The 121,896-nt window shown below is 40.1% G+C and overlaps 2 protein-coding genes, 1 long non-coding RNA gene and 1 other non-coding gene across 5 annotated transcripts; 3 read left to right on the top strand and 1 right to left on the bottom strand.

Moving 5' to 3' along the window:
• The first annotated feature begins 8,686 nt into the window (after nt 1-8,686).
• Nucleotides 8,687-16,343, top strand: LOC132356513 (uncharacterized). Its single transcript, XR_009499898.1, has 5 exons — nt 8,687-9,107; nt 9,671-9,922; nt 12,079-12,235; nt 13,441-13,615; nt 15,698-16,343. It is a non-coding gene; the product is annotated as an uncharacterized LOC132356513 (long non-coding RNA).
• Nucleotides 16,344-17,631: 1,288 nt separating this feature from the next.
• Nucleotides 17,632-58,913, bottom strand: TRAPPC11 (trafficking protein particle complex subunit 11). Its single transcript, XM_059909349.1, has 31 exons — nt 58,758-58,913; nt 56,124-56,348; nt 54,105-54,274; nt 53,380-53,450; nt 52,453-52,567; nt 51,591-51,690; nt 51,146-51,219; nt 49,158-49,254; nt 47,334-47,467; nt 46,531-46,678; nt 44,194-44,287; nt 43,299-43,378; nt 43,122-43,200; nt 42,985-43,039; nt 42,492-42,637; nt 41,998-42,059; nt 41,774-41,906; nt 41,056-41,186; nt 37,483-37,638; nt 35,782-35,969; nt 35,512-35,660; nt 35,208-35,329; nt 34,568-34,687; nt 31,781-31,846; nt 31,515-31,671; nt 30,614-30,725; nt 27,151-27,242; nt 26,003-26,136; nt 24,176-24,343; nt 19,056-19,717; nt 17,632-18,681 (listed from the first exon to the last, which is right to left on the bottom strand). The coding sequence occupies exons 2-30, from the start codon at nt 56,325-56,327 to the stop codon at nt 19,673-19,675; spliced, it is 3,402 nt and encodes a 1,133-aa protein (XP_059765332.1). The 5' UTR covers nt 56,328-56,348; nt 58,758-58,913; the 3' UTR covers nt 17,632-18,681; nt 19,056-19,672.
• Nucleotides 58,914-59,105: 192 nt separating this feature from the next.
• On the top strand, nt 59,106-76,386 carry RWDD4 (RWD domain containing 4). 2 transcript variants are annotated; one of them, XM_059909255.1, is made up of 8 exons: nt 59,106-59,399; nt 62,643-62,723; nt 67,196-67,305; nt 67,411-67,558; nt 68,885-69,002; nt 70,922-70,971; nt 74,586-74,661; nt 74,956-76,386. In XM_059909255.1, the coding sequence occupies exons 1-7, from the start codon at nt 59,376-59,378 to the stop codon at nt 74,616-74,618; spliced, it is 564 nt and encodes a 187-aa protein (XP_059765238.1). In that variant the 5' UTR covers nt 59,106-59,375; the 3' UTR covers nt 74,619-74,661; nt 74,956-76,386. The 2 variants fall into 2 exon arrangements, with proteins under 2 accessions (XP_059765238.1, XP_059765237.1); XM_059909254.1 differs by lacking the exon at nt 74,956-76,386 and adding an exon at nt 70,693-70,793 and having other exon boundaries at nt 74,586-74,949.
• Nucleotides 64,957-65,064, top strand: LOC132356770 (U6 spliceosomal RNA). The gene has a single exon (XR_009500047.1). It is a non-coding gene; the product is annotated as a U6 spliceosomal RNA (small nuclear RNA).
• Nucleotides 76,387-121,896: the final 45,510 nt, after the last annotated feature.

Below are 121,896 nucleotides of genomic sequence, written 5' to 3'. Positions count from 1 at the left end.
GTATTTTGAAGCTCTGTTGTTACAGATGAGAAAATGAGGTAGAAGAAACATCAGAGGACTTGCTCAAGTCCACTCAGCTAGTGAATGTTGAAATAAGAAATTGCACTCAGGCAGACTGGCTCCAAAATCATGCTCTACCGCCCATATGACACACTTTGGAGGCTAAACCATCCAAATCAATTGTTTTCATAGAGTAAATGATCCAGATAATTCACTTAGCTTCACTGTGGTCAATTCAGGTCAAAAGTTGGCAAAATAAAATACAGTGAATTTTCTGGCTCACTGGTGATCTCTGCCACCCATCTTCTACTCTATCAATATGGTGCTTGTCATTTCTTCACTGACCATGCCATGCTATGCACTGGTGCCTTTGCAATAGTTAGTCCTATTTCCTGGAATGTTCTTCCTGGCTTTGGCATATTTTATTTATTTATTTATTTTTAAATGAAGAGTATTTTTTTTAATTTAATTTAATTTATTTATTTATGGGTGTGTTGGGTCTTCGTTTCTGTGCGAGGGCTTCCTCTAGTTGTGGCAAGCGGGGGCCACTCTTCACCGCGGTGCGCGGGCCTCTCACTATCGCGGCCTCTCTTGCTGCGGAGCACAGGCTCCAGACGCGCAGGCTCAGTAGCTGTGGCTCACGGGCCTAGTTGCTCCGCGGCATGTGGGATCTTCCCAGACCAGGGCTCGAACCCGTGTCCCCTGCATTGGCAGGCAGATTCTCAACCACTGCGCCACCAGGGAAGCCCTGGCATATCGCATCTTATATTTCAAGTCATAGCTCACACACAACAATAAATGAATATGCATCTAACAACAGAGCTTCAAAATACACAAAGCAGAGCCTGTGCTCTGCAATGGGAGAGGCCGCGACAGTGAGAGGCCCGCGCACCGCGATGAAGAGTGGTCCCCGCTCATCGCAACTAGAGAAAGCCCTTGCACAGAAACGAAGACCCAACACAGCCAAAAATAAATATAAATAAATAAATAAATTTATATTAAAAAAAAAATACACAAAGCAAAAACTGATAGAACTTAAAGGCTACTTGAACAGATGCGTAATTTTCATTGGAGACTTTAACACTTGTTAAAAGGGGAAGTGGGGCAAAAGAGGTGTTCCCTCCACGCGTAATTCAGGAATGCCAGAACATTGTATTCTCTTTTCCTCATGCCCTCCATACAAATTACTCCTGGTTCACTGGTGCCTGAAATTCCATAACTTATTGCTTTGGCTTAAAGCCAGGAGAAGGGAAGGGGCATAAATTTCTTCTCTTCTAGAGCTGACTATGTGCCAGGTACATTCTTACTTATTCTCCACGTCAATCTTACGCATTGCACTCTTTTATAAAAGAAGGAACTGAGGCTCAGAGAAGTTAAGTAATTTTTTCAGGGTCACAAAGCAAGTAAATAGAAGAGATTATAACTGAGCCCGAGGTGGGTTAACTCTAAAATCTACTACTCTAGGCTAATATTTATGTTGGCCTAGCACTGTATTGTCTCTGTCTTATTTAATATTTACTCTCAGAGTAAATAAGCTTATCAGGGCAAGACCATTATAAATATTTTCAAATCCCCATCACAATAGGAGAGCAACATTTAAACAACCCTCCAACAATATTTTCAATAAAATTAGGTGACACGGTTTACTCTGCTCTGGTGGTTTGGGTAGGACCAAACCACCACTATCCACGAAACCTACTCACAATCTTTATAGGTTAGGAAATGTGTGAGGATCTAAGGGAAGAGGAGAGGGAGTTCTGGTGGTATAGGAGCCGGTGATGTGCTCGTAAGTTAGCTCTCAAAAACATTTAAAAACAACCAAAACAAATAAACAAACAAAACTCAGAAACCAACTTGACCTGTAGTGTTTGCTGATCTTCAGGGTATAAATACTCCACCATAGTTAATGTCACTGGCTACAGATCTGGGAAGAGCTGACGCAGTCAAGTCTTGCAAGAATCTCAGCTTTAGAATGACCCTTAGAGCCTCTGTTGAGAGCCTTAGAACACAGACCTTGCAACAAAAGCTCACCCTCCCGAGAGAGGACCCTTCAAGGACCCCAGAAGTACTCCATAAAAACTCTCTCCTAGGGACTTCCCTGGTGGCGCAGTGGTTAAGATTCTGCCTGCCAATGCAGGGGACACGGGTTTGAGCCCTGGTCCGGGAGGATCCCACATGCCACGGAGCAACTAAGCCCATACGCCACAACTACTGAGCCTGTGCTCTAGAGCCCGCGAGCCACAACTACTGAGCCTGCGTGCCACAACTACTGAAGCCTGCGTGCCTAGAGCCCGTGCTCGAAAACAGGAGAAGCCACCACATTGAGAAGCCTGTGCACCACAACGATGAGTAGCCGCCACTCGCCACAACTAGAGAAAGCCTGCGTGCAACAACAAAGACCCAATGCAGCCAAATATAAATTAATTAATTAATTTAAAAAACCCCAAAAAACAAAAACAAAAACAAAAACTCTATCCTAGGAGGAAAAACTCTCTCCTACCCTGAGTAAAAATCTTCTAGTAGTAGAATAAATTGATCAGGTCAGAGCACTGGATATAAAGAAGGTACAAAGGAATAAGATCTTAAAACTGTGGAGGTGAATCCATGGAATGAAATACTTTGAAGTGACAATGGGGAGCCTTCAAGACAGAAGCACCTTGGCCTAGCCCCTACTCCCTGCATGGCAATATTGCTTTTAAATTACAGGAAAACCCATCTTATACAAGTATAAACATTAGAAAAGAAATGTAAATCAAATATGAAGATATTTTAAGGAAAATGAGAAAAATGAACTAAATACTGCATTGGCAGATAAAGAGGCATACCAGAAAAACACAGCCACAAAGCAGATTGAGAAATGTTTCCTAATAGAAAATGAACTAACGATAATTTTTAAAACTGTAATAAGTTACAGAAACATGACATATGAAAGTTCAAAAATAAGACAGTTCCACAAGAGGGATGTGTCAAATAAGAGTCGAGCAAGGGCTTCCCTGGTGGCACAGTGGTTGAGAATCTGCCTGCCAATGCAGGGGACACGGGTTCGAGCCCTGGTCTGGGAGGATCCCACATGCTGCGGAACAACTGGGCCCGTGAGCCACAACTACTGAGCTTGCATGCCTGGAGCCTGTGCTCCGCAGCGGGAGAGGCCGCGATGGTGAGAGGCCCGCGCACCACGATGAAGAGTGGCCCCCGCTTGCCATAACTAGAGAAAGCCCTCGCACAGAAACGAAGACCCAACACAGCCAAAAATAAAAATAAATAAATAAATAAAAAATTAAAAAAAAGAGTCGAGCAAGCTCAGGAAAAAATTAAAAAATAATATTTTATGAACTAAGCCTAAGCTAGAAGTTACACAAGAAAAATCAGATGTCACAGAAAGCATAACAAGGGAGACTGAGGTTATAAAGGAGGAAATTAAACAGAAATAAAGAAAAAGATTGTTTATAAAGGTAGATGTAGAAAATAGGCAAAGAAAAATCCAACAGCGTACAACTGGAGTTCCTGAAGAAGGAAACCAAATCAATAGATCAGAGTAAATACTAACTTAAGAAATCTGTGATGAGATAAAAAGACACTTGAGTCTATATATTGAATGGGGTCAGTATGTACCTGGGAAACTCAACCAGAATCATCCACAGTGAGACACATTCTAATTAAACTACTGGAATTGAAAGATAAATTCATTTCGGTCTCCAGACACAACCCACCACCACCAAATATCAATTTTTTGATGGAAAAAAGGACAAATTTGAAATGAAACTCTGTTCATACAAAAACCTGCACAAGAATGTTCATAAAGATTTCATTCACAGTGGTCAAAACTGGAAACAACTAAATGCCCTTCAACAGTGAGTGGTTAAACAACCTGGTACATCTGTACCATGGAAATCTACTCAAGGATAAAAAGATATGAACTATTGATACAGGCAATAGCTTGGATGAGTTTCCAGAGAATTTCCGGAGAATTATTGTGAGTGAGAAATGCCAGTCCCCAGTGGTTACAAATTCTATGGCTTCATTTATATAACATTCTTGAAATGATGAAATTATAGAAATGGAGAACAGATTGGTTGTTGCCAGAGTTTAGGAACCACATGGTGGGTAGGAGGTAGACAAGGTTATAAAAAGTCAACATGAGGAATCCTTGTGGAGATGTGTCTTGAGTGTGGCGGTGAAGATACGAGAGAATTGCATAGAACTGAATACACACACACATATATATGCAAAACACAGTTAAAACTGGGGAAATCTGAATGAGATTGGTAGATTGAACCAATGTCAAAATCCTGGTGTGACATTGTACTCTAGCTTTATAAGTTGTTACCTTTGGGGACACTGGTAAAGGGTACACAGGATCTTTCTGTATTATTTCTTACAAATGCATGTGAATCTATAGTGATCTCAAAATAAAAAGTTTAATTTAAAAAGTGCACTGCTCTGAGCTAACCAATGTTTCAAAATCAGTCAACATAGAGGAAATTTCGATGACGAGGATGATGGTAGTCATGGTGATAGTGGTGATTATGATACTAATTCCCATTTACTGAGCTGTCACTGCAGGTTCCAAGAGAACCGAGGCTTCCTCTTAGTCGCCACTGCACCCCAAAGACTAGCACAGTATTGAATAAATATTTGTTGAATAGCTGGTATTGAGCAAATACTGGTTGAATAAACGAACAATTCTGCAAGATACCTATTATTATTCTCATGCTTCAGATAAGAAAGCTGGGACTTAAAAAGGTTACGTAATACCCAGACGTCACACAACTTATAAAGAGAAAAGTTAGGATCGGCTGATCACAAAGTCCGCTATTAATAACGACGTCAGTCTTGCAAAACGCTAGGGTAACTTCCAATAAACCAACATGAATGCCCTTCATTTTGGTATCACCACTTTAACTGCCTGGCATCTCTCTGCTGAATCTCATGACTATTCTTATTTACAGTGATGCATCCTCAGCCCTCCCCCCTGTCTTCTTGTTCTCTGCACATCCTTGTGAGACATTATTATTAGTGCCACTGCGTGTGAAGGGAAAAGGAGACTAGTTTACGCGTGTTCAGAAAATGTACCAAAGACTAGAGCATTTTTTTAAAATTTTTATTTATTTATTTATTTATTTTTGGCTGTGTTGGGTCTTCGTTTCTGTGCGAGGGCTTTCTCCAGTTACGGCGAGCGGGGGCCACTCTTCATCGCGGTGCGCGGGCCTCTCACTGTCGCGGCCTCTCTTGTTGCGGAGCACAGGCTCCAGATGCGCAGGCTCAGTAGTTGTGGCTCACGGGCCTAGTTGCTCCGCAGCATGTGGGATCCTCCCACACCAGGGTTCAAACCCGTGTCCCCTGCATTGGCAGGCAGACTTTCAACCACTGCGCCACCAGGGAAGCCCCTAGAGCATTTTTTTAAAGCATGTTAGATACTTTAGTAATTTCCACTAATTTCTGAGAATACACTTAGGAATCACCTTCTGAATTTATCTTATTCCAATTTAAGCTGCCCACATAAAAATCTGTGAATGGATCCGCTGTCAGGCATGAGAAATAGTTTGAAAATAATAGGTCTGGCTGCTTCGGGGAAAGACTATTTAGGAAACAAACTCCCCTGATGTAAAGAATAAACACTGGAAGTAAATTCTCCAAGATGTGCAAAGTCTTTATCATTAGGTAATGAGATTATGAGTTTTTTTTGTTTTTCTGCATTTTTCCAAGTTTTCTGCTCTGCATGTATATTACTCTTAAAAATAATGTAGTAAAAATAAGAAAATGAGTAGTCTAGGTAAAAATTTTACAAATTTTTTAATTAAAAAAAAATGATATTCTGGTATAAACCTATCTTAGCCCAGGTTGTCTAGAAATCAGAATGAAGGACAATGCATTTGTGCTAACACTTCATCGGGGAGAGCGATCCCGGGAAGGAGAGAGAACAAATATTATAAGAACAGTACTGAGCTGTTCAGAAGCACAGCTGATTCTCCATCTTACGGGAGGTCTTCAGAGGGGCTCAATAAACTAACAGATGTCTTGAAACAGTCCATGGGGGGAGGAAGAGAGAAGAATTTATTCATCAACTGCCATCTCTCACCTGCCAAAGTTTACCCTGCAGGATGTTAACTCCTCATCTCCTGGGGGAGTGGGGGGCGGTATCTCCAAGCAGCCAGTGGGAAAGCAGACCCCAAGACAGTGGTGGCAGACTCTTCCCACCACGCCCCTCCCCCGCCATCTGCAGCCATCAGCCTCAGGGGCCTGTCCAGGGGGACAGTGAGTGTGGGTTCCATGAGGTTCCCAGGGGTCCCCTGGCTCTGTGGCAGGAGGCCGGGGAGCAACAGGACCCCCCAGAGCACCACCATGGCGCCCTGGCCCAGTGAGCAGGTAGACGCCCACTTGCCATTGCTGTCAACACGAGATGGTGGCAGAGCTAGACAAGCTGCCTCCAGAAAAGATGGAGCTTCCTGTCTGGGAAGGCAGGCTGGTTAGGGGTCAGAGAACACAGGCCGGTGCCTCACGCAGGGCACCCAGAACAGGCTGTCAATATGTGCTGTCCACAACGGTGCCTCTTTGGGCCTTCAAGGGGGAAACATCAGAGAGGGAAAAGTTCTAGGTTCTATGTATCTGTGACTCACATCCTGACGCCTTGATTTTGATGAGAAAAAATTTTAAATCACCCTCTTTTTTACTGCAGAGAAAATAAGATAGCAAAATCTTGCAGGGAACTTTCACTGAGATACGGAAATGACACTGCCCAGCTGGATGTCTCAGGATAATGCTCAGATTCACTGGTCCCAGCATCTCTCTTTCTAGGGCATTCGCAGCACACGGCTCTAGGGACCACCAGTCACAAAGTTCAATGTGGATGGATCTGGGCAACATGGCAGTCCGACCACGCCTCTTCCCCTTCCTTATATCCATAGGGAGGCGACCGGGACTCCAAATTCAGGAAATACAATTTTCTTACAAATTGGGGTCCCGAAGACACAAGAAAAAGAAAAACAGGAAGCGGGAGGGAGAGTGACGTCTGCAAGGGCTTCTGTCCAGCTCCTCCTAGGACTGTCCTGCTTTACTGAGGCCTTGGGCTGGTGACTCCGTTCTTAATTTTGTGATGATGAAAATGCCATACAGAGTTTTGGAAGAAACATCCAAAAAACAAAATAGCATTACAATCTGCATCATATTTTACCTTTCTAGAAGAGTCCCCCCTTCCCCAAAGATAGCATTTTCTACTGTCTAGAGCTTTCACTGGGGCACGGGACACAGAAACAGAGCTTGCGGAAAGACAAGAGGATTTTGCAAAGGGAAACAGAGGCCGGTGCCTCTGGTGTCTGAATTACACAAATTACATTGGTCCCTTGGCCTTTTTGACAAGGATCGTTGGCATCCTTAGTGTGGGTTACCGATGTCCCAGTCACTCTCACATTTACAGGGAGCTGGAAATGAGAATAATGGGCACAGTTGGACTCATCTGGGTTTTGGTTTCGGCTCTTCCATGCCTCAAGACTTTGTTGGGATGGGACTTGGAAGCTTCTAGGGATCACGCATGGCTGTGGCCTGTGGGTTTCATTGTCATTCAGATGGGGCCCATTTTTTTAGTGAATGACTGGATTCATAGTGGGCAAATGACCAATGGGCATGGGGTGGGTGAGGAAGGCGTTCTCCTGTTTAGATGTAAAAGTGAGAAAGAAAAAACAAAAAAGAAGAAGAAGAAGAGGGAGAGAGGGCAAGAAGTAAGAAAGAACAGGAAAGAGAAATCTCAAAAACTGGGAGATTTCCAAAGCGTAAGTCTGTAGTTTATCAATATATGCCATAAATATTTACCAGTCCCTTCTAATGTGTCAGGAATGGTTCTAGGAGCTAGAGACAGATCAGCGAAGAAAACATGTCTTTGGAGCACTTACAATCTCGTGGTTCCACTGGAAGGCCCATTCAGGATTCTGTGGCAAGAAGGAAGCCATTAGGTCTTGTTTAGTGAAGACTTTGAAGCTCTTCGGGTCCCTTTGACATCATCCCCTAGTCAGAGATCTAAATAGAGATCTGCTTCCTACAATCCAAAAGCTGAGACACGACAGAGAATTCCCCCAGCCCCAGAGGACTGGCAATTGGAAGAGAACCAGCTCAATGAACATGTCGTCAAGCAACAGATCAGAGTCACCAACATCCTGAGGAACCTTCTGGGTAAGAGAAAAGCATCCTGGCCATAACTACAGTGGGGGCTCATCTGCTTCTTCCTTGAGTGGCCGCAAAACAGGAGCACATCTTTATCTTCAGAATCTCTCCAGGAATCCACACGGGTGCTTCCAGTGGGTATATTGGTATTGTATCACCAGGTGTGCCCATCCATGGACTCTCTTCCCACTGGTGCTGTGATACTGTGTTCTCTTTTTTTTTTTTTTTTTTAATAACATTTGTCATTTTTTCTTGTCAGAAAAAAAAACCCATTTACTGTTGAAAACACTTTAGAACAGATAAGTAAAATGAAGAAAATTAAAATCATCTATAATCCAATAATCCAAAAATAGAATTTGGTGCATATACTTCTGGTCTTTTTTCTTTGAGTATGTATTCGTGTTTTTGCAGTGTTTGTTTTGTTTTGTCTTACAAAGCAAGATCGTATCACACACACTGTTTTGTAACTTGCTTTTTTCTGCAACAGTATAGAGCGACCATTTTGAAAGGTGATTTCACCAGGGAGGAGGGCCCTTCTTACAAAGAAAGATTTGTCTGTTGGGGTTCGGGCCCCACTTGAGAGCTCTGAGCTCTGCCAAACCAAACAGAAAAGAAAGAATGAAGGAGGGACCTGGGTCTGGCAGCGCCGGCATCTGCAGGGCGGGCCACTCTCCCTTCCGGGCGAGGACATTCCAGAGGCACCTGAGTCCGATGCTCTCATCCCCTGGCCTCCCCTTCAGATACCATCCACCTTCTTCTGGACACAGAGATTCTCCACTCTTCTCTTCGGCATCCGAGGCGGGTTGGGGTGAGGGGGGCTTGGGGATGCCAGGGTGTTAGGACCCCGGGTGGAACGGCCCCCTCAGACCCCAGACACCTGCAAGTGGCCTGGAGGTTCTGAGCTAGACACATCCTCTGTCTTTCTGGACTATCATTCCTCCTGCAAAGAAAAGGTAAAACTGATACCGCTTCACCTCCTAGGTGGGCTTTGCAAAATCCTTAGGAGGCGTTTTGCATTAGCTTTAGAAACTCGCTGTGCAGGCCTCTCTGAGCGTGGCAACCTGCCCGCTTTCTGGAAGTGGCTGCACCACGTTTAAGCCAGGGGTGATCGCAGCGGGGTGAACGTCCATCTCAGAGGCGCTGGGGGCCTGTGAACTCCTTCAGGCTCAGCCCGCTGCAGCTCCAGACGGGAGCCGGGTCCCCGCATGAATGCAGCGTGAGCCCGGCGGGGATATGGGGATGCGGGGATGCGGGGATGCGGGGATGCGGGGATGCTGGGATGCGGGGATGCGGGGATGCGGGGATGCGGGGATGCGTGCGTGGCAGGGAGCGTGCGTGCAGAGCCCGTGCTCACCCGCCCAGCCAGGGTTTCTGCAGGTCATTCCAGCAGGTGCAAGAAAATCTTTTCGCTTGCTCGCTCGTCACGGCTGGGTTCCGATTTTAAAACATAAAGGCTCCTTGTCCTGAAGTCACCCAGCCTGTCTAACCACTTTGGAAATTTCTTTCTGCTTCGCAGAACCCAGAGTCAGTCATCCGACGTCGTCCTGGGTAGTGAGCCGGAGTTATTCATGCACCGAGCCTCGAGCCTCGGAAGGAGCAGCCCTGGTTTTCGTTTTCTGTGAGGGAGGGGGAAGCAACGCTTGAAAGGTTCAGCTTGCCCAGCGCGCTCAGACACACTTGACTTTGAGAACAGTGAACATTCTACTACCTGATAGAGGAGGAGGAATGATTAACCTGCAGAATAAAACATTGCGGTTAATGGTTGTAGGTGGGTATGGACACATGCTCTCTCCTTTGACCAGACTTTAATCAGGCTCCTCTGAGCACCTCTGCTCGACCAGGCCCTAATTGGGCTTCTCTCCCAGTCCTTGGAGAATCCTGTTTGGGCAAGAATCCTGCTAAATCAGTTTCATGGAAATCCCCACCTTGGTACCCGACCACCCTGGGCTGCCTTCAGCCAGAATTCTGTTGAGTTGGTCTAGCAAGAGCCCCCTTACCCCTTAGGTTTTCCCATCCCATTCCCATCTCAGTAATTTCCCATCCGCTGACCCCCGCCTGCTCCTTGCCTACAAATCCACATTTGTCCCTGTCGGAGTTGGAGTTGAATCAATCTCTCTCCCCTGCAAAACCGCATTGCAATGGCCCCTCTTGAATAAGTCTGGCTAACTCTTTAACAGGTGTCCTGAATAATTTTTTTAACAGTATCTATGTCTGTGTTGAAAGATCCATCATGCAGTGATTACCGGTTTTCAAAGAATTCGTATAAAATCCATTTATTAAACATCATTTAATCACTCCTTCATGTCAGGCTCTTGCACTAATTCCCCAAGCGAATCACTTGGAACATCTATAATATTGATTTGAAGTGTGTGGTTGGCAGAGGTCTGCAGGAGTGGATGTCTGACACCAGTTTGTAGAAGTTTTCTTGTTGGTCTTATCCTTACAGCTGAAGATTCCTTGTCAACTTTACTTTTCAAAGCAGAAGCTCTAAGCAGGTGAGTACAGGCATAGGATCCCTCTGTGTGGAAGAAGCCAGATGGAGGGTGCTGGGTGTCCTTTAGAGAAGGTGACAGCTGCCACCAAGATGTCAGAAGGCCATCACACCAACCTCCCTGTTCTCCAGCCTTTCATTTACGTGATTATTTCATAAGAAGAGGGGAGAAAAGGAGAGGACCAACAAACCAAAACGAAAACCAAAGCTCTTGAATAACACGAGAGTTAGTGAAGTTACCACTCATTATCCTGAAAATTATAAAGAGAAAGAATCAAGTTATTAAAAATTCTCTCTTTCCTATAGGAACTATATTTTAGGGTAATTAAATAGACCTAGTAGATGAGGGGGAAAAAAGCTTCTATATAGTATAATTCTAGCCAATAAATGCAGGACAGTATATTAAAATTACATTTTGCAACTTCTAATTAAGTAACTGATTCAGACAATTGCCAGTGATGGATGTTCAGCTGAACCTTATAATAAAGGGATTAGGCTGTCATTCTCTAAACTCATTGATCCATCTTCGCATGACTAAAAGTGAGGCAATCAGACCTGTGTGGCAATAGGATGTGTAGCATGTCATCTATGAGATATTATTACAGGAAAAAAGCAGGGCGGAGGCAGGCAGAAAGGGACTCAGACAAGCTTTGAAGTGTAACTCCCCATCCACAGGAAAGCCAAGGGACAGAGAAACAAGCCAAATGACACCCTGGGGAAGCAGTCAGCCAACACCAGGATGTGGAATATTTTACAAGACGTTGACTGCATGTCTTCAACTGGTCAATGATAAGGGATAGAAAGGAGGAAGGGACTGTTCTACATTAAATGAAACTCAAAAAAGACTTGAGACATAATTAAATATAATGATGGACCTTGTTTGGATGCTAATTCAAACAAACCAACTGTAAAAAGACTGCTTCGTCAATCAGGGAAAATTGAACTTATATTGTGTATCAGGCAACCTTTAAGGAATTACTGGTAATTATGAGATGTAATAAGGTATTGTGGTTATGTTTTTAAAAGTCCTTTTATTTATGGGTGAAATTACGTAAGAGGGGAATAGATGTGGGTGCAATATCATGTAGATGGTAGATGGCAAAGTATGAATGGCTATAGAGCTGAGTACAAGCATGGAAGTGTGTTATTGTCTCTACTTGTGTGTATGTTTGAAAATTTTCACTATAAAAATGAAATAAAATAAAGGGTAGTGATTAGAAGTAGAGAAAATATTGCAAATGTAGTCTGAGCAACTGGTAAGCACTAACACCTCTGATAAACGCATGAACTATCACAGAGCTCCTCCCACCCTGTGTTTAAACGATTCAATATTTAAACACATCTTGAACATAGGGCTTCTTATTGTTTCCTGTTAAATTTGGCATTTGGGATTCAGTCCTTTGCTGAGACAGTGGTTTTTGATTATCACCCAGGGTCAAAGATTTCTCAAGCTACAATTCTTCAATACTCTAATGAGCATTATACAACTAACAAGAAGACACGCTTCGTTCAAAAATCCTCGAATTCCAACAGAAAAAGCCCTGTCCTCCAGAAGCAGCGGTGCTGACAGCAGCAAGCATTGTTTCAGTTGTAAGTGAGTTTCAGGCCTCCCCTAATTCTCTTATCACTGAATAGGAACCTATCGGGTAGGAAAAGCAAAGCCAGCTTTACTCAGCGCTGGACAGGTCTGTCTACACTATGAACGCTTGGTGAGCCTGGGGGCCGTCTGGTGTGGACGCCAGCCAGCACCCCTTCATCACCTGCAAAGCTCTTCCCTGATATGTTTACTTTACAAACTTTCATGTGCCCTCAAAACCCAGCTCGCATAACAGGATCTGTTCAAGGATGATGGAAACACATTCCCATACAAGAAAAACACAGAGTAATTTCATGAGGATCATGAAAACAACTCCAGGGTCACTTCTGGAGGAAGCCATGCCTGTCTGCTGCTTCATCACTCGATCCCTATAAATCACCTCCACTGGGGTTCCTTTCTACCTTGTATCTTTTATTTATTTTTATCATGGAAAGTTACAGACATATCCAAAAGTAGAGCCCCCAGGCACCCTTTACCCACTTTTAACAACTATTAACATTTAAAAAATCTGGTTTCATCCACTTCTCCTCAACCTGGTTTTTTGTCTTCTGGAGCATTTTAAAGCAATTCCCACACATCCCATCAGTTCACCAGTCTTGTACCCACTTCTATTGCAGCAAGCGCATGGCAGTGGAATGTGTTTGCATGTCAGTGTCTCCTGCTGGACCACTGATCTTCAGGAAGAGGATTCCTTTATGCTTTAGCAACCAGCACAGAAACTGGCCCATGGCAGGCACTCGATAAACACTTGGAATTCAACGTGTAATTAAGGTCAACAGCTTTATTGCCATAGACTTAAGGTCTTTTTTTCCTCTTTTTTTTTTTGGCTGCGCCGCGCAGCTTGTGGGATCTTAGTTCCCTGACCAGGGATCAAACCCACGTCCCCCTGCACTGGAAACATGAAGTCTTAACCACTGGACCACCAGGGAAGTCCCAAGAACAGGTCTTAATTCACAGAATGCATAATGCCTCAGTCATCAAATCCATATTTAGCCCAAACTCATTTATTTAGGAGCAAACACTGGCAGCATTAGAGTGGTGGCTGTGTAGCATAGTGGTTAAGCACGTGGGCTCTGCAGGCAGAGTGCCTTGAATTGAATCCCAGCTCTTCCACCAGTTGCCATGTCATTGGGTAGGACAGACTGTATTTTCCAAAGATGGCTGCAATGATCTCTCCTGTCCCCCCCTGTTCTTCTAGGATGTGGCCATTTCCCCGTCAGGAGGTAGGGTTTATATTCCCTCCTCTTAAATGTGAATGGGCCTGTGACCATAGTTGAAGTGATGTTATGTGATATACAAGGCCAGGTCATAGAAGGCAATGCATCTTCCACCTTGCCGGCTAGACCACCCACACTGGAGCTCTGTGCTGCCATGTAAGCATCCAACTACCCTGAGACCGCCATGCTGTGAGGAAGCCCAAAGACCACATGGGAAGGTCCTGAGACTAAATGGAGAGATGCCTGGCTAGCCCCATGCTGCTTCAGCTCCCTCGTTCTCACAATCCCCACTATCCTAACTCCAGCTACTGTCAGATGAGCAACTGCCTGAGTGACGGCAAACCAGAACTACCCGGCCAAGCCCTTCCTGAATTCCTGACCCACTGAAACCATAAAAAATAATTGTTGTGTTAAGCCATCAAGTACTGGGATGATTTGTTTTGCAGTGATAACCAGAACATTGGGCAAGTTACTTAACTTCTCTGTGCCTCAGTTTCCACATCTTTAAAATGGGGATAATAACAGTACCTACACCATGGTGGGCTTTTAGTAAGAACAAAGTTGCCCGGCACACTGTAGCCCTCAATAATATCAGTAATTATCATTTGCGAAATATACATGGTTTAGAAATCCTGATCAACCTAATAAAGATATTATTTGCCAGTTCTCATATGCCAGGCAGGCTGATACATTCTGGGTAAAGGTGTATTCTATAAATGAAAAACTACTTCAAGATGGCTGTGAGTTTTGCATTCTCTCAACGACTGGGGAGAAAATAGAATTTAAAACATGGCTCGACCTGTCACTTGCATGGTATATGTCACCTGAAATGCAGGTGTGCCTGGCAGGGTTGACTTTGGTTACATGTCCTCCTCTGGTAAAACACGCTTCAGAAAGCAGACACAAAAGGCCCGGTGATCACTTTCTCTTTTGTTCTCGGGCACAAGTAAATTGAGTGGAAGGGAAAGTTTCTCATAAATTTGACCGTTGAAGAGAACCTGAATATACTTAAACTACAAATTTCTTTTCTCAAGCATGAAAACATGGGATTTCATACTCATTTGGTGAATTGTATGCAGTTCTTTAGTAGCTGTGTCTGAGAATGGCATCGTTGGCTAAAAGAAAAGGAAGATGGTGATGGGGCTCACCACAGGATGGCTTGAGGAGCCCTTGGTAGAAATGTTTCAGAACAAATCCACAAGCAAGAGAAAGTGCACATTTCTATTTGGTATCATGTATTCATTCAACAATCTCTAATCACTAATGCTGCACCTAACTGCTTCTTGACAATTATAGTCATTACTATTTATTCACTCAACCATTAAATAACACAACCCATCTCAAGTATTTTTTTACAGTAGGAGTTGGGACACTTTTAGTGCCTTTTCTGGGGTTTTAGGTCAAGAGGAAAGGTGTGTGCTGGGACTACATAGACCCTCCCCATTACAAGAGTAAGCTTAACTTTTCCACTTGTTTTGTCCTTGAAAGCACCCCCCTCTTTCACTGCAATGCCAATGTGGAAATCACAGCTCAGAATTTTTTTTTTTTTGTCTGCGTTGGGTCTTTGTTTCTGCGCGTAAGCTTTCTCTAGTTGTGGCGAGCAGGTGCTACTCTTCGTTGTGGTGCGCGGGCTTCTCATTGCGGTGGCTTCTCTTGTTGCGGAGCATGGGCTCTAGGCGCGTGGGCTTCAGTAGTTGTGGCTCGTGAGCTCTAGAGCGCAGGCTCAGTAGTTGTGGCGCAAGGGTAAGTTCCTCCGTGGCATGTGGGATCTTCCCAGACCAGGGCTCGAACCCGTGTACCCTGCGTTGGCAGGCGGATTCTTTTTTTCTTTTTCTTTTTAGTGATGGATGTTAACTAGATTTATTGTGGTGATCATTTTGCAATACATACAAATATTGTATCATTATGTTGTATAACTGAAAACTAATATAATGTTGTATGTCAATTATACCTCCTCTATAAAAAAATAAATAAAACAGTGGCAATTATACTACCTTACATACTTTTTTAATATTTAAACCTTGTAATTACAAAAAAAACCAATAATTTGTAAAATCCAGTTTAAGAAGTGAAGATGACAGCCAACATTTGTGTAGTCCAGAGAAAGCTGCCTATGAATTCACTGCTTTTCAAACTCCAAACCTTGCATATTTCCCACTCGCCATGCAATCTCCAACTAAGAAAATGAAATTAAACGAGAGTGGTTATTGGAATTATTTCATTTATTAACTATTGCAGGTGTTTGTTTAAACTGAATCCTGGCGTCCCAGATTCCCTGAAGACTGTTCAGACTTTCCAAGAGCAAGTACAAGTCAGAGGCATCTTCTTCTGATGATGGTAACAACACCACCTCCACCACAACCAACTCACTGTGCTTCCTGAGAAAGGGTCCTCTTCTAAGAGCCTGATGTGTATTGACTCACTGCCTCCTCACGATAACCCTATGAGGCACTGTGGTGGACAGACCCTAAAGGTGACCCCAGGATCCCCATCTTCTGTGTTCATACCTTTGTGTAATCACCCCACCCATACCTTTGAATGAGTGGTGGGTGGGACCTGGGACTTGCTTTTACTCACTAGAATACAGCAGAGGGAACATGATAACATGTGTGTGATTATAGTGCCTGGCTTGCTGGAGCCTCTCTCCCCCTGGCTGGTTTTGAGAAAGCAAGTGGCCTTTGGTCACCAGCCAACAAGAAAATGAGTCCCTTGGTCCTACGACCACAAGGTCACACATTTTGCTAACACCTTCGGTGAGCTTGGGAGTGGATCCTCCCCCAGTCAAGTCTCAGATGAGACCTCAGCCCAGCCAGACCCTTTGACTTCAGTCTTGCTGAGGACCTGGCTGAGCTGTGCCTGGATTCCTGACCCAGGGAAACTGCAGACAATAAATATGTGTTGTTTCAAGCCACTGTGCGTGTAGTAGCATCGCTCTTCAGCAATAGATAACTAACACAGTGCTGTGGATATCTGCATCCTTGCTTTACAGGGGGAAGGTTAAATAAACAGTCCGCGTTCACGGAGCGAGTAAGAGGCAAGATGAAAAACCAGAAAGTCTGGGGTCTGGACGATCAGCGTTAACCACCGCGTGTTACTGCCTCTGCTGACATTTTATAGCCCACCTGTCTCACTCCCTCTTCTGAGGGTGGGGACTCCTGTCCTGAAGCCATGGGCCCCATTAGGGCACCAAACCCAATCCCTTGCAGCCCCGGTGCCAAGACTGTGGCATGGCGTTTGTGCCGGCACAAAGGAGAGAGCAGGGGTAATGGGCCATGACGTCCCTCCCACGGCCCTGGCAACTGGAAAGGAGCAAAGCTTGGTCCCACACCAAAGGTTCCGACTGCCAGGTAGATTCTTAACCACTGTGCCACCAGGGAAGCCCTACAGCTCAGATTTCTTAACACCTATTGTTAAGAACAGTATCAAGAGAGAGGCTTTTAATGTTCTGGGTGGAGTTATTAATGGGCCATGAAAGAAATGACTGAATGAAAATGAACGTAAAGAATCTTTTTTTTTCAAGTAATGTGAAGACATTTTTAAAAATTCAATGTAAGAGCCATGCTCTGGAAAGCCTCTTAGTAAAAAGAATTCAAGGATAAAGAATCTAAGACTTTCTGAGGAAAACTGAGTTGAAGTTGCACTTTTAGGATCATAGATATATAAAATTAAGCAAATTGGAAATTATTTTTATGCCAAAGACAATACCATCCTCATCCTCTTGGTAACACGCAACACTGATTATCCACCAGCTCTTACCTTCAAGAATCAGGAGTCAGGGCTTCCCTGGTGGCACAGTGGTTGAGAGTCCGCCTGCCAATGCAGGGGACACGGGTTCCGGCCCTGGTCCGGGAAGATTCCACATGCCGCGGAGCAACTAAGCCCGTGCGCCACAACTACTGAGCCTGCACTCTAGAGCTCGTGAGCCACAACTACTGAGCCCGTGTGCCACAACTACTGAAGCCCGCATGCCTAGAGCTCGTGCTCTGCAACAAGAGAAGCCACTGCAATGAGAAGCCTGCACACCACAATGAAGAGTAGCCCCCGCTCGCCGCAACTAGAGAAAGCCCGCAAGCAGCAACAAAGACCCAACACAGCCAAAAATAAATAAATTAATTAAAAAAGAAAAAAAAAAAAGAATCAGGAGTCGAATTTTAATACATAGCTCCCCCAAATTCCAAATCTTAAATGCTTTATTTAAAAATTTATACCCCTGAGTGGTGCATAATACTGGTAAGGAGTAATACTGAGCATCAAATGGCAACATGGTACTAAGACAGAAGACAGGGTCCTCTCATGAGGGACAGATGATTGTGGCCGGTGCACAGAGGCAGGAAGGGAAAGACTCTGAGGTCCTGCTGGACACTTGTAACCTCAGTGAGTCAACAGCTCCTGCAATACTGTGACAGTTTTGTTTTTGGGACCCAGGAAGATCATGATTTCATGTATTTCTGAATTAAGACTTGCAATTTAAAAATAAGTGAATAGAATACATTCACAGTAAAATGAACGACATGGGAGAATTCCTGGTTGAGAAAGGATTACGCTATTGAGGGAAAGCACAGACCTGTTTATGCAGTGTATTTACACTCACACAAATCACACTGACATCAAGGCTAACAATTTTAAAGTGGATGCCAATGATCCACCTGTTCTGACACGCACTTAGTACTTCGTGTTTGACGATGGCGGTGTTAACACGTGAGACCTTTATTACATAAGCACGGCATGAGACGGACCTTTGAATTTTTCAGACATCAGGTTACATCCCCTTAGTGAGTCATGAAATCAATTCAGCAGGTTAAACCAGGAATATTTTTAACAAAACAGAGTAGGATATACAATATAAGAGCATATAGAAAGTATTATTTCATGAAATTTTTGTTTACAGTTCCTCTTGAGTATTTAATTCTTATCATTCTCATACCGAGTCTATGAGATAGTATTATCATCGTCCACATCTTACAGGTAAGAACAGAGACAAACAAAGGGCGACATGAACAAAGTCACCGGAGCTGGGACTTGGCCCTAGACAATCCGACAAACTCCTGTGGCCTCCACCTGTAAAGCTGTGATAACAGGGAATTCACGTCCTCCCGGCCCGCCACCGCCCCAGTCTCCCCGAAGATGGGCAGCGCTGGCTCTAGAACACGGACCGATTTCCAGTCCTACACACTCCACCATACCTCTGCAACTGTGTTCTGAGTAAAAGCTGTTCCATGAAGCTGAAATCAAACAAGCGCAAAATAAATAAAAGATACATACAAGCATATCTGAAAGACAACATATTTATTTACATTATTCTTTTCCTTTTTGAAACTCCTACACTTTTAAATAATAAAAATCTCTGGGAAATGGGGTAGTTTTAAATTAAGATATTTTAACAAAGACGATTTTCACAATATGATTTTCATTTACATGAATTTCCAAAAGTTTTAAATAGTTCTTTTCAAAATTGCACAACATAACTAAAAGCTCTTATTGAGACCTTGCACCTTTCTCAAAAACTTTTAGTTTAGGGAATTATGCTTAGAATCAGAATCTCGCAGTTCAGATACTGACAGGTAAGGATCTTGTTAACATACTTAAAAATACAAACCTGCTTCATAAATGATCCACGTTTTGGCTGCAAGCTGAACCTAGTTGACATGTTTTGATGGTAAGCAAAGATATTTTTTAGACATCTTAAATTGCTTTAAAACTTTCTGGAAGTTTTCTGCATCAGTCACGTGACTGCTTTCCGCTTCCTGTGTATGTATTCTGAGCACACACTAGATTCACGAGGATGGATTTACCTCCGGTTTAGCCAACTCTGAAAGAGACACCCAGGGATTCAGAACTTTCCTGGGGCAGACGCTGGCGCGTGTTCCCCTTGTCCAGTCATATTTCAGATGCTTAACTTTCCTCGGCCACTGCATGTTCAAATTCCTTACTTTGAAAAGACGTTACTATCCATAAAATGACTTTCAACAGTAACAAAGGACTGACATCCTTTCACGTCACACTGCCAGATTTCAAATATTTATTAGTGAAACTATAAGAGAGGATAGATTTTCCTAATATTTTAAGCATGAGTTCCTCTGAAGAGTTGGTATAACATCCATTAAAAACCAGCAAAGATTAACTTGTACCATGATCAAGCTACAGTTCACCATGAAAAACTTATACAGTTCTGTCCAGCGTCTCCGTAAGAACAGCCGAGGCCCGTCCTGAACATCACGCGGCAGCGATGGAGGCGTCGTCCATGAGTCGGCCCTGGGGCTGCCGAGTGGAAAACAAGACGGGTTTACAGAATGATAATGACAACAGTAGCGCTATTAATTGAAGAGATTTTGAAGTTCTTGGAACTGTTTCACGAAAACAGAAGAGACGTGTGCAAGTATCCAAACAAAATGTGTCGCTTTCCTCCTCTCCCCGCACCCTCGTTCTTCACGTGAGCCTGGGGACGGTGACCGCGCGGGCTCCACGCTGCCCACTCCCTCCGTGCCCAGTGGCAGACGCCACCAGCCGATCACACCCGCCCGCGGAGTCCATCTCGTCACTACTTTCCTCTTAACCTGGTGTTCCAGCAGCTACCACCAATCTATCAAGGTGCCGCACGTGAAAGGGAACCTGGCCACCATTCCTGCTCGAGCGGTAAAGCTTTATCCTCTCTCTCCCTTGCTCAGCCTGTGTCCCGAGCTTTAAGCAGGCCACAAACCTGAGCTAACAGCAAGCTCTTTGGGATTCAAGGTTTCCCAATCTCCTGTTTGAGAAAAAGTGATTCACAGTGAACTCTAGGGTATTAACAACGAAGATTACAAGGATTGAAGCAGCAGATAAAAACAAAATTTCCCTTTCTCGAAGTTCACTGATTGAAACAATTCAAAACATCACATCAGAAGAAGAAAAGCTAAGAGTGATTAAAAGGTGTCATGACTGTTTTTAGGTGGAAAATTTCTGACAGGTCAGCAACACCCCAGAGAGTCATCGAGTAGCTAAAAGAATGAAATTCTTGCAAATGGCTACTTTACTGATGTACGTTAGCAGACCTTTGTGGGAAAAGCATGAGAGACGGCGTTTGGGACATGAACTAGATTAGCATTACAACCTCAGCACCACAAGCCCACTGCTGTGTTTCAAGCAGCTGATTCCTGTGGGGTCCCTGGAGCAGTGAAGGGGGCGCTCCGGCTCTGATCTGTTGCTGGGCAGCTTTATGTCCGTACGTACGCCCGTGTGCATGTGTGTGTGAGTTAGGCATCTGAATGGGATGAACGAAAGAATAGGTTGCTGGTCTTTCATACTTCATGTAATTTTTAGGACTCATGGAGGACATTTAGTTTTAGAAACAGAATAAATGGCTCCACCAGGTCAAATCCTTACCAAACACAGCTTTACAAACAGGGACAGAGAACAATAAATTCGTGTTCTTATCATGCGATAAGAAAACAAATCTATTTTGCAAAGGAAGAAAAATACGGATCCAAGCTTGTTCTAGGGCGGCACTGTCCAGCAAAGCTCTCCGTGAGGATGGAGACGCTCCACGTCAGTGCTGCTAGTTGCATGCTTACCGAGCGCTTGAGATGTGGCTAGTGCAACTGGTAACTGAACTTTAAATTAAGTTTTAATTAATTTTAATCTCAATAGGCACACGTGCTCGTGGCTACCATATTGGAATAGCACAGGTCTAAAGTTTAATAAAGGTATGACGGGATGTAAAATTTTAGTCAGTGATTGTTCATGAAGTGGAAAAAGGGTAATCCTCATTCACTGCCCTCAGAGTGACAGGTAAAACAATTTTAATTATTGAGTTTTCCAAGATGATGAAGGAGCTGGCTCTGAATAATCCAGTCAATGTTTTTAGCAGCAGTCAAGTTACTAGAAGATGGTTCTTAAATTTAGAGAAAAGATCATGGCAGTTAGAAAAGGGTGTGCTGATTAGGTTACAACTTATGAATGTTTATTTTTCTCGAACCTTTCCTTATGGACTTAAACACCACCTTGAAGAGGTTTACTGTGAAAAAAAATCAGAAGACGGAACTACACTTATCTGGGATTAGTTTTGGTGTTCTGAGCGCTTCAGAGATTAATTGATGGGAACAAAATGCTGGTTCCTCAACATGATCAACTCTCACATCTCAAACAAGCTCTGTTTGTTCGGCTAGAATAGGATCAGGTCTGTACATCGATAAATACTTTCACGCTGATGAAAGCCATACTTCTGAGTTTAGGAAGAACAAACTTCGGAGGGTCAAACAGCTAAAAGGACATCAGAGACCACCCATCCCACCGCTGCTCCCTAACCCAGTCATGACTTTTCCCCTGCAGGGTAACCTCAGACGTGACAGTGAGGAACAGCAAGGGAAATGGCTTTAGAGTGTGACGAGGTGGAAATGTTAAGAAAGCCACTGTTGTGTGCAGGCGGGCGGTATATGGGAAATCTCTGTACCTTCCTCTCAATTTTGCTGTGAACCTGAAACTGCTCTAAAAAAAATAAAGTCTTAAAAGAACAAAAAGGCCACTGTTTAAACACAGGAGATCCCAAATTATGAGATTTAAAAAACAATAATTTAAAAGTATGGTATAAAAGGGAACCCTTTTGCACTCTTGGTGGGAATGTAAATTGATACAGCCACTATGGAGAATAGTACGGAAGTTCCTTAAAAAACTAAAAATAGAACTACCATACGACCCAGCAATCCCACTCCTGGGCATATACCCAGAGAAAACCATAATTCAAAAAGAGTCATGTACCACAATGTTCATTGCAGCTCTGTTTACAATAGCCAGGACATAGAAGCAACCTAAGTGTCCATCGACAGATGAATGGATAAAGAAGATGTGGCACATATATACAATGGAATATTACTCAGCCATAAACAGAAACGAAATTGAGTTATTTGTAGTGAGGTGGATGGACCTAGAGTCTGTCATACAGAGTGAAGTAATTCAGAAAGAGAAAAACAAATACCGTATGCTAACACATATATATGGAATCTAAAAAAAAAGGTTCTGAAGAACCTAGGGGCAGGACAAGAATAAAGACGCAGACGTAGAGAATGGACTTGAGGACACAGGGAGGGGGAAGGGTAAGCTGGGATGAAGTGAGAGAGTGGCATGGACATATATACACTACCAAATGTAAAATAGATAGCTAGTGGGAAGCAGCCGCATAGCACAGGGAGCTCAGCTCAGTGCTTTGTGACCACCTAGAGGGGTGGGATAGGCAGGGTGGGAGGGAGACGCAAGAGGGAGGGGATATGGGGATATATGTATATGTATAGCTGATTCACTTTGTTGTAAAGCAGAAACTAACACACCATTGTAAAGCAATTATACTCCAATAAAGATGTTAAAAAAATAAAAATAAAAAAAATGAAAGTATGGTATAGAATAGAAGCTTAGAGGGTTAATAAAAATGATTTTTTTGCAGATGCAAACAAAACAAAACAAAACAAAACTGTGTAAGTCTGGAAATGTAACAGGTGGGAAGATTATGACGGATACATGAACACAGGCTAACTTATAATTTACCAAATCCCAGATTATATAAACAAGGCTTCCCCAAAGCCTGACAGATACAAAAAAGGAAATTGTAACTTGTCATCCAAAAAGGGGGTATAAACTTAAAATAAAAAGAGAACACACAAGGGACTTCCCTGGTGGCACTGTGGTTAAGAACCCACCTGCCAATGCAGGGGACACGGGTTTGAGCCCTCGTCCAGGAAGATCCCACATGCGCAGAGCAACTAAGCCCGTGTGCCACAACTACTGAGCCTGCGCTCTAGAGCCTGCGAGCCACAACTACTGAAGCCCACACGCCTAGAGCCCATGCTCCACAACAAGAGAAGCCACCGCAATGAGAAGCCCGCACACTGCAATGAAGAGTAGCCCCCGCTGGCCACAACTAGAGAAAGCCCACGCACAGCAGCAAAGACCCAATGCAGCCAAAAAAAAAAAAAAAAAAAAAGAGTGTGATCCTCTATCAATTATTAAAAAAACCCACCACAACAACAACAATAAAAAAGAGAACACACAGGATTCATATATGTTCATGTATCTCTGGTTACCAAGGGAAACCAGAACTATCTGGAGACACAGCCTTAATTTAGGCATCAAGAGTGGCTTAACCCGAGGCAAAGTGACGACAATCCTACAGAGTCCTTTACTGCAGGAACCTGGAAATCGCACCACTGTTAAAAAATCAAAACATTAAACCAGAGTATAGTTTCTGACTGGTGATCATTTTCAGAAAATACCCAAATCCAGTAGTATTACACAGTTAGAATCAGAAAAGTTCAGGGATTGTATTCAGAAAGTTAATCCATTTTGATTAAAAAATAGTTACAAATTAACTACAATTTTAAAACATACTTTTAAAAAGTAAACAAAAAATTAAAATAAAGAAATAAAAAAAAGAAAAACAAAAATAGAAATATACTTTACTAAACACCAAAGAAAAACCATGTTTAAGGATGCCATAAAGATAAATCTTTACCCAAGGGAATAAAAATCTTTGATATTAGATCTAAAAAAATCTATAAAATAGAAATCTAAAAAAAATCTATAAAATAATAACTTTATAGAAATGAATAGCAATATTTCCAAATTTATATAGTAACAGTCAAAGCCCTATCCTGTTAGTCTCAAAATACTTAGTGAAGTTTACATGAAAAAACATCTTCTTTTGTTTGTTTTCAAGACAGTGAATTTAAAAAGCAGAAAATGTTTAAGCTTCACCTTTACAAAAATACTGGTGGGTATAAAACGCCTGAGCAGTTGATTCGTGAAGTTGGGAAACCTGAGCAAGTTGATGTTGAGAGATGGCAGCTGCTGGTACCCGGCCATCAGAGGGTAGAAATTATATAACATTTCCTGTTCGGTGCCAGGGAGGATACGTAATCGAATCTAAATCACAAAAGTTACAGAGAAAGATGATCAAATATAGATATCAAATACACTTGCAACATCTACATGATGTTACCCGTAGATTACTAGCAAATGATAGGACACCTAAATCTTTCTGGTGAAATATTCACACCCTCTCCTATCCCTTCTTCCAGACAGATACCAAAATATACAGCTGAATTAATGAGGTCAGGATCATGCAGGTAACAAACATAATAAAAACATGTGCATGATTTCTCAGTTTCTACCAACATCTAAAAGGCAACCTGTAGCTGCTTAACAATGGGACCACAGGGTGGATGAGTATTTCCTGTGTCTTAGACCAGGCAGGCTTTACAGGCACAGGGCGCTACGGGAGAACGTGCAGAAAAGCACCTTTGTAAACATTATGTCAGCATGAGACAAACACATTGTTTCCTGTGTTTTGTGTTAGGGACTCTACCTTTGAGGTAAGGTAAGTAACTTCAGGGGAAGAAAAGATGTTTGTACTTTAGGAAAGAACACCAACAGGTTAAGATTTTTGGTATCTCACATTATCTAATGATTTTTAAGTCAATATGTTAAAGAGATCAAAACAATCAAGAAGAGCTTACTCGTTTGCAAATGAGTACATATAGGTACGTGTTGCGTCAGAGATAATACATGTGTGTGTGTAACCACCATATTACAGCTAATATTATACTTGGTATATACTATACATTTAAATTACTGTACAGATCTACAGTGTACTTCATGCGTAATTCTACTTTCATTTAACAGCAATCGCAGCACTCAGCACGTGCCCAGCCGTGGCGTGGCTGGTGAGTCAGGGTGGGTGCTGCTAGGTGTTGTGACACGTTTGTGCTCTAATTACATCCTTGTTAATAAAAAGCACTTACTGACCACTGAGGTGGGTCCCTGTTGCCACTCTTTGTTTCGTTTTGTTTTTGTTTTGGCCGCACCACACAGCTTGCGGGACCTCAGTTCCCTGACCAGGGATTGAGCCCGGGCCCTGGCAGAAAGCCCAGAATCCTAACCACTAGGCCATCAGGGAGCTCCCCTCTGTTGCCACTTTGAAGAGGAGGACAGTATTCTCACTGCAACATGGTTTTGCCTGAGAGTGTATGTCCCACCCAAAAATCTGATGAACTTTTCTACCCCTGATTTGAATAGATGAATCAAAACATCTGAATCACTTATTTTTATGTATAGATACAAAATTGTGCCTACACGAAACAAAGATAAGTAAATTCTATGCAAGATCAAAATCTCTTAAAAACTGTACTGATAGTTCAGAAGAGAATTAAGCTTTGATCTGTGTAGTCATGCCTCAAGGCCTCAAATTAAGAGACACACACACACACAAACTCATTAGTAATAAAAGGGATATTTTTAAATTTTCAGGAATTCTATTGTAGTCCAAGAATTTGTGAACTCTTGTTTTATACGGAGAAAGAACCTATATGTGTGATCTCAAAGCAAAAAGGGTTGCCCATTTAACCCAGTTCTATAGCAGGTTGTAATTAACCTTCAAAAGTGACTGAAGATTCACTACTATCAAAACAACAGGGACCACAGTCAGCCTTATCAATTCATTCGTAAACACAAAATGTACAGCTTTCCACTTCCTGGCCACACTTTGGTGTCTTCATAAACAACCCAAAGAGACATGACCTGTACCTGTTTAAGACCTGAGAACATGAAGGCGTCACTGGGCTCCACACAGATCTCCACGTCCTGAACTAAGTCAGTCTTATTCCGGAGCTGATACCTGACTGCTAACGACTCTCTGACACGCCCGAACGGTGGCAGATCTGCAGAGAAAGATGACACACGACTCTTGGTTTAAAAAAAAAAAAAAAAAAAAGCTCACCATTTATGGGTTCTTTTTGTAAATAAATCTCATTCTATAGACATGGGATTATTTAAATTAATGATAGCACCACACTCTTGCTAAATAAGAAAATTCTCTGATTGGACAAAAGCCACAGGGTGATGATAAAACAGACTAAGAAGAATCAGTCTCCTTCTACAATTGATTTGACTTAGATAGGGGTCTTGGCTACCAAGAGCTGAATTATATTTTAGGAATAATTTTTTAAATCTACAAAAGATTTCCCTAAGTATCAATAATGGCTCAAGATGGAATGACAGACATTATGTGCCCCTTGATGGGAACTGTGATATATTCTTGCCAAAAACTTTAACCTGAATCTGATCAAGCCAACAGATCTAACTACCAATTTATAGGGACAGAGAAACACTTAAAAAAACTGATACAATGCAATCAGCAAATCCAGACTGTAGGCACTGAGTTTCGTTAACAAATGAACATCAAGGAAGCGAGAGAGGAGGTGGAGGTGGTAGAGGAGGTGATGAGGCGGTGGCGGTGGCGTGGGGGAGAGGGAGTCTGCCTGCCTATAGGTTTCAAAAGTCTAGACATCCATGAACGGCAATGCAGAGACCTTAAAACACACTACAGAACATTCAGAGTCAACTAGGGAAATTTCAATACTGGAATTTGATCATATTACAAAATTATTGCTAAGTTTTAAAGTTATGATAATGGTATTGCGATCATGTTTAGAAAAACAGCCAGTAATGTTAAAGATGCATACTGAAATCTTTATAGATGATATAATATCTGGGATTTGCTTCAAAATAATGAGGATAGGAGTGTGTAGAGGTATAGATAAAACAAGACTGGTCACAATCTACTTTTATAAATGGTGGGCATTTTTCATAATAGAAAGTTAAAAAAATCTTAGAAGCTAAAATAAATATTCTTATTGGATTTTTTGGATCAAATAAAACGTGAGTGCCGTTACCTGCGTTCACATGGAGAGGGATATTTTCTACAATCACGTGTGGCAGAGTGATGACAGTCCTGATGACAGGGATGTTGTCCATGGCTGAAGTCCTACAGCAGAAAAGGGTACCTTTTAAATCCACATTTCACGTGAGAAGTTAATAAATCAAAACCAGGGAACACGTATATTCACCAACTAATTACGAAGGAAATATAAATTATCCCTTTTCTAAAAGTTTATTAACGGAAGGAGTTTTGTGAAGAGCTTTTACAATCCCATTTTTGTTTTGAGGATTTCCGATTAACAAATGTTATAACTCAAGGCTGCTGTTTGGTCCCAGTGATGAAGTAAGGAGTTGCGTCAGAATGTAAGTCAACTGCACCACGAGCACACCATTTAACATAGTGTTTTGGTAGCAAAATGTTCTCAATGTCGGCAGCAGTGCGGTGCTTTACATTATGCCACAAACACCTTCTCACACCAAGGACCATCTCCAGATGAGCACCAGGCCACTGGACATGCCCTGCTGAAACTGCACTGTGGGCGCACAGGAGAAACTGAAGACTAAAAATATTTTACTATCAGTAGACACAGTGGCATTCCAACATTACTGAGATAAAGTGAGTTACCTTATGAGACTGTCAGATATTTTTCCCTGTAGTACAGTCAGGGCGGGAACTACAGGGGCAGCTGGCATCTATCTGACTGCTGAGGACAATCGTGGGAAGAGCATGTATGTAGCGGTGGAACAGCTGACACTATTACAATAGTGCAAACCACTGACAGGCAAAAACACCCAACCTCTCACCATTAAGAAATACATGTCTTTATAGTAACACAGCAGAGTAATTAAGCAGCGCCTTCAAAATGCTGTTTTAATTCCTATAAACATGTGAATTAAACTAAACATCAATATGGTAAATTCAAGAGGGGGGGGAAAGAAAGACAAGTTAGTTTTTTTTAAATAAAATTACCTATTTTTCCTTTCTCATTTTTAGTATCTTAATTACTGTTTCAAGACTTACAAAATAGTTGAGCCATGCCAAGAAAATAACACATGAAATATCATGCATCTACCTCCTGGCCTAAGAGAACATAAGAACATAGCTGAATCTTCCCGTGTACCCCTTCCCACTTGCATCCCCCCAACCTCCACTCTAGAAGTAACTACTCGCCTGAATTTGGCTTCTATCATTCCTACGTATTTCTTTATGCTCTTCCAAATTATATGTAGAGCCCTAAGAAACAAATGTTTTACATGTTTTCTAATACTATATATATGCAATTTGTTCATATTCTGCAGTTGCTTTGTTTCATTTAGTATTAATAGGCTGATAGGTGTAGCTCTGGTTCCCTCATTTTCACTGGTATATAATACTCCATTGTATGAATGTGCCACAATTTATCCAATTTCCTGTTGGCGGACATTTATTTTCTAACTTTTTACTATCATAAATAGTGCTGCTATGAACATTCCCAGACATGTCCCCTTCATGTATGTTTGAATCTTTTCTAGGACTGCAGGGTACAGCCATCAGCTTTAGCTGGTACTGCCAAATATATTTCCAGAGCAACTGTTCTAATTTATACTCCTCCTCTTGACAAACTCTGCACTGTTTAACCTTTTTATTTTTCCAAAGTAGTGGGAGTACAGTTGAATCTCAGATAACTTATAAGGCTGACCTTCTCTCCCCCTACGTTTACTGGCCATCCAGCTTCTTCTGTTCACTGTACTACCTACTCAAGTATTTTTCTCAACTCTCAGTTAAGAGACTTGTGTTTTTCTTATGATCTGAATTCGAATCCTTTGTCAGCTTTAGATGTTGCAAATAGCTTCCCCCAGTTTGTATTTTGTCTTTTCACTTTCTTCATGGTGTTTTCTAATGAACTGAGAAACAATTTTAAGAAATCAAATGTATCCATTTTAGTGGCTTGTACTTTTAGGGTCTTATTTAAAGAAATTCTTTCCTATGCCTAAGTCATAAAATGATTCTCTTATTTTTCTACTAAAAGTAATAAAGTTTTGCTTTTTACAATTAAACTTTAATAAACCTGGAATTTTTATATACAGTGGTACAGCAGATATCCCATTTTTTCCCAAGTCAATACCAAACTGTTTACCACCAATTATAAAGCAGTTCCTCCTTCCCCTACTGATCTATAATGCTACCTCTGTGAAATGTAATTTCCATGTGTGGATCTGTTGAACTATTTCTAGACTCTCTATTCTGTTCCATTGGTTTATTTACATCACCCCGAGCCAGTACCATAGTGATGACTACTTACAATAAGTCTTAGCATCTGGAAGAGCAAGTACCCTTGCCTAGTTGTACTTCTTCTGGAATATTTTGACTATTACTGCCTTTTTGCCTTTCCATACAAATTTTAGAATCAAGAGTGTTAAGTTCCACAAAAACAAAAACAAAACAAAACAAGCTGTTGAGATCCTGAAGGACACTGCATTGAATCTATAGAACAATTTACAATATTAAATCTTATCTAAACCCTATCAGAGATTATTTTGTATCTCTCCCATTTATTTAGGTCTTCCTTTAATGATTTAAATTTTTATAATTTTCTCCATAAAGATAATGCACATCTTCTACTAGATGTATTCCTATGTATCTTACCATTTTGTTTTTATGTAAATGACACCTATTTAAAAAATATTTTCCCTAGAGGTTTATTACTGATATACAGAAATCCAACTGATTTTTGTATGTTGATGTTATATCCAGCAACCTTGCTGAGACTCTTTATAATTCCAATAATTTGTTGATCCCCTTGGGTTTTCTATGCGAACAATCCTATTGACTGTAAATAAGGGCAGTTTCTCCTAATGTTTTTAGTGGTTGGTTCTATCATCAGAATTAATTTGGCTAAAATTGCATCTGTAATAGGTCACAAATTGTAACAAACAAAAACCAAAGTTTATCCTTTTAAATCTTTGTGTTTTTGACAAAAGGTCAATGACAGCATGTGACTTCTAGTTTGTTCTCCAGGCTGACAGAAGCTCTCAACTATAAATGACAATGACAAGGACTTCCCTGGTGGTGCAGTGGTTAAGAATCCACCTGCCAATGCAGGGGACACAGGTTCGAGCCCTGATCCAGGAAGGTCCCACATGCTGCGGAGCAACTAAGCCCGTGCGCCACAACTACTGAGCCTGTGCTCTAGAGCCCGCGAGTCACAACTACTGACCCCATGTGCCGCAACTACTGAAGCCAGCGTGCCTAGAGCCCATGCTCTGCAACAAGAGAAGCCACCGCAATGAGAAACCCGTGCGCCACAACGAAGAGTAGCCCCCGCTCACTGCAACTAGAGAAAGCCCATGTGCAGCAACGAAGACCCAACACAGCCAAAACTAAATATAAATAAATAAATTTATTAAAAACAAATAAATAAATAAATAAATGACACATAATAAAGGTATTAGAATAACACAAATAATGAAGAAAAGGTAGGGCTGATACAATTTTACCTCTTCCAGGAGATAATATAATGCCCGGTTGCTACTCCACCTTCAACATTTCCAACAGATGGGCAACGAAGGCAAAAGCATTCACTGGCGCTCTCTGTGGTCTGTAAGACAACTATAAGAAAGAGACTTCATAATCCTCATGTAGTGATTTCATCTATAAAAAGAGAGCTTTATATCCAAGTAATATAACAAAAAAGAATACCTTATCAATTATACATTATTTATAGAGACTTGCAAACTAAGGCTCAGAGATGTTAAATGACTTTTTCAAGGAGACAGATAAACAGGGCAAATAAAATGACTCACTTATATTTGGTCTTAAGAATACATCATGATTTTTTCCCCTCACAATATTTGCCCTTATAATCTAGTTGAGCAAAATTTTGCTTGGGTTAACATTCAAACTAATTTTTATTCCCTCTAACAGCTTGAGAAATATACAAAAGCCCAAAGTACCCTGAACCAGAAAGGTAATATCACCTCTATAAACTGTTTTTAGTTGGATAATTTAGAAAACTTATCGTCTGCTTTTCTGTATTTTCCAAAGTTTCTTTGGTAAACATCTTTTCCCATTTCAAATTATAAACAACAGTAAACATCAATTAAAAATTATAAAAAACAATCTATAAAAAATCCAAATATGAAAAAACACTGTATCTTCAAGTACATTTTTCAGTCACTTTCTTATAGTATCAAGAATCTGATTTTTTTTTAAATAAGGTACACTCAAGCAAATTGTAAATGATGCTAATTCTAACTTAATTCTAAATGTACCTGCTTCTTGTGAGTATAATTCTCAAATTCCCTTCCTTAGCAAAGAGCTAACTCTTACCCCACCAGCCTACACACGCACACACACTCCTGTCCTCTGCTAGTCAAGGGGGATGATCCACGCTCTCACCGCCGTCCACCTGGGACTCCAGCTGGTCCACGGGCGTCATGGAAGGAGCAAGCTGCAGCTCACTGGAGACGATGGTGAGGGCCCAGGGGGAGGCACTCAACAGGTCCGTCATCAGCAGGAAGGGGATGTCGGCATAAACCCTTTCCAGGTGCTCAAACTGTCACGGATGGAGACAAAGGTCTGTCAGGAAGTAAGTTAATCCATTTTCTTTTTTCTGTTAATTTCTACAACCTAAATGATTTCCAGTATGCTTCACAGGAACGTACCTTTGTAGAAACAAATTTAACTGCAACGTCAAATGGAAAGACGGTTTCTATTGTTACAGTTTCATCCTGCAAGGAAATGTAAAGGGCACGATCAATGGCTTTTCTAAATCTTAACAACAAATGAAGTTTTAAAAACAGCAGGCATACAAAACACAATCAATTACTGATCAATAAATAATTCCAATTTAAAAATTAAGAAGCTAGGGTATTTCCCTTAGGTAGTATTTGTAAGAATCTATGTAGAGAGCAGACTAATAGTTCTAATTATCTATGGTTTTGTAACAGTTCACACTGCAAAGTGCTTTCTCATACATTATTTATCTCAGGATCTAGCAACAGTGGGCAGGGCAGGCATTGTCACCATTTTACAGAAGAAGAACCAGAAGTTAAGGAAGATTAAGTGATTGGCCTTAAGCCACAAAGCTAGTGGTGCAAAGCCTAGAATCTGGGTCTTCTTTTTGTCTAAGTCCTTTACCTCACCTTGACTCAAGACAACTAAAACAATGATAATGATGATAATAATAATAATAATAATAATGATGTAATATGACATAGCATTATAATCACTGCACACATATTATGAAATGCTCATAGTAACTCAAGGAAACAGACACCAGTATCACTGCCATTTTAAGATGAAGTGGTCACACAGCTAGCAGGTGACAAAGGCAGAAACTGAACCAAATCTGACCCCGGAGCCTGGACTCTCAACCATCCTGCTCCATCTCCTCTGTACAGGGCTGTACAAAAAACAGTGGGCTTATAAAGCAGAAACTAACACACCATTGTAAGCAATTATACTCCAATAAAGATGTTAAAAAAAAACCAACAAAAAACAAACAGTGGGCTTACTACATCTTTTATAAAAACAACCCACACTCTTGGCGAGAAACTTTTAAAAAAGACCATGTTGGGTTAAAACTCAGGCTGTAAGGCCAAATAGATCTGGATTTTATTCCTGGCTGGATACATACTTACTAGCCATGGAGACCTTGGACACAGTGATGTGACCTTGGGAAGGGTATATGGTCTCTCTAAGTCTCAGTTCATAGTCCTCACAAGGTTGTTATGATAATTAAATGAGATAATGCACACAAAACACTCAGTGAAATGCCAACATCATTTTTATTATTATATGCTTCAAATTATTTCCTCTCTCAATTATTATCAAGCTATCCCACCCCTCTAGGTGGTCACAAAGCACTGAGCTGATCTCCCTGTGCTATGCGGCTGCTTCCCACTAGCTATCTATTTTACATTTGGTAGTATATATAAGTCCATGCCACTCTCTTACTTTGTCCCAGATTACCCTTCCCCCTCCCGGGTAAAATAATTTTGAAAAATAATCATTAGAGCCTTTTGCGAAGCTTCACAATACACACTAGCAAATTTAAATGCTGTGCTAAGTCCTGAAGTAAAAATACCTGTTTAACACCCTTTAACCCAGTATTTTCCAAACATATTTGACCAATTAATTCTTTTTTTGGGTAATATCTATTTCTATTCCTCAGAATTAGCGTCCCTTACAAGCACATCTTGGTAATGGACTGGCTGATAGAAGAATAAAAACATTCTTCTCTAAAAAAGTGGCATGTACCTCGATGATCTCATGTACCTCGATGATCTCATGTCTTGAGAACACTGCTTAAAGATGTAGCAGCACACTTGTTTCACTCGAGTTCAGGATAGTTAACGAGGTAGCAAACAATTATTTCCAAGTACATTCCAAGTCTACCATCAACTTCATTATCAGAAGCAGAAACAACATCCAAGGCTTAGGACTTTAAATCTGCACAGAACTTTAACATTCTTATTTTATAGATGAGGAGACGGAGGTCAAAAGGAGTTACTTGGCTGACCTGAGTTCAGGATTTAGGAGGCAGTGCTGAGACTGGCACCCTTATCTCCTACTTCACCAGCAGGGTCTTTTAATTACATCAGGCTGGTGAAATTTTTGGCAGTATATTATATGCCTTCCTCCCTCCCACTTGGGAAATCCTCCTGAACTTGAACTCTCTTAGGATGGTTTTGCTTCCCAGTGACTTATAAAACAGCCTGCGGCCCAGCCCTGTGCAGTGACCAAACTACAAACCCCCAAATTCCTAGGTCTTCTGCTCTGCTGGACTGAGGACCCCGTTCCTAAGAAAAGGCTGCCAGGACTAAGAAGATACCAAATATCATTATTTTCCATTAATAAAAGGGGATACAAGCATTATATACAATGTGGTTAAGTCTATATAAAAACACGTCCCCCTGCAATCTCTTGAAACAAAAAAGACCGATAAATACATCAAGGAGTTAATAGCAGTTGCCTCTGAGCTGTTGGACCTGAGAGCTTTCTTATTTCTTCCTCATCAATGTGCACTCACCAAAAAATGATGTTCATAAGAATCATCTTTACTAATAGAAGAAATATTCCACAAAGGGAGACCTCCCTCCCACAAGACCTTCTTCATATTAGCCAACTTACAGATTTTATCTAATGTGTGATTTTATAAAGAAGCAGATAGGTTTAGAGTCTCAAGACTTTTTTGCATGAGATCTCAAACCTTTTGGTTCTCTGTACAAAAAACCATATAGGCCAATTTTCTAATGTTTGAGCGATGAATACCATATCACATCATTTATAATAAACATAAATGGTAAAAAAAAATCAACAGATGTTTCATTAAAACTTGTAATGGGCTATAAGCACCTATGCTGCTTATTTTACAGGTTAACTAAGATAATACAAAATAGGAAACACTCCAAATACGGTATTTCTCGAAGTAGCTATGAAATAAATACCTTGTGACACTTGCAAACAATTTCTTTTCCTTCAATAGTTGTATTGATCAGGTAAGAAACATACACAAGAAACATTCTTGAGCCCACTGTTCCACAGCGAACATATAATATTTTTTCCAGCTGCAACAAAATAAAAGCATTTTAGTTTAATTAATATTACAGAGATTGCCTCCTAATATATATTCTAGGATAATGCTCCCACCTTTTAGAGTTTACTGTACCAACTGGCTAAATTCTTGAACACGTTTTATAGCTGTTCCTGTCGCAGCATGAGTGGGATCATTACTACGCCATCTTTTTTTCATTACCATTCTCAACTTCCCAAGAATTCTTTGTGTTTGGTTTGGAAATAAAAGTTGACCAAAAGGTTATTTAACTAAGCTACAAATTTCGCGTTATTTAGTTATTTTATCAGGCAATGAATTCTCCATATTAGCATCATTTGTTCTAAAATCCCTTGTATAAAAACTGAAGACATTTTACACATTAAATATGTGCAATGTGTATAAAATGTGCATTAGTTAAACCACTTTTTTAGTCTCGGGATATGCTGTTAAAATGCTCTAAAACTAAAACTCACTACATATTTAACACTACAACCAAACCGATTTCCTCTCCAGTCACAGGTGGCCAAGTTCACCTGCTCCCCGGGATGCAGGTCTCCGACAGGAATGTCCGTGAGTAGAGCCGGGTAGGACTCATCACACAGTTCTGTTCCATGAAGAGTCACGTGAGTTTTCTGAGTTAAATTGGCATCCTGTCCTAAAAGTATGAATGTTGGCGTTTTAAAAATACAGGAAATTCAAACGTTATCTTGACAATCAATACTGCATAGAGAGCACTAGGTCATAACCATTTTTTGAACAAACTTCCTGCAGTTGATGTCACTGACGTTTATTTCATGTTGGATCAGCACGGCTCAAATGTTAAAAAGGCAAGTTTACCGGGTTTTAAACCAGCAGTGAGCTTCACGTCTCTGATGGGGGTCTTCTCGTGGGATTGCACAGTCACAACCAAACAGTACATTTCGTTAGTCAGGGCAGGAGGGTCATGTCGCAGATGGACAGAAATGTTTGGAACTCTGGAAATGATCCTTTGGGAAAAAATGTTAGCTAAGTCACTGATTTTTTTAAAAGAAACAAAGTATTCAAAGTATTCAAAGTATTCAAAAGAAGTGGGGTGACCTCCACCATCCGCCCACCAGGCCGACTCACATGGTGCTCGCCTGGATCACTAGGCTGTCCCAGTGAGCCTCGCTGTCGGGGAGCCTGGGCCTTCTTTTGAAAGAACGGGAGGCCTGTAAGGCTTCCTGGGTGGAAGCGGCGTCTCCTCCTCCTCCCTGCCAATTCAAGACCACGCATCTTCCTGCCTCGTTGCCCAGAACCAGATCCAGGGATGTGATCTAGAAGGAGGAGGTCCGTCAGAAACGCCATCTCATACCAGTTCGTCACCATCCCCTCCCAACAAATTACAGGGTGGGCTGCTGGGCTATGGCGCTCCTCGGACCCACGACGTGACAGAGGTCAGAACACCTGCTGTGGGAGTCCGATCCCGGACCCTTCTCAGCTGTGACACGGACTAGCCGTGTGTGGGGTTTCAACCTCTTCACCTTTAAACAAGGATAATAACCTTACTCCCCAGCTCAGACACGACGGTGCGGTGCTGCTATCTCAGTGCCTGGCACGGTGCCTGAAGGCGCAGACACTGAAGCAGGGGCTGCTGAGTGAAATAAATGAATGTTCTGCTAACCATTAACACACTCACAAGCTAACTCCTAGTGCCACACATATTCTTCCTGACGACATCAATAGTATTAGCAATGAAATTCTTTATTAATTGAATATATGTCCTTTCCACTAAATCCATTAACAAATATACTCAAAATAGTATTATTAATTATGATTTACATCTGGTAGGCTTCCTTAGGTACCTCGTAAAAAATTAAAACATGTCATGAGGGATTTAGCCAAAATCGTGCAGAGTTTTTTTTTTTTAAATGAATAAGCAAAAACTCTGGATATTGGTTAATAATAAAATCAACAGATTCACAGAACTTATTATGAGAATATAGGGGGTACAGTCTTAAGTTTTTGTCTTAGAAACCGTCTCAAGTTCACATTCGCCGACCATTCCCATTCCAGCCATGAAAGCAGCACTTCATGAGAGCTCACCTCGTCCTAATCACTATTCCAGGAAATTTACATTAACTAACTGATGTAATTCTCATGAAACATTGCGAAGTAGGTAATGTTACTATCCCCACTTTATAGATGAAGAAACGGAGACACAATGAGGTCAAGTAACTGCCCAGGGCCACAAGCAGGTAAGCCAGAGAGCTGGCGTTGAAACCCACGCAGCTTGGCTCCAGAGTTTATGCTCAATAAAAATATGACTTTCATCACATGTTTCTGAAAGGCATTTTAATTATCTACATTAAATGAATCCTTTGAAGTATATATCTTCATGTTTTCTTTAAAAATATGCAATCAGCAATGTTTAAACGTCAAAATGATATAGCTCTTTAGTGTGAATTATGTCATATTTTACAAAATATAATTACTACATTATAGAATATATATATATATATATATATACATACATACAGTTTAAAATTCCTTAGCTGATTATGCAGCCATTAAAAATGAGGTTGGTCTCATGTACTAACAGGAAATGATATCTAATATATCACTATCAAGCGAAAAAAGCCAACTACTGAATATTATGTATAACATATTCTCACTGAGGGGAAACCTACCAAAAAACCATAATGAATGGTTTCCCTTGGGAAGTCCAAGTGGAAGATTTTCATTTTTTACTTAATAAACTTCTGTGTTATTTTTATTATAATTTTTTCTGACATACATATTATTACTTTTATCATTTAAAATATTTTTTAAACACTTTTCATAACTAACCTCAATTTTCTTTCCCACATCTTCAGTTTTTGCCACAAATTTAAATAAAAACTTCCTTGTTTTACCAGGAACTAAGCACATCTTTCCCTGAGTCAAATTTTCTAAAACGTCGCTTGCTTTGGATGCGTCTTCAATTACACAGAATTGGTTGTATTCCTGAAAAAGAGGTGAGCAAAGGTCACAGTTTATGAACTCAAATGTCATATGTTTTGCTAACACTAAACACCGAATTACTTGGAGCTTGTTAAGGTTAACTGCACTGAAACTGAAGCATTATGAATTTGTTATTAATAAAAGAAAAAGTATTTTTATGCCAGATGGTAGCAGTTAACCACTCACTGCTGCCACAAGATAAAGACGGTTCACACAGAAGCTGACCTCTGAAAACATTTATTTAGCCATCCCTTTCCTGGAGACAGAAAGAAAGATTTATTCTTTGTTTTGCATCGGATGCTACTGTCTATCATCTTTTCTTAAAGAGCTTCCTTTTTACCTGGCTTCTGTGACACTATAATATCTCCTGTTTTTTCCCTCAAAGGTCTTTTTTCCCTCTTGTTCCCCTCATTCAGAGGTTCCAAAAGTTTCAGTCCTTGGCTTTTGGTTCTGCTTTTCTCTTTATGTTTATTTCACTGCAAAGTCTTTCCATGTCTACATATTCTGCACCTCTGTGCTAATATCTCCCACATAAAAACTTCTAATTCTGACCTATTCCTTAACTAAAAGCTTATATCCACAATTGTCTCAGGGATAATTCCACTATCACTTCAAGTTCAGCATGTCCAGAACTGAGTGTCTAGCTACCTTCCCAGAAAAGCACACTCCTTACAGATGAATAAACAGAGACATCTTTCATATACATATCTAAGGGATCACCATTCTCATCCTTTCAATAAATACTGAGAACTTTCCAAGAGTCATCTTCTATCCCAGCAGGTGAATTATCTTCACAGAAGATTCTAATACAGTTAAGTTTTATACCTTCCTTCTAATTTTCATTTCTATTCCAGGCTTATGAAGCCTCGTACCCGCTACTTTTTTCCTTGTGATTTGCATCTTGAATTTCAAGTAACATATATTCAGAATACAACTTTAAAAACAAATTGCTTTATATTTTATTTTAATATTTTTATTAGTTTAATTATAGATGTGGTCTCTGTTGCTAAAAGGGAAAAAGGAAAAGAAATGGAATAGTAGGCTATGATGTGAAAAGTAAAATGAGAGTGCCTTCCCTGACCCTCTAAATTCCAGATTTAGAATATTTTATAGTGAGTAAAAAAAAAATTGTCTGTCCTCTTGGAGCTTACATTCTAGTAAGAAAAACAAGTAATTTACCAAATAATCACATGACAAGAGTGAAACCACAGCTGTGACAAGTACTATGAAGGGTTATGTGAGCCTGGCTAGGTCAATCAGTCATGTAGGTCAGGGGAGGTGTCCCTGAGGAAGTGAGGCTTTTAAGGGGATAAAACATGAGGAGGAATTAAGCAAATAAAAGAGGAGGGAAGACCAATCCAAGCATAAGAAACAGCACATACAAAGCTCCTGTCCTAATACTGTATGATCTTACTTATATGTGGAATCTATAACTTACTCATAGAAACAGAGAGTAGAATGAGGACTGCCATATGCTGGGCGTTGGCAGAAATGGGAAGATGTCGGTCAAAGGGTATAAACTTCCAGTTATCAGACAAATAAGTTTTGGGGATCTAATGTATGGCATGGGGACTATAATTAGCAATACTGTATTATTTACTTGCACGTTGCTAAAAGAGTAGATCCTAAATGTTCTCACAAAGACAACAACAAAAAGGTGATTATGTTAGGTGATGCATGTGTTAACTAACCTTATTATGGTAATCATTTTGCAATATATGTGTATCAAATCATCATGTACACTTTAAACTTACACAATTTTATATGCCATATCTCAATAAAGCTGGAAAAATAAACTGTTTTGGGCCTGCAAACACCAAACAGCCCATGCTTTATCCATCCTATCCCCATTCTGTATCCCCTATATACACTCAGCAATCCACACTTACCCATTTCTAAATGCCTCTTATCCCTTTATCTCCATGCCCATCACTAGCATCCTAATCCAAATCCTCATACTTTCGTACCTGGGTTCATACAAAGAGCCTCTGGTTTCTAAAATATCATTTCTTTCCCTCTATTTTGCTACTGGAATAAAGTTTCTTAAACATAAATTTCATGCTCTTGCTTTAAAATTCTCAAAATAATTAGAAGGAATCCTTGGGTAATGGTTTGAAGTTGAATAAAACATACTAATCTTCAAGTGACCCAGGTTCATTTAACCAATTCTATTACAGGGACATTGCTCAGTTCTTATGAGTCAAAAAAAAAACTATTTAAACAGATAACATTCTTTCTGTACCACCATCCAATAAATAAACAGATAGATAACGAATAAATGAATGAACAAATCAATCTTAAAAGACTTCTACTGATACTTCCCAGCCTGACTCTGCTTAACTCTCCAGGCTCCTCTACGCCACCCAGCCTAACTCCTGCTCACCCCACCTATAATCCTCTGCTCTCGTGAGGCTGCTGCTTCCACTTGCCCAAAAACACAGAACAGTCACTCCTGTTTCCATTCAGCGTTTTCTCATTGCCGAACACATCCTTTCCCTCTCATCTTTTTAAACCTATCTTAGTTGCGCCTTCAATTTTGAAACTTCCTCTCTTTTCTCCGGCATGCCTGCCGTAACAGTGTTTCTAGCCTACACACATCATTTAGTCCTCAATACCCATTTAGGCAATCTGTGAGCCAGTCCTGGCCTTGCTCCCAAAATGCTTATATTTTAGTGGGGTTGACATATGCTAAACTTTTTCAGGTTCACCATGATGCTAAAAATATTGTAACTCTCAATAAATGCTTGCTGGTTAACGGCTCAATATACTTTCTGTGTGACCAGAAAATTAGAAGTGAGCTTATAACTGAAACAGAATGTAATCAAGCACTTGACTATATCACACTATAAAAATGTTAGAATGTAGGAAATATAGTACGATCCCAATTCTGGAGAAAAAAGTTGCTTATGTATGCGTGCACATAAGATGTCTAGACTATTCAAGAAGTTAATTGTGACGCCCCCTAAGGAATGGAATTGGAGGAACACACATTTACTTTCTACTTTATATCCACCTATTCTACTTTCATTTCTTTAACATCAAACATATAACAGTTTTATAATATAAAGCTAATACCAATGTTAGAATAAAACAAATGATTTTGAAAATTATATTCATTCTGAATACATCTTATTTGAAATTCAAGATACATATTACAAAACTTTTTGTCTATGTGTAGACAAAGTTCTTAGGTTTCCTAAGCAGGGAGTGAAAACAAAAATTAGAATAGGAAAGTGTAAAACTTGAATTGTGGATATAGAAGTTGAGAACTATAAATACATTTATTTTTAAATAGACTCTATCAAAATACATTTGTTAATATGAAACCATTAAGACCTAAAATTCACTAAGCACAATAAGCTTATTGTAAGCTACAATAAGATACACACATGGTAAAAACACATTAAAAGGTACCATTACCTGATTATTAAAGCTGACACAGAGCTTAGAAAACCTAATGGGATGTGGACAATCAGCCTTCAGATAAATATCGAACTGCACGGGAACATCGACATGAAAACTTGGGGCGTGGAACTTGGCTTTGCATTGCACTAGAAATAAAACAAAAAGGGCTGAGTCAGACATCACCAGACACGCTAGACACACACACATTATTCTCTGATCCACGTCTACTCTTCAGAAAGGAAACAGCTACACTGGATATTCTTACTGACTTCTGCACCTGAAGCATTTCAAAAGACATAAATCAAACCAAATTTAAATAAACTCTAGCTCCAAAACCTCTCTAATTTTAAAAACATGGTTCCTCCTAAAATGTAACTGACATAGGATTTTAAAGAAAAAAGAACCATTTTGTTATTTTTAACTTATTTCAAAATACCTGCCTAGACAATAAAGCATAAACTTTTAAAATAACTGTCTTTTCAAATGCATTTCAAATAACATCTGAACTACAGATGAACAGAGTAAATTTTAAGACCTCAACTAAGTATTTAAAATTTTGACCATCTTTAAAGGCGATGGGCAGAAAATTAAAAAAAAAAAAAAAAAATCACACGGTTCATCTATAAAATGATTGTACTTGGAAAATTCTTTGACTTTATTATTCTGTGTCTATTTATTTTATAGAAATAAGCACGATTTCTCTAAAATAATACTGTAGACGTTGGTTACCCACCAAATGGCACAAAGTCCTGTACGCCTATTGTGAAAAGATTGCTGCCGGCCAGAGAAATTCGGTCCGCCCACAGCTTCTGAGCAGTTTTCACAGCTAAGATATCACAGTCAGGTTCAGGATCAGGACTTTCATTCTGCACCAACATGGAGTTAAACATCTGTTCAGCTAGTTATATAAAATACACATATCCAGATACAGATTTTATATAAAGAATTCCAACCTACCATTAAAACATTTATGAGGTTCTTTTCTATCCGAGATTTCTGGTCATCTTTCAGAGTTGAAGCTAATAGGAAGGAAGAAGGAAGAAAATTAGAACTACAAGACAGGCAAGTAAGCCCACTACCCCCATTTCAGGTATTAAAACCCTGCAGATAAATCTCTCTTCTAAGATGGCTAAGCACAACTCCGGAAAACTGACAGCACAGCTTTCTAAAAGTCAGCCCCAATGCTTGATGTATGTGCGTTTGAACTCTATGTGAAAAATTATTTTATGCCATATTTTAAAAAGTAAGGCAGATTTTTCTCAACTACAGTAAGACCTTCAACTATAACAAGTTCCAATAAAGTATAAAACCCCTTCACTCCGCCAAGTGACTTGCATGTGATAACAGTACTACCAGATATTCGATACTGAATTATTCTTCCAATTTAAAGAAGCTAAAGATGCTATGTAACTGTAAAGATTCAGAATTTTACTGAAAGAACATCAAGTTACCTCTTCCAAGGAGTTCTAGGGAATAAGTGATGTAATCTTTCAGTTGGGCCATGAGGTAGGAACACTTCAGAGCTGTGGTCAGTATAGACGTGAGCAGGGTCCACCATCCTTCACTCCGATAATCACACATCACATAATCCAGCAACCTAACAGAGGACAAAATGTCAGACAGGCCGAGACAGCTTCACAAGGAAGGGTTTGAAGAGTTCATGGAGAAACTAAAATAAACTGCTTTACTCATTTTATATAAACTTCAGAAAATCTTACTGAAATAGTTTAACAGGTATTTTCACATTAGGTAAATGTGAGGTTTCCTAAGACTCTGATAATGAATGTACCAGCAGACAATACTTGAATAAATATCACGGAAATGGTGTTTAATAGAAGTAGGAATAAATATGGAAATAATACATCCTTCAGTACAGATTTCCATGCTAATTCTGCTGCAAGGGAATCAGAATACTTGTAAAAATAAATAGTGAACAGAACTCACTTCAAAGCTTTGGTATAATCCTTTGCATAATAATATTCCTCTCCCATTTGAACCACTATAAAGGAAAAAAGACTGTATGAACATAATTTAAAATTACTCAAAGTTGCACAAAGTTGTGGCATGTTACGGATACCTACTCAGATGACTTTTCATTCTTGGACACTTATATTTCTTAAATTGCGCAACAGCATTGCTCAGAAGAGTTATTATTATTTCCTGTTAGAAAAGATAAAATGTGAAACATTCCAATAAAAATAGTCTCATGTTTTCCTGGAATACTGTAAAAAATAGTTTATACTGGAAAAAAGACTTACAGAGTGAACAACACTTCTCTCCTTCAGCTGAATGGCAAGAATCCCCACCTTCTCTTTTTCGGGATCAGAAAGATCAAAACCTGTATAAGATAGGACACAACCCATTTCAGATAGCTCATTTAACACAAATCCTTCACACGAACACTGGATGTGTACACTCCTTGAATCCTTCGTATACAATGTACTTAAGATTCTTAAACATTCTAGAATTCTAAAGATTCTAAGAGACAGCTTTATTAGCATGGAATCTTCTCTGTGGTCTCTGTTCCGAAGGGTATGTTACTGAGCTCTGTACTCTTTTGCCCAGTGGAATCAACCACCTCAAAAGTAATGCCAATATCATTTTCTAGACAAAATACATTTCCTGTAGATTAAAGTAAATAATTTCTTAACAAAAAGTTTAATGGCCACAGAAATTGCTCAAATTAAGTGTGTATAAAACAAAAAAGATAGAGAAATTATTTTTAAGGTGGCTCAAGTAATGATGTTCTAAAATGGCAAACATAAAAAACCGTTAAACTTAACTGGAATTAAAATATTTAAATATTTTAAACTGTTTAAATTTAAATTTAAACTGATAAAAAAAATAAATATAAATAAATAAATAAAATAATAAAATAAAATATTTAAATAGACCAGAGTGGCTTATTAATTGTGTCATTTAAGACAACAGATCTCCAAATGTTTTAGTCACATCCACATCTTTAATTATAAGTCATTCTAAGACATGGTGATAAAAACAACACATTTTTAAAGTAAATCTTAAAAAGTGTTTAAAAAGCACATATTTTTACCTCAGCATAATTTGTTATACTAGTGCAGCCATGGAAAAATTAAGATAGTAACCTTCTGCTTTTGAGGTTGAGAGAAAGGGAAAAGAGGAAAAATTATTTACTTAGTATTCCTTGTCGCCACGATCGTTGTCCGTAGAAGTCAAGAAGTCCTGTTTGCGTTTCTAAGGGATCAGGGTTGGGGTACGTTACAGAAGCCTGTAAGTTAAAACACAACCCATCAAAACCAACTCTTCCTCAATCTTTGTTAGAATAAAAAAGCTTACATAAATACGAATAACACATTCAAATATCAAAGTTGTGAATATTTTAACATAAATTAAATTTTCATAAAATTAAACAAGAAATGTTTCATTTAATATTAGGTAGTTTTATAAAAATTAAATGGAATAAATCAACCTGATTCTGACAAATGATTTCATAGTAACTAACTGCTCTACATATTCTTTTAACTTCTAAACCAGTAAAAATATATTACAAATTAAATTTGATGGTTATTCCATATGTATAAGTGTTTTTTGTGCAAATAAAAATAATGTTATAGGAGTTTTGAAAAGAAGACACTATTTTCCTTTTTTATCACATGTGTATTAAGTCTTGGTATTGATGGGGGAAGGATATTTTTGGCACCAGAATTTACAAATTTATACTTTTCTTTTTTATAACTTTTCCCTCTAAAACCAAAATGTAATACAAGTAATTGTTAAAAAATGCAGAAAATGTCCAAAAGGAAAAGGATAAAAATTTAAATTACCTATAGACCTACTACCACTGTTAACAATGTATATACATTATTCTTCCAGATTTTGTATGCAAACGTTTATTCGTCATCAGCTGAAATAATTTTTCAACCTGCTTTTTTCTTTTAAATACATTCTGTATATCTCACCATATCATTAAAGATTCTTCCAAAACGTTATTTTTCATGGCTGCCTGCTGTTCCACATTGTAACAGATTCCCTATAGCTGTTCATTGTTATTTTTATTTTACATTACAATTAATAAATCTGTCAGAACAACTCTATAAATAAATTTTAATACTTATCTCTTAGGCTCTCTTATCTGCCTTAGGCTTCCTGGATATGAAATTCTGGGTCAAAAGACAGGCATGATTTTGAGGCTTCTTAAATTATTACTTGACAGAAATATTATTTTACATTCCAGCCAATATTTGCTAATGCCCATTTCCTCATATCCATACAAGACCCAGTTTTAATCACCTTTTAAAATACTGTGCTCAAATATAATATGCCAAACTTTTAAAATATAATACATGCAATGAAATTATACGTCATATACAAATAACAAGGTAGAAAATAGTCTAGGTAGGGCTTCCCTGGTGGCGCAGTGGTTGAGAGTCTGCCTGCCAATGCAGGGGACACGGGTTCGAGCCCTGGTCTGGGAAGATCCCACATGCCACGGAGCAACTGGGCCCGTGAGCCACAATTGCTGAGCCTGCGCGTCTGGAGCCTGTGCTCCGCAACAAGAGAGGCCGCGATGGTGAGAGGCCCGCGCACCGCGATGAGGAGTGGTCCCCACTTGCCGCAACTGGAGAAAGCCCTCGCACAGAAACGAAGACTCAACACAGTCATAAATAAATAAATAAATAAAAGAATGTGAATTTCTAAAAAAAAAAAAGAAAAAAAAAGTTTAAAAAAAAAAAAAAAAGAAAATAGTCTAGGTATATCATGATTTAAGGGGAAAAAATCCAAGCATTTAAAGTACTAATAAGCAAACTGTTTTTTTTCTTTTTGAACAGTTTTTTAAGTAGCACTGTTGTTAAAATTCACCTATCTTCAGAGAAGAAATCTGAGGTTTTAAGTGAAAATAAACTGAAATAACTATGTGAATGTAAATATCTCTATCTATATACACACACCATGTTCTTATTTTAAAGGTGCTTATGGGAAAACTGGTATTTAAATATAACCATCCAAGAGAAAGGCAAAATGAAATGTCAAGTTTAAGAAAATATGCAGTTAACATCCTCAAATAGATTCTTTAGAGTTTTCCATAGAGGAGAACCCCAGGAAGAGAAAGAAGGCCAACGTTATGCTCTCCAGTGGGTCAAAATAAAGCACATTTCTCAGTGTCCTTCAAACTCTAGCAGTGATCACAGAAACAAAACAATGGATTTACAGTAAGGCATGGACTAAACTGTGGCTTTTATTTTAAAGTAACTTTCTCTCCTCTAAATCACTGACTTATCGCTAATCATAAATCAGTTCTTCAAAGAGAAACTTCTGCTTAATTCACAGGTGAAAATAGAGTACTCAGGCTAAAACTGAAAATAATCCTAATTCCTGAAAATATAAAAGATAAAAACTTGTTACATGCAAAGGCTTGGAAAAAAACTATCAACACCAATCAGTATTATCTTCTTTCAAGAGAAGGTTAATAGATTTCCTAAATGCCAGATAATACAGGAGTCAGTGACTTACTTCATGGTTACAGAGGGTTTTCGTAAGCTGTTTCCGCTCCTGGGCATAGTATGCTGCCTGCTGGTAATAGAAACCAGGATTCTGAGTTTGAATAGCTGTCAACCCCAACTTGATAGCTTCATCAAATAAATCTCCAAAGGCCTGGAATCTTAAAGAAAAAAAAAAAAATCAAGAAATAAAAAAATGGAATTAAAAAGAAAAAGGAAAGAAAAAGCAGCTTACTTCTAGTAGTTATTCATCCTGGAACCATAACCTCAGCAGACTGTATCAAAATAATGCTACTGCTGAACTATTAATTGTGGGGATTTCTTTGTAAACACTAATACACACTAATCGTAGGTTACAGAAAAATTCTTTAAGTCAACTCTTCTGTGTTAGCAGGTCTTTATAAATATACCATCAAGCCAGATGTCAACATAGTTCCCACCACTCAAATACATCCATGTTTCTGGGAAAATTTTCATTTTAGCAATTTTTAGTCATCAGTCTCAGAGAGCAAGTTCCATGTCAGTAGGGATACTGTCTATTCACTGCTATATTCTTGGTATTTAGACACATGGTGGAAACTTGATATATATATATTGAATGAAAGAGATGGTCCCAGGAACTAGCTAATTTCCATTAAGAAACTGTATGAATCAGTATCTACAATTACTGGGAACATACTTATGGTGGATCATTAAAAACCTACTTACTGGCAAAAATCTTAGTTCGATTTAGAACCAAAGTCCATGCTAACTCCATTCCTCCAAACCCCAAGTATTTGTTTAAAAAACATTCTGAAAATACAATTTAAAACATACTGTTTAGACATCCATGCAGCATGCTCAAAAGACAACTCTGCACTTCCGATTTTTTTCTTACACAAGTCGATGTGCTTTCGGAACTGAGCAATTGCGTCCAGTGGGGTGTTGTGCTGAAAACACAGCCTACAGATCTGGAAGATGTAAAATCAACCCCAAAGTAAAGAAGAAAACCAAAGTCAAAAGGCGTATTCATTTAAAAATATATAAAAATTGAGACTAACTTTAAAAAGAGTATGGAATTTCCTTCTCTGAAGTTCAATAGAATTGAAGTGCAACAGAACTGATTTCCTCTATTAGAAAGGTTATGCTAAAAACAGAGGTTATGTCCCTTTGATTAATGAAATAAAATTATTCACTATTTGTAATGAATCTATTCTATACGTTGCAAAGTTTTTTAAAGTATAGAATAAAGAAATATTAAACCCAATGAAGAGCATAAAGACGGGCAAAAATGAAATATTTCCAACAGGTAACTGAGAAAGGACAGATTAACTTTCAGTTTTAGAACCGTCAGAAAGCTAAAGATTTTTTGTAGAACAATTAGAGCACAGTAGCCTCCATATCAAACAAGGATTACAGAAATTCTTGAAAAATTAACTGGGATGTTATTTCAAAGTAATAATCTATATGTATGTAGTGTAAATGAAAAAAAAAAAAGAAGAAACAAAGCCTAAATTTATTTCCACATGCTTATTACCACTTTTAATTTTATTTTTTTAGGTATAAGGGAATACACGAAAAGTTAAATCTCTCATCCATCCCTGTCCCTCAGCCATCCAATTTCCCTCTCTAGAGGCAACCAGCTCCCAGCATACATTTGGTGATATATTCTGTGCACAGACAAGTGTGTATGTGCATTTACAAATAAACTATTATTTTTATATAAATAGCATCACACTAAATATGCTGCTTTGTGCCTTACTTTTTTCACCTAACAATATATCTTGGATGTCATTCCATTTCAATGGATGGAGCTGCTTCATTCTTGATAGCTGTATAATATTTCGTTGTTTGGAGTTATAATTTATATTGACCAGTCAGTTATTGTGGGGTTGTTTCCAACCTTTTCCTATTACAAGAGGCAATAAATATCCTTACATATGTGATTTGCAAGTCTTAGCACATACGTGGGATAAATTTCCCAAAATGGAATTGCTAGGTCAAAAGGAATATCCACTTTAAATCTGCACTGTCATTGCCAAAAATAGCCTCTATAGAAGCTGTACTAATTTACACCTACACAAGCAGTGAACAAAGTGTCCCTCTGCCCTTACATCACTAACCCAGTGCCAGCCTCTTTAAAAGATGAGTGTGGAAAGATTAAAAGCAAAACAAAAAGCCTCATCTGCCTTCTGGGGGTGTCTATTTCTACCATATACAACCTTAAAATGCTCACATAACACATATAAAAGTTTTCTCTAAGGGGAGGAATAGGTACACCTTTTCTATGGCTGGCCATTAAACCAAGGAAGGCTCACCCAGTTCTAATAAGTTGCAGCTTCTAAAATTCAATACTGTAGGCAGCTTTCTTCTCACTCCCTCCTGCACCCACTTAAAAACAAACAAAAGACCCTCCTCAAGGAGTTTTACAAAGATAAAACTCCTCTAAATGAGAACTCTGGGACCATAGCTCAAAACCAAGCATTACAATTAGGCTGTTAAAACCAGGGTGCTCCTTGAGATAAAGGACATAAAACAGCATAGCATAGTTCATCAAATACTCACTTTTCAGAGCAAGTGAGTCATCTGGATTTCCAAACTTTAAAAAGATACTCCAATATTTAAAGCCAAATTTTGTTTATTTGGAAGTAGAATTATTACCTTGTAGTTGATAAACCCTGCCATGGTCTTAATTTCCAGAATATTAGTTTCATGGGCTCTCAATTCATGTACAAGATTATAGGCGGTCCTGTAATTCCTAATATAAACATGGGGAAGGTAGTTAATTATGATATAAATTAATTTTAAGTAAAGATTCCTAAGAGCAAAATTATTAGAAATAACAGAAACAATATTTACTCAACATTTCTTAGCACTCAACAGCTCAATAATAACAGATACATAACAATCTCTGATGTCCTGAAAAATGATATGTTGGTTCATTATGTGTGGGAGGAATCAATGACTTTTCACTAAGAACAGAACCACTGTACACTGCTGTCATTAACATCTGTCTATAACGGATAGGAATTCAGTTGCAAAATGAAAGTAAAGTGGAAAAGTGTCCAGAGTTACATGACAAAATTAACATTCTGTTAAAAAAAATTAGTATTTTTTAAAAGTACCATGTTGAGCTTCTCAAACAAACAGAAATTGTATTAGCGAAGAAGGTGCTATCAGGACAGAGGTGGGTCAACAGCTTTAAACCCAAGTACCTCCACAACTGAAATGGGTATCACCGGTCTCGGGTATGGGCTGCAGTGGGGATGCCCTCAGGGCAGCGAGCGCCGAAGGAGAGAACAGCGTGAGAAAGGAAAGTCTGATAGAAGATGGAAGGTAATGAGAAAATCTCAGTCTTCTCCAAAGAAAAGTGTTTGCTCCTAACTTCTCCACGTAACATTTTTCTTTCCAGAACTGTGTTTGAACAGAATTGGAATTGAGGGTGTTTCACTAATACACGGAAAAAAAATGAACTACATTAAAACCAACTAAAACTATATGAAGTTGTTGAAATTTATAGAACACAATTTGATGCTTAGCACCTCATTAGCAACAAAAGAGAGGAGGTTTCTGCAGTATTCCTCTGAATGACAGACTTATTTATTTCTCTGTTCCACCCTTCCATGTATATTTAGCCTCTCCTCAGTTTTAGGATATATAGCTGGTTTTTATCCTTTTGCTACACTGACACTGTTAATCTTAAAAAATTGAGTTAAAGCTAGAAAGAGATGTTTTATTAAATTGTGTTTAGTAAAATAAAAGCAAAGGGATAAAATGCCTAACCACTGCCAACACATCTGCAACTACTCTTCAAAGCTCTAAGCAGAGCCTTAGAATGAAAAATGGGACTTCCCTGGTGGCGCAGTGGTTAAGAATCTGCCTGCCAATGCAGGGGACATATGTTCGAGCCTTGGTCAGGGAAGATCCCACATGCTGCGGAGCAACTAAGCCCGTGCGCCACAACTATTGAGCCCGCGTGCCGCAACTACTGAAGCCTGCATGCCTAGAGCCCGTGCTCTGCAACAAGAGGAGCCACTGCAATGAGAAGCCCGCACACCACAACGAAGAGTAGCCCCCGCTCGCCACAACTAGAGAAAAGTCTGTGTGCGGCAACGAAGACCCAATGCAGCCAAAAATAAATAAATAAATAAAATTTAAAAAGAATGAAAAATGATGCTACTGGCAGGTATTATAAACTAAAAAAAAATTAATTAAAATAAAATCATAGTTGAATTGAATAAATGTACTACACACCTTAAGAAATTCAGTCTGATTCAGATAATGTTTAATACACATGAAACTTTGAAAATCAGTCTTAACACAAGGATTTTACTGAGTATACAAATAAGAAGTAGGTAACAGAACGGGAAAAATTTTAATATGTTTCTTTAGATCATGAAATTTAATTAAATTACACCAGAAAGCTTTCTGACACTATAAAATTTACTTCTGATGATAAAATGGATATATTTTTTAAAAAACTCAAATATATTCCATTTAACTAGAAAAATTAAAGTGAATATTACAAACCTGACTCTAACCAACATAAACATTTTAAACTTAAAGTTTGGTTGAGATTCAGAAATTGCCACTACTATGTTATTGTTAACATAAAGAAAAATTTAGTTTGACAACTGTTAGAAACTTACTTCAGAGCATTTTGTGTATCTTGTTTCAACTCACTGAAGAAAGCTATTTTGAACTGATGTCTAACAAATAAAAGCTGAAAAGAAGAATGGAAAAAAATATCATTATTACACATATTCTCTTAAAAATGTAAAAATTACAATAATGTTTAAGAGGAGACCTAAAAGTATAAAGGAAAATATCCAAAATTAAAGTTCAAGAATTATTCCAGTAAACAAGTGTAGTTAAGAAGGCTACCAAAATCTATCTTCAAGAGCTTTAAAGGCAAAGATGACAAAAGACAAAATAGTTTTTAAAAGCTTTAAAAAAAAACTTCAAAAGCACAGAAGCCATTTAAAAAACATCAAAGTATTAAAGACATTAAATCATCTCCTCAAAAATAATCAATGATGAATAATCTACTCTAGAATGCTGCTATTATTTCCTTCTTTAGGAAAAGACATGTACCTGGTGTGTTGTTTTATTCAAAAATTCTTTATGAGATTTCACTCTTCTAATTTCAGTGTAGTAATAAGTCTGTGCATGTTCATAAAAGGCGTTTTCTAATCTGTTAAAAAAGACCAACATTCAAACACTGAAGTTATTTTAAACCAAAGTGTTTTCAAGAATCATATTTATAAGACCTGAAAGTAAAATCCTGACAGAGATAATGTCTGCTTTACTTCATGATTAAGATAAAAAGTAAAGCAAAATATAAGCTAAATTTTTAGATAAAAAAATCTAAAAAGAAGACCCACCAAAAGTCATTTAAAATTTTACAATCTAAGAAATAACTGATAAAAATAACTTCTTGTAATTTGTAAAAATTAGGTAATCACTAATAATCTCCTATTATTTTACAATTTTATAAGTATGAAAGAAACAGATATCTAATACTCAATTAGATTCGATTATCTTTTGTGACTCTGACATTTAGGGTTTAAAGATTAAGGAAAATAATGGGAAAAGGACCAAAAATGAGAACTGGCAAATGAGGTGGAAATAACATTTGTATAAATTAAATCCTGCTTCATTCTATAACTATGAGATTACAGGGGAACCAAGAAAATTTGCCCAGAGATGGATAAACAACTAAAAGTTCTGTTTGTGAAAATAAGTACATATCAGAAGTATCTTCCTAGGGCATGAAAGAAAGCTGAATTCAAAGTCAGATAAGGATTGAACTTCAAGGTTCTTCCTCCTCAGAATAAAACAGAGTTCTGAAGCTGCATTCAAAGGGTTTAAGTACATCTAAGAAAAATATGTAAAAAAATGAAATAAAATGGAAGTCAAAACTTTAAAAATTCAGTATATATTCTAGGTTATTTACCTTATAATATAACCCACAAGGTGGTCCGTATGGGGCAGTACAAACAAAGACTTCCCCGAGAGTTCACACGCATTGCACAAGGCTGCAGCCCTTTCGGAAGCAATGACATCTTCTCCTGTTGACAACAAGTGCCATAAAGAGAGAAAATAATTAATGCATTTTTTCTAAATGGACATTTCCCCAAATCAGTACAATATAATTAAGAAAAAAAACCCAAACCACTTTTCACCACGTCTATAAGACCCCTGGAATCCTTGAGAGCTCTGTGGGATGCTTAGAAGTTACACAGTACATATCTGTTAGGAGAACACTGTGGAATTTTCTACTAGGCCAAGATAGGCCAAGTAATGCCAACAGATATACCGCTTAATTGTTTCAAAACCGTAACTAAAAATGGAAGCAATAGTTCATGAAAGTTGTTTCCATAACTATTTAAGATGCTTCAAGTTTCAAGATAGAAACAAAAAAAGTATTTTGGCTTCTAAAGTCTGAGATGGTAGAATAAATACGCACTTGAAACCAGGACATTTTCTTATAGGAAACTAGAAATCCTACAGCATTTTTCTTTGCTCTATTGCAAATTAAGAAAAAAGTATTACGTAAGGAATATAATTTCAAATAGATCTCAGATAAACAAAAAACCTTCTTTTTTAAAAATCAAGTGAATAACTCTTTTGTCAATTGACATGTGCCTCCCTGGAGGTAAGGGGAACTAGGGAGCAGGACTTGAGAAGATTTGCACTCTTTAATGTTTTTAGTTTTTACGATAAGCATTTACTCATGCATTATTGGTACTTTTTCAAGTTAACACACCATATTTCCCATAACTGAATGCATGAAAGATTTCAACATTAAAAACTATGCCTCCTGGTAATAAGAATTGGAGGGATAAACCAATCAATCAGTTATTAATTAACCTTTTGCTACCTGGGGGCAAAGGGGTTTTCTTCTGAATCAGAACCACTGCAACTTTTGTGTTTCTCCCTTGTAAACTCTGCCTGCAGTGGAAAAATAACAATAAAATTAGTTAAGTAATTAAACTGTTTTAACTTAAAAAATGTATTCAAGACTACATAAAATACAAGCTCGACAATTCAAAGAAAGACAAACTGCAACTTAAAAACCCCAAGATTGGGGGAACTCTTTTCCTACATACAAAGAAACATACATGCCACAATGATTTAAAAGTATAATCTCAGATAAAGCTTCCGTTCCTTACAAAAATCTGCTTTACAGGCAAAAGTTTAACATATACTTCAATGTAAAAGTTACACTACAACTTATTTCTTTATAGTGATATATTAGAGTAGTCATCCAAAAGACTTACTTTGAAATAAATGGTGATAATGCAAAAAGTGTTTTATGAGACTAAATAGCAAACCACTGTATCTCCCCCCCAAAAAAATTATAAATGCAAGAAAAAGCATTTGGAAATTCAGGTCAATTTGTCTTAGAAATTTCTTCACATTGCTTACCATTCCTTAAGTTAATATTAATGCTACCTGCTAGGAAGTGAACAGGTTTCACTGGAGGCCAGTGACCCCCAAATGACTATGGCAGTCTTAATGGCACTCAGCTGCCTTCGATAAATGTCAGTAAACTCCAGATGTGAGTTTGACGCAACACAGTCAGCCTGACAAACGGGACCATACCTAACTATTTCCACTCTGGTCGCGCACTCAGACTGCTTTTCTTTCCACTGGGGCTCATCCCAGTCCAGTTCGTAGAACACGACCACCAGGGCTGGCACCAGATTCAGATGTTTATTCATCCAGCCTGTCTTCAGGATCCCTTTGGGAATGTACCATTCATACGAAGTTCTCTGCAAACATTAGCCAAAGTTGAAAAGAGGTATTCTGACAACAAGAGCAGCAGAAACCACCTGTTATGGAGTGCAGGCACTTTCTCTGTATTTATCTCATTCAATATACACATGCCGGATTTTTAAGATGAGGACATTCAGGCTTACAGAGATCAGGTAAGAGCTAGCAAGTACTGGAGGTAGAATCTCAACCCTAGAGCCAGTACCATTTCCACTTAAAGACTGACCAAAGTCAAAGCATTTCTAATGATGTCAAGGCCTTCAAATACCCTGGAAGTAAACAGCCCTTTTCCCAATAAATTCTACTTATATTCCTCACCATCCCAGATTCTGTTCTTGTAAAAGCTGCTCAAATATTCTCTAAAACCCAATATGGCTTCATCTGCTTCAAAGTCATGTCACCAGGATGGCATTACACCTCACTTGTGGGTGAAAGAAAAAACTGAAGGACAATTCTTAAATACAGAAGCATAAGGGCAGTCAGTGGGGGTCAGCGCTAAGTGCCATGCCGTGGGGAGGGGGTGCCCTGAAGAACCCGGGTGAAATCTCACGTTTCCCCCAAAGCACCCGCACTGGCCAGACCACTCCGGTTCACGCTGGTCCAGTGGTCATGTCACGTGAGGAAAGAGAGGACAGGAAGGAAATCTGACACAAAACACCTTGGGAACTCAGGAAAGAACCAGGAGGAGGAAAACGAGAATTCTGAAGAATGAATCCAGGAGGAAAGGGGTGAGTCGTGCTGGGCCGCTGGTCTTCCTTGACACAAACACCACATTAAAAACAGTGTGTAAGAGCCAGGGGTGCTACTGCTCCCACAGTTTCAGAGAAAGCTCACAGTTTCTAGGGCTGGATATATGAAACTGTGTCTCTGGTGTGGGAGTCTCAAACACATGCAAAAGAATCAGCAGGTGACCAAATCTACAGGTCCTACGCTCCCCCGAGTTTAACTGAGGACAGCCAGTACTGACATGCTTAATAAACACCCCAGGTGATGATATACTTGGTCCAAAGACCAGTCTGTCAGAAACATTGCTCTAGGGGGGAAAAAAAGTAGGCAGTTTATTTTGATCAATGTGTCTTATTAACTGACTTTCAGACCAACCTGAAAAGATTACAATAAGTGACAAATCAGTCAATGTACATAACTTTCTTAAAAAGCAAATTGACATAATAAGCAATATACGTGTATGAGTTGCTATTATTAATTCATACTATCATCATTCTAAGTATTTTTTTTCTAAGTAAATCAGAGTCTCTACCATGATGTTCATTCTAAAGTCAGTTTTGAACTTAATACCCCTCCTATTCCACACTGAATAAACTGTTTTAGTTTATGTAGAACTCATCAAGGACAGAGAGTATGTATTATTTAAATTTCTATCACCAGCCTGTTGCAGTTCCAGGTACTCTAAACCAAAGCAAGTGCTCAAAATATGTTTGTGAAATCAAACCAAACTGCAGAGACTATGGATTTTATAATGATACTGGCAATGGTGAGTGAGGAATGTGAGACCTTCCTTTTAGAGAGGCCTTTGTTAAAATTATGGAGCCTTGGGGTCTCTTTTTAACAACAAATAAAAAATGGAAAACCTAGGCTCATAGGATAGAAAGCTTAATAATTATAAAGCAATTATTCTTCTGGGGTAAAAAAAAAAAGGGATTATTAGATACACCTGTAGTATATTACATACAAGAAAACATCTGGAGTTTTCTTCATGCACCACTGTAACCATACCCTTGATAAACTCAGGGGTTTTCCTGCACAGATATAGGAACAAAAAAGATACACACATGCAAAGAAAGAGACAGAGGGAGAAGGAGAGTCCCCTTGCAATCATAATGTCATTACCTTGGGTCTACATTTGGGATACTCATGGTCACCTGGGAGCACCTTGAAAGAAATCGGTACCCGATCAGCCCTCCGATTGGCACAGAAAGCATCCCAGACAGCTCGATGGACGGCATTATAAACCACATCCAGGCCCGTGAGAGTAACAAAAGCCATAGGCCGACAACATAATTCCACAGGGAAGTCCCATTGTGTGGGGCTCATGTTCAAGGAGTCAGGAAAATTCTGAAATACAAATGTTAATACATTAATTAATTTCTTAAAAGCCCACATCCACATCTAACATATGAACCTCCACCATTTGAAAAACATTACAAAAAGGCAAGTCTTTGAGTGTCTACAAACTGTCAAGCAAATCCAAACGAAGAGAGCAAAAGGGCAAACTTTAATTCTTGAATTGGACCTATTAAAATTTAATAACTATTGGTATAATATTTTTAAAAATCTTTCATATACAAGGGTTGCAGTCAACTTTAAGACAAATCACTATTTCCAGTAACATCTCAAAACCACACAAAACTTTGGAATAAGCAGACCAGGAAAGCAGGAGGGTGATCAAAGTACTGATTTCAGTTATAAAGAAAAACAATGATTGACTTACATATACAATAAAGTGCAACTATCTCTAATATCTCTGTAATTGCTAACATCTAATTTCTGATTTCCTGAGATATTAAAATAATATGCTAATTATCTAAATAGCTATGTTTTCTCATTTCTCCACAATTAATACAAATGCACTACTTAAAGGAAAATCTACAAGGGAAAAGCTAATAATGAATGGAAACCTCTAGGAGGACATGTTTCTACTGTGCCCTTTAGCTGAGAAGCAGTCTATATCAATCCAAGATGCACTACGTTTTGAAAAGCAATTATATAAAAGTGTTCATTGCGAACAAAATTATTATATTTTAAGAATAATTTCTCATTTTCAAAAACATGTATCATATGGTTGGTTTAAAAGGTGATCTCCACCAGTATATCATACAGGACTCAAATACAATTTCTGTGAGAAGTTAGGAGCGCTTAGGCCACCACTTGATCAGCAAAACAGTATTTTTAACGTAAAAGTTAATTTAGGAAAGACTCTTAGGCTTCTCGCACTTAAGTACTGAAGGAACAATGGGTACTAGATAATTGGTTTGGAAAGCCTATCAGAAATGACAAATGTCCACAATAGACAGAAGTTTTAGAATTGCTTAAACAGATATTCTGAGGACAGGATTAAGGTACGAGGGCAAAGGACTGCATACTCAGAAACAGATTCTAGTTCTAGTGAATTTGGGGGGCAAATAAAAAAGAGATGGTCAAAACACAATTTAGGTACCACTGCTTGATCCCAAAGAGTCTAGATTAGAGCCCTAAATACCCACTTCCTTTAATAACCCCAGAGGCTCAAGAGGATTAGCTGTGTCCTTTGAATATGGAGTGGAAATAAGGGGAAACAGAAATGACGTTTAAATCACTTAAAATCACAATCCTGTCCAAGAGAAATATAATATAACCTACATAAATAATTTAAAATTTTCTAGTAGTCACATTAAAAAGTAAAGAAAGGGATGAAATTAATTTTAATAATATTCTACTTAACCAGTATGTCCAAAATATTATCAATTCAACGTTACTATAAAAGTTATTAGTGAGATGTTTTACGTTTTTTAATACTATGTCTCCAAAGTCTGATGTGTATTGTACACTCGGAGCACATCTAGCCTATTTCAAATGCTCAATAGCTACCTATGGCGACTGGCTACTATAACAGACAGTGCAGCTCTAAATTACGGTAACTCTATCCCAAAATAACTGTACGAAAATTGTATCAGAAATTCTTGCCACATTGTACCTTAGAAAGCTTTGGTATTTGAAACGGCTGTGCCTATTCGGTGGCAAAAAATGGGAAGAATATCAGCAAAGGACAAGTACAGAGATTGTATGGATCTCGATGACAGCCTATAGGAGAAATTTCCAGATCTCCTGGAAGAAACCAATGAAGCAACTAATCAGATTATGACCTGGAAGGAGGTGCAGAAGTAGGAAGTGAACACTCTGGATGGGAGATCGTGTAGTGCAATGGAAGTCGTCTGGAAGCTGGCGTGGTCATAAAATTATAAGGAAGACTCTTAGAAAGAATGACGGACTGCAAAGAAAGGTGACCTAATCAAAGTGGCAGGTTAAAAAAATAATGCAGTCACTATTTTTTAATTAACGGAGGTTCGGGATGCAGGACACAAGGCCAGTAAGGATGGGATTCAAAGATGTCCAACTACAAAACAATCAAAAGAGGAAGGACAGTTTGGGGCCGGGATGGTGAAACAAAAGCTGATGTTGAGGCTGTAAAGCAACAGCCCAACTTAGGAAAGGATACCGCCCCAGGGTCGCAGAATCCTGCTCCGGTAGCTCCAATGAAGAAACGCTGCAGCTTCTAAAGGCAGACGCTATCTTCCTCCTCTCCTCCCCTAACCCCCTTAAACCTGGAGGCCCTAGAAATAGGTGCGTCTTTTCTTTAGAAGCTAAAAGAGAAATGCACTCGCTGATGCTGTACGAAATTACAGGCCCCAAACCAGCATCGTTAAGCAGTAGCAATCTCCCTCGGCGGTCTCGCCTAGCCCCACTGGTCTCCCGACCCGGACTCACCCAGGCCGCACGCTCCGAGCCCGCTGCAGCTGTGGCCGGTCGCCGCCAGCCGGGGGAGAACCAGGGGAAGCAGGCGCCGGGTGGGGGGGCGGGTCACAAAACGCCGGGGGCCGTCCCTACCGCCACCGCCCCTGAGCCGGTGCCCACAAGCGAGACTTCCCAGTGCCCACCCGCGCAGGCACAGGAAGCACTTCCTGGGCTTGACTGACAGCGCTCTACGCCAATCGCCGTCCAGGAACTCTACGCTGCTCCACGAAGCGTAAGGAAGACGCTCCGCTTCCTAGAGGAGCAGGAGCTGGGGGCGGAGAGAGAAGGAGCCAATAGGAGAAGCGAGAAGGAGGGGGCGGAGTCTCTGCCGTTACCCCTTTTCTGCCTCTCCTCCGACTCGCTGGCTCGCCTGTTGCGGAGGCTATCGGCTCCCCGCTTGCAGCCCTCCGCCGACGGCTTCGCGCTGCCCGGGGACCGGGAACCCGCGAGACTCTCGTCTGCGGTGCTAAGGGTGTGCCTCAGCAGCCCAAGGCGCGGAAGAGGGACGCCCCGGCCTTCGGGCCACTGCCCTCGTTTTATTTTCGTTGTCGCGAACGCCGTCCGCCCGGGAGGCGCCCCGTGACCGGCGCGATGAGTGCCAACGAGGACCAGGAGGTGAGTCCGGGTGGACGCTCCTTTCCCGCGCAGGCGCGGTGCCCCTCCCCGGCCCCGCACGTGCCCTCGCCTCTACGGCGACAGCCTGGCTGAGACGCCCTAAGTTTGCGGGTGTCTTGCGCGGGGAGGCGTGGCGCGCTTACCTGGGTAGGGGACCACCTCTGCCTTTCCTCCCCCGCACTGCAGTTTTGAGTTTTGCAAACCCTGGGGTTCCCCCAGGTCTCCTGATAACGAGGGCGAGTGTCCTTGGCCCGCGACCCGGTGCACTTGGCTCGCCTTAAATCCCGTGCGTTGTTCAGCGCCTGTGTTCTGAGTTAGGCTCTTTGGGAATCTAATCACCTTTACATTTTAAAATCTGTTGGCTGGTAGAGAAAGTTAATTGAGTTAGTTAAATTTCTGGTGCAGGGAAATAATGACACTAGTGTCTTCTGGCCATGTTGCTTGGTGGAAGGAATCATTTAATGTATCCATCTGACAGTTGTCCAGTGGATACGAACTCTGTTTTGACCATCCATGTACTACCGGAATTGTATGGTTTACACTCAGGTATTTTCTCGTGAAATGCCACTTTGACATTGAATCATATGATATTAGAGTTGTAAGTAGGAGTTCACTTTTCATTTAGAGTATACTGCTTGAAAGTTAGCACTTTCAAGTGACACATGTCATGGAATCTCGATATTGGAAGTTACCTTTAAAGAAGACCCAAAATTCAACAAGCTGTGATGTCTGAATCCTTCTAAAATATTCTTTATTTTTATTTTTTAAAAATATTTATTTATTTATTTATTTATGGCTGTGTTGGGTCTTCGTTTCTGTGCGAGGGCTTTCTCTAGTTGCGGCAAGTGGGGGCCACTCTTCATCGCGGTGCGCGGGCCTCTCACTGTCGCGGCCTCTCTTGTTGCGGAGCACAGGCTCCAGACGCACAGGCTCAGTAGTTGTGGCTCACGGGGCCCACCCTCTCCGCGGCATGTGGGATCTTCCCGGACCAGGGCTCGAACCTGTGTCCCCTGCATTGGCAGGCGAATTCTCAACCACTGCGCCACCAGGAGAGCCCCTAAAATATTCTTGCCAGTTGAGTTTCTAAGAAGGCGTGAACAGTTCTTACTGTGTAGCATGGAGCGTATAGTGTAAGGTTTCTCGAAGTTTGGCCCGTGGACCACCGCCTAGAACCTTCTGGGTGGTTGTTAGAGAAACAGTTACCTGCACTCTAGCTCAGATTTACTGAATTGAAATTCCTGTGGTGAGAACCAGCCATCTCCATTTAACAGTAAAATAGCATCTTCTTCCACAGGACTGTTTTTCAGATGTTTGAAGACCATTTTCCTGCCCAGTTTTTCAGACCTCCTCCTCTCATACCAACTGGTTCCTTTCAGCTCTTCTCCATTTGTTCATTCCTTTTAGTTCCTTCACTCTTCTGGAATTGTGTATCTGTGGACACATTATAAGTTTATTTATGTTCTTTTTTTAAAATTGGGGCATTGCAGTTTTCTGCAGTTAGATTTACTGTTAAATCTGAATCTTACCCTTAAAGTGCTTTATGCAGAGCAGTTGTCTTTCATCTTCTGCTCTGTATGTTTAGGTACCTAAGGACAAGTTCTTCTACTTACCCTGTAAAGTTTCATCTTGTTAGATTGTTTTTAAAGGGCTTTTAAATTTCTTCTGCTGCCAGCATGATTCACTATCCCATCAAATTGTCATCCACAAATTTGATAAGCCTGCCTCCAGTTTTTGTTCCTGTCCAAGTCATTTAATTGAAATACGGGAAAGGATTAAGGACAGAAGGAGTAACACTACATTTTGAGTAATGTTGTTTTTCTAATCTCATCTCAGTTATTCCTTGATCCAGTTTGAATTCTTATATGTTTTTTTCTGTGAAGGTAGCAAGAGAAACCCATGGGGCTTTATTCCTTGATCCAGTTTGAATTCTTATATGTTTTTTTCTGTGAAGGTAGCAAGAGAAACCCATGGGGCTTTGCTGAAGTCCAGGTAGACTGTTTTGTCTCTTTCCCTAATGTACCAATCCAGTCACCCTCCGTAAGAAGGGTTGTGAACATATATCTTGTTTTTCATATTCTTGCCAAGTCGTAGGGGCTACTCCTTAACTCTGCTGGGTCCTCGCAAACTCTTTCTTTAATGATCTGTCTTAAAATGTTGTCCATGTAGGTCAAACTCACCATCCTGTAGTTTGTAGAATTCTCAACATGCATCTTTTTGAAAAGTAAAATATCTGAGGAAGTGCACTCTTTCTTTTCTTTACCTCTTCTGAGGTCTTTGTCAGTAATCACAACAGTGATGGGGTCTTCTCATTTGTAAGCCCACAGCATTATAAGAAGTATTTCCAGGGCTTCCCTGGTGGCGCAGTGGTTGAGAGTCTGCCTGCCAATGCAGGGGACACGGGTTCGAGCCCTGGTCTGGGAAGATCCCACATGCCGCGGAGCAACTAGGCCCGTGAGCCACAACTACTGAGCCTGCGCGTCTGGAGCCTGTGCTCCGCAACAACAGAGGCTGCGATAGTGAGAGGTCCACGCACCGCGATGTAGAGTGGCCCCCGCTCGCCACAACTAGAGAAAGCCCTCACACGGAAACGAAGACCCAACACAGCCAAAAATAAATTAATAAATTAATTAAAAAAAAAAAAAAAAAGAAGTATTTCCAGCCAAGGATTGCTAGTTACATTTTCTCTTGCAGTCCTTTTCCCCATCTTGGATAGATACTTGTCAACCTCTTTCTAACTACCATTTTTTAAAAGCTCTTTTTATTGTCCGTAAGTGTTTTTTCAAGTTTTGTATCCTTCTGTGGTAGGAATTACAAATATAAATAGTATGTGTAAATCATGGGGAATGAGTGTGTTTCATACTTCTCGTCCACAAGTTTAATGTCCTTTCTACCCCAGGCTAGCCTTTAGCAGAGTGAGAAAGCACAGGCTCTGGAGTTGCTTTAAACTGAATCTTATTTTCCTCCCTAGTAGGAAGGAGAAAACAGTAAGATCTTCATAGGATTGATGTGAGAATTAAGTGAGATAATGCACCGCAAAATGCTTAGCGGTGCCTGGCGCATAGTGTTAAAGAAAGGGTTAGGATTGTGATGTGTTAGTATACGCACCTGGGTCATAAACGTCGAAGGCCATATAAGTCAGCCAAGTTTTACGCTGTTGAGTGGACTTGAACCAGAAACAAAAGATCCTCTATTTCTAATCCGTTTATATGACTAAACAACACTCATGTGATTCATTTCTTTCAGATGGAACTGGAGGCATTGCGTTCTATTTATGAAGGAGATGAAAGTTTCCGGGAATTAAGTCCGGTTTCATTTCAATATAGGGTAAGACCTGGCATGAATAGAAGCACTTACTACTTTGTTGGAAAAGACGAAAGTTGCTTTTTAAAATGCTGGGGGCGGGTGTTGTTTTGTTTTTTTTTAATTTAGTGGTTTACATTTATTATGTCTTTGGATTTGCTGAAGCATTTAAATGAAAACTCATCACCATGACATGAGTTATTTTCAACTTTTGAAAACTTAATTCAGAAACTTTTAAAAACTAAGGTAAACGTTTTTATTGTAAGAGAATTTTAAAATGTTAGAAACAGAAGAAACATTAGAAATTATGTGGTTTTACCTTCTAATCTTAAAGATAACTTCTCAGTCCTAACTTCCCAAGCTCCCACAGCTTATATTGATAAATGTTGGGGTTAAAATCCAGGTCTCTAGTCCAAGTCTAGCATTCTTTTTACTACCCTATAATTTAGTCAAGAAAAGTTGATATTAATTCTGTATTACCAATGTGCGTGAATATTTTATGAGTATGTGAAATGTCAATTTTTCTTTGAAATAAAGGTTGCTTATAACTCTTTTTCAACGTGGAACAGTACCAGTATTTTATTTTATAAATAAATAATATAAACCGTTCATCTGAATGATTTTAAGTAGTAGTGGGTGGTATGGAAACCTTTTTTTATAAAAGACTTATGCAGGATTTATGGTTGTTAACATTGTCACCATTTAAAATAAATTGTTTGAGAAATGGTCCTTATACATGATTGTTATCGACTTCACAGGAAGTAAATCCCTTATAGTTATTTTTTTTTAGAAACTCCCCTCTCTGCTCAGTGCTTCTCAGTTCCCTTTCAAGCTCCACGGTCCTTACACCACTCCATGTATATACAGCAGAGCCTTTTAATGGCCGGAGGTAACAGTGGAGTTAAGCCCTGGGCCCTTCTGTTTGAATCCAGCCGTCCCCGCAGACTTCCCCAGCCACGGCCCCTGTCCCCGAGCAAATGGGAGAGTCCCCTGTGCTTCCCCAGATGTCCGTGCTGACACCAGCAGCTACTCACTGAGCACACAGTCTCCAGGATGCCGTAGGACGTGTGTGTGTCCTGTCGGGTGGACACACTGATGCGACCTGTAGGATGGATTTATGAGCAATGGAGTGTGACGTTTGGACACAGTGAGCTGAGTCACAGGACCTGGGGTTCGGTTCTGGCTGAGTCCTGGTCACGCCCTGGGTTCCTGCACAGACAATGTTAGCAGCCTTCTCAGTGACTCTCCCCTTTCCGTTCTTACCGCAGCTTCCCTGGTGCCGCTTCACCACTAGGCCTCCCACTACTACTAGCCGGCTCTCTGAAATACAGCATGAGTTATCCCGCTCCTCTGTTTAAAAAGGTTTCTCCATTCCTGTAGAATGAGGACGAAACCCCTCAGCTTGACACCCAGTGCCTTCTGTTTGCTTCGGACTGTGTCTGCAGACTTTCCTAGCGCTGGCATCTGTTAGACGTGATACCTCGTTAAATGTTTCGCTGCATTGTCATTGATACTCTGTCTTGGGACACATTGTTTGCTCTTGCCCTCACCTCGCATCCATCATCCATCCCGCTCCTCCGTTAATGCTTGCCCCAAGCCTCCTCTGTGACGTACGTGGGCCACGTCTCCTCTCTGTCCCCTGACTTCAGAGTAGAATCGATAGTCCCCATTTCCTCATGCTATGTTCTGTCCCTTCGGAACTTTTCATAGTGCTGCAGTTTAGTGAGTTGTCTGAAGATCTGTCTCCCTTGAAGAAGTAGTGGTCTTGTCTCTTGGGTAACGCACGGTGTGAGGCGTGTGGCAGTTTGTTTCTACATACACTTTGGGTAAGGATTTAGTGATTGCATAAAGCAAGTAACTTTTATTACTTTTTTTTTCCTACTGTACAGTGGAGTTCCCTGTGCTATACAGCAGCTTCTTATTAGTTATCTGTTTTATACCTGTTAGTGTGTATATGTCAATCCCAATCTCCCAATTCATCCCACCCACCACTTTTATTACTTTTTAATTATCTCTACTTAAAACACAAGCATAAACCGATGACGTCCATTATGCAGGTAATCAGCTTAGGTAAGTATAGCAACAGATCCCGAAGTTTAGTTGACATAATTTCTAAGCCTCACCTTATATTGATGTGGGGTATGATTGAGGGTAAGGAGATGTGAATAAAAACATTAGTGGTCAGAAAATAAAAGTGAGTCAAGTAACAATTTGGGGTGAAAATTTTTTAAGTCTTTTGACTGATGTTTAATATTAAGTATTTAAAAACCCACAAAGCAGTACATATACTAAAAATACTACAGAAGAGATTAGCATTGCCCTGTGCAAGAATGAGATGCTGATTCATGAATCATTCCATAGTTTTATTTGAAAATCATCATTCTGCAACAACCAATGTGATGATTGTTTCAGGTAAGGATCCTTAATGGATACTGAAACCTTTGGGTGAAAAGTTGTTGAGAAATAAGCTATGCACATGGTTTTGTAGTATCACCCACAGATTGCTTCGTAATTACGAAATGAAAAAGATACCTTTCCATTGAAGAGGTCTGGAGAATATCACCCTAACCAAGTGATCAAACTTGGTATCACCACTAATGATTCCGGAAGATCTTATGTGCCTCATTATTTGGTGCTGGGGGGGTACACCACATCGCCTACCCAGTATCTTTATCAAAGCCATTTACCAAAGCCGTTTAGTCTGAATCTGAACAGAGGAAACAGTCAGTCCTGATCTGGGGACTTATACAAGAAAACTGGCCTAGGTTCTTTTTGTCATGAAAGACATTTAGGAGGTGGGTTGGGTACTGGGGACTGTTGTAAATTAAAACAGAATAAAGAGATCTGACAACCAGATGTAATCCACGATCCTCGACGGATTATGGATTTGGGTGTTGAGGGAGTGCTTTGTTAAAGGATACTTTAGATATGATTGGTGACTTTTAATATAAGTTATAATTAGATAATATTTTTGTATCCATGTTGAATTTCTTGGGTGTGGTAATGGTTTTGTGGTTATAAAGGAGAAGGTCCTTATTCTCAGGATACTTTAGTTTAAGGACATTTCATCACGTCTGCAGTTTACTTTCAAATGGTTCAACAAATGCCAAAGGAAAAAAATCACATACATTGGGGAAAGGGAGTTGGTCCTGTAGTGGAAGAAGGAGAAGGCAGGTGGAATAATAGGTATGTGGTGAATAAGATACGTGTCAGTGAGTGTTCATTGTTCTATTCTAGTTTTTCTGTAAAAGTTTTCGAAATAAAAAGCTGGGAAGAGCAAAAGAAATAGAAAAGACATCTTAAATTCAGGTCAAATAGGTGATCAAAAGATACAAACTTCCAACTATAAAGTAAATAAGTCGTGGGGATGTAATGTACAGCATGGCGACTGCAGTTGATAATACCCTATTGTGTACTTTGAAAGTTGCTAAGAGAGTAGATCTTAGAAGTTCTCATCACAAGAAAAAGAAAATTGTAACCGTGTGTGGTGATGGATGTTAACTAGATTCATTGTGGTGACCATTTTGCAATATATACAAATGTTGAATCATGTTGTATACCTGAAAGTAGTATAATGTATGTCAGTTATACGTCAATTAAAAAAAAATTTTTTTTAAATAAATTTATTTATTTATTTTTGGCTGCGTTGGGTCTTTGTTGCTGCACGCCGACTTTCTCTAGTTGTGGCGAGCGGGGGCTACTCTTCATTGCAGTGCACGGGCTTCTCACTGCGGTGGCTTCTCTTGTTGCGGAGCACGGGCTCTAGGCCTGTGGGCTCCAGTAGTTGTGGCACATGGTCTTAGTTGCTCTGCGGAATGTGGGATCTTCCGGGACCAGGGCTCGAACCTGTGTCCCCTGCATTAGCAGGCGGATTCTTAACCACTGCACCACCGGGGAAGTCCCTAAAAATTTTAAAAACTTTTTCAGGAGTTGCTGTCCAGCCTAAGGCACTCCTTTCCCTTATCTCTCTACCCTTTCCTTTTTTCTATAAATTTTACATTTCATTTTCTACTTTCTTGGGATTGTGCTAATGCATATCAATTTACCTGTTCTTAAAGCCTCTTATGATTTAGCAATTGGAAAACTTAAGACAAAAATGAGGTGTTTCAAGTTTGTGGATTTTCATTTTTGTCCATTCTCTTCTTGTTCCCATAGTTGATGTCTTATCTTTGTCCTCAGAAAGCTTTGATATAACAAAAAAATACATGTATCAGACATAATCTGGGGGCTGGAAAAGATTGGAGGGCTGATGAGAGAGACAGGCCATGGACATCAGGTAAAGCTGTTAAAATAGCCTAGGAGTGAGTTAAAAGACAGACTAATAAAAGACTGAGCCCTCACCCTGTGCTGGGTCTTAGCCCATACCCCGGAGCTTTTCAACATATGACATGACTGATCTGATCACGAGCATTAGAAAGAAGTCATTTTAAAGATCATCATTTAATATTCTGCCTTTGTAGCACTTTTTACAAGCCTAAGATTTCCCTTTTCTTCAGATAGGTGAAAACGGTGATCCCAAAGCCTTCCTAATAGAGATTTCCTGGACAGAGACCTATCCCCAGACACCTCCAATCATATCTATGAACGCCTTTTTTAACAACACCATGTGAGTAGTGTTTCGTTTTCATGAGGTTTTTTTTGTTGGGGGGCGGGGGCAGGGTAACTGTCTCTTTTACTTTTCTCTTAGCAATGTATTTCTTGTGCATTGCAGATCGTCAGCTGTAAAGCAGAGCATATTAGCCAAGTTACAGGAAGCAGTGGAAGTGAATCTCGGGACGGCCATGACCTACACGTTGTTTGAATATGCCAAGGACAATAAAGAGCGGCTCATGGAGAACCACCGTCCCGTCTGTTCCGCTGTGAGCAGGGGATTCACTTTCGCCATATTTTGTTTGTTCTGGTTTTACTCTGCTCGTAATTCATTTTTACTATTTTATTATTTTTTTTAAATTGGAGGGAGACTTTGTGTTAGATTTAAAATGATGGTTACATCTGAGTTAAATAAGAACAATGAATTTTAGATTTCTTAGTGTCTACTTATCTTTAAAAATGAAATTATATTCTCTAGATTTTACCCTTCACATAAGCCTAGAATACTTCATGGGTGTGCCAAAACTGAGCTGTGTAGAACCAAATACTTTTTCAAGTTTATTTAACGTCTTCCTAAAGCTCAGATAGAAGATTTCTTACATAGTGCTGAAATACATATGAAATTACGTATTTTCTCCATGAGGCTTATTTAGTTGTAAGTAGTCCTGCCACAGTTCAATTGGAACGTGTTGCAGCTTAAGGAGACTTCATTAAATAGGAAAAAATTATTTTATTTCTAGAATTGTTTTAGGAAATAATCATCTTTTATGACCTTAAGCAGGTATGTGTTAGACCCCTTTGCACCAAGTCATGCACTCCAAGACTTTCAGTGGTCAGTATCAGTTGAGTTTTGTCTTGTAAACCAAAGGCCACGAGCAGTTCTGGCTTCCGTGTTCCCCATGAATACAAGTGGACACTGAGAGGCAGCTGGAGAAGCAGTGGAGGGCGGTAGATCCTGGACCGGGGGCCAGACCGCATGGCCCTGAGCATGCACTCGTTTGCTGTGTGACCTTGGGCAGTTTCTTAATCTCTCTGTGCTCAGTTTTGTCATTTTTAAAATGGGGATTATAATAGTATCTACCTCGTGAGATTGTACTAAGGATCAAATCAGTGATAGCTGTACAACATTTATGGCAATGCTTGGCACGTAGTAAGCATTTTAAGTTTTGTCTATCTGACTACATGACCCCAGATATTTAAAAAATTTCCTTCATTTCCTCTGGGAACCAGGAGGTTCTAAGTAGGCATATGTGATTTTTCTAAGGACATATTTAACTTTCAAATAATGGCACATTAACTGAATTGTAAAATTACCTTGGCACTTCAGAGCTTCAGCATAATCGTGGTATCAGATCTTGTTTCTCAGGGACCTGGTTATAACAGTATAACTAATATTATGGCCTTCAATGTGAACTTTTAGGAGAGTGAAACCAATAATGTGCTAAGGTTCCTGATCTAATAAATGAATATAATAATAAAGGATTCTTTTACTTCACAAACCTAAAAATTGTCAACTCATTTCAGGATGTAGCCATATTTAGTGTAATTCAGTAAGTGTTAAGGCTTGAGTCTAAGAATTTGTTCTTTTTTTCTAGACGTCCATAAGCAATATCATCTCAGTTGAAACTCCTAACACAGCCCCATCAAGTAAGAAAAAAGACAAAAAAGAACAACTTTCAAAAGCCCAGAAACGTAAGCTGGCAGATAAAACAGGTTTGTGTTATTTTTTTCTCTTTTATAACACACATAACTGGATTGCTTTTTGGTATGATATGAATGCTTAATAAGTATATTTAGATTTACAAGATTAGTTCTCTATACTCTTCATTCTTGGAACATTTGGATCAGAGACTGTTTTAGGTCACAGACGTATATTGAAAATATTTACTACTACTTTACCACAAGAGATAAACATTTGAGAAGAAGGTAAAGTGGCAAAGTAACTATAAATGAGTCTGAAGATTGTAGACCATTAGAATAGTGTACAGATGTGTGTCCTACTGGTACCCTCTCTGACATTTTTGGAATTTTCCTGTTTGTTTACCTTTATGACAGATAAGTGTATTTTTGAAATTTTTTTGAAATATAGCTTTTATTTGAAATGAAGTTTGGTATACCATCAGATCTTAACACAATAAATAATTTAATGTTTTCGTAGTTGACTTACTTATACAACAAGATTTAAGAATATATATTTGGTCCTTTTTCTTTATTTAACCTAAAACTTTGCAAATTGACATCAATCTGTAAACTTTTTTCCCAGTTAAGGAAAATGAGGACGTTACCATGTGTGCGTATAGATATTTCTATCCACATACACAAGTGTGTACGTATACTTAGGTCTGTATGTGTGTGTTATTGCTGTATGGTTACAAGCTGCCCTTTATTAAAAGAAGTGACCCTTTTACTTTGGTGAAGAGGTTTAAAATAATACCCTTTCTTTTATAAAGTGATGGTAGTTTTTGGTTGTTTATGTTTTGTTTAATGTCATTTGTGGCAAAATAAAAAGAAAGCAACCGTGTTGGCCCTCAAAATACATTTTTTGAGATCGTATTGGTTTATGAAATAGAAAATCTGGGACTCCATTATACCTACTGTCAAAGCAGATTAAAGTATAAACAACTGAAGCAGTAAATTGTTAGCCATTACAATCTGTTTTTTAGAATTTTGGTTCATCTCTTTTCAGAATGTTTTAGCATGTATTTCAGTTAGTTTGTTACTGTTGCTTTCACACATAATGATCTACAGTTGTTCCCTTTCATTACTATCTGCCTACCTCCCTCTCCTTGGTGATGCCCACCTAAAAGTCCTTATCTTCCTATAAGTATGGTGCAGGAGCTTGTGACTTGAAACTTGCATTCTAAATAAAACTTTAATGGGACAGTCATGGCATTGTGGGTAAGTTTTGGTTACCAGAATTGGTGATCTGTCCCCGTGCCCCCTTATAACCAGTAACCAGTGAGATAAGATTCTTATTGGCATGAAGGAGAAAAGAGCCATTAGCATCTAAAATTGAGCTCCAGTGATATTATAGCTTTTCTCTTATAAGAATCACAGGGTTAGTTTCTGTTTCTCTTACTCTACAATTAGTGTCCTTGATTTGAATGCAGATTTTGAAAGTTTCATAAAATGAGGCATATATAGATATATCAAGCAAAGAGGAAATCAAGACATTTTAAATTGAAAATTTTTAGACTGCATTTATTAAACTATTTTTCACATTTGAATATTCTATTAAAAGAGTGAAATTACTTCATAAACTATAAATTCTTATAAAAGGGTTGCGCTTGCTTTTAAGCACTCCCAACAGGTTAAAGCCCTGATTAAAGAATGTCAGATTAAAAAATGGATATTTTATCAGAGCACAGCAGTTAGTAAATAAGTTGGCCCGGCCTCCTCTTAGGTTTGCAGGCAGACGTGTTGAGAAGGCCTCTTGTCTTGAGCCTGCTTCCTGGCATGAGCACTAACTCACAAAAGAGCAAACTGACACAACTTCTCACTTCAGTAAGCAAGGACCTTTTATTATTTAAATTTTTAATACATTTGTTGTGTAGAGTAGTATATAAAATCTTATTTAAATTTAAATATTACTGATTGGTCTTAGATATAAAGTTAGTGTTTTCATCCTTTAGATCACAAAGGAGAACTTCCTCGAGGTTGGAACTGGGTTGATGTGGTGAAGGTATGTAATATTTATATTCCAGTCTTCAAAAAATTGTTACAGTTATTGCCATCAAGTAATGAAATTTATATCTTCCATTTTCTCCCCTTCAACCTTTGGATTTTACTGGGATGTCTGTTTCCTTTTTCACTTTCAGCATGTAAGTATTTTTGAAATATCTTTCACATTTTTCTCTTCCCTACGCCCTCAGTTTTAGGTTTTCTTTTTTTAATAATGGGAAATCTGTAGAAATGAGTTATAACTACAGTAAAGTGTGCCTGTTTATGTAAGTACATCTTAAGAATAGACGTACTAAAATATGACTCTAAATTATAGATAATATGGAATTTGAAACAAGTCATGAAAAGGAGTGCTTTGATTTCTTAGTAGAAGTTAAGTATTTTTTTACGGCAGACCCTAAACGTAATATCCCACCATCGTCAAGAAAGATTTTCTGTTTTTGTTGTTGAAAATTGTTTACTTTCCACTTGGAACTTTTTGTCCCCTTCTCTCTGGGTTTTTTTTTGCCTTACTCGTCAACTGATCCTTAATACAGTAAGTTAATGCCCTGTCTAGGACTTCATGAAATGAGTTTTCATTCCAATTAGTGTCACTACTGCTGTGTGGAGTAATTAATATGATCCAAGATTAGGATTAATGAGGACCCACAAGTATGGGTAATTTAAAAGCAGTGTATTCTTAAAGTTTATTTTGGAGCCAGCTGTTTGGGCCATAGGATGCCTTTTCTATAGAACCTGTTTGAAGTAATTTTTGTGCTTCTAAAATCTAGTACAAAAATATTACCTGAGAGTAGAGAGCCATGAGCCACAACTGGAATAAAGAAACACAGTACACGCAGACCTTGTTTTATTTCAGTTCACTTTATCTTGCTTCGTAGATACTGTTTTGTACAAATTGAAGGTGTGTGGCAATCCTGCATTGTCAGATGATGGTTTGCATTTTTTAGCAATACAGTATTTTTTGATTAAGGTGTGTGCATCGTTTTTTTAGACATCATGCTATTGCACACCTAATAAACTACAGTATAGTGTAAACATTTACGTGCACTGGGAAACCAAAAAATTCGTGTGTCTCGCTTTATTGTGATGTTTGCTTTATTGCGGTCGTCTGGAACCCAACCCGCAAAATTTTGAGGTCGGCCTTTACTACTTCTTGCCTTCCTGGGAAGAGGCTGACCCTATACAAGCCATCTGTGTGGGTGAAGCTTCTCTGGCGTTCTCTCATTGACTTGGGCCCCCGCCACTGATCCGTGATGGATACTTACCATTGTCCCAGGTGCACCTGTATTTATCTCACCAGCTAAGTCTGCTCTCCCCTTAAAATGCTGCCTGCTCCAGAGGAGCTGTCTCCCAGTCAGAGTAAGGATCCATCTTTTCGGTGTGGCGCCTTCCAGCCAAGCATGAAAAGGAGAATAATCTGGGTCATCTCAAGTGATCATGCTCCTTTTTCCCGAGAGCCAGAAGTGTCGTTTTCAGTTTTTTTGTTTTTGTTTTTGATGTGGACCATTTTTTAAAGTCTTATTGAATTTGTTACAATATTGCTTTTGTTTTTTATGTTTTGGTTTTTTGCATGAGGCATGTGGGATTTTAGCTCCCCAACCAGGGATTGAGCCCACACCCCCTGCATTGGAAGACGAAGTCTTAACCACTGGACCGCCAGGGAAGTCCCCAGTTTGTTTTTAAGAGAGACCTTCTTAATATAAATTAGAATTTTAAGCCAAAAAAGAAAGTAAAATTCAAATAATCCAGTAAGCTTGGGAGATGGGAGAGAGATTTTTAAGAAGGAGCTTACCACCTAGACACGGTTTGGACTCAGAATCCATTACTCTAAGCCAGTGGTTTCCACATGTGGTCTTTGGAGGCCCTCTCGGAGGGACTGTCAGGTTCAGACTCTTTGCATCAAAATAGTAAGATGTTTTTGCCTTTTTTACTCTTCCTCTCGCACATGTACAGTGGCATTTACGAGAGGCTGCATGAAGTGTGATGATGCCATCACTACGTTCTCCTATTAGAACACTAATGGAATGTGTGCTTTTATATTCTTGCGTTTTCCAGAATTTTCTAAGATAGTAAGTAGGTTTAGGATCTAAGTACGTTCATTTCTGTGTTCACTCCGTTTGTTCCTAGTACTTGGACTGTTTTTGTTGGCCATTTTCCATTATATCTGTCTTACTGTAGAAGCAGATTTGTGAGAACCCAGCTATCTTCTGTTGAGCTCGATAATAAAGAGATTTGCAAAAATGTAAAACAACACTACTCTTCACTTTAAGTTTTGGTTTTTTGTTTTAGAAAATGCAGTTTTTGGGCTTCCCTGGTGGCGCAGTGGTTAAGAATCTGCCTGCCAATGCAGGGGACACAGGTTCAAGCCCTGAGCCGGGAAGATCCCACATGCCACAGAGCAATTAAGTCTGTTGCGCCACAACTACGGAGCCTGCGCTCTAGAACCCACGAGCCACAACTACTGAGGCCCGTGCTCCTAGAGCCTGTGCTCCGCAACAAGAGAAGCCACCGCAATGAGAAGCCCGCGCACCACAACGAAGAGTAGCCCCCGCTCACCGCAACTAGAAAAAGCCCGCGTGCAGCAACGAAGACCCAACACAGCCAAAAACAAATAAATAAATTAAAAAAAAAAAAAAAGAAAAGAAAATGCAGTTTTTCATTTTTAAAATGTGACTGGGTTGTCATTATTGTTATTTTTATTTATTTTAAAATTTATTTATTTACTTTTTTTTTGGCTGCGTTGGGTCTTCGTTGCTGCACGCGGGCTTTCTCTAGTTGTGGCGAGCGGGGGCTACTCTTCATTGTGTTGCGCGGGCTTCTCATTGCGGTGGCTTCTCTTGTTGTGGAGCATGGGCTCTAGGCATGCGGGTTTCAGTAGTTGTGGTACATGGGCTCAGTAGTTGTGGCGCACGGGCTTAGTTGCTCCGCGGCATGTGGGATCTTCCAGGACCAGGGCTCGAACCCATGTCCCCTGCATTGGCAGGTGGGTTCTTAACCACTGCGCCACCAGGGAAGCCCCTGTTATTTTTACATGAATTAAATTTCTCATCTTTCACATGCAGGTGGGTATAATGTATATTTTAAAAAACAAAAAACAAAAAACCTCTTTAGGATTCTCAATTTTTAAGAGTGGGAAGAGGTCCTGGAGCCAAAATGTTTGAGAAGCGCAGTTTAAGACTTGTATCACGTTTTCAAAACTAACTGTAAGAATTATCTAGTTCAGATGATAAATCTTAAGTGTTTTATATAATTTTAAAATTTTAGAATTTATTATTTGTAAAAAAACAAAAATAGGAGAATATCATTCATTTTATAAATGGTACCTTTTGTATACTCTTGGTTCCAATTTGTTTCTTGGAAAGCTTCAAGGGATTTTTTTACCTCTCTTGTTCTGTTGAGGTTATGTTTTCAAAGAATCCTGTTTAAAGTCGCTGAGGCTAAAGTTGAAAAGTATTTCCATATGGTAGAAGCTGTAGATGGTGCAAGTTACTTGAACCTTGTTGCCTGTTGTTCTATTAACTGTAAATGTTGACTTTTGATATGATGTGGAAATAGTGAACTCAAATAATATGATAGCTTAAATTTGTTGAATATTTCTTTCATCTTTTTTTATAGTTAAGCAAAACTGGCTCTAAAGATGATGAATAGCACTTGGAATTGGAGACGAGGGAGGAAGAGCATCCTTTAAAAAGTAAACTGGGTTCCAAATCTTTCATTACTCTTTTCTGGTATGGAGGTGGCTTTTTATAAAACCATGTTTTTGTATGTTTCTTACGTAAAAAAATGTTTTAAGCTGAAAGTTCATGAAGAGATCTGGTTGTATTAAATTACTTTCACAAACTTGCCTTAATAAAAGGTGAAAATGTTACTGTTTAATATACTTTATGAAGCCAATTGGCCTTTGTAAATGGGCAAATATGGGGAATTATAAATCATCGGTGTTGATTTATGTGATCTTATTCTGGTGGATGTGATTTTTTTAAAGGAGTATGAAGCCCTTTTCAAATTCTCATCCCAGTGGAGGAGAAGACTGAGTGAACAGTGCGTTCACAGCATGATCCGCATGAATAGGCTTCTCGTCTGTACGTCTTCATCCCTTCCTTCTCTTAATTACTGAAGCGTAAATTGCTTCAGAGAAATTTAAATACTAGTATTTGAACTTTATACATAATATTCTTTGTAGTTCCTTTTTATTTTTCAAGGGTGAACTGCTTTTTAATAAATGAATATGTTTATACTTTCCTTCTGGTTTGGGTTATGATGTTTGATCATGAGAGCTTTCAATGGTATGTGGAATAGGAGAAAGAAAAATTAAAAAAAAACCAAATCTGCCAAATACATTAGAAAGCATTTGAGTAGAAGTGCTGGTTCCTATTTAAAACCGTTCTCTTGGCTGCATATACCAAAATGGGAGTAAAAGATGCCTTAATATTTAATTTTTATATTGTTAGAGATAATGGTTTTCATAAATTCCTATTTATCTGTTGTTGTGTATTTTTAGTTGTTTGATAACTGAGTTCTTCTAAGTGGTTTCACATAAAACCACATTTCAAGCTTTGTTTCTTTCCAAGTATCCAAATGTATGTCTCAGCCCACTCATCTTTGTAAAAATAGACATAGAGGTCTTTCAAATGCTGTGTTAGCAGGAAGTTACTGATGTGTATGTGCAGTTTACAGTGATTCTGTATATACTCCCCAGCTTCAAAAACACTTAGAACTGCTGCTGTGGTTTCTGGAGGAGTCAGTTGTTGGTTCCTCAATTACACCTGTGCAGCTCGGGTCTGAGTTTTTAAAGAATAGTTAACTTTTAAAGAAGTTTCTTTATCAAAAGAGCAGTTTGAGTTATAGCCATGGTTTTTGCTGGGTTAACATTGGCTTCGGTTAAATCGTTTCAATTATAAAGTAAGTATAACTATGGTGAAGAAGCTTGTCTCATTTTTAAATGCTGAATCACATTTTATTTCTTGAATTAATACGATAGAAACGTCAAAATTCAGGACCACTAGAATATGCCAACTTTTTTGTTTTGGGGTTGTGTGTATAGTTTTTGTTGTGCTGATTTGTTTGCTTGTTTTTTAAAGAAACTGAAACTGCTATGTCTGCTAGTGGAAGAAAATGCTTTGTTTTGGCTCTGAAGATTCTGAAATTATTCAGGCATATCGTGGTTCATCGATTACAAAGAATAATGCTAGTTAAATGCCAATGAGCTATTTTTACTCTTTTTATACGAAATGTACAAATTTCGGGGGGGGGGGTGATGGTGACAGCGGTGCCTCTTACTACCTTATGTAAAACACTTGAACATTTTCATCAATATTGCCATCATCTGTTTAATACTCCCAGTATATTTTCTCAACGTGTTTACCTAAAGTTGTATGGAATGACATAATAAGCAATAAAATCTGAATTACACCCAGTGATGTTTCTACATGTTTTATTTCACATCACTTGAGAGAGAATTGTTGGTTCTATAACTGCACAGACTTACGGTACAAGATGTACCATCCAGCTAGAAACTGTTCCAAATGTTGGACTAAAAAAGGTTTTTTAAATGAACTGATGAGAGGGTAAGATATACTCAGAGTCTAAAAAATTAAATGAAAGTTGGAAGCTTCAGTTTTCACAGCCTCAGGGGGCCCAGAAGACAGGAGATGAAGTCCAGGATCAACCCAGGGTAGGGAGACATAACACATGCACACACACACAGCATGCATGAGGCTGAGACGTGTCCCCCATGGGGGCCCTGAGGAAGAGTTCTTGTCTTGAACTTTGGTTCTGGGTGTAGTAGAAAATGTCAGTATACATACATGTACTCTCCTGCACTCACAACAAGTTATCTCATACTTGGGTTTCAGCCCAAATTCCTCCCCCATGTGGGTAATCTCAAAAAAACCCTCAAGCCAGGGTGGTACCAGGTGGGTAGAACCTCTGTTCAACTGCTAGAAATGAGCACAAATCCACTCTGAAATGTTGAACCCACCTTCAGTCCAGACCTCCAAAGAAGCCCCACGGAATGAAAACAGAACAAGAGGTGTTATCTGGTAGGAATTACCTGGTAATCTATGATTCTGAATTTCAGTGTTTTTGATTATTTGACAAAATCAGGAAGTGATGTATGGTCTAAAGTGTTTTTCAAACTGCACTTTGTGATCCATTAGTGAAGAAATTAATTGTCTTTACCAGCAGTTTTTCTAATGGAATGGACTAGAATAGGATTAAACAGAAAATACCAGTATGCACTGCATGTTGTAAGGGTATTTGGGGGTGTTATGTGTAAGTATTATGTAAAATTTATTTCTTAAAGTGAGTAATGGTGAAAAAAGTTTGAAAGCCGCTGATGAAAGTGTACAAAAGATGGAACAAATTTTATATGAAAACCGTTAATTTTTAAAAAGACAAAATATGCCTTTCAGAGTGCTAATAACATTGGTCGTTAATTTTGCATTATTACTGAAGACCAATTAAGTAAAGCCACATTGCATAGTGTAATGGGAAAGGAGCAAAACATTTGATTTGGAGTAGGATTTTTTTAATGACTTTGTCCTGCAAGAATCTTCATTATTACAGATTTACAGTTTTTGCTTATATGAAGAACTGAAGAGAACACCTAAGAGCTAATACCTGAGTAAATAAATAAATCATTTTAATAGCTTTAATTTCATACTGATAAGAACCAAAAATAAGAAAATTAGTTCAATTTTCCCACCATTTCTAGAGGTATGATCATTTTCTTCCTGGGTTTCCTCTATCAATCCAGTTTCCAAAATAAATTATAACCTGCTGATGGTGGTGATAAAATAGACAGGAAGCACCCCCACCCCTGCCCATTTTCCCCTGTGTGTTACTGCTGGCAGCTGGGAAGTTCGAAGTGACCTTGCACGTTTCTCTGCAGCCTTCTGGTGCTATAAGAGGTCTTTTTCTGTGGCTCCCACAAAGATTTGGCCTGTGGGGACACTCTTCTTGATGCTTGAAACAACAAACCGTCTCTATGATCAGTTCTTTCTTATTTCATTCATAAAAGAGAATGCAAATTATAAAAGGAAACTGTCCCCAGGGTTGGGGGGAGGGGGCAGGAGGAGGATGCAGATGAAATCATTTTGCTTCATAATTAAGTGGTTAGAAATTAACCTTGAAAGTTTTAATCTATGACAGCGTGTAGAATGCAGAAGGAGATGAGAAAGGCTTTCATGCATGGAATTACAGAGGACGGGCCTCAGCAGCCTCACGGTGTGTAGACTGAAGCCTCCTTTGCCCTTCCCTGCTCCAGAGCTGCATTCTGCAGCTACTGCAGGGTGACACTGCGTGTGTGTTTTTACAGAGGGCAGTAGGTGTCCTGAATCACTATCCACCTCATTTGTGAAGGAACACACTGAGGCTTGGACCCTTGTATGCTCGGAAAATCTGAATCCCTCTGAGGTTTCAGTGGATGCAAACACTTTATTAATTCCTACATTCTTTTCACTGTCTGTTTTGAATTCTTAAAAATCACACCTTTTTCAAATTCTACCCAATAGGATGATTTTTTTTAACACAAATGTGAAAAATTAAAAGTGAAAACTTTTCCTCCTTTTTCTGTCCTATTTCTCTGAAGATTACTAAATCTAGGATTTGTCAGTTGGCCATTTCATTCGATAAATGCAGAATACACTAAATATTCTTCCCCTTCCAGGGGCTGCTCGAAGATAAAATTTTTAATTGGTGGATGCTATTTATTTAAAATTCTCATGATAACGGAGAAATCATGGAGTGGTTACAAGAATGGCCATCCATCTGCTGAAAGAAAAACTTCACTCCCACTACATGCTGACAAATGCCATCTGTTAAATTTTCCCCTTAGTTTCTTTTTCTCCAAGTCTTTTATTTTTACTCTGAGTAAGGTGGACAGCCTCTAGAGGGGTTTTTTACCCCAGCTTTATTGAGCTGTAATTGACATATAACATTGTGTAAGTACAACGTGATGATTTGATACACTTATCACACTATGATTATTTAACACCTCCATCTGTTCATATAATTATTTTTGCGTGTGGTGAGAACAATTAGGATCTATTTGCCTTGCTAAGTATAAAATACAGTATTGTTAACTGTAGTCTCCATGCTGGACGTTAGATCCCCAGAACTTACTCATGTTATAGCTGGAAGTTTGTACCCTGTGACCAGCATCTCCCAACCCTCCAGCCCCTGGCAGCCACCATCTACATTGTTTCTACACGTTCAGCTTTTTTCGGATTCCACATACAGATCATAACAGTGTTTGTCTTCCTCTGTCTGGCTTATTTCACTTAGCACAAGGCCCTCAAGTTCCATCCATGTTGTCACAAATGGCAGGATTTCCTCTTTCTCATGACTGAATAATATTCCATCCTATTGAGGGCTTTGAGCACAGGAGTGAGGCGATCTGACTTTTGTTTCAACAGTTTATTGTGGCTTCTGTGTTGGGGATGGACTGAAGCAGAAGAGACCAGTGGGGAAGCTGTTGCAGAAATGCGGGTGAAAATAACGATGTCTTGAACTAGGATGGGAGGTGGAGGTGGGTGAGCAGTGGTCAGCTTCTCGGTGTGTGTTGAGAGAACTGCTCACAGGATTTGCTAACAGGTCAGATGAAGGATGTGGGAGAAATAAATAGACGCGTATCAGTAATGATTCCTAGGGAATTCCCTGGCAGTCCAGTGGTTAGGAGTCTGCGCTTTCACTGCTGAGGGCCTGGTCGGGGAACTAAGATCCCACAAGCCGTGTGGTGCCGGCCAAAAATCAAATAATAATGACTCCTAAGCTTTTGACCTGAGCAATTGCAAAAAGTCAGTCTTGGGCTTCCCTGGTGGCGCAGTGGTTGAGAATCTGCCTGCCAATGCAGGGGACATGGGTTCGAGCCCTGGTCTGGGAAGATCCCACATGCCGCGGAGCAACTAGGCCCGTGAGCCACAACTACTGAACCTGCGCGTCTGGAGCCTGTGCTCCGCAACAAGAGAGGCCGCGATATTGAGATGCCCGCGCACCGCGATGAAGAGTGGCCCCCGCTTGCCGCACCTAGAGAAAGCCCTCGCACAAAAACGAAGCCCCAACACAGCCAGAAATAAATAAATAAATAAAGCCAGAAAACATCTTTAAAAAAAATAAATAAATAAAAGTCAGTCTTGTCAGAGACATTAATTCTCCCTAAATTATCCTACAAATTTAAGGTAATCTCAGTGAACTCGCAACTTGATGTTTTTTTTTTGCAACTTGACTTTTAAAAGAAAAAAAAAAAGCTTATTCTAAAGTTCTTAAGGAAAACCAAGCACACTGAAACAGCCAGAAAAAAATATTGAAAAAGAAGAGTAATAAAGCAAGATTAGTTCTACCCATTAGTAAAACATACTTCAAGCAACAGGAATTAAAGTGATAAGGTACTGGCACATTCTCTGTTCAATGAAATAGAATAGAATCCAGAAATGGACCTAAATATATACAGTAATTCATGATATCTCTGTAGAAAATACAGTTTCTTCAATAACTGGTATTAGAACAACTGGATAGCCACCTGGGGGGGGGGGGGAGGAAAGGAAAGGCATTCCTATCTCACTATTTACATCATAGTAATTTCCATAGATCAAGGAAAAAGAAATGATTCTTAAGTATATAATTTCAGAATGAGACGACCTTCCTTATATTGGACACAAAACCCTGAAGCCATAAAGAAAATGCTAAGTTGGATGATGTAAAAATGAAAAAGTTCTGCATAGAAATAATTTCCATAAATAAGACAAACAACAAACTTTATTTTTCTTTTTGAAAAAAAATTTAATTTTTGAAAGAAAAATTACTTTCAATATATATACGTAGTAAAAGCTCTTAGAAATTATCAAGAGAAATTATCAAGAGAAATACGAGCAAAGAATGTGACAGTTTTAGAAAAGGAAATGTAAATGACTTAAAGAAAAAGATGTTCACTCTCATAATAAAAGAAATGAAATCTGCAGTGAGATTCCATTTTTCTCCTATGAGATTGGCAAAGACTGAAAGGTTTGGTAATACCATTTTGGAAGTTGTGAGGAAACAGGCTTTCTCCTACAAAGTTTTTTGAGTGTAAATTATACAACCTTTATGAAAGACAATTCAGCAATGCCTGTCAAAACCACAAATACCGTTGGTCCAGAAATTCCACTTCTAGGAATTGTTCCCACTTATATGCTTGTCTATGTGTGAAATGATCCGTGTGCATGGATAATGTCCTTTACTATTACTCGTCCACGATCAGTATCAGTATCTTTAGGTATATCCTGGATGAAAGGCACCAGATTGGATTTGGGATCAAATCCAATGTGGTAGAGTGACTCTTAAGCTTTTGACCTTAGCAACTGCAAAAAATCAATTGTTAGAGATATTAATTCTCCTTAAATTATCCTATAAATTTAAGGTAAACTCAGTGGTAGAGTGAAAAGGGCATTTGCATCAGAATCAAGCAGATGTATTAAAGGTATGCCCTTCCACATTATTCATGTGAATTTAAGTAAATGATGTCTCTCAGCCTCAAGTACTTCAACTGTAAGATGGGGACTTACTGGGAGACGCAGACCACTGTGAGGCCCGAGGACCCCACGTGTCTTTGCTGAGATGCCAACCTACAAGGCCTTCCCATCCTCCGTCCCGAGCCCTTTGTGTAGCTGAGTCACACGGGCCACCACTGTGACTGCAGTGCGCCCTGCTTGCCCCGCTGGTCGTGGGACCGGCTTGTCCACTCTTGCTGTAAAGGGTGCTGAGCCCTTGGCCCTGGACCTCAGCTCCAGCACAACCCACAGCTGCCGTCGGGCCCATCCCATGGGATGTAGGGTCAGGGACACTGGTTCCATCACGCTGAGCTGCTGTCACTTGCTGTGCTGAGAGTAATAAACTACCTCACTCTGGTCCGTGGAGTCTTGTTTACTTCCCAAAACTATGGCGTTATGGCCAGTCGATCGGCTTGCTTGCTTTGTCACCTCCTTTGGAGCCTCGTTACTTCTTGCCATCCTCTATGAGGCTGGGGTTCTTCCCTTGACAGGAATAATAAATAGTACCTTGAATTGAAAAGTTGTTATGAAGATTAGAGAAAACATTTGTAAAGAGCCTAAAATCGTAATGGGTACAGAGTAAGCAATAAGTGGCAGTTATTATTTTAAAAACAAATACTTCGTCAACTTGGTTCTTCAAATCAGATGTCCTTGAAGATCAATATCAAATGTTTTCTAGTTTATAATCTGGGCTATCTATCATTCCCCTATATAGATAAATGAAATAGAGAAAAATGCATTTTTTAAATTTATTTTTTATTGGGGTGACGTTAGTTTATGTTTCATGCGTCCAACATTAAATTTCTACTTCTACATACCCCACAGCCTGCTCACCACCAAAAATGGAGTTTCCATCCATCACCATACAGTAGACCCCCTTTACCCATTTTGCCCTCCCCACCCTGGCCCCTGCCCCTCTGGTAACCACTACTCTGATCTCAATATCTGTGTGTTTGGTTTGGTTTAGTTTGACAAATACATTTTCCAAACCTGTGTTTTTCTAACTGGTTCACAACCCAATGCATGAGTGGGTATAAATTCAATTGTGGGCTTCCAACAGCAAGTTTTTTTTAAATGAACAGAATAGAGTAGAATAGAATAGGTCAGAACACAATATACATTCTAAGAGTAGGTGAAGTTCTGTGAAACATTTCCAGCTTGTTTTAGAACCAGTGTGTGTTTATATTCTGGGCTGCGGTGGAAGATGTACTGTGAGTTCTATTTCCTAAAAATTGAAAACCACTTTTCTAAATCCTAAATTGCTGCTTGCCTTAAACGCCTGTGAGGATTTCAATGGAATTCGATCAGATAATCCTGTGTTTAACCAGAACGCTGCTTCGTTGGGACCAAAGATGGCAGAAAGTCTGCAGGAGTGAATTCTAACAAACCAGCTGCCCGGAGCGTGGCCGGGGTGCTTTATTCTGACACCGGTCCATCTAACAGAGTCCTGAGAGTTCAGGTTAAGAGATCGCAAGAAACATCCTACCACTTTCATTGTCAGCAAATGGATCCTTGCTTTAAATTTTTAGTTTCCTTCAAATTTATAGCAGCATCATGCATTTTATTTAAGCTTCCTGTGTCCTTAATACGCTGCAGAATTAGCTAGTGTCCCACTGTTTCCCACCTGAGCTGTCCCTCTGAGTCATTCTAACCACATCATGCTTTATGGCAGAACCGTTACTTTACTACTGGGTTGAGTCAGTGATTAAGAAACAAAAATATACTCCGTTTTGCCACCCACATTGTGATTCTGCAAGCAAAAGGAGAATGTCGTTCCGAAGCAATCTGATAAGCAGTTTAACATTTCTTTCTCCGTCTTCCTAAATCTCACCCTTCAACAGTGTGCTTTTTCCATACTCGCTGGTTTTATTGATTAGTGAAAGGAATGCTGAGTGACAGTGTTTTAGTAGGAAAGGCCTGTCGGGCATCTCCACTCAGACAGCTGTCCCAGGCCTGTCTGCAAAGGAAGCTCTTGAATCTGTGTCAATACCTGGTGACATGGACTCTGGTCCCTCCTCCTTGGGCCATCGGGCTGAGGCATGTTCCCCAGCACTTGTCTTAACTTCTCTTCCCCGAGAGGACTATACTTTCTTGACCTTCATTGATTAACTCAGTAGAATTTGGTTTCTGCAAGGATTTACAATTTAGATTAGGAAGAGGCAGTCTGTGGGCACTTAGGTCAAAGATTCTGGCGAATATTCATTAGCTCAGCACTAGCATAGGCAGCCCAAGTAGAACCACAGAGAGAGAACTGTACTTCCCCCCGTGGTCTCCCTTCCCTGTCTCCCTCCTCTGTTCCATAGACAGCACCCACATGCTACTGGGAAACCCCAAAGTTCCCACTTCCCGTCCCCCTCCTCATACCTGCCCATATCCTAAGTTCCGTGTCAACATTCCCCATGAAAACTCACATTAATGCCTCTGATTAAATGCCACTCCTCAGTTTGGGGTAAAATCACTTGCTTAAAGTAACTCATCTTCCCACCATCACACTACCCCCTGGGCTGCGAGTATACTCAGGTTCACCTATGTTCACTGAGTAAAAGACCTCCGTTCTAGCCAAGGCCCACCTCCCCACTTGGGTTCTAAATCCTGTTGCCTCTAACAGTCTCCAGGACTTTGCTGTCACCCCTTTCTTACTACGTCATCAGTTGCTATCTACCAGATTCTTCCCTTGGGCCATTTCACTGGGTGCCCACTGCACCATGCTGACCGGCAAGCATCTTCTTTGATTCAAAAAGAGACACATTTGCCTACACAGTGGCTCCTGGAAGGCTTGTGCTCTACTGAGAGCGCTGGAATACTGGGGAGCCTGACCTCACTGGCTTCTGGATGTCCACTGAAGGCCAGGGAGTGTTAAAGCCCACAGGGGGTCAAAGTCAGGTCTTCCTTCTCTAGAATAAATTCATTTTCTTGTTTCATATTCCTCGGGAGAGCCCTACAACTTGGCATTCAGCCATCAGGACAGATGGCCTTTATTTCGGCAAATATTTCTGGCTGAGGCTTACAGAAGATGTGCATCACAAATAGCACCAGTCTCTGTAGAGGGAGGGAGAAAGACATAGCCAGGAAAGTCTTCAGGAGTGCCGGGCGCTTGTTCTTCCTCACCCTGAGCACAGTTTGTTCTTCCTTGTCCCAGCACCTCAGTCTGAAATAGTCATCCATCTCCTAGGTTCCTTCACCTTCCCCTGAATATAGCTCAAGAACAATGCCCTCCTAGAAACTTTACTCTCCCTGAAATCTAAACACAGTGTAAATCCATTATCCTTCCTTTAAGCCACCATACCTTAAAGATGTGAAAAATGTGAGATTGCAAACAAATGGAAGTACAGAAATGCAACATTCAAGACATTCACGTGCTGTTGTAAGGTTTGGTCTGGCCTTACTAAGAGCCAATAGCATGCAGTGAGATATGGCAGGACTCAGAGAGATGCTCTTGCTTTTTAGCTTAAAACCAAGAGCCTGTAAGGTTCGAACTTGCTGCTGTGTCACCTTGTGATCAGGGAGACAGATTGTAACACGGACGGGATACTTAAAAGCCTACAGGGGCTAGGCAGTCACAGTATGAATGAAGCTGGTTGGGTTTAGGGAAAACAATACAAAGCATTAAGGAAGGATGCTTTCTACTTGGCCTTTGAGTCTTCTACAACTGGGCTGATGGGGAGCACGGAGGTCTGCAGAGCAACACGTTAGCAGCATGGCTTGACTCCAGCCTGTTTTTGCCATGGGAGAAGGAAGGTGGAGTATTACTAGATCTTTAAAGAAAAGCAGAAGTCTGTATTTTTACATAGGGTCTCCTGAATTTCAAACGTTATAAGTAAAATATATTTAAAACAGGCCAAATAAACCTAGCCATGGGTTAGGTCCTGGGCCATGAGTTTGTGATCCCAGCAAAGCAGAGCCATCATGTGTGTTTGTGCTTTTCACAGGGCCTCAAGTGGGGTTAAAATCCATGTCACACACTAATCGCCAAGCTGCATGCCCAGGCTTGAGACTGCCTTCCACCAGCGCGGCAGAAGGAAAACGCTTTTCTGGTCTGTCTGCCAAAAGGAGGGATCCTCTTTTCCTGATTTGCACAAAGGTGCCTGTATGTACCAGCAGTGATCCTGCAGCAAAGATAAACAACAGAATAGTAAGGCTACTTTGGGACACAGGACTTTCAGTGATACAACTGGAAAATTCACAAACTGGTTACCCTATGTACAGCTGTGGCCAGCCTCTGTTCCTGGTGTTAATCTCTTTGGTGCTGAGCATAGCTTAGTTTATATATGCACAAGCTTTTATGTTGGAAATGAATAGACGTGCTTTTGCTTATAATTATAACTTACAGTAAATTTTAGAGGAAGAATCAGAGTTTTATGAGCTAGATTGACCGGAAGGTCCTGCTCTTGTTAGGCGATGGCCAGGTGACAGGGTAAGTGCACTCCAGGAAGAGAGAAATAGGTGCTTTTCCCAGCCCTTGGATTACCCATCTTTACACCGGGAAGGCAGCCTCTTCTGTGGGTCCCTGGGACTCCAGATGTACCAGCCTGGGTGCTGGGTGAGACATCCAGAGCTGATGAACTAGTAAACGCATCGGCTGTTTCGATTATCAATGGTAGGTTCCAACGGTTGACCCCAAAACCACGTTTCTCTACTCAGTCTCTTGGCTTTAAGTTTGCAGTTTGTATCAGTCTTTTTTCCCCAAAGGACAACGAGGGGGGAAAAAAATCACCACTCATTCTACCACTTTGACATCTTTACAGCATTTGTGACTCCCTAAAAATTTTTTCTAGCCTGACCCAGTTCTTCTCCAATATGATACATGAGTGCATCATCTGTGAATGTAATTGGTTTGAACTATTTATATAAAAATTTCAGGGAAAATACTCTTTATTTTGCTAAAGTTCCCTCTTTCTTATGATGTATTTCCACATGCTAATTTTAAATTTATTTCCCAGACGGTTTAACTCTTGCCTGAGAACAAACTCTGTGCGGAGAGGATCTTTGTGCATAAATGAAATGACTTCCCGCCCTCTGTCTGATTCTCACCTTTCAAGAAGCAATACAGTTCCACTTTGTTAACAGTTGCAGCCGTGGGGACCAACTGCCTAGGTTCAACCCGCGGTCCCCCCGCTTCCTAAACCCGTGAACCTGTGTTCTCCTTAATACCTCCGGGCTTCAGTCTCCCCATCTGCAAAATGGGGAGAGAAGTATGAGCAACCACCTGGTGGGGTTGTGTGTACATTAAATAAGACAGAGGGTGGACAGTACGGAGAGCAGGGCTTAGAATCTAGTGATGCTGAAATTGGAGTTGTTATGTACCTGCTGCTTCGGTCCACAGAGGATTCGTGGCAGATGAATAAACACACAGACAACCAAAAAGACATCAAGATGAGGGAAATATAAAAAGCACAGCACCAATGGGGATAAATAGAACACAGAGAATTTCCTATAGGGTCCTATATGGTGGCTACAGTTAGCCAGAAATTTAGCTCTGAGCTTTCTACAACTCAAAGTGAAAAGGAAAACGGGTACACTTTTAATAGGCACAAAGAGAAACGAAAAAGACTTTGGGGGGACGCAAAGATTTTCTAGCTTTTAACTCTAGAAGAATTTTCTCATATTAAGTTTCACAGCAGGGATGCAGAGTAGCTTAAACCTCCCACAACAAATAGAGTAAATGGATTTCATGAGGTCATTTTTGTGTTTATTTCCACTTTGACGTAATTTCAGACCTAGAGAAAAATGGCAAAAACAGTACAAAGTCCTTTACACTTTCACCCAGACTCTCCAAATGTTGCATTTGTTATATTTTACCATATATACTTTATCATTCTTTCTCTCTCTCTCTCTCCCCACTCCTCCCTCCCTCCTCACCCCAATTTCTCTATTTCTCTCTATATTTGCATACATATATACAAATATACATATTTCTAAACCATTGGAGACATTATGCCCCTTTACTCCTAAATACTTCAGTGTCTATTTTCAAGGACAAGGATGTTCTCTTACATAACCACAGTGCTCTGATCAAAATCAGGAAATGAACATTGATACAGTACTATCATCTAATACACAGATCGTTTCAGATTTCATCATTTTTCTCAAATGTCCTTTATAGCAAAAGAACAAAATTTTCTGTTCCAGGACCAATCTAGGATCAAACTTGTATGTCGTTATCATGTCTCTTTGCTCTTTAATCTAGAACACTTCGGTAGTCTTTCTTTATCTTGCAAGACCTTGACATTTTTGAACAGTACGGGCCAGATATTTGTAAAATGGCCCTCGATTTTGGCTTGTCCAGTGTTTCTTCATGATTATATTCAGGTCATGTTTTGGCACGAGTATCCTGGTAGTATCGCGTTCTCAGTGTGACCCGTCAGGAGACACAGCGTACCTACTCTTCTCATCCTGATGACGTCAAATCTGAACACTTGCTTAAGGTAGTGTCTGCCAGGTTTCCCCACTGTGAAGTCACTACTTCTTCTCTTTCCTTTTTTTTTTTTTTTTTTTTTGGCCACACCATGTGGCCTATGAGATCTTAGTTCCCCGACCAGGGATCGAACCCGTGCCCCCTGCAGTGGAAGTGCAGAGTCTTAAACGCTGGACCGCCAGGGAAGTCCCTGAAGTCACTATTTCTTACCTGTATAATTGAGAAATATTTTGTAAATAGATACTTTGATATTAAGCAAATATTTTGTTCCAACTTTCCCCCTCTAGTTTTTATTGCTGATTCTTGCTTGAAACAGCTGTGACCATGGAGAGTGTCAAGTGGTGATGTTCTAATTCCATCATTCCTTCTGCATTTATTTGTTGGCATTTTATGGTGCAGCATTTTCCTCCACACATCAGTGTGGACTCATTTCCATGCTGGATTTATTCTCTAATCCATTTTATCCTATGTATTTTACTGCTCAGTTTCTCCCGGATTTGGCTGGCGAATGCCCCATCAAACTGGCACTTGTACCCTTTTGACAGGTCCTCATCATACTTGAGTGATTCTTCACTTTCTGGCACAGCAATACACGCGGTTATAGCTTAATGAGTTCTTGGACAAAATCCCAAAACGTGGCTCAATGCAAGCAGCTCTGTAGAGAGCCAAGATGCTGGGATCCAAAAACGCTGTTGCTGGTCTTGCTTGATTCAAGGCTAAAGCTCAAAGAAACCATAGGAATGGACCCTCTTCCACCAACCTTCTGTAAATATTGCTTCTCTAAACAGGCTTTTGATAAGATCTGGACATTGGACAATTCAAGATTTTGTTTCCTGGCAAAGGTCAGCAGCACTATCTAACGTAACTTTCTGATGATGGACATGTTCTATAGCCACATTATCCAGTGAGGTAACCACTAGAGACATGTGACTATTGAGCACTTGAAATGTGGCTCGTGTGACTGAGAAACTAAATTCTTAATTTAAATTAGTTCATTGTAACTTTAATGTATAGAACTGTATGTGGCTAGTGGCTACCATATTGGACACACAGGTCTAGAGGGAGGGTTTCCTATGGCATTGATTGAGGATGGATTTAAACATGTTCCAGACAGAATGATGAAACGCGGCCCTAAATGATTAAATAGTTAATTTTGCAAAGTTATTCAACTCAAACCACTTGAGTAATTCTATTTATGCATCCTATAAATAGTAGATAGTAAAATCACCGTGCTCCACTGAGGCTACTCCTAATTTGGGACCATATTTGCACAGCATGGGCTCAGGGGGTCCATTTTTTTTTAGAATTTCAAACGACGATAAAGGTCTGGTTTAATTCCTCCTTTTTCATTTAGGTAAGACTGTTTCCCATACCAGTTTTACATGTTCTAGTATAGCTTCAAAAACTATAAACACACTAAAATTAAAACATGAACTATTAGGAATCAAAAATAACACAAGGGCCGAAGACCATGATATGAGGCAGTCAGCAGTGTAGCTAATATGCACATCACCCCACCCCCTGTGGTCTCTCTTGAAGTGACTGTGTGTGCAGATCATCTAAAAGTTCTTTCAAATCTGTAACCTCTGGGAGCAGTAATGGAAGGGAGAGAGGCAAAAAAAAAGTCCTAGTTAACGTTCCCTCAACAATCTAAACTTTACTTAAGATAGGCTTTCTTTACGAATTGTCTATATACTTTGCGGAAAGACAAACAGGATTGTCTGACCCTGAAGACTCAGGTCGCCTGGCAACAGTCTGAATGGGTCCAGAGCCTCCCCATCCCCCAGCAGGAGGGGCTGTGCCCAAAGGCAACTTCCCACAGGTCAACAGGTGCTGGCAGCAAGCGCTACAGACAACTAACTTCCTGAGCAGCTGCCATCTAACTTCAGACTGCCCGATGCCCAGGCGGACACCGCATCCCAGTTGGCAAGGCCACTCCCATGCTTGCTCTATAAAAAGGGAACGCAACTGAGTGGGGGTGGGAGACCTGAGTCCTTCTTCTGGGGTCCCAGCCCAAGCATCCCTCCACGGAGTGCTGAGATCACAGACCGTGCATCTGCTCCACATTTACCCATACATTCCCACTTGCTCCGAAAAACTCTCACCCTGTTTGCTCAAGGACAATGTGAAGGACACATTTTTAATAAAAATAATCTATATTTTCCCCCAAGTAGCTGACATCAAGGAAAATCATCAATGAAAATTCAATATATGAATCATAGAGAAAAGAATGCACTGGAATGAGATCCGTGGATTAGATGGTATGAAGATTTCACTGTTAATTTCCTGGTTTTGATGGTGGTCATTTCGCTTAGGTAGGAGAATGTCCTTGTTTGTAGGAATTACAAACTAAAGAATTCAGGTGTGATGGGGTATCGTATCAGCATCTTACTCTCAAGTGGTTCAGGAAAGTTTCTTCTATTCTTGAAACTTTTCTGTATGTTTGACATTATTTTAAAATCAGCAACAAAAGAGGTGTGTCAAATAAAAGGGAAATCTACACCCCTCCCCAGGGAAAGCCCTCTCCCTGGTCACACACTTCCACTTCCTTTCTGCAGGAGGCATGTTTGCATACCCCCATATTTGTTTCCTTCTCTTCCTTTCCAGAAGAACCCTGGTTGAGTTTAGAGTGGAGACCTGCGTGCAGCCTGGGTTCCTCTGCGGCAGGGCCTGGGCGTGGGCCTCAATTCTGGGCAATGACATGTAACCTGAGGCTTTGTGGAAAAGCTTTTGTTTTCTTGATACAGGTGACACCTCGAACTGTTACCCTTACCTTTCTTCCTTCATAAAAGGTGGAAATGAGGTTGGCAGTGTAGCCCTTATCTCGTGATGATGAGTCATAAAAGCCAGCACTCTTAGGATGGCAGAGTAGAATCTGGGCCCCTGATGGAAAAGCCTGGGTGCCTGCTGGCCACGCTCATCTGCTGTGCCAGCTCTGAACTGTCCTCCTCTGTGCTCCTTGTCATCTGAGGACTATAAGCCCTTCTTTGTTTAAGCCACTGTAGCCAAGTTTCCGGTTATTTGCAGCCGAAGCATTCCTAACTAATACACCGCCTCCCTGCGTTTACATGCCTATACATGTATGTTTGTATGTATGGCTCGTGGATTTTAAACGTATAAGTGGATCATACTATCCAAATTGTTCTGCATATTGCTTCCTTTTTAAAAAAAAATTTATTGAAGTATAGTTGATTTACAATGTTGTGTTAATTTCTGCTGTACAGCAACGTGATTCAGTTATACATATATACTCTTTTCCATTATGGTTTATCACAGAATATTGAATATAGCTCCCTGTGTTATACAGTAGGACCTTGTTGTTTATCCATCCTATATATAATAGTTTGCATCTGTTAATCCCAAACTCCCAATCCTTCTGTGTATTGCTTTCTATTTTTTTACTTAATAGTATATCTTTTTAAAATTATTTATTTTTAATTTTTTAAATTAATTTTTATTGGAGTATAGTTGCTTTACAATGTTGTGTTAGCTTAATAGTATATCTTAAGGATCTTTCCATGTCAGTTCTTTTAAACATAGTATGTCAGAATATGAATAAACCACAATTTATTTATCCGTTTTCCCATTGATTGTTTCTAATTATTAGCCATTGCAAACAATGTTGCATGGGTTATTCTTTAATTTATTTGTATTTAATTTATTTATTTGTGGCTGTGTTGGGTCTTCATTGCTGCGCGCGGGCTTTCTCTAGTTGCAGTGAGCGGGGGCTACTCTTCGTTGCGGTGCGCGGGCTTCTCATTGCAGTGGCTTCTCTTATTGAGGAGCACGGGCTGGAGGCGTGCGGCCTCAGTAGTTGTGGCTCGCGGGCTCAGTAGTTGTGGCTCGCGGGCTCAACAGCACAGAGCTCAGTAGTTGTAGCGCAAGGGCTTAGTTGCTCTGCGGCATGGGGGATCTTCCCGGACCAGGTCTTGAACCCGTGTCCCCTGCATTGGCAGGCGGATTCTTAACCACTGCGCCACTAGGGAAGTCCAGCACGGGTTATTCTTGTACTTCCTGCATGTGTCAGCACTTCTGCAGGCAAGTCCTAGAAGAATTGCTGTATCAAAGACTATGTACATGTAACATTTTATTAGGTGCTGACAAGTTGCTATCTCAGGATTGTGCCATTAAGTTCCTACCAAGAGAGTTCAGAGCCTTTCTACCCCCATATTTCCGCAAGCAGAAGAGTGTAAAATAGGGTGTGTTGTTGGCATTCTCATTTGCATTTATCTGACTTCTAGTGAATTTCATGTACCTAAGGCCATTTGTGTATTTCTTTTGATTGTTAGTATCTGTTACAAATATTTCTTTTGACTGTTTACCCTTTTCCTATTGATATGCAAGAGGTTTTTATATGCTAAGTGGCAGAGGAGCCGGGCAATCTACAGTCTTTCTACTCTGCAAACACTCTTTTACCTAAGGTCCATGTTTGCTACTGTAGATCCTGAGCTTGGAGTTTCTCTGGGGCTCCCTTTGGGAGAATGGCTTCTGCTGCTAACGTTCCTCCCACCTGCTTGTATTGAGGGGTTTATCTCTCTGCCTTGGTTCCTTTGTAAATCTGATGCTATTTGCTTGTAATATTCCAGGAACCCACCCCTCTCCAAATTCTGCTTCATGGGTGACAGCCTTTCATCTTTCCCAGCTCTGTTATGGATACATTCATTTAAGAAATATATTGTGTTACCATTTTGGCTGGATTTTAAGAGATAGAGAGAGGAGGTAAAGACAAATACTGACTGTGTCATCTTCAAAAAGGAAGGTCACTGCATTTCCCCCTAGTCTCTTGGGTCATGGTCAAGAGCACATTTTGAAGTCGTATAGTAAAATAATGGAGTGTTACCCCCAGAAAGAAAGTAGTTCAAATACCAAGAAGAGATAATTTGTGGATTTTTCAGAAAAGAAGGAAGATAAAAGTCATTTCATCCTAAAGGCTACTATATGCTCAAGTGGTTAATAATAGACTAATACATTATTAAATAAATGTCTTCTCCGGTTGTTTTTAATTAAATATGAACATCACTGGGATGCTAATAGTGAGTCCGATGTTAAAATTTCCAAATGATGGTCAACTTGACATCAAGATTAGAATATCAAAAATTACAACTAAGGCACCTGACTGAAAGTCTGTACAAGAGTTCAGGAAATAACTTGATGAGGTGGAAAATTCACACTATGAAGTCTTTATATCTGTGCCTTAGAAAGAGAATTTATTTGAACATAAAAATGTACTGATTTTTTCCAAAAGGTGTCTTTATGATAACTCTGAAGGTGATTAGAAACAATGGCTTCTCTTAGAAATGTGTTCCAAAGCCTGGGGAGAGGAGATAAGATTGATGCTAACGGCCCTGAAAGACGAAGTGCAGGTCAGCACTGCTGGATGGTGTTTAGGACAAGGGGCATTGTCCAGGTGGCAGAACGTATGGGAGCAGGGGACAGAGAGACGTGAGAGAGTGACAGCACACGTGAGAATGACCTGTGTACGCACAGGACCAGCCCTCACTGAGATGGAGAAGATACAGCAGACCCCATACACCAGTGGTGGCTGGAGAAACAAAGGCACCCATGAGAGGAGGGTGGGGGACATGCAGGTGTCACATGGCAGCTAGAAGAGTGCGTGCACGTATGTGCTGTAGGAAACGGGGCCACCCATATTAGTCGGTTTCTCCAGAGAAATAGAACCAACCAGATACAGATGTGTATAGAGGGACAAATTTATTTCAGGGAATTGGCTCACACCATTGTGAAGCCTGGCAAGTCCAAAATCTGCAGGGCAAGCCAGCAGACTGAAGGCCCAGGGAAGAGTTAATGTTGCAGCTCAAGTCCAAAGGCAGTCTGCTGGCAGAATTCCTTCTTCAGGGGACCTCATTCTGTTGACTCTAAAAGCCTTCAACTGATTGGATGAGGCCCACCCACGTTATGGAGGTTAATGTTCTCTACTCAAAATCTACTGAGTTAAATGTTAATCTCATATAAAAAATGCCTTCACAGCAACATTTAGACTCGCGTTTGAACAAATATCTGGATACCGTGGTCTAGCCAAGTTGAAACATAAAATTAACCATCACCAGATTCAGGGAGGCCCTAAATCCAGGGACTGGTGTCCGAATAAGAAGAGGTTGGGCACAGAGAAGAAGGTAATGTACAGAGGGAAGCAAAGATCGGGAAGCTGCATCTACATGCCAAGGAGCGCCCAGGATTGCTGGCAGCCACCAGGAGCCGGGAGAGACACAGGGAAGGGCCTCTTGCTCGGAAGCTCCGGAAAGAACCAATCCTGCCAACACCCTGATTTCAGGCTTCTGGCCTCCAGAGCTGTGTGACAATAAATTTCTATTGTTTTAAGCTGCGCAGTTGGTAGGAAACTAATGCAGAGTGTTTTGCAGAATGCAAGAAAAGGTTGAACAGAACGGGCGTCAGGAAAGTTGGGAACCAGGGTTCCCTCAGCAGGGACCCTGCAGCAGGCAAGTGGACATTCGGGATGGCGTTCCTCTGTGTCTGCTGCCCCAGCTCTTTCAGTCTCCGTGACTCGATTTAAATAAAATGAGAGAAGAAAATCTGGCTCAGGTTATGCCACAGTCCTTCCCTTGGTCAAATCACCATGGCCTAGAAGAAAGTCCAGTACTGAAACTGTACTAGTCAAGACCCACCCCTTGTGGATAAGGGAAGAGTCCTCAGTAAAGGGGGTCTCAGGAAGGCTGGATATTCCCAGACATCACCTACTACACTTCTGTCAAGTAGCAGGTCACGGAGAAAGACCAGTGACTTCTAATTCTGCCTGATCATAATCCCCTAAGAAACTTTAAAAATTATGAATGACAGAGCTCCACCCCAATATCTCCTTATGGGAGTCTCAACAAGTATGGCCTGGGATTTTTTTTCCTCCCAAACTCATTTGGTGATTATGATGATGAGCCTGTAGGAACAGTGGGCTAGGGCTAAATTAAGTTGTTGAAGAAGATTTTTTAAAAAAATAAATGTATTTATTTATTTTTGGCTGTGTTGGGTCTTTGTTGCTGCACGCGGGCTTTCTCTAGTTGCGGCAAGGGGGGGGCTACTCTTCGTTGTGGTGCGCGGGCTTCTCATTGCGGTGGCTTCTCTTGTTGCAGAGCACGGGCTCTAGGCATGCGGGCTTCAGTAGTTGTGGCTCGCGGGCTCAGTAGTTATGGCTCGCGGGCTCTAGAGCACAGGCTCAGTAGTTGTGGTGCATGGGCTTAGTTGCTCCGTGGCATGTGGGATCTTCCCGGACCAGGGCTCGAACCCGTGTCCCCTGCATTGGCAGGTGGATTCTTAACCACTGCGCCAACAGGGAAGTCCCAGAAGATTCTTGATAAGTGTGACTTGAACTTCCTTAGAGGAAGCATAGGACGCCTGAAGGATGGAATTCCACGCACATCCTTAAAAAGCTTCTCTGAGTCCTCATAAATTAAACTGCTGTACGGACCCAAAAATAGCTTCACAGGAAAGACACGTGGGCGTGCAAGACATATTCGTTTTTACAACCTGACTTTCCTGCATGGGTTTGTCTTTGAATTTATCGCATGCTGTCATGTTGAAACGGAGCAGGACCCTGTGGTCCTTGCCTCTCTGTGTCCTCAGCCCGCCTTTTGTCTGTGGAAAAGCTTTAGCCAAAGTTTAATCAGAGAAGTGAGAAAATGCAGAAACAGAGGAACACAGTCAAAGGAAACCAAATAATAATAGTTTAGTCATTAAGCAAAGTCAAGGACCTCTAGTTCCTCCTCAAGGGCTATAGATCATATTCTGGGCCGTGTCCTGTGAGCTGTCTTGTAGATACTGAAACCCACACCAGGTGGAAGAAGTTAACTACATGATGACCAGGCTGTAGCCATGACATAAGCTGCCGCAATTCCAAGAATCGGCCTCAAAGAAATGGAAACAAACCAACCCTGGAAATGAAGATTGACTGTACCTAAAACAATGGAGATGATGCTGGTTGGACCACCGATGACCAATTTCAAGATGACTGTCAGAGCTGACTGTGCTGTTTCTGCACGTAGCGCCCTCCCTCTGTGTATAAAAGCTCCTGCCCCCTGATTGTCAGGGGGAGGGGGGAGGGAGTTGGCCTTTGGACAGGCGTCTGCCCTCCATCACCCCCCGCCCACCCCGTAGCTGGTATCCAAAATAAAGCAAACTTTCCTTTCCACCAAACTGGCATCTTTATTGGCTTTTGAGTGGCGAGCAGCCAGAACCCACTTCCGGTTACAATAGCATCATGAGTTTAATGAATCAACCGATTTTATCCCTGTTTCAATGAGAATTGTGTCACACCCTGGGAGAAATCAAGGTACATGCACCCTTGAATTCAAAGGCATTAATGGAACACAGTGATCTCTACCCTATATCATCTGGATTTGATAACATCTTCTAATGGTAATACTGACATTCTGCCAGCAACCAGGAACATAATTCACTTAAATATCTTGGCCAAAAATCAGTCATCAATTTCTGATTTGGAAAGATATTTTTTAGATATCTTTGATATTTTAGATATTTAGATATAAAAATATCTTAGATATTTTTTAAGATATGCTTATCGAAAGCAAGGGTTTGGAACTTATCTGTACATATTACTGTACTGATAGTAATAACTGAAAGCCTAGATATACTCTTTCTAAATATTTGCATAATGGAGGGTGGAGTTCTCTAAATGTCACTCACGCACTTGCACAAACACACACACACATGCACACACACACACACACACCCTACGCTATGCAATTTCCCCATTTAGAAGAAAGAACACGCTAACCAAACTCACCTCTATCTAACACTTATTAAACTACTTGCTGTGAATAATATGAAATTGAGGCTTTTACAAAAGCCCTTTGGAATTTAATCTGTAGGCAACAGAGGGGTTAGAATTTTATCTTACCATGGGGTGAGCCAGGGAGTGTGAAGAGCAATTCAGCACTTTCAGATTGCTTCCTGTGCAGCAGGCACTGTTCTAAGTGCTTTTGTTAACTCATTTAAACCTCACAACAAATCTTTTAGGTTGGTTCTATTATTATTACCACCATTTAACAGATGTTGGAAACCTGGGTACATGGAAATGACTTAATGCACCAAAGTCACGCAGTTCATAAATCGTGGTGCCTGGGTTCAAACTCAGGCAGTCTGGCTTGGAGACTGTGGTATAATAAGAAATACATTTGGTCTCTGTCCCTTGGAATTTCCTGAATGGTCGGAATGTCTTTCGTTATTCATAATGAACCCTCGGCCACCTTATCTAAGTTTATGTTACTGAGGTGATACAGGGTGGAGCCCCTACATAGCCTCGGGATGGGGCTGGTCACCAGAAAGACCAAGTTATTAGAAGGTTGGAACTTTCATCCCACCCACCAACCTCTGGGAAGGGGAATAGTGGCTGGAGGTCAAGCTCAATACAAACTCTGGAATAACAAGATTTGGTGAGTTTTCCAGTTGGTAAAGATACTGAGGCATTGGAAGGGTGACACACCAGGGAGGGCAAGGGCACTCTGGACCCCCCCATCTCGACACCTTGCCCTGTGTATCTCTTCCATCAGGCTGTTTCTGATTGTATCCTTTATAATAAACCAGTAAACCTAAGGAAAGTGTTCCCCTGGGTTCTGCTGTTCTAGCAAATTCTTAAACCTGAAGAGAGGGTCATAGGAACCCCTGACTTATAGCTGGTCAGTCAGAAGTGCAGGCGGGTAGGACTTCCGACTAGCGTCTGAAGTGAGAGTAGTCTTGCGGGACTGAGTCCTTAAATCTGCAGAATCTGATGGTAACTCCAGGTTGTTAGTGTCAGGATTGAACTGCTGGACACCCAGTTGGTGTCTGGAGAATGGGTTGTTGGTGTCTCAGCTTCTACGCTATGCCCCCTCTCCCAGGGGTGATGCTTGACCCCGTGAAAATGGATATCTGCCAAGGAGGCCATAGAGAAGGAAGAAGGAAAGTAAGGTGAGTACAGAACTTTGAAGAACCTTTGTTCTTGGGACAAAAGAAAGGGCAAAGGAGACAGGAAAAAAAGGTCAAAGAGATGAGAGAACTCGGAAGCACAGTGTCAGAGAGGCTGCAAGGAACAGGTCAGGGGACAAATGTCTCCAAGAAGGAGAAGGTCCGTGAAAACTTCTTATAGGACTTCGGGGATATTGGTGACTTTCAGAAATACAGATCCTGCAGAAGACAGGAGTCAGGAGTCAGGAGGATCCAGATGGAAATCATGGGAAGGCTTGTCTTTTGGAAAATTTGCTGTTGAAAAGAATGAGAAAGGGGTGTGGAAAAATAAGCTATTATCAAGGTATAAAATCTTCCTATGTTTGTTTAAAAGGCTAGAAAAGACATATTAGGTGTTCAATTAATTCACAAACAAATGAAAATCATAGCTCACACTTATTTTGTGCTTTCTATATGTCAAGCACTATTCTAAGCATTTTACATGTATTAACTCATTTTTTATTCCAACAATCCTATATGAGTTATTCTCATCACCCCAATTATATGTATGAGGAAACTGAGGCACAGAAAGGTTACGATACTTGCCCAAGTCTGTGCTCTTAAGCTACACAATCCTGCCTGTAATGATGAGTTGGAAGATCAGACAGAGACAAGGCTTTTAGAAGGTCTTATTTTAAAAAATAAATCCACAGTAAATTGCATTAATCTTCATTCATGATTTAATCTATTACCCAGGAAAGGGGTATGATCAAGAGAAGCGTTAGGGAGAAAGCCTTGCAGATTTATAAGGTAAAAGAGCATTATTTAAAAATAACTCTCTCCCTCATCACTGTATCCTCAGCACCCAGCACCACGTGCAAAGTGGGCATTCCAGAGATACTTGCTGAAGAGTAAATGAGTAACTCCAAGCCATAAATTATTATGATCTGCTTGGTAATGTTTATTGGTGCTGACATACTTTTAGTCGTGATGAAAAGGAAGAAGTCCTGAAAGAGAAAAGTAGCCATTTTTCAAAAGTACCTTCCGTAACTTCTTGTTTAGTTTTTCATACGAAGATTACTTCTTTAAAGAATCTAAATCTAAGGGGTATTCCTCACCGTGCCTGTCTTAGCCCGTTCGGGCTGCTGTAACAGACGCCGTAGACTGACTGGCTTATAAACGACAGGAATTTATTCCTCGCAGTTCTGGAGGCTGGAAGTGCAAGCTCATGGTGCCGGCAGATTTGGCGTCTGGTGAGAACCCGCTTCCTCATCCGTGGCACCTTCTCACTGTGTATTAACGTGCAAGAGGTGAGGGGTCTTGCTTAGGTCTCTTTTTTTTTTTTTTTTTTAAATAAATTTATTTATTTATTTTTGGCTGTGTTGGGTCTCCGCCTCTGTGCAAGGGCTTCCTCCAGTTGTGGCAAGCGGTGTCCACTCTTAATCGCGGTGCGCGGGCCTCTCACTGTCGCGGCCTCTCTCGTTGCGGAGCACAGGCTCCAGACGCGCAGGCTCAGTAGTTGTGGCTCACGGGCCCAGTTGCTCCGCGGCATGTGGGATCCTCCCGGACCGGGGCACGAACCCGTGTCCCCTGAATTGGCAGGCGGATTCCCAACCACTGCGCCACCAGGGAAACCCCTAGGTCTCTTTTATAACCACTAATCCCATTCATGAGGGCTCTGCCCTCCGAATTAATCACGCCCAGAGGCCCCACCTCCAATACCATCACCTTTGTTAGGATTTAAACACATGAATTTGGGGGGACATGTTCAGACCATGGCAATCTCCAATTAGTTTCTGTTTTTTTCCTCCCCTTAAGTGTTACTTGGTGTGTGTGTCTGTGTGTGCATGGTGTGGTTTTTTTGGTTTTGGGGTTTTGTTTTTGTTTTTGTTTTTTCCCTAAATGATCTGTGTTGCTGAAACAGCAGAGGGAGCTAAAATTAATGAATTGAGATTGCTGCTATCATCCAATGCTTGCAAGCACAAAATATTTCAAAACCAGTCACGTCAGTTTTCCATTCCACTAGAAATGAGGTTTGAACAGGGCGTAGGGGAAGTGTGGTAGTCAAAATAAGGTGCTAGAGTTGAAGTATTGCTTTCCTGTGTTGAGAAAGCCTAACTCATCCAACAGTACCTTCCAGAGGGGACCTGAGGGAAGTACTCTGACCTCTAGACCTGCGAATGCACACACTAAACCTCACCCACGTGGGAGAGAAGTTAGGCCCAGAGGCTTCTGTAGGAGGCTAGGTCACCTCCAAAGGATATAGTGGTCAAGTTGGGAAAAGAGTTCTGGACCAGAGAAGTCCTTTAACTAGAACATATATTTCATTTAAGTATAATGTAATGACGGACATATTTGGGTTTAAATCTACCTTTCTATCTGTGCCACCAATTCGTATATTTTTGTGATGGTTAATTTTATGTGCCAATTTGACTGGACTGCAGGGTGCCCAGGTATTTGGTCAAATATTATTCTGGGAAGGTTTCTGGGAGGGTACTTTTGGGTGAGATTAACCTCTTAATCCACAGAGTAAAGCAGGTCATCCTCCATAGTGTAGGATGAGCCTCACGCAACCAGCTGAAGGGCTGGAGAGATCAAAGGACCAACCCTCTCCCAGTGAGAGAGAATTAGCAGGTGGACTGTCTTTGGATTTCATCTGCAGTGGCGCTCACCTGGGTCTCCAGGCTGCCGGTCCACACTGCAGATATGGACCTGCCAGTCTTCATAATCTTGCGAGCCAATTCCTCATAATAACTCTTTTATCTCTTTCTCTATATATCCACATCTTCTTGGTTCTGTTTCTCTGGAAAACCTGAATAAGAATATATATCTATATATATATCTCTCTCTATATATATCTGAATCACTTTGCTGCTGTGCACCTGAAACTAACACAACATTATAAATCAACTATACCTCAGAATAAATAAATAAAAGCAGTTACCTATGTGATGTTTTAGAGAAATTTCCTTCAAACTGATAAAATTAACGTTTCAGAGCTTACAGAAATAAGCTTCAAATATTCGGGAACTCATAGCCTGATTGTGACGCTGACTGCATGAGCTGTTAGTACCCGCTTATTAGTCTATTTATTGGTCCATAGCCCTATCTCACTCCGGGAGGAACATAGCTGAGGATTATGAGGTCACATCATAAGTCTCCGGTGGAGTAGGGGGTATTGCTTCAATTTTTTGATTTTCCATTTACTGATCCAGACACTAACTGAAGGCAGTGCGTGAGCCTTCTTTTTCTTGCTCTATCTGAGAGAGTTCTCAGCATTTTTTATCAGTGCCATCCCTGCTATTACAGAAAGGGCCAGTGCATTGCTCTTATTAATATGCTGAAAATATTTGCTTCTGACATCTGTCATTTTGCATAACTATGAATACAAACCGTAGACACCATCTGGGATGTCAGAACAAGGGGGAATGTGACTGCTTGAAATTCCCTTCCAATTTAATTTCACAGTTTTTGAAACTCTTGCTTTTCTTCTGTGATAATCATAGAGGGAGATAATTAACAATTATTCTCTGAGTGATAAAATTACTGCAAATTAAGAAACTGTTATGAATATAATTTACAAATAATTATGTGACAGGAGCATGAAAAGTGCAGAACTAATGAAACAAAATTAATTAAAGCTACTAAGAGATCTTTTTTTTTTTTATTTACTTGTTTTGGTCCCTTGAGGACAGACTGTCCCAAGATGCTTTACAACAGTGAGAACTACGATGCAAAAAGAAATCTGAGGAACTTCCCTGGCAGTCCGGTGGTTAGGACTCCGAGCTTCCACTGCAGGGGGCACAGGTTCGATCCCTGGTCGGGGAACTAAGATCCCGCATGCTGCGCGGCGTGGCTAAATAAATAAACAAGAAATCCGAACAGCTTGCTCAGAAGTGTATGTGGCAAATGTGTTGGGTTGCATTGCCCATGGTACATGGTATAGGTCTCATCAGAACCTTCAGGAAAACAGAGCTATCATAATGCAAAATGTTACATTTATTGACATGAACATGAGATGGGGTTGAATGCGTTGATATCTAAACCAGTGCTTCCTTATTGGGGGTTGACATCAGAAAAATAAACAAAGTAAGACCTCTGAAAATTATTTCTGCCATAAAAGACATGAGAAAACTGTTAAAAATTTGTCAGAATATAGTCTTTTCAACAAACGGTGCTGGAACAATTGGATATCCACATGCAAAAAAATGAATCTAGACACAGACTTCATACCTTTAACGAAAACTGAAAATGGTTCATAGACTGAAATGTAAAATGAAAAACTATAAACTTCTAGATGATAACATAAGAGAAAACCTAGATGACCTTGGGTATGGCTGTGACTTTTTAGATACAACATCAAAGGCACCATCCATGAAAGAAATGATAAGCTGGTTTTCATTAAAATAAAATAAAATTTAAAACTTCTGCTATGTGTAAGATAGTATCAAGAAAATGAGAAGACAAGCCACATTCTGGGAGAAAATATTTGCAAAAGACACATTTTATAAATGACTGTTTCTGAAATATACAAAATATTTTTAAAACTCAACAATAAGAATACAAAAAGAATACAAAAACACTGATTAAAATGGGCCAAAGACCTTAACAGACACCTCACCAAAGAAGATATACAGATGGCAAATAAGCATATAAAAAAATTGCTTCACATCATGTGTCATCAGGGAAATGCAAATTAAAACAATAACAAAATGGTTTGGGGTTTTTTTTTCCTCCAGCCACCTTCAGGATTTTATCTTTCTCCTGGTTTTTAGCAATTTGACCATGAAGTGCCTGGGTGATCTTTTTTTCTTTCTCCAGCTTGGAGTTCTCTGAGTTTCTTGAATCTGAGATTTGTTGTCTTGCCTTAATTTTGAAAAATTCTCAACAATTATTTCTTCAAGTGTGTTTTTTGTTGTCGTTGTTATTCTCTTTCTTTTCCTTCTGGGACTCCAACTTCACCTGTATTAAGTTGTTTGATATTGTCCAACAGCTCTTGTTGCTCTAGGCTTAAAAAAAAAATCATTTTCTCTTTATGTTTCAGTTTGGATAATTTTTGTGAAACTCTCTTCACATTTCTTGATCCTTTCCTCAGCTCTTTCCAATCTGCTGATAAGCCCATTATAGGAATTCTTCATCTCTAATATCATGGTTTTTTTATTTCTCGAATTTCCATCTTACTCTTTTTTTAAAATTTATTTATTTTATTTAATTATTTTCAGCTGTGTTGGGTCTTCATTGCTGCACACAGGCTTTCTCTAGTTGAGGCGAGCGGGAGCTATTCTTCATTGTGGTGTGCGGGCTTCTCATTGAGGTGGCTTCTCTTGTTGCGGAGCACGGGCTCTAGGTTCGTGGGCTTCAGTAGTTGCAGGCACGAGGGCTCAGTAGTTGTGGCTTGCAGGCTCTAGAGTGCAGGCTCAGTAGTTGTGGTGCACGGGCTTAGTTGCTCTGTGGCATGTGGGATCTTCCTGGACCAGGGCTCGAACTCGAGTCCGCTGCATTGGCAGATGGATTCTTAACCACTGCACCACAAGGGAAGTCCCCCATTTTACTCTTTTTTATAGTTTCTATCTCTCTGCAAAAATTTCCCATTTGTTTATGCATGCTGTCCACATTTTCCTCTAGTTCCTTTCCTTTAACATATTAATCATAATTATTTTAAAGACCTGTTTGATAGTTCCAACCTCAGGGCTATATCTGGATCTGGTTTTTCTGATAACTTTACCTCTTAACAGATGGCTTCTTCTTGCTTTTTTGTGTATCTCATAGTTTGTCGTTGTTAACCAGCTTTTTAAAAATAGACTATTTAAAAATTTTTTTTTAATTTTACTTATTTGGTTGCGCCGCATCTTAGTTGCAGCTCGCCAGCTCCTTAGTTGAGGCACACGGGCTCCTTAGTTGTGGCATGAGAACTGTTATTTGCAGCATGCACATGGGCTCTAGTTCCCTGACCAGGGATTGAACCTGGGCCCCCTGAATTGGGAGCGTGGAGTCTTATCCACTGCGCCACCAGGGTAGTCCCAAAAATAGGCTATTTTTTTTAAAGAGAAGTTTTAGATTTACAGAAGTAAAGAGAGTTCCCACATACCCCCATACCCCCCGACACATACACAGCTTTCCCCTCTATCAGCATGCCCCACCGGAGTGGTGCATTTGTTATAACTGAGGAACCTCCACTGACACACCAGTATCACCCAAAACCCATGGTTTGCATTAGGGTTCACTCTTGGTGGTGTACATTCTGTGGGTTTTGCCAAATGTATAATGATATGTATCCACCATTATAGTGTCCTACTCTGAAGATCCTCAAATAATCCCTCCCTCCCTACAACCCCTGGCAACCACTGATCCCTTTATTGTTTTATGTTAAACTTTTATGGTTTTGCTTTTTCCAGAATGTCATATAGTTAGAATCATACTGTATGTAGCTTTTCAGATTAGCCTGTTTCACTTAGTAATATACATTTAAGATTCCTTTATGTCTTTTCATGGCTTGATAGTTCATTTCTTTTTTGCACTAAATAATATCCCATTGTCTGGATGTACCACAATTTATTTATCCACTCACTTACTGAAGGACATCTTGGTTGCTTCCAAGTTTGGGCAATTACGAATAAAACTGCATAAACATCCATGTGCAGATTTTTGCTTGAACATAAATTTTCAAATCCTTTGAGTTAATACCAAGGAACATGATCGTATGTTGAGTATCATATGTTAAGAGTATGCTTAGCTTTCTAAGAAACTGCCAAACTGTCTTCCAAAGTTTCTGGACCATTTTGCATTCCCCCCAGCAATGAATGAGAGATCCTGTGGCTCCACACCTTCATCAATAGTTGGTGTTGGGGCTTCCCTGGTGGCGCAGTGGTTGAGAATCTGCCTGCTAATGCAGGGGACACGGGTTCGAGCCCTGGTCTGGGAAGATCCCACATGCCGCGGAGCAACTAGGCCCGTGAGCCACAACTACTGAGCCTGCGCGTCTGGAGCCTGTGCTCCGCAACAAGAGAGTCTGCAATAGTGAGAGGCCCGCGCACCGCGATGAAGAGTGGCCCCCGCTTGCCGCAACTGGAGAAAGCCCTCGCACAGGAACTAAGACCCAACACAGCCATAAATTTAAAAAATAATAATAATAAAAAAATAGTTGGTGTCATCAGTGTTTTGGATTTTTACCATTCTGATAGATGTGTGGTGGTCTCTAATGCCGTTTTAATTTGCAATTCCCTAATGCCATATGATGTTGCCATATCTTTTCATATGCTTATTTGCCATCTGTATGTCGTCTTCTTTGGTGAGGAGTTCAGATCTTTTTCCCACTTTTCCCCCCTTTTAAATAGACTTTATTTTTTAGAGCAGTTTTAGATTCACAGTATGTATGTAGCCCTTTCAGATTGGCTTCGTTCACTTGGTAAATGTACATTTAAGTTTCCTCCATGTCTTCTCATGGCTTAATAGCTCATTTCTTTTTAGCACTGAGTAATATTCCATTGTCTGTCATAATTTTATATAGTATGGTAAATAATGATACTTTAAAAATGTGATACCTTGACTTAAGATTTTTCTGGCTTGCTTTTCTGTAAATTAATTGATTAGATCATCAAAAACTATACTTTTAGCAATTTCATTTTCAATCAATATAATTGAAAGCAACATCAGTCACTACTACCAGATGCAAGATCACTAATAATTTTTGATGATTTTTTATTTTGAGAAAGAAGAAACTATTTCCGGAGCTGTTAAGAGAATTTGCAGTCTGTAACAACAAGATAAATTTCTGATACATTATTTTGAAATTTAAAGTTTAGCACATCTAGAGATTATTTTCACAGGATAATTTTTCTAAAAGATTTTACTCAATACAAAATCAATTTTGTGTAAGTCTGAATTCTATTAAATTTTAAATTTCCCACTGGCATTTTAAGGTTTTCCCTGGTATTTCCTCTAACTTGTGGAGGTGTTTGAAATTGCCTTCATGATTCTTATATAACTTAAAGCACTTATTTATGCATTCTATAATTATATCTTCAATTACAATGAAAATTTAATTTTAAGAATTTCTCCCTTATTGATAATTGGTTTCCTTGAAGCTTCTTATGAAAGCAGTGTTCTTTTCCGTTGAATGCAATGACCTTTAAATTTAATTTCCAAGCCTGTGGATGTTTGCTTTGCTTTGCAATGTTCCAGCAGTTTTAAAAACTGGAGATCCTAAACTCTGAGAATGCTAATAACTTCCTGATATGCTTTGCTGCAGTTCCCGTGTATATGATTTCCTTTTGTAATAATTTGCTGACAAACTTTACTGCTTCCCACCCCAGGTACTGGCACTGCCTGCATACTGAGCCACTATTTTTTCCCCATGGCTGCAGCTGGCACCACTGCCACCACTGCTTCTGCTACAACTGTTAATCACCACCGATCAGGGCCAGGTCTTGGCCTGCCCACCTTAGGACCCCACGGAGCCCAACTATCCAGAAGGCATACATGTGTGTGCTTGGCCATGAGACTAGTTGCTCAGTGCCTGGCCCCCGGCGTATCTCTGCTGCTGACACGTGTATTCCATTGTCCCATAGGACTTCCTCCCAAAACACAAGTTCAAAGATGCAATTATCAAAAATTTCAAGGTGGCAACAGCAGAGCATAAACCCCACACCCTAAGTGAAAGACCACATATCATATGAAACCAAGTCACGAAGTCAGGAAGGCAGCAGTGGCTTTTGCTTGCCCATTTCCCAATGTGGTGCCACCTCCCATCAATAGCACCGGAGGGCCATGGGGTTGGCGGCAGGCATCCTTTACCCTGTGTAAACTTCTGCTGTCACCCAGGGCAGTCACCTGTCTCCTCCATAGGTTCCACGTGTCAGGCAGTCCTCCAGAGTTCTTGTGCCCAATCTTCTCCACGGGCTTTCAAGACTACGACTCCGTGATGCCAAAGGGCCCCTCCAGCACAACGACCCTTCCGATCAATGTCCTCTCGTGCCTGCAATCCACGACCTGCCGGTTTTGCCAGATAAAGGACTGACATTCCCGGCACGAACTGGGCCGCTCTTCTCTTCCTGCCCATGGCCCCTCCCTGCTGGTGGCAGTGTCTGGAAGGTAGGGGTGCAGACGACATTCAAAGAGATCACGTTCTAGCAATGCAGGGATTACAGTGTAAGGAGTGCAAGAGGAGACCTGTTTGGATCATGAGTTGTTCCATGTTTAAGCTGTAACATTCCAAATAGAAAAGCAGACCTGGCCAGAGAACACACCACTGTTCACATTTTCCTGCAAATTCCGGATCAGATTTGCCTTTGTGGTCCTCATCAATGAAGCGCAGTGACAACCTTTAAGGTTGTCATTGGAAGCCCAGTGGATCATGCAGCCTCATGAGTAAGGACGTAACGAGCGTTCACTGTGGGGAAGGGCAGGGACTGAAGATCTATGCTGTTTCAGTACATCCGAGTTCTGAAGAGCCATGCATGATGAATGTGAACAGTGCTGCTACCTTTTTCTCACAATGAGAGACATGAACGTAGTCAGGAAGGGGGCATCTGACGATGTAGAACACAAAAGATGATTCCTGGACATGAACAGAAAGAGATGGTGCTTGGACACTGAGAAGAATTTTTATGTGCTCTGATTGGACATTAAGCAAATCCTTTAATATCTCTCCTCCAACTGTTATTCTAAATTTTCATTAATAAATCACTGTATAGTGGCAAGACGGGAATAAAGACACAGACCTACCAGAGAATGGACTTGAGGATATGGGGAGGGGGAGGGGTAAGATGTGACAAAAAGAGAGAGTGGCATGGACATATATACACTACCAAACACAAAATAGATAGCTAGTGGGAAGCAGCCTCATAGCACAGGGAGATCAGCTCTATCCTAGAGGGGTGGGATAGGGAGGGTGGGAAGGAGGGAGATGCAAGAGGGAGGAGATATGGGAACATATGTATATGTATAACTGACTCACTTTGTTATAAAGCAGAAACTAACACACCATTGTAAAGCAATTATACTCCAATAAAGATGTTAAAAAAAAAAAAAAGATTGTACACTGAAATAATAAATAAATAAATAAATAAATCACTGTAGCTCATATGGGTCCATAAATTTTCTAATGCATTTTTAAAATCAAATTGTTTATATAGACAAGGAGCTTGGAGAAAATGTATTTGCCCAGAATGTGCACATAGTAGGAATAACCTTGACTTGCTATGCGACTATAAGCTTCTTGAGAATAGGAGTTTTGTCTGCTTTGTTTACTATGTATCCTCGGTGCCATACTGGATTGAACTGATTGTTCTATACTAATCAACTTCTAGTGAAATTCATGGGTGTCCCTAAATGATGTGATGTGTTGTGTAGAAACTGCTTTGCTGGAAACTGTTGCAATAATCAGGACTTAGAAATTATTTTGTAAAACAGAGATTGCTATATTGGTCTTTGCATAAGCCAAATTGGAATCAGGTAGCTCTTCTCCGATTCACTTAATGGGTTATAGAACGCGTGCCAGATTTCAGGCACTTTTATATATATAATTTCAGTTCACCATTCTGACAATCGGTACACCATCCGAGTGTACAGTGGAGTAAACAGACATGACAGCTGGGTGTCACCATGTCATTAACAGAGCAAGCATGAGAGCATAGCACGCGAGTGTCTAGGGCATTCATTGCCTGAGAGGTGCTGGGCAAGCCCTGTGCTTGCCTCTATAGCCTAGGCTACAATATTTTATTCATAAGTCTTTCAAATTAATCCAAGCAGCCTCTGCTTTGAGGGTGTCATTTCGTTCATACAGCAGGTGATGCCATTCACTCGGGGATTGTAATGATGGCTATTCATCTGCTCCTGTTGTCGCTACAGCCAGTGCCATAAGTACTAATCTTCAGGCAATGAAGTAGCATCATTTGTGAAAATGATTATTGGCAGGTAGGCTACACCTCTCTGCAAAAATTGTTTGAGGTTATGTTTGCAAATGAGTCCCAAAGTGCCCTTTATAGACAGTGAGTCATCACTTCTGGAAGGGCCCCATTCAGACCCTGCATCTCTCTGCAGCCTTAGATTCCACGCAAATCTTCCCTCACCAGAGTCAGAGCAGGGCAGCCATTTGAAAGGCTTGAATCTAGAGAATGGGTTTAGTTTGGGAGAGTCTGGAAGTTCCTGGCTACTTAGAACATCCTTGATGAAGCATCACCAGGTAAAAATTGCATGGACTTAGCTGAAGCATTACTGACAGGCTTGTCAAACCCACGTCAGTACTCTTTAGAACACGATCACCCCGTTTTGTAAACTAGAACCAGAGATTGTTGAAAGTGAGGTGTGCAAATGTCAGAGGAAGGACTCTACTAATTCAGAAATGCCTGAATAAAACGTCACACATTCTACAACTCATTTTCTGTATCCTAATTCATAACCAGCCTTCCAGGTAAGTTACACTTCAACTAGGATTTAGAAATTCTTGCAGAACACGTGCAACAGACAACCAAGATAAATTTCATGATTACATATGCGCCACTATTTTTCTTATATGAATTTTTTTATTGACTGTCCACTAGCTGATGAATGTAGAAATAAAATGTGTGTACCCACAAAACAGAATGTTATTATTTTGGCAATAAAAATAAATGAAATGCTGACACAGGCTACAACATGGATGAACGTTGAAAACATTATGCTCAGGGAAAGAAGCCAGTCACAAAAGACCACATACTGTATGGTTCCATTTCTGTGAAATGTCCAGAATAGGCAATCTGTACAGACAGAAAGTAGATTCATGGTTGCCTGGGGCTTGAGTATGGGGGTGGCGGATGGGGGAGTGGAGAGAGTGGAGAATGACGTCTAATCAGTACAAGGTTCCTTTTAGAAGGGGCAAAGATATTCGAAAATCTGACTGTGGTGATGGTTGCCCAATCTGGTGAAGGTACAAAAAAAACATTGCATTGTAGACTTTAAATGGATGGATTGTATGATATGTGAATCATATCGCAATAAAGCTATACAACTTTTTGTATTTGGGTTTTAAAGTAGTAATGGTTTATTACAAATTACAGGCAGACCTCATTTGATTGCACTTTGGAGATATTGCATTTTTTACAAATTGAAGTTTCATGGCAACCCTCTGTTAAGCAAGTCTATGGGCGCCATTCTTCCAACAGCATTTGCTCACTTTGTGTCTCTGTCTCACATTTTGGTAATTCTCCCAATATTTCAAACATTTTCATAATTGTTATAGGTGTGATGGTGATCTGTGATCAGTCCTCTGATGGTACAATATAATTGTTTTGGGGTCCCATGAACTGAACCCATATAAGACAGCAAACTTAATTGATAAATATTGTGTGTGTTCTGACTGCTCCACTAACTGGCCGTTCCCCCATTTTTCTCCCTCTCTTTGGGCCTCCCTATTCCCTGAGACACAACCCTATTGAAATTAGGCCAATTAATAACCCTACTATGGCCTCTAAGTGTTCAAGTGAAAGGAAGAGTCAATCAATGGGACAAACTTCATTGTTGTCTTATTTTAAGAAATTGTCACAGTTACCCCAGCGTTCAGCAACCACCACCCTGACCAGCCAGCAGCCATCAACATCAAGGCAAGACCCTCCACCAGCAAAAAATTACAACTCGCTGAAGGCTCAGATGATGGTGAGCGTTTATAAGCAATAAAGTATTTTTAAATTAAAGTATGCACATTTTAAAAAAACTAATTAATTTATTTTGGCTGTGCTGGGTCTTAGTTGTGGCATGCATGTAGGATCTAGTTCCCCCACCAGGGATAGAACCCGGGCCCCCTGCACTGGGAGAATGGAGCCTTACACACTGGACCACCAGGGAAGTCCCCTGTACATTGTTTTTTTAGACATAATGCTATTGCACACCTGATAGACTACAGTATAGTGTCAACATAACTTTTATATGCACTGGAAAGCCAAAAAATTTGTGGGCCTCACTTTATTGCCATATTGGCTTTATTGCGATGGTCTGGAACTAAACCTGCCGTATCTCCAAGGTCTGCTTGTATAACTCTAAATATTAGAAGACTCTCACTTCAGAACTGGGTTATTTAGATCAATAACTTAGGTTAAGGCCATGTTCATCGTACAGAACATGACAAATAAAAAGGGCAAAGTTATAAATAGGCTGGTTCTCAGGCTCCTCCCTCTCTGGAACTTTACTACCGTTCTTCCCTGACATCTTGTCAAATTCTGACCTGAGGATCTCGTGAAAGCTGTTGGGACACTGGGGAAGGGGGACTGGTGTAGTGTGGCGTGTGCCTGGCAACTGAAGCTTATAAATCAAGCTGAAAGCTGGTGAATCCACAAGATTTATAGCTCATGTGAAAATATGCTAGCTCAACTGCAAATTGATACCGCACCAAACTGGGCTCCATCTTCTTACATAACACCGCTTAAACTGTCAGGCGGTCTTTGGGAGAATTTATTGCAGCATGTTCAATGGAAATGGAGTCTCTGGCGACTTGACTGAGCCTTTCAGACACAGCTCAAAATGATCTCCAACCAGCTTGCAGAAGAGATGGACAGAGCCTCCAACACATGCCTCAGCCAAAACAGCAGAAGGGATTTGAAAAAATTTATTCATGGAGTCCATTAAAAAGCGATGGGAATTTTTGGCCTTAAATTTAACTTCATTTAACCCTTTAGGACAAGTGTAAAGGCCCCCTATGCCTTTACTTTTGAAAGCACAACTTGGCTTTAAAATCTTTTGAACACGATGCGAAAGGATCACAAATTAGGACGGTTGAACAAATTAGGAATCATGAATGTCTTTCTCTATCACTCTTTTTTCCCCCTTCTGTTTCTCTAATGGAAATCACAGCGTTTGAAATTGCTTCTTGAATAGCTGGAGTTCCAACCATCTTTCAGGAATCCCCATTTTCTGAGCAAATTTTGTCTCCCAATCCTAGGTCAAGAGGGCATGAACCCTCTCTGTGATGAACCATTCAAAACTGGCTAAGAGCCCACATCCTCTGGTCTTTGTTTCTGGCTCACTTTTGGGGGGACTTCTGTTCTGTCCATAGAGTGCCTTTGTGTCTCTTGGTGACGCCCGGCCTCCCCTCATGATAGTCAAGAGTCATATGAGCAGGGGCTTCCCTGGCGGCGCAGTGGTTGAGAGTCTGCCTGCTAATGCAGGGGACACGGGTTCGAGCCCCGGTCTGGGAAGATCCCACATGCCACGGAGCAGCTGGGCCCGTGAGCCACAACTACTGAGCCTGCGCATCTGGAGCCTGTGCCCCGCAACGGGAGGGGCCGCGATAGTGAGAGGCCCGCGCACCGCGATGAAGAGCGGTCCCCGCACCGCGATGAAGAGTGGCCCCCGCTTGCCGCAACTAGAGAAAGCCCTCGCACGAACTGAAGACCCAACACAGCCAAAAATAAATAAATAAATAAAGTAGCTATAAAATTAAAAAAAAAAAAAAAAAAAAAAAGAATAAGCATAGATGACTTTGCAGAATTTCCTCATAAAAAAAAAAAAAAAAAAAAAAAAAGAGTCATATGAGCAGCAGCTCCGCTTAAATCAGAAAGGGCTTCCATGGAACCTTCTGCCTTCTGCCTCTGAATCTTCTGGTATTTTGAATAATGACCTCAGATCTATTTTTGTTCATGCAGTCCTTCTGCATCCTGAATTCATGACATAGGTCTTAGGATTTGATATCCTGCATTTCAAATTCTCACTTTCTGTAGTTTAAACTAGTTTATGGTCTTATGCTATCAATCACTAGGTTGAGTTATTTAGTAGTAGGACGGTCTGCTTTCTTCATATACTACCTCTGACAAGAAATTTGAGAGCTGTTTTTCACAGATTCATGTTCCTTCCGCCCTGACTTGATTGTATTTTAAGGGGTGTTTTCAGGTCTGATGAACACTGGGATTCCAAGATTCCGACAACCCTCCCCTTCCCTCTGTCTCCCTGTCTCCTGTGTGTACAGCTCTCATTCTCTTCCTCTGCCTCTTTTTTTAAAACTGGTCATAAAATTTAAAATATAGCTCACTATTTCATATATGTCCTAGGAGATTTTGTGCTCCCTATTTTTAATTCAGGAAATGGGTTGATTAAACACCGTTTACTCCAAACCTTTATTTATTAAACAAACTTCTAATCTAATTTAATCTTCTGAGTGGGTTTATTCACACCATCACATTAGACTTATCTTTCATTGTTAATACATGGGGAGGCTTGTTAATTTAATTAAACTTTAGAAAGAAGATGTGAAGGACAATAAAGAGATAAAAAGACCAGTTGACTAAAAAATCCAGTCTAACCTTGAAATTCTCTAATCCCTAAGATTCTGTAGAGTGGACGAGTGGAACGTGTCGTGTCTTTAAAGCAATGCTTATTCAAAAGGCTGGTTGTTATTTGTTTTTTACAATAGCGTTATCAAGATGTATTTCACATACCACATAATTCACCCACTTAAAGTGTATAATGTAGTGGTTTTTAATATATGCACAGAGTTGTACAACCATCACTAAGTACGTTAAGAACTTTTCCTCACCGCAAAAGAATCCCCATGTATATTAGCAATCAGTTCCCATCTCCTGGCTTCATCTCCCAGAACTGTCCCACTGGCCCTCTGCCCAGCTCTAGACAACTACCAACTTACTTTGTACCGCTATGGATTTGCCTATTCTGGGCATTTCATATGAATGAAGCCATACTATATGTGATCCTTTGTGACTGGCTTCTTTCACTGAGCATAATGTTTTTAAGGTTTATCCATGTTGTAGCATGTGTCAGTACTTCATTACTTTTTACTATTGAATAATATTCCATTGTATGGCTATATCTCATCTTATTAATTCATTCATCAGTTGATGGACACTGGGCTGTAAAATCTTTTGGGCTATTATTATAATGCTGCTGTGAACATTTGTGTACAAGTTTTTGTGTTCACATATGTTTTCAGTTTTCTTAGGTATATACTTAGGAATGGAATACTGGGTGATATGGCAACTCTATGTTTATAACCTTTAAGGAACTGCAAGACTATTTTCCAAAGTCTGTACCATTTTACATTCCTACCACCAGTGGTTGAGTGTTCCCATTTCTCCACATCATTGCCACCACTTGTTATTATTTCTTTTTCATTGCACCCATCCTAGTGGGTGCGACATTGTGACTATTTTTAATGGGTTGTTAAAAATAAGCAGACCAAAGCAAGTAAAAAGAAAAGAGACTTTGCCTATTATGATCACCTTTGTCATCTGGTAGAGTTTATGTTCTCTGTTCTGATTCCGTCGTCTTTTAGACTAGCGTTTCTCAATCTTTTTTTTTTTCCTAACCTATGGCCCCCTTGGAAAAATATAAAAGCTCATGACACCCCAAGGTTCTCATATACCTCCTAGGTTGAGGATCATCTTAATCTGATATCTGAGACTTTCTGATTTCAAAGATCCGGAAAACAAATTTGCCAACTTTGTATTTGGCCAATTATCAAATACAGTAAACATAATTTTATCAAGTAAAGGACAATTTAACCCTCAAAACAGTAGAAGAAATATTTCAGGCTAAAAGATAGTCTTTCCAATTTTACCTGCACACACACACACACACACACACACACACACACACATACACACACACACACACCACCCTACTGTCCTTAATTTCCAGCACTAAAATCCTAGTTTCCCGCATGGATTCCTACGAAACCCCTGGTGAGGATTTACGTTAGAATAATGCTGTTGCTACTCTAACAGGCAGGTGCCTTTTTTGACAAGTATACCCATCCGGAGGCAGGCAAACGGGTGAGGGAACAGAGAGGCCGTGGAGAAGGAGATTTTTCCTACACCCAAGCAAAGAATATTCCTACAGCCATCTCTACACTACCTGACACAGCTCTGTGCTGAAAACACTGGCCCTGCTTATCCTTGTAATCTGAGTACAAAATGGTCCTTTGTTGACAGAGGCCAAAACCATTAGATGAAATGTTGGTGGGAAACTTCATAATGGAGGGATCCGTCTGACAATCTGGCCCATAATGATCAGTCTTGGCCTTTCTAAAAGTGGAACAATAAGCCATTATGTACCACATAATGTGATGCCAAAAGAAGTACACAGCACCTTGAATAAAGGATTCTTGACCGTAAAATTGAACCTAAGTTCATGTACAGGAAATACACGAGTTTGCAGAACAAATCAAATGACTCCATGAGGAAACAGTCAGCCAGTACAGATTGTAGGAGAGTCTATAGTCAAATGACTCATTGTCTTTTACGTACCATACATAGCATGTAGAAAAGAGTCGGCTATAGAATAAAAGAGAGACAGCAACCAAATGTAATGTGTGATACTCGTTTGGATCCTGATTCAAAAAATAACCTGTAAAAAAGACATTTTTAAGATAAAGTGGGGCATTTCCAGTATGCTCTGAATTTAGATTATCTTAAGGAATGGTTATTTTTTTTAAATTGAGGTATAGTTGCCATACATCATTATATTAGTTTCAGGTATACAACATAGTGGTTTGACATTTGCATATATTGTGAAATGGTCACCACAATAAATCTAGTTAACATCTGTCACCATACATAATTACAGGATTTTTTTCCTAAGGAATGGTTATTAATAAATGTGGTAAATGTCGAGTGGTTATGGTTTTTTTTAAGTCCTTTTAAATTATCTCTTAGACATGCACATTGAAGTATTTATAAAAGGACACATTGTTTGAGATTTGTTTCAAAATGCTCAAGAAAAAAGAAAAAGAAATATGTGGGGATATAGATGATGTAAGATTGGGAATGTTGTGACAATATTTGGAACTGCATCATGACAGATATATGGGGACTCATTATACTATTCTCTTTTCTGTTTTGTATGTTTGAAAGATTTCATAATAAAAAGTTAAATAATAAAATAAAATAAGCTTTCCTCCTAGGAAATAGATGTAGATTCAAATTTTAAAGTACATGGTTTATTAGGGAAACAAGTGAACAGGGGGTGGGGAATAAACATAAATTTCTCTATGCATTATTCTTTTGCATTGTTTCGGGGAGATAATTTGGTGTTAACTCACTGATTTAAATATTATAAGAACTCATAACTCTACAAGTCACTGCAAGATTAAGGTAAAACAAAATTCCCTCTGACTAAATAGAAGGCAAAGTATAGAAAAACTCCCAATGATCAAGCCATGAAAAAGAGGTGTCGTGACTGAAAGCCCAAGAAATCCAACTGTGTAGCCTAACGGAGACAGGGGAAATAGCATTTTAACCCTGGAATTATAAAATTAAAAGGTTTTTAGTTGATTTTTTTCACACTGATCCCCTAATCCTGTTACTTCTGACAATGACGCTTTCTGCTCTAGGCTAGAGTTATACTTTCAGGTGAGTAGAATGAATGCCTTGGACTCCAGCATGCACAAGCCCTGGAATTTAATTTTGTTCCCCTGGTAGTTGCATAACTTACAGCATGTCCAGTAACCTCTTATGCAACTGGCATCTCATGCCAGGTAGGCTGGAACCAGAAGCTAGTCATGGGCTCTAAGCTCTACTAACACCCAGTTGCTTGCTTGGACAATGTTTGACAGAGGTGATTAAGCCACATGAAAGAACTCACACCAGTGTGGACGAGATCAAGTGTTCTGACTGAGGTAACTGGGCAAGGAATTGATGCCAAGAGACCCAAAGCCAGCTTCTAGATCAGTGTTGTCTACTAGAAATATGGGAGCCACAAAAGTAATTCTAAATTTTCTAGTAGGCATACTTGAAAAAGTAAAAAAGAATAGGTAAGATTAATTATAATAATATATTTTATTTAATCCAATATATCCAAGATGTTACCTCTTGTACAAGTAATCAATATGAAAACTATTATGAGATATTTTACACTCTTTTTTTATACTAAGTCTTCACAATCTGGTGTGTACTTTATGCTTTAAGCACATCTCAGTTTGGACCAGCCACATTACACGTGCTCAATGGCCACATGAGGATATTGGCTACCATATTGAACACCTTTTTAAATAATTGAGGGTGGAATTGTATAGATAAAACCCAGAAAACTTTCAGCAATCCATCAGTACAAATTAAATATTTTTATTAGCAAGGAAAAACATGCAATATTAAATACACGTTCACTTCTGTCTTGTGGACGGTGAGATGAGGAGGGAAACTGTAGTCAGTATTAGACACGAGCTAAGCCTTCTCCTCTTAGGTCAGAGGACTGTGCATTGGATATAAATAACCTCAGGAATGGCAAAACTTGCTCATACAGGCTTATAAACATGGGTCCTGCTGAATATATAATTTGTAAGTCCTAGGAGGAAAAAGAATTGGTAATAGCTAGGGAATTACTAAGAGAGAATCAGACAAAAACTCTTCCCACGATTTATGGTTTAATAACATTTACAGAGCCCGACCTCTGGCTAAGAACCAAGTTCTACCTGGAAAGTTACAACACCCAGGTATACTCTCACAAGGGTCAGCTCATCCTCGTTCTTTTAGTTTTATTAAATTCATAACCGTGCCTTCCTCCCACTGGCCCACTGAGCACATCTGCGACACTGTGTGTACACCACTAGTTTCTAACGAGTGTGTTTTACAAGCTGTACTCTCGTGCCTGGAATTCTATTTATTGAGATTCAGGAAAGGACATCTACCTCTCCTGCAGGAGTCGTGGGGTACCATGTCAGCCCATTGCCGGACAGTCTGAAAAGACCAGGCAATTCCAAGTTGCGGTCAAGAAAGTATCTGCACCAATTAAATTAAACCTAATCAGGTTGCCAACAGTGTCCCTCTGAGGGCCACAGCCTACCAAGCTACGAAAACTCTAAGTAATGACACTTTTTTTTTTTGGCTGAAGAAAATTAGCATGTATCAGAATACAATGCTTAGGTAAGATTCATGAGGACCGGACGTGTCATCTTTGGACTCAATGAACTATGGCAAATTGGGAGCTAATTTAGTTTGAAAACCATTTTTATCAAGATCCAACAGAACTAGAACAATCTTACCCAGTGTTATGTTAAAATTTAATACAAACATCTGCTTTACATTTGTGAATAGTGGCTTGCTGGGCGCTATTGTCATGAGTGGATCGAGTGTCATTATTTTACTAGTCCTATGATGTTGCTGAGACAAAAAGACACAAGCCCCCTTCTTTCATTTTCTCGTGGGAAATGCCAAGTACAAGGACTGGCCATATCTTAAGGGAATTGCGCCCAACTAGTCCCATTGCATGGGAAATAGTGAAGGTAGTATATGCCCGGGGAACCCACGGAAAAGCCCTTTTAGGGGCTCCTAAGCCATTTGCCGTCTGTGACTCTCTCCTTCATCAGGGCAAACCTTGGCTTGATAAAGTGTTGCTAAAGTTCCGAGAACATGATGTTGCCAGGCCTGGGCTGTACCAACTCCCCAAAGATGATTGACAGAATTTTTAACAAAGGAAGGCATACAAAGTATTTGAGGTTCTGCAAAACTTTTTTTTTTAATTCTAAAGAACTTAGATTTATTTTTTGAAGTATAGTTGATTTACAGTGTTGTGGTAATTTCTGCTGTACAGCAAAGTGATTCAGTTATTTATATATATGTATATATATATACATATACACATTCATTTTTTATGTATATATTCTTTTCCATTACGGTTTATCTCTGCAAAACTTTTTCACCTAGTCATGCCCAAGTACTACTTTGTAAGCACAAGTAAGCATGTCTTACTTACTACTTGTATTAGAAAATAGAGTGGGCCTTCCTCCCAGTGTTCCAAACGAGAGGAAGAGTTCTAAGTGGATGCCATCACTGTCATTAACCCCAGCTATTTATTTTTAAGGGTCAGGGACTCACCAGAAAGGCAGTGACCAGTTCATAGCCTCTAAGCTTGACCATGGATGACTTCTTTTTGCTGGTTCTACTCCTGAGATAGAAGGAGCCTTCAGCATTTAGACTTTTAAGACAGAAAGAACCTAGCAGAGGGCTGAGAAATTGGTGCGTGTGGCAGAATGTTGCATGGAAAATGAAAGGGATCTATGAAGAAAAATGAAACTGGGTTCTAACCTTAGACCATATACTAAGGTAGACTCCATATGGAAAGAAGTCCTAGGTGTAAATGATAAAAGCTATACAGTTAACAGAAAACAATATAGGGGAATATCTCTGTGACTTCGAGATGAGAAAGAATTTCTTAAACAAATCTCCAAGAGCTTAAGCCATAAGGCAAAAAAATTGATGGAATTGGGGACATCAAAATTAAAGGTTTCGGTTCAACAAAGAACACCAAAAATAAAACTCACAGACAGATCACGAATTAGAAGGAAATGTTTGCAATATTAATATTAATATCTTAACTATTTTAGAAAGTCCTGCAAATCAACAAGGAGGCTGGGGACCTCTTTCACACCATCCCTCGCTGGTGTGAAGCACCATCTCAAACCAGGAGAATTTTCACCTTTCTGATCTTGCTAAACACAAGCCTTTTACATAAAAACCCATCCCAACCTTCAGCAAGCTCACTGGTGAGTTCATAACTGCAACGGGCTCGGAGGGACGTCACATAAAGAGTAAACCCTGCTGTGTTGAGGAAACACAGGCTGTTTCCACGTTCTGATGAGGTGGGAGGTGGAGGAGGAGATCCTGGGGAGTCTCCTGGGAATGGCAGTCACTGGGGAAGGCTGTGTGGGGAGAAAGGATTCCAGTCCAGAGGGGAAAGTCTGTACAGTGTCCTGGAAGGGAGAAAATGTAGGACGTGGAGAGAAGGCAAGGGATGGGATTCTAAATTATGAGAGGGTAAAGATCAGAGCCAGACTGGCTTTCAAACCCGTGTCAAGGAATTTGGACTTTATCCTGAGAGCGGTGTGGTGCCGCTGAAGGATTTTAAGCAGGGAGAGATTTATTTGTGTTTCAGAATGTTGACTCTGGCGAACGTGAACCGCAATGATCTTTAAAGAACAGCAGAAGCAGCCTATGAGGGGTGCCAAACAGTCTGCTGAAGAGTGGGAAGAAAATATGAGATCTCCTTTTTCTAAAAAAGGAAACTGTTAAGCTTTCCTAAAGTTTAATCCATACAGGTCTCAGCATATAATTGTATGCATAATTTAGAAATAAATACAGTTAATCCTTGAACAACTCAGAGTTAGAGGTGCCCACCCTCTGCTCAGTCAGAAATCTCTGGATAACTTCACAGTCGCTGTTCTGCATCCAGGGGTTCCACCATAGATCAGGTAGTACGTATTTGTTGACAAGATTCCGCATCTAAGTGGACCCTTACAGTTCAAACCTATTTGTTCAAGGGGCAACTGTGTACATTGGGGGTACATGCTCAAAACATTTTCACCAATAGGGATGTACCATCAAATACATTTAGAGACCACGGATACAGAAGATGACCTGGAAGGATCCACAGGATGTTGTTCCTTCCCCTTTCCTAGTAGACTTGATCCTACCTTTGGGAAGAAGGGCTGTAACCAGGGCCTTGTTCACAGCTGAGGCCCGCACCAGGAACCACCAGGCCCCAGGATGGAGGGACGAAGTGAAAGGGTTTCACGGCCGCCATCCCAACTGTGGCCCAAACAGAGAACTTTCCAGGGCATGGAGGAACCCCGCTGATCCAAGATAGAAAGGACAGACACAGGCAGTCCTCGTGGGACCCGTGGAAGGAAGCTAGCAGGGCCATTTGGCTGACACCCCCAAGGTTGAGGGAGCCTCAAATTTTGGCTGCTGTTCAATGACAACTTTGTGAGAGGAACAGGATAAGGCTTCTTCACAAACGTAGAGTTTGACCTTGAACTCTATTTTTTTCTAAGAGGCACACTGCTAACCTTTACAGAGGCTGTTGTCATGGTTACTCATGGCTGGCCATTCAGTGCAATAGTGAAGAGCTTTGGGTCGCCAGGCTGTACTGCAGGGAGAGAGAGGGTTTTTTCATGTTAAAAATACTCCCTCACATTTGATAGCCTATCTCCAAGAGAGCACTTTGAGATATGAAAAGACTGATTTACTTGTCTGTGCTACTGTAGATTGTGATAGCATTGCTTGATGAGGCCCCTTTGAAAACACATATTTTTCTCATTTGAGCCTGCTTTGTATTAGGTTTTCACTTACTATTTACTTTTCTCTTAGCTTTAAATTGAGGATTTGGAAAATAGGATATTGCACTCAAGTTGTGTTTATTGGTGGCTTCCCTTTTTTAAAAAAATCTGCTCTGTGTACGATTTTTAGCCTATTTAAGCTTTATAATCCTTATCATTTGCCACTTAATAATTAATTGTTGTCAATCACACACTAGTTTTTTCAAATGTCAGCCTTATTCAGAATATAATTTAAGTAGAGTGTAACCAATGAATAATGCAAGGATTTAGTTATTGCAAGTTTATAATTTTTCAATTTGTTCATAATATAAAGTCACTATGCAATGATTTTATTGTTATCCCAGGGTTCATTATTAGATCCTATGGAAACCCATGACCATTAGTACTAGCTAAATGTGAGGGTAGAAGGATAGTTTTGAGAGAGGGGGACCTCAAAAAAACCTGTATGCTACCTGGTTTCACTGAAGTTCCTTAGAAGTTGTTTAGACTAGCATGTGACAGTCATGCTAGAGGAAAAACAGAGGAAAAATCCACTATTTAGGAGTTTAAATCAGCAGAATTCTGTTGTATTACATTTGGAAGATAAGGATAAGTGACAGGTTGGGCATGACACCTAGGTTCTTGCTTGTATACCTGCCTGGTGGTTCCAGTCACAAAGCTAAGAAACTATGCAAAAGAACCAGCTTTGAGCTGGAAGATAACAAACTCAGTCTTGAACATGTTGAACTTGAGAAACTTTTGAGATATTCAAGTGGAGAAGTAAAGTAGGCAAGATCTAGAGTTGAGAAGAGAAGCTTGAAGATGTCAATTTGGGAGTCATTAGCATAGATAGTGATTGAAGATATTGGCAGAGCTGAGATTTACCCAGAAGAGTAGAGAAGGAGAACAGCGCTTAGGACAAAGCCTTAGGGAGTCCTGATATTTAATGACCAAAAGAGGAAAGTGTTAAAGAAATAGTTATTGTTTTAAATGCTGTTCAAAATGAGGTAAAATGAGCATGGAATGATATCAAGGGCACTGCAGACCCTGACGTAAGCTACATGG

Source organism: Balaenoptera ricei, chromosome 21 (genome assembly GCF_028023285.1).
Source record: "Balaenoptera ricei isolate mBalRic1 chromosome 21, mBalRic1.hap2, whole genome shotgun sequence".
NCBI lineage: Eukaryota > Metazoa > Chordata > Mammalia > Artiodactyla > Balaenopteridae > Balaenoptera > Balaenoptera ricei.
Note: the sequence above shows the minus strand (reverse complement) of the source record. Positions and strands in the feature narration are given on the sequence as shown.

Coding starts and splice junctions, on each gene's coding strand:
- TRAPPC11 (XM_059909349.1), bottom strand. CDS start 56,327: ATGAGCCCCACACAATGGGACTTCCCTGTGGAATTATGTTGTCGGCCT. Junction 43,201..43,298: donor AGAGAAGTGTTGTTCACTCT/GTAAGTCTTTTT, acceptor CTTTTCTAACAG/GAAATAATAATAACTCTTCT. Junction 41,907..41,997: donor ACCTCATAAATGTTTTAATG/GTAGGTTGGAAT, acceptor ATGTTGGTGCAG/AATGAAAGTCCTGATCCTGA.
- RWDD4 (XM_059909254.1), top strand. CDS start 59,376: ATGAGTGCCAACGAGGACCAGGAG. Junction 62,724..67,195: donor CGGTTTCATTTCAATATAGG/GTAAGACCTGGC, acceptor CCTTTTCTTCAG/ATAGGTGAAAACGGTGATCC. Junction 69,003..70,692: donor TAAGCTGGCAGATAAAACAG/GTTTGTGTTATT, acceptor GCCTCCTCTTAG/GTTTGCAGGCAGACGTGTTG.